Below are 119142 nucleotides of genomic sequence, written 5' to 3' on the forward strand. Positions count from 1 at the left end.
TGTTTTTTTTTTTTTTTTTTTTTTTTTCAACTTAAAAAGTCATGTGAGACGGTATTTATTGGGTCTAGGGAATTAAAATTTGGATTAAATAAGGAATCTTAATTAAAACAAAATTAAAATTTTCATAAACTTGCTCAAGCGATTATCGCGCAAGGGTCTAGCAAAGTTTTAAGTTTTGCATGAAATTTGCATGTTCGAGCTTGGGTCAATCGAGTCATATATATATATATATATATATATATATATATAAAAAGCGGAGTTCTAACTTAGAATTGTGATACGTGGCGTGAACCTATCGTTTTTAAATATTGAACCGGTCATTTAAGTAAAAAATCGATGAATTTTAAAAGTTGAATTAGTTTTATCATGATTTTAATAAATTTATAGTGCTTTAATAAAAAGATCATGGGTGTGAATCTTCATGGGACCAAAATAAAGATTTTTTCGCATTATAGCATTAAGTGGTGATAATTTTTTTTTAAAATCTAAAATTAAAAACATTTCCTTATATATATATAAAAAAAGCTGAGTTCTAATTTAGAGTTAACTTAGAATTGTGACGCATAGCGTGAACGGTGAACCCATCGTTTTCAAACACTTAACCGATCATTTAAGGGTGCGTTTGGGATTGCGATTTCGTAGACAATAAGTGCGATTTTAAACCAAATCGCAGAACATAGATCGTTTGGGAACTACGTTTTTAAAAATTGCGATTTGAAAACGCAGAAAATCTGCTTTTTCAAATCGCAGATAAGATGATGCTTTTTTGAAAACGCAGGATTTTAAAAGTAAATTTGCGATTTTAAAGGCTAAACTGCGATTTTGCCAAACGCTTAACTGCGTTTTTAAAAATCATTTTTTTCAAATCGCACATTTTAAAATCGTTATTTTAAATCGCACTTTTTGAAATCGCAAACCCAAACGGACCCTAAGTAAAAAACTGGTGAATTTTAAAGGTTGGATCGGTTTTGTCATTATTTTAATAAATTTATTGTGCTTAAATGAAAAGATTATGGGTGTGAATCTTCATGAGACCAAAATAAAGATTTTTTCGCATTATAGTATTAAGTGTCATTATAGCATTAAGTGGTGAGAATTAACACGTGGCGTGTACCCGTTGTTTTTAAATATTGAACCGGTCATTTAAGTAAAAAAATGGTGAATTTTAAAAGTTGAACCGGTTTTGTCATAATTTTAATAAATTTATTGTGCTTTAATGAAAAGATCATGGGTGTGAATCTTCATAAGACCAAAATAAATATTTTTTCACATTATAGCATTAAGTGGTGAGAATTTTTTTACAAAATTTAAAATTAAAAACTTTTCCTTATCATCACACAATAAATAATTATTTATTTTTCCGTCCCCCAACCGGCATTTTTAATTAAAAAATAAATTTTTACTAAAAAAGTAACTTCTGATGTCACATCAGAAGTTACTTTTTGATAAAAAAAATTATTTTTTCATGAAAAGGGGCTGTGGGGGACGATTTCTTGTCCCTTGTGAATCACGCCTCCATAAGTTTAGGTAATAAACATCTTCAAAAGTCAGATCACGATCTTGAATAACTTCAATGACATGTTCATATTCATCAGTATCCAAGCAATCCTTCAAGTGATATAATAACACGTACCGCGTTTTATTAAGTATGACGTGGGAACCTAACGGTTTTTGTCAAGTTAGAGACGAAAATTGACTTCAAAGAGTAATTTGCCAATTTCGCTTACTACAAAGACTTCTTAGCTAATTGTTATACTGCATAGAATGATTAATAAATTAGACAAACTACATAGACCAATTGTATTTTTAGGATAATTGTACCACTGGTCCCTATAGTTGTCTTAAATTATGAATGAATTATTGTGGTACAAAAAGTTCATATAGGGTTCTTGTGGTAAACTATAATTACAAATCACTCTCTGAATTCGTTTTTCGTCCATCAAGTTAATAGAGTCCGTTAGTGGATCACTATACAAATGATATTTAAAAACTGTCTTACTATTCATATGACGTAGCAAACTAACAAATTTTGTTAACTTGGTGGACGAAAAATAAGTTCAGAGAGTGATTTATAATTATAATTTATTTCAAAGATCTTCCATAAACATTTCGTATAACAATAAGTGATTTGTAATAAACAATTTAAAAAATTAATGGTGCAATTATTCAATTATTTTTTATCAAATTTTTTTACCAAACACAGTCTATTTCGTAGGAGGCAAGCAACCTGAAACATCCATAAATGCACAGATTTCGAGCGTCCAAATCCCCCTAATAACGTGTACTGTTGGGAAACCTTGGGTTTGACACTTGTACGAAATTAATGTACAGCTGTCATTTCCTTAAATGGACCTTTGATTTTAAATTCAAATTGGCCTATCCATATTTAGGTCCGTAGTTCACGCTTTTTACTTGTTTTGCCCCTGTATATATTTCTTGCCTCTAGGGTTTGAGGAGGTCCAACCCCTTTTCAATATTTTAAACTAAAAAGTAGATTAGAGTATTTTGTGTTAAATTTGAAATTTGGGAAGAGATTTATATGATTTTTAGGGTTGGATGGATCTGACTTGAGTTGGTGTGAAATCTTGGGGCCTGACTATTCTGAGGAGGTAAAGGCCATCTCTAATCTTCTTTATCTGCCAGTTTTTCATCTTCTTCACTTTGTTTTCTCTGGAGCTCTCTCTCTGTCCAGTTCAGTTGCTTTTGAGCCTAGTCTTTCTATTTCTGCTTTTTATTGTTGTTACTTTCGATGTATCGGTGTCCAACTAAGGGATTTGGCATGAAGCTTCATTGGGTGATAGTGGAAGCTCCAGCTAACGCCATTTTCCTCACTGTCTACTGATCTTAGCGACGCCATTATGCAGTGTTATTGAGAATCTTACAACATGAACTACCCTGAAAGTATGTTTGAATTAAAGAAAGTGATGGAAAGTGAAATAAATTAAGGTTTCCAAGAGAAAATGGCCTTGTTTGGCAAGTGATTTGCCATGCCAGAATAGTGGGTTGTTATTTTTTAGAGTAAGTAAAAAGTGGTAGATGTGATATAAAGTAAAAAGTTTTGTATGAAAAAGTAAAAAAAAATTGTATTTTAGTGAATTTTTTATTTGAATAATAATAAAAAAAATTATTGATATGATATAAAAAGTGAAAAAAGTGGGAATGTTTTTATGTTGATTGTTATTGAAAAATGTGAAAAAGTGAGAAAAAGAGATAAAAAATAGCTGCCCGCTACCATGGCATGGCATTTTCATTGCCAATCATAGCCAATATTTTTGAAAAGAAATATTTATTTTTTGTTGTTTAGTCAAGACCTGAAAAAAAACCTATTATTATTTGTATAAAAAATATTTATATTAATTTAAACAAAAACTCATAAGAAGTTGGCGGTGAGGTAATTGGGTGGGAGGAGTGAGAGAGGAAGATGGTGATGGCGACATAGATTAGTCGATCAATGGATTGGGGAAAGGCAAAGGAGGGAGATGGTTGTGGCGACATTGATTGAAGGATCGTGGGAAGGCAAAGGAGAGAGGTAGTCATGGTGGTGATAGAGAAAAGTGATGAAAAAGATGGCAGCGGATACAAAAGAGCAATGGTTGGAGATGGTGGTGATAATACAAAGAAGTTAGGGATAGGTGGCTAGGAGGTAAAGGTTTGGTCCACAAAATACCTTGGGCATGTTTGGCAATACCTTTTAGGACAATTTTTTGCTTTTTAGCAAAAAACATAAGTATCAAACTACTCAAAATACACAATACTCACAAAAACATTTAAAATTACTTTCACCTTTATATCACATCACAACCAAAAAGTAAAAATGTACAATTTAAATTTTTTTACCAAACAAACCTCCAATGTTTTAATAAATACATTTCTTATGCATTGAAGTTGTCTTGGGTTGAAAATTAACTTGGCTAAATTGGTGTTAATCCCTGTTGGTGTTGTGAAAGATGTTGGAGGCTTGGCTAGAATCCTTGGTTGTAGGGTGTCTTCTTTGCCTACAGAGTACTTGGGTCTTTCGTTTGGGGCTTCGTTTAAGGACAAATTTATCTGGGATAGTAATATTGAAAAGATGGAATGTCGTTTGGCAGGTTGAAAGATGCTTTATTTGTCTAAGGGTGGTAAGATCTCTTTGATTGAAAGCACTCATTCCAATTTGCTTTTTTTTTTTTTTTTTGGTTGATAATTTATGTATTTATTAAAAAGCGTAAGACACTCCTGAATACACAGACAGTGTACACAAGAGGTTCCAAAGGAACAAAAGAAACCCAAATGATACAGCAAGAACACCCACAAATCCACACACTCGACAAGCACTCAAACCCAAAACCCACAAAACAAGAAAGCCCCAAAATCCCCGAGGCACTCATGATTACCTACTTATTATTCCTCTTTTTCCCATCCCTGTTGGAGTTGCTAACTGCATTGAGAAAAACTCTAGCGGGATTTCTTGTGAGGTAGAGTTGGGATGAGTTCAAATTCCATCTAGACAGTTCGTCAAAGATTTGCACTCCAATTTTTAGGCAATTTGGGGGTTAGAAACTTGTTTTTATTTAATTGAGCTCTCTTGAAGAAATGGTTATAGTGTTATGCCATGGAGAGGGAGGCTCTGTGGTAATCAGTGGTTAAAGTTAAATATGATAGCATGTGGGGAGGGTGATCTGAGTCCTATGGGGTTGGGGTGTGGAAAAGCATTAGGATGGTGTGGGGGGCGTTTTCTTTAGATTTGTGAGATTTGAGATGAGAGATGACCTGATAATGTGTTGTGTGGAGATCAGGCCTTGAAGGCAGCTTTCTTGGGTGGTTTAGTATTGCTCGCAATAAGGAGGCCTCAATAGCATATCATGCGCATTTTTCTATCGACACTTTATAGTGGAATATCACTTTTATTGTATCAGCGCCTGATTGAGAGGTGACGGTGGTCACTTCGTTCTTTAATTTTTTGTACACTCTTAGGTTGAGACGAGGTGTTGAGGATAAAATTTGTTGGATCCCTTCCAAAACGCTGACGCATGAGATCAAATGTTATTATCTTGCGCTTAGGCCCCCACTGGTCTCATTTTTCTTAGAAGAGCATTTGGAGAAATAAGGCTCCTTCAAGAGTGTCATTTGTTTGGACGACAAAATTAGCAAAGATTTTGACCTTGGATAGCCTGAGAAAGAGGCACATTATAGTGACAGATTAGTGTTGCATATACAAGAAGAGCATAGAATCCATTGATTGTCTTTTGATCCACTATGAAGTGGCTAGAGATTGGTGGTGCTTTTGTCTAGTTGGAGAGGTCAGTTTGGCAGCCACCGCAATTTAGAAGTTTGGAGGACGCTTCCATTGTGCTTAATTCGGTGTATTTGGAGATAACACAATACTTGAAACTTAATGTGGTGGAGCTTTTGGCTAGTTGAAGATGTCAGTTTGGCAGCCACCACAATTTAGAAGTTTGGAGGACGCTTCCTCTGTGCTTAATGTGGTGCATTTGAGATAACGTAATACTCGAAAATTTGAAGACTATGAGAGAATGGTAATAGAGTTGAAAGTTATCATGTTCTTGCTTTTCTAATATTCTAGAATTTTTGGATTTGAGTTCTACTTCTGCTTCCTAGTTGGATGCTCTCTTATATACTTCATATGCATTTGGGTTGCGTTCCTTTGCACTTTTAATAAGACTGAATTAATTATAAATAAAAATCATTGGCTTTAGTTGTCGTAATTCAAAATTCACTCATTTATGCTAGATGGACAATTATTTATGTAGTTTGCATTACTTTGTCTGCATAGTCACCATAGCTCAGAATGTTGGCTATTATTTCTGTCCAAGTTCTCTCTTGTGAGACTCGCTGGCAGAACAGTAAGGAAATTACAGCTTCCAACATTCCTTTTACCGTTGAATCCAGGAGGAAGTTTGACTGAAAAAGGTTAATTATAGAATCTCTTAAGTACGAAACAAATTTAAATGAATCCAATCTGTACTTCTTAATGCCTCCAAAAGTCTGGAAAATGGGTGCCAATGGTGTAAATGGAGGTAAAGGCATTTCTACAGGTGGAGTTGGTTTGGTGGTTGGATTCTTAATTTTCTTTTGGTAGAAATGTATAAATATATCGAAGATTGTACTATATATAAGGGGCAACCGACAGTAGACCATGTTTTACTCTTAAAAACAGTGAAAACCGCAAGCACGAGAAAATAGGGTCGGAATTTCTACTCATGATAACAAAATTTGGAGCATGGTGGGTAAACCATGCTTTAGTCTGTACTGCCCCATTACACTCTTGGCTGATTGATCTTCATTTATATTTTTCATGCCTGTTGAAGCTTTGTTTTCTTTACTTACTAATTGTAACCAGTTATATGAATTTAATTTCTTTTACAGTGCTCAAGATGAGCTTTATAGACGTTGTGGACTTATCTAGTGATGATGAATGTGGACATCTGAATGTGAAAGCTTCTAAGTTGCAGCCTGGTATTGTTGGTGGCAGAATACAACAGAAAGAGAATAAGGTTCAACTAGTGAAGCGTCAAAAATCTGAAACTCAATGTAGAAGGCAAGAAACTGAAGAAAATAGAGGCTCTAGAATATTGGATCAAGGGCAGTCTCCAGTTGATGATACAAGTCTTCCTTCCACATCACCTACGTGTCATGCACCACTTTGTAGGCAATTCTGGAAAGCTGGGAACTATGATGATGGGCATGGTTCTAAAGTCTCAGTTCAAAGTATTCTCCTGTCAACTATAACATATTAATGTTTGCTGACATGCATGTGGTGTTTGCTGATTTTTGGTCTTTGAAATTGTATGGCCATCTCATCATTGGCTCCTAATAAACTGTCCAGCAGATCACTGAGAAGCCGTGGTTGTAATGCAGCTCTATATGAATGTTCTGGTTTTAGATATTTCCTAGCTCATGGGCTGTGGACAGTAGCATGTGCGCATCATTGTTTATGAAAGCTTGATATATTGTTCTCTTACATTTTATGCTCTTTTTCTATGACAGAGGGCAAAAACTACCTACATGTCCACCCGTTGTTCCTTCATTCAAATGCCACTTCACATAAGTGGGTCTTAGGTGGTATGTGCAGCTAATGAATTTTGCTTGTTTCAGTAATTGTGCTTATATCTATGATTGGTGGTTTTTTGGCATCTGGCATTACTTCCTTTTTCTGGTTGCTTCCTGTTTGCAGCTGTAGCAGAACTACTTGACAATGCAGTTGATGAGGTGAGCTTTATATTGTTTTTTTGGTTCCCTGTGGTGCTGGGGCTGTGTAATCCTTCTAATGTTGCAAATTAATTTGAATGATAACAGTATACTTTGATTATACTTGATTTTTTTTTTTTGGATGGTTCTATATATTTCAGCAGAGTAGCTCATATTAATCTCAGACTTTTAGGTTGAGATAATTACTTTCTTAGTCTTAAGCTTTTGCTCTCTTTTTCTTTCTTTGTAGAACACAAAAAAATAAAAGAGGATGAGTAGGATATTTATTTGTGGTTTTTGTTAGGTAAATCTTTATGTGACATTAGAATTATTTTGCTGAGTATGCCTTTGACATCTATGTGAAAAGCAGTAAAAAATTGAGGCGGTGGAAAATTAAAGAGAAAAGGTTTATCGTTGATTTAGTATCGGTGCCAATGGGGCTGAAATATGGTGGGACTATTTAGATGACATAAAAATCTTCGTGTATGCCATGCATGATAGCTGTTTTGGTTACTTGTAGAGTTGTTGGTTTATGGAAAGCCTATAAGGTCATGGGCTTCTGCTTAAGCATTTTCTTGGCCAGTTAAATTTCACCTCTTTGGTGGTTTATATAATATTTTATTATAAAAGTAAACAATGCTACTTTGAAAGACAAGATTTTTCAGCAAGGTTCTTTGTTATGGCTTCTGCAGGATTGTATATGCTTTAGATGTTAATTGCCTGTGGTGTGATTATGTTTTTTACTTTCTGGCTCAAACTATCATATCATGTTATGCATTTCACTATTTTTCCTTCTTTTCTTAAATTGGATAGATCCAAAATGGAGCCACTTTTGTCCTTGTAGATAAAACCACAAATCCAAAGGATGGAAGTCCAGCATTGTTAATCCAAGGTATCATGTGTTTGAAATTTTTTTTATCAATCAGAATGTGATTGTTATTGTGATCTGGTAGTCCTCACCAGTAAATTCTATACTGGAATATTTTTGCTAACTCTTCGGTATCTAAAATCTGTTTTCTTGTCATTAGATGATGGTGGTGGAATGAATCCTGTAGCAATGAGGCGTTGTATGAGTTTTGGGTTTTCAGACAAGAATTCTAAATCAGCCATTGGACAATGTATGAATAGTAGCAATCACTCTACAGTTTCTTGTGATTATCTTCTTCCATATTTATTGCTTTACTTGTAGTCTTCCAGATGGAAACGGCTTCAAGACTAGTACGATGAGACTTGGCGGAGATGTTATCGTCTTCAGCCGCCACCTGAATAACAGGTTTCAATTCGATAGTGACTCTTTTCAAGTTTCAACCTTTATGCATTGAACTTTGTTGTGTTTAGTGACCTGTATATGAGCCATACTGCCTAACATAAAAAACACACATACACACATGCATATACATATGCATACTTGAAAATATAAACCAGATTTCTCATGTTTAGGGAGTTTTTATCCCTTGGTTACAGTGAAACCTTCATAAATTTTTAACCATATTTATGTGGGAATATTATGGTAATAAATAAAACATGTTATATTTGTTAATGTATTTTGATAAATGTTTTATATTTTTGGTTTGAAAAGTGTTTTGATGTGAGAGGGAGGTGAAAAGAGTTTTAAGAAGTTTATTTTGGTGGGGTCTACATTTGAGAAATTGTTTTCTAGAGAATACATATGTATGTTTTGAGAAAACTTTACTTGTAAAAAAAAAATGTTTTGAGAAAACTCAAAAAGTAGACTCCTTATAATTTATTTTATTTTTAAAATTAAAGATAAAAAAGTGACTGTGTGGCCAATGGAGGAGTGGGGTGGTTGTGTGGCCACCCTAGGCCTGTTGTGGTGGCCACGCGACATCTCCAACTAGGCAGGGGTGGTCACACCGCCACCCCAAGCATATTGTAGTGGCCGGACGACCACTCCACCACTTAGGGTGGCCACACGGCCATTCCAATCCTTTTAATCTTTTAAGTTTTTTAAATAATAGGGTTAAATAGTTCAAAGGTACTTGTGGTTAGGCCTTAAATCAAATCGCCGCCTCAGTTTCAAAAAGCGTCACAGGTGGTACCTGTCTTTAATGGATATTCTCAATTGGTACTTCCGTTAGTCCTCCGTCTATTTTTTCAACAGACCTCCACGTCCCCCACCTTAGAATGCCGACACCTGTTTCGGTTGCCACGTGGCCACGTATCACAGATGATTCTTATGCTTTCAATGCCACATAGGATGAGAAAAATAATAAAAAAAAACCTCTCTCTCTCTCTCTCTCTCTCTCTATATATATATATATATATATATATATATATATATATATATATATATATATATTCAGTTTGGCCATGGTGGTGGCCGGCCACCCCCATTTTTGGCCAATATGTTGCTCGAGCCAACCCCTATGGCCAGCCATGGGGTGGCCGAACCACCCCCAAGGTCAAAGTGGAGGTGGCTGACAACACTCATTTGGCCTAAGGGTGGGTTCGGCCACTCCAGACCAGCCGATCTGGAGGTAACCGAACCACCGCCAATGCCCTTGGCGGTGGTCTGGCTACCCCCAAGGGTAAACCCTCTTTATTTTCTTTTGTTTTTTTTTTTCCTAGGCCTTTTGGGGGTGGCCGAACTACTCCCAAGGGCAATGGGGTGGGTTCGGCCACCCCAGATCGGCTATAAAAGAAAAAAAATTGTAGGGTTGGCCCTTGGGAGTGGCTCGGCCACCCCCATGGCCAAATGAAAAAAAAAATTGTTATTGATTTATTTATTTTTTAAATCAAGCTATTTTTTTTTTCTCATCCTATGTGGCATTGATGGCATAAGTATCATTTGTGATACGTTGCCACGTGGCAACCAGGACAGGTGTCGGCATTCTAAGGTGGGTGATGTTAGACGTGGAGGTCTGTTAAAAAAATGGACGGATGATTAACGGAAGTACTAACTGAGGATATCCCCCCTGTGATGCTTTTTAAAACTGAGGCAGCGATTTGATTTAAGGCCTAAAATAATAAGATAACTCCTACCTTGCAAAAGGTAAGCACCTAGGAAGGTTATGGCTTTTTTAAATTCCAACTCTCTCTCTCTCTCTCTCTCTCTCTCTCTCTCTCTCTCTCCCTTTCGTTGGCACATGCTGGCAATAATATTTTTCTTTGTTATCCTGGTTCCGGCGTGGTTGAAGCCTATTGGGGTTTGTGATGGGGTTCTTGAGTTGGTTTTGTGTAGAGACCGAAGATTTTGAGCTTTAGGTTTCAGAGTGGGCTTCATGCTTGCTTCTGGTTGGAAGAAGTCGAGGGGTTGCTTGAGTAGTGTATGTAGGGAAGGTGAATGTGGTTTGGTTGTTGTCTGAGGTGGAGAAGTGACACCCGAGTTTGTTAAATCGCTGAGGGATGGGAACATGGTGTTTTTGAGTACTAAGATGTTTGAACAAGTTTGGCTGGTATTTGGTGGTGATGGAGTACATGAGTGGTGTTTGGTGAGGGTTCATTGTTATCCCAGAGAGACACTAAGAACGGTGCTGGAGAAGATGTGCTACTGAGCTAAGGAAGATGGTGGGTTTTCCAAACAGGCCTTCCGGCGAGGGGAGCAAAGCTCCATTTCCATGACGGCCCAATGGTGGGTCGCTGTTGTATGGTGTCGGCAGCGCTCCATTGGCGTCCATGGGGAAGACGTGAGAGGAAGGTTCACTTAGTAGGTGCTACATGGAGGTGCTAGGTAGGGTAGGACTGAAACAAAGGGGCTCGCCAGCCTCGGGGGTGACGGCGAACTTGGGTCATCAAGGGAATTGTTTTGTGGGTGCTTCGTCCAACCAGGAGAAACATGCTTGGACCGTTTCTGTAATGCCACCTCGTGTTCTCAAGGACAATGCTCGCATGATAACGTTGTAGTAGTTGAACCTTGTTTTCCTGCTGCAAAAGGAGACATGGCACTACAAGGGAATAAAAAGGATTTCAGTGGGGCCTTTTTGTATATTCAGTAGACTAGGTTTTAGCAAAGATGGATGAACGCCAGTGTTTTAAGGGGCCAGCGGGGTTTTGTAAAGTGGATCAGGCCAAAATTCTAAAGGAAAAATCCAGTAAAAAATAATGTGAGCCCTTCCTATTAAATAGTGGAGCGGGCTCTAGCTAAGGTTGATAAGGGTGCAGACCCATCTTCTTTTTAATTCAGTTACCGGCTACCAAAGCCGAAATTCACAAACAGCCCATCAGATTATAAGTAAAATAGATGTGGAGTAGGCTTCAACTAGGGTTGATAAGGGTATGGATTCAAAGCATGCCCAAAATGTTTTTTAAAAAAGGCTCGAATACATGTTAGCTACAACCTTTGCCCCAACTGAAGCCCACGACAAAATGAATGAGAAATCATTGGGTTGGGGAGTCCTCTTCTTTGGGCAAAGGCTCAAGTTTGGTAGTGGGTCAGGTGGTTATGAGCTTTGCTCAATCAAGCAGTTTGTTGGTGGCTCCGCCGGCAATCATCGACGGTGCGGGAGTTGGTGGGAGGGTTGCCGTTCGCTAGAGATCTTCCATTCAAGAAGAAACTCTCGATCGCACTTTCGCAACACTTGCCTCTCCCTTCTCCATTAGACACAGTTGGCAATGAGGTAGCGATAGTTCCTCTAAGCACAAGGCTCCCTGATTTTGTTGTTGGTGACAAAGTGTGCAGGTCAGGAGAGTTGCCATGCTTGTTTCAGCAAGTCGGGCCTAGCAAAGGTAATGTCTTTGGCCTTGTTTGTCTGAGAAATGACTTGATGAAGACTAAGTTATCTATTGCAGTGTTAGAAAAGGTCTAGGCCTCTGGTATGGGCTCTTTAGGAGTCGACTCAGCTTCCCCTAGTTTTGAATGGGCATTGATTGTTAGCGGGCAGAAATGGTTTTCTCTACCTAATTTTTTTTCTTGCTCCTTCAGCTCCCTCTCATGAGGAGGTTCCAGGGGGAGGGGGGTCCAATGAAGTTGAGAAACGCCTTAGAGTTAGGAACCTGCTTAGACAATGGAAGGTGTTGTGGGGTTTGCATGCGAAGAAAATAGGGGAAGAGGAGGTTATGTTTTCTATGTATCTCTCACCTCATAATACATACATATATACATACATACATAGAGAGAGAGAGAGAGAGAGAGAGAGAGAGAGAGAGAGAGAGAGATATCTGGTGAACCAGGAGTGCTTTGCAAACTGGATATTGAGAAGGCCTATGATCATTCATGTTAATTGGTAGTTCCTATTGTACTTGCTAAGGAGGTGTGGTTTTAGAGAGAAATGACTAATTGGATAGTGCATTGTATTTCTATGGTGCGCTTTTTTGTTTTGGTGAATGGTTATCCTTTCGGTATCTTCAGTAGCTTTGGTGGTCTGAGACAGGGAGATCATTTGTTTCATTTGCTCTTTGTCATTGTAATGGAGGTTCTTAGAAAAATAATTTCAACTATTGTTAATGGGGGCTTTCTTTCAGGCATTTCGGTGGGATCTAGGAACTTAGATATGCTTCATATTTCCCATCTTTTGTTTGCATATGACACTTTGATTATTTGCGGGGCTAACCTTGATCACATCCTTTATGTACGTGCCTTATTCTTATGCTGTGAAGTTGTATCCAGTTTGAAAATTAATCTGGAAAAGTCAGAATTGGTTCTTGTGGGTAATGTCAATAATGTTGAAAGGTTGGCCAATATTCTGGGTTGTGGGGTGTCTTCTTTGCCTTTGAAGTATCTTGGCCTTTTGTTGGAATCTCATTTTAAGGCTAATGGTGTTATTGAGAAGATTGAGTGTCGTTTGGCAGTTTGGAAAATGATGTACTTGTCTATGGGTGGAAGTATTACCTTAATCAAGAGTACTCTCTCCGATTTGCCTACGTATTTTTGTCTGTTTTCCCCTTTCGACTGCCATTACCAATTGCATAGAAAAGCTATAACGGAACTTCTTTATGGGGCAGGCTAGGTGATGAGTTCAAATTCACCTGCTTTGTTGGTGCAAGGTTTGTTCCCTTATTTCTGAGGGAGGGTTGGTGTCCAAAACTTGCATTTCTTCAACCGTGCTCTTTTGGGGAGTGGCTTTGGTGCTATGTGCATGAGAGAGAGGTTTTATGGAGAGTCATAGTGGACACTTAGTATGGCAGCTCGGGTGCGTGGTGTTTTAATGAGGTTTGTGGCTTGTATGAGATGGATATATGGAAAAATATCAAGAAGGGTTGGAGGGAGTTTTATGGTCATCCTAGGTTTGAGGTGGGAGATGGTTCCAAAAGTAGATTCTAGTAGGACTTGTGGTGTGGGGTAGGGCGCTAAAGGAAACTTTCTTAGTTTTGTGTAGTATTGCTCGTGTAAAAGATGCTTCAGTGGCAGATTACTTTGAGTTTATTTTTTTGATAAGTAAAGTATATTCAAAAAGTGCAAAGGGCGCAACCCATATTACTTTGAGTTATCTAGTGGTATCCATTCAATGGAATATAAGCTTGATTAGGGCAGCTCATGATTGGAAATTGGATGTCTTTACTTTGTTTTTTAATTTGTTGTATTCTTTTAGATTTGGACAAGGAGGTAAAGACAAGCTACGTTTGGTTCCTTCAAAGAGAGGGATGTTTGATGTTAGATATTTCTATAATTTCCTTGTACTTCATGAGAGCAACCATTTCCATGGGAAGAGTATTTGGCAGCATTATCCCCTTGAGAGCGGCTTTTTTACTTGGATAGCCTTCCTAAGGAAGATCCTGATCATGGATAACCTAAGGAAATGGCGTGTCATTGTGATTGACTGGTGTTGTATGTGTAAAAGGGGTGAGGAGACTGTGGATCATCTTTTTCTCCATTATGAGATTGTCAGTGTTGTGTGGAGGGTTGTCTTTAGTCATCTTGGGTTAGCTTGGGTTATGCCTAGAAGAGTTACGAACTTTTTTTTCAGTTTGGAAAGTGTTGGGAGGTAGTCTTTAATGTGTAGTTGTGTGGAAGATGGTTTTGTCCTGCCTTTTGTGTCTCTGGAAGGGAATAATTGAGCAGACCGTGAGAGGATGATGGTGGAATTAAAGTCTTTCCTTTTCAGAACTCTTTACCACTGGCAATTGCCTTAGATCTTAATTTGCTTAGAATTCATGAATTTCTTGACTTGTTTTCTATCTCTAGCTAGGTGTTCTCTTGTATAATCCCTATGTATTTGGGTTGCGCCTTTTGCTATTTTAATGATATTTCGATAATTTATCAAAAAAAAGAAGTTAAGTACCTGTTTTGTTAAATTATTCTTACAAGAAGGTAAGAATACAATTTTATAGAGTGTTTTGTATTTTGAGAAGCGTTTTATGTTTTGAGTTAATGTGTTTGAGAAGAGTGAGAAATTAAACTGAAAAAAAACGAATACAGTGTGTTGGCACACATAGCCTATAATTTTCTTGAAATATTTCTTCTGGGATCTCTCTCTCTCTCTCTCTCTCTCTCTCTCCTCTTTAGAATGTTTTAATGTGAGAACTCGACAGTATTGTGTAATGCGCATCACATTGATGCGAACCCACTAGTAACAAAATATAGTCAATGATAAATTGGCTACTTCGAGAGAGCCGTGATCTCCAATGGCTACTTCGAGGAAGCCTTGACCTTTAAAACATAATAAACTGTATTCTAAAACAATAATCAACTCATCATTTTCTTAGTGATAGTTCCCATTTAAATAGAGAAACAATAGACTACCGATTACATAAGAGACTTATTAGGTCTTGACTTCTAAGACTATGACGACTCTAGTAAGGAAAGATTCTAAATTAGAGATATATTCCTTATTAGACTATAAAATAAATGGAGGAGGTGGGGGATGGGTCACATATTAGTTTCTGGCATGATTGGTGGTGTGGGGATAGATCTTTGAAGCAGTGCTTTCCAGTTCTGTTTAGTATTGTGAGGAACAAAGATGCGATGGTGGTGGATATCTTGGTCGTTCATAATGGAGTTATTCAATGGAATGTTCTTTTTACGAGGCAAATCCAGGATTGAGAGATGGAGATGGAGATGGAGATGGTTCTTTCTTTCTTCGAGCGGCTTTACTCCACTTCGGTTCGACATGGAGAGGGAAACAGGTTAGTTTGGAACCCCTCTAAAAGGGGTTTATTTGAGGTGAGATCATATTATGAAGTGCTTATTATGAAAAATGGCCCATTATTTCCGTGGAAGAGTATTTGGCGTGTTAAGGCTCCGACAAGGGTGGCTTTCTTTGTATGGTCAGCATCTTTGGGTAAAATTTTGACGCATGATAACTTGCGTAAAAGGAATGTCGTAGTGATTGAGTGGTGTTGTGTGTGTAAGAAGAATGGGGAGTCTATTGATCATCTGTTGCTTCACTGCGAAGTTACCCGTGATCTTTGGAGTTACATTTTTATTTTATTTGGGATAGAGTGGGTTATGCCACGAACGGTGTTGGAGTTGTTGACTAGTTGGGGCGCATCGGTTGGGTATGGTTGTGCTAAAGAAGTTTGGCGGTTAGCTCTATTGTGTTTATTGTGGTGTATTTGGCGGGAGCAGAATGCGCGGCTCTTTGAAGATGTAGAGACATCAATAGTGGAACTACAGAAGCGTTTGCTCAATATGTTATACCTTTGGATAGTGTCCTATCATTGTTTGAATGGTTTTATTTATGTAGAATTTTTAAATTTATTCTCTTCTTGTCCCATATAGGAGCTCTCTTGTATACTTCCCATGTATAAGGGTTGCACCCCTCTGCTCTTTCAATGAATTGAATTGCAATTACTTATCAAAAAATAAAATAAATGGTGATTTACTACTTATTAGTCTCTAACTTAACTCCCAATAAAAGATTACATCACACATATGCACCATCCTCTAGTTTTAATGAATGGAAACTCATTTAATTGATCAAAAGATTATTAGAACCCTGTGGGCCTGTATGGTTCAGATGTTATTTTTCTACCTTTTAAGTGATTAACGAGTTAGTGGATTCACTAGGGTGAAGTTCAGAATGGCAACTGCTTGCTAGAAAATTCAACCATGTTAAATGTGAGATAAATATTAATTCTTTTCTTTTCTTTTATCTTTCTTTCTTCTTCTTTTTTCCAATTTTTTTGGAGGCAATGAAGGAAAGAATCAGAAGTTTCTCAAGCACACCAAACAGTATACTCTTTAACTCTAGATTATTCAATAAATTTGACTTTCAAGAAGATATAATACTTTTAGGCCCTTGGGGTCCATCTCATTTTTCACACATTCAACAATTCTATGACTTTCAGATCTCTGGCATTTTTGTTTCTTTACTTTTCCATATAATTAAATCTGTATAATTCTCAATTTTTGTATCCTTTTGAAAAATGATGAGGGAAATATCATTTTTATATCCTTCGGCGGGGTTTTTTAGGATCAACTCCTGCAGTGTTGGTTTTCTCTCCTAAGCCAAAAGGGAGTAGAGAGGTTAAGAATTTAGAATACTCAATAAACTTTGATGCTATGGGCGTTCGTTCTAGTCGGGGTAAAGGCAAGGGGACCCTTGCTGTGATGTAAGGTAGTTTAGGATGTTTTGGTGGGGTTTGGGTTTTGGTTGTGGGGCTTTGGGTGTCTTGGCTATTTGGGTTTGGGTTTCGGTTGTGGGTCTTTGGGTGTCTTGGATGTTTGGGTGTTTTCTTTGTTTTTTTCCGGCTTTTTCTGGTTTAGTTTCCTTTGTATACTTCTTGTATGCTTATGGGCACCTTGTGCATTTTTTATAATACTTCTTTGCTTATCTATCAAGAAAAAAAATATCATTGACATGCCAAAAGTCAATATTTATATATGGTAGATTTCAATTTTTTTTTGTTTGTTAAAATTGTTGTTGGTAGTTTGTGCTTCTTGTCAGCTAATATTAGCGGATTCCATAATCAGGACATTGACTCAAAGCATTGGTCTCCTTGCATATACATTTTTGACACAAACAGGCCACGACAGAATAGTAGTACCCATGGTGAGTTTCATTGCTCTACTGTAAGATTTTAGTTGGGTCATTTATTGCTCGTGATGTATGAGCAATAAATGTGTTAATATGATGTATGCGTATGTATTGTGCATTAGAATGCCATAAGTTTATTCAGGTAGGAGCACTAGCAGCAGCTTCCTTAAAACTTATTTCCTTCCCTAAATGTAGGAAAAAATCCTTTAAAAAAAAACCTTGAAACAGATTTCTTTGTTGTCCCTAAACTAAGGGAACATCAATGGAACGAAAAGTTCTACCCTAAATCTAGTGAAGCAAAAATGATTCTCTTAATATTATTTTAATATAAGAAAGCTTTTGTCTTTCCTCTTTATTTCATCTAGTATTTATTTGAAATAATATATAAATGACTTTTCTTTTCTCTCTCTTTCCTCTATCATTTAATTTAAAGAATATTTAAATGGTGTAGGGAAAGGATGAGTGAAGCTATTGTGGAATTGATTTGAATAGGGAAGTAAAAAGTAGTTCGGTTCCTTACATTTAAGGAAAATCTAAGGGAAGATGCTGCTAGTGCTCTAACACAATATGCTTACTTGGTTTTCAAAAAGGAATGAGGTTATCTTTCGACACTTGATTGGCCTGGGTTGCTAGTAAATATTAGATCTCAAAGTCTTAGTAGGTGTCAATTTTTGTGTGGTTTCATGGACTGTGATGGCACAGCTTGCTCTGTTATCCTCTCTCTGCTGAGGTTTCTCTTACTTTGTAACCCACCATGTTGCATGCAGGTGGATTATGAATTTAATGCATCAACTGGCGCAATGGAAATATTACATGGTAAAGAACATTTTATGTCTAACCTTTTCATGCTGTTGCAGTGGTCTCCATTTTCAACAGAAGCAGAGCTTTTAAAGCAAGTAAGCTCAGTCAAAATTTTCTTTCTTCTGTAGCAACCACGCTTCCATCTGTATGCTGCCACGAATTAATATCTAATGTGTTAACTATGGTGGAAATATGTAAATGTAAGAGAAATGGGGGTGAATTTCCTTCTGCCTTCATTCCATTCTTCCAAATATATAGGAAAGTTGGTTACACAATACAATTCATGAATTGACAGTTAGTGGGGACACCTCACCTACATGTTCTAGAAACTTCTAGAAGGAAACTCCTATCAGTCTAACACACCCCCTCAAGCTGGAGCATATTATATGCTCAACTTGGAATAAATAAACAAATTCTAGTAACATGTAAATATTTTAGTAGGTTTATTTGGTAGATTATGCCAGTGGTTTTACTCTCAGCCACCTATTGAAATCATAATTGTGAATTCTATTTCTTTTTTTTAGTATTAATTTTTTATCATTAAGGTTTCTGCACACCTAGCGAGTCTTGATCTCCCTCCACCCAATTCTTGTTGGATGAAGCGTGGTTTGACCCCAAGCTCTCTGGCCAAATGATGAATTTTACCAAAATATAATTTTTGTCAAAGAAGATGGGGCTCCTTCTGTGAAGTTGTTTAATTACCAAATTTTCGCACTTGTCACAGAATGTAGAAGAAAGCAATTGCATAGATGTTTCTTGCAGTTTTCCTAGCTCTTAAGAGTCCTTTTCAATTTTTATTCACATGTACCTCAATTTGATGGCAGTTTGATGACATTGGGGCTCATGGCACAAAGGTTATTATCTACAATTTATGGTTCAATGATGATGGGGATGTTGAACTTGACTTTGAATCAGATCCTGAGGTTGATATTTCTTTTGCCTTTTTTGTTTGGCACCTGCCCCCCCCCCCCCCCCCCCCCCCCCCCAAAAAAAAAAACCCCACGCGTAGCTTCTTTTCTGATGAGGGGGCCTCCTTTGACTCGGTGGTTGCAGGATATTCGTGTTAGTGGGGAGTCCAAGAAAATTGACACAATCCCCGGTTGGAAGACAGTAAATGAACAGCACATTGCCAACCAATTCCATTATTCTCTCCGTGTAAGCCTATTACAAAAGTTATATACCTGAATCAGATGTACAAGAAATCAATTTTTGCTTAGTATAGTTTCCTCATGTTCCGCAGGCATACCTGTCCATCTTGTACTTGCAAGTACCTGAAAGATTCAACATTATATTGCGCGGGCGAGTTGTTGAGCATCATAATATTGCCACTGATCTCAAATTTCCAGAATTCATCTTGTACAGACCTCAATCTGGTGGATGTGTGGAGGTTGAATTAAATTTTTTTCAACTTCTTTCTTATCTGCTACTCTCTTGGTCTTCATTCAAAATATTGAGTTCTTGGTATTCTCATCAGCTGTTCTTACCAATAGTCAGACAGAACTGGATGTAATATTTTTTTCCCTGGACTGGCTGTAGGTCTGAAGGGTTTCATAGTTGTTAAAATCCATTTTTGCTTAAAATGTCTATTTGTACTTGAAAGAATGGAGAGAAAGGTCACATGTCAGTTCCATACGGGTGTGTGTTTAACTAAATGCACATATGTGATGCACTTTTATATTTGCCCTCACTTTTTGGTGGTTGATATATGCAGTGGCTGTCATTTACATTGCATCTGTCTTCTTTGATTGTGCAGGGTCAAGTTATAACTTCAATTGGATTTCTTAAAGAAGCTCCATATGTGGGTTTTCACGGATTCAATGTCTACCATAAGAACCGTCTAATACTGGTATTCACCTTTTAGAAAATGAGTTTCACTTCCATTGGTGTCTTGCAATGCAATAGTGAAATTGCTATGATATGAAAATTCCTTATCAATTGGTTACATGTTACTTCAGAAAAATATACTTGACTATTTACTTTGTTGTTGTTGTCGTGGTTGTTATTATCATCATTATTGTAATTGTTACTGTTAGTATTAATAAGATTATGCAAATGAAACTCAGACACTCATTCGGGAATGAACCTTTGACTTCACCCTCTGCCCTTGTTGAGAGGATATGCTATTTGTTTTTTGGTGTTGTAGCGTTCTACTGATTATTGTTATAATTAGATAGTGTCCAGCTGTTTCATGCTTTTGTTGTGAGAGCGTTTGACTTTCTGTTCTCCTCCCAGTATCCCAGTGTGTACCTGTTTCATACTTTTGTTCTGTGAATTTTCAACTTTCTGTCCTCCCAAAAAAATTCCTTACCATGCCATATTTTCTAGTGGCAACGGTGCACTTAATTCTTTGCCTTTTTCTCTTTTCTTGCAGCCGTTTTGGCAGGTTCTGAGCTATCAAAACAGTCGGGGTAGAGGGGTTGTTGGTAAAATTTGCAAGAACCCTCTTTTTATCAATTTTTTTTATTCTGTTTGGAGGTTGATTATGTTAAAAATTGGAGTTTTGAGGTTAATGATCAATAATGTTATTTTAGGTGTATTGGAAGCAAATTTCATTGAGCCGACTCATAACAAGCAAGATTTTGAGAGAACTTCCCTTTTCCAGAAGCTTGAAGCTCGATTGAAGGAAATGACATGCGAATACTGGTAAGTTGTTTCTAAAAAAAAAAAAAAAAGTTATTTCCTTCCCATGCTGCTGGTCCTTTATTTTGTTTGAATATCTCAAAATATTGTCCACTTTAAAAAGTAAATGGACAATTTAAGACTTTCCTAGCTTACCTTTTCGTTTATTTGAAAAATTAATACCACTTTTTCATTTCTTTATTTGAGTTTAGATCATGGAGGAAAGTTTTAAAAATTTATACCTTTTAAGTAAAGACAATGCATTAAATCATTGTGGAAAGTGATTCCTTGGTCATCATGTATTCCATCCTAAACCAGCATCATGTCCAGGACTGGTAAATTGCTTCTATTGTCAGAGATGTCCACCACCTCAGCTAAATCTCATCTTGGACTTCCTTGAAACTCCATTATAGTATCAAATTCTCTGTGCTCAATCTTGCCAAATGGGTCGCTTCCAACCTCTTATGTGGAAGTATTCCCATATCTCTTCTCTCCCTTAGTGTAATTGGATTAGATCAGGATCTCAAACCAACTTGATCCCTCTTTCCCTTTCCCTTCCTTTCCCTCCCTTTCCCTCCTGTTTACTCCAAAAAAAAGGCTTTAAATGATGTCCAAACTTACAAAGTTGGATTTTCTATATGGGGCCAACAATATGAGATGGAAGTAGTATCTTGTTGTGGTTATGGAAAACTTCCCTTCAATTTTCTCTCTGTCCTGTTTTTTTTGCCCTTCTCCTAATCTTGCTGGAGCAATAAAGTTTGTACTTTTTTCAGTTTTACATAGCATTTAGATGCAGTTTTTAAGTATCTAAATTATATTTTATTTTCTCTAAATGGATGTATGGATCATTTACATTATTATTAAAATAATTTACTTTTCTTCAACTCTTGTCATGAATTTCTTTGTTGAATTGGTTTTAGTCAAATGCAAACAAAAGACAAATCAATTTTGATGGAATTGTGCCTTATAGTAGGTCAAGTGATACATGACATGCAGTCCCCACTAAAAATAAATAAATAGTGTTTATTTATTTATTTTATAATCCTTTCCTTTTTAGGATTAGTTTTTAGGTTTACTTTTTGTACAAGTATTTCTCTTCTATAAATAGGCTTGCTTATTATGTAAAACTTAATCCATTGAATTATTACCAAATCGGAGAATTCTCTCTCAAATACTCTGTGGAGTTTTATTTTTCTTTAGCCTGTGGGCTTGTTTTTATCTTTTTGGGTAGAAGACGAAGGCACTTCTCCTTACAGAATCAAAGACGTTGCTCTTTGATTAGTTACCTTAGTCTTCCGCTACGTTATTTTTCTTTAGCCTGTGGGCTTGTTTTTATCTTTTTGGGTAGAAGACGAAGACACTTCTCCTTACAAAATCAAAGACGCTGCTCTTTGATTAGTTACCTTAGTCTTCCACTACGTTAGTTGGTATCAAAGCAGGCTTTATCCTAATCATGACCAATTAGTGCAACGGTGACAATCCCTTTAACGACGCTGCTCATGACAGGGAGGCTCCTTGGAGAGCTGAATTCCAAGAGCTCCAGCAGATCCAGCAAACGATGCAACAGGAGATGCGCTAGATGCAGGAGATGATGGAGTGCATGCACATAGGCCCTAATCGTAATCACAGGGACAATGATGCCCATGATGACGATGGGATCCGAGTGAGGCCTATTCCTCGCCAACGACCTGCACCCATAAACCGACCACCAGTCTATGAAGATCTTACAAACGAAGAAGACTTCGTTGAAGGAGTGTTTGGACAAAACGTTGGAGTAGATCAATGGGGTAAAGGACGTAGGGGCGTCGGTCGTGGCGGTGCAGGTTTCAAAGGTTATGACCGCGGTGGAACTAACCATATGGGGAATGTCTATGAAGGCGCTGGCTACAGTAGGGAGGAATCCCACGAATACCAAATGAAGATTGATCTCCCATCATTCAACGGGCATCTTCAAATTGAAGATTTCTTAGATTGGGTGATGGAGGTAAAAAGCTTCTTTGATTATATGAGAATTCGCAAGGATCGCAATGTGAAATTAGTGGCATACAAGTTCAAGGGACGAGCTTCTACTTAGTGGGAGAAATTACAGATTTCTCGAGCCTGACAAGGGAAGGGACCTGTAACTTCATGGTTGAAGATGAAGCGGCTACTCAAAGCATGGTTTTTACCACTAGACTTTGAACAATGGCTGTTCCAACAATACGAAGATTGTCGACAAGGAGTACGAACCATCCAAGCGTATGTCGATGATTTCTATCGCCTATTTGTCCAGAATGATCTCATGGAGACAAAGGATCAACAAGTTGCAAGGTTTATTGATGGACCATGTGTGGTAATACAAGATAAGGCTTCTATGCATTCTGTCTTTACTTTGAACGAGACAGTTAGTTTGGTAACTCGAGGGGAGAAGCAACTGAAAAGGCCTAGAGCACCAACTTGGGAGCGAAACCCGAGCGATTCAACGAGACCAACACAAGGTCGGGGAAAACAACCTCTAGTCCCGACAGTCACACCAAGTCAACCAATGACTTCCATGAGAAAAGGAGCCAACAGCAGTTCAGACAACCATCCAACAATCCGTACGCACGACCCGATCTAGACAAGTGTTTCAAATGCAACCAACCAAGTCATAGGTCACATCAATGTCCTAGAGGCAGATGGTAAACTTGATCAAACCTGAGCCAAAAGAAGGATTCGAGAATGGAGATGATGATACACCCGAGTATGAGGAATAGGAGTTGGCTGACGCTGATGAAGGAATCCCACTTTCCCGATCCTTAGTAATTCAATGTTTACTCTTGACCCCGAGGCAAGACGATCAATCTCAAAGGCACAAAATTTTTCATACTCGTTGCACAGTCAACCAGAGAGTATGTTATGTGATTATTGATGGTGGTAGTGGGGAGAATGTAGTGTCTAAGGAGATGGTTTCAAAGTTGGGTTTGAAAATTGAGAAGCACCCAGCTCCATACAAGATCGGATGGATCAATTGGGGAACTGAGACACTAGTATCCAAGAGATGTCATTTCACATTTTCAATCGGTAAGCATTACTCTAATTCTATTTTGTGTGATGTAGTGGAGATGGACGCATGCCACTTAATCCTGGGACGACCTTGGCAGTTTGACGTGGATGGCCAGTAGCAAGGAAGGGCTAATGTTTACACTATTTTTTGGGATGGTCGGAAGATAACATTTTGACCCTTACAAGAAGTCGAAAATTCAACTCATTCTAAGGGTAAGCCAGTCCTCCTGTCCATTGGATCAGAATTTAAAGAAGTTAAGTAGGCCCGAGACATCATAGCATTGGTGACCGAGGGAACTCTGGGCTCCGTTTGACAAGAAGTTCCCTAGATAATGCGACCAATGTTAGAAAAATTCCAAGACATCATGCCTGAAGAGATGCCCAAAGGACTGCCGCCTATAAGAGATATCTAGCACTATATTGACTTAATGCCGGGAGCAAGTGTCCAAAGGAGAATGCTATTTTGCAAGAGCATGTAGAGGGGTTAATTCAGAAGGGACACTTGCGAGAGAGTATGAGTCCATGCGCAGTACCAGCCCTACTTGTATCGAAGAAAGATGGGAGTTGGCGAATGTGCGTGGATAGTCAGGCAATAAACATGATCACGGTCAAGTATCGGTTTCCTATTCCCCGAATAGGTGATATGTTTGATATGCTATCTGGGGCTAAGATTTTTTCAAAGATTGACTTAAGGAGTGGATATCACCAAATCCGTATATGGTTGGGAGATGAATGGAAAACTGCGTTCAAGACTAAAGAGAGGCTTTACGAGTGGATGGTGATGCCTTTCGGTCTTTCGAATGCACCAAACACTTTCATGCGACTCATGAATCAGGTACTGAAACCTTTTATAGGAAAGTTTGTCATTGTCTATTTTGATGATATTCTTATCTATAGTCGCAACCCGGTGAATGACATGGATCACATGAGGAAAGTGTTGGAGGTCCTTCGTGAAAATAAGATGTTTATCAACTTAAAGAAGTGTAGTTTCATGATGGATCAATTACTCTTCCTCAGATTTGTAGTTAGTGCTGATGGAATCCAAGTGGATGAAGAAAAGGTGAGAGCAATTCGATAATAGCCCACGCCCAAGTCAGTGGGAGAAGTAAGAAGTTTCCATGGGTTAGCAACTTTCTATAGAAGGTTCGTTCATAATTGCAGTAGTATTGTATCACCAATCACCGAGTGTATGAAGAAAGGAAAATTCAACTGGGGTGATGAAGCCGAGCGAAGTTTCTCAATCATCAAATATAAGCTATGCACAACACCTGTACTTGCCTTACCTGACTTTTACAAGTTGTTTGAAGTTGAGTGTGATGCATCAATCGTCAGGATAGGAGCTGTGTTATCTCAAGAAGGGAAGCCTGTGGAATTGTTTAGAGAAAAGCTCGGAGAAGCAAGACAAAAGTGGTCAACATAACCTCAAGGTGTACTTATCAAAAAAAAAAAAAAAAAGACCTCAAGGTGTGGGAGCACTACCTGATCCAAGGAGAGTTTGTCCCCTTTACCGACCATCAAGCATTAAAGTTCATCAATGGTCAAAAGAATCTAAATCGGATGCATGCTCGATAGATTTCTTACATCTAACGATTCACTTTTTCTCTCAAGCATAAGTCAAGAAAACTGAATCGTGTAGCTGATGCTTTGAGCCGCCGAGCTACCTTGCTAATCACCATGAAAGCTAAAGTGACTGGATTCGAGTGCCTAAAGGAGTTATATGAGGAAGATGAAGATTTTGGTGAAGCCTAGAATCGTTGCAAGATGGGGCAACCAATTCCCGAGATACATATTCAAGAAGGGTGTTTATTTCGTGGCAATCGGCTGTGCATTCCAAGGAGCTCCTTACTGGAACAAATAATCCGAGAATTACATGCTGGAGGTTTGGGTGGTCATCTAGGAAGAGATAAGACTATTGCTTGGGTAGAGATGCAGTATTATTGGCCGCAACTGAAGAAAGAAGTGGGTAATTTTGTCTGACGATGCCAGACTTGTCAGGTTGCCAAGGGGCAAACCCAAAATACGGGATTATACATGCCTCTACCAACACCGGAAGCACCGTAGGAAGATGTATCGGGGGATTTTGTATTGGGTCTCCTGAGAACCCAACGAGGAGCAGAATTTTCAAAATGGCTCACTTTGTTGCTTGCAAGAAAACATTTGATGCTGTTCAAGTGACCAATTTATTCTTCCGAGAGGTGGTTCACTTGCATGGAGTCCCAAAGTCTCACTTCTGACCGAGACACCAAGTTATTGTCTCACTTTTGGCGAACATTATGGAGGTGGTTCGACACAGCATTGAACTTCAGTAGCACAAGCCATCCGCAGACGGATGGGTAGACAGAAGCTGTTAATCGAACTCTAGGTAATTTACTTCGATGTATTGCTGGTAACAAACCGAAGTAGTGGGACCTGGCTTTAGCTCAGACTGAGTTTGCCTACAACATGGTGAATTGATATACTGGGAAGGCACTATTTGAAGTCGTCTATGGGAGAACTCCGAAACTTGCAGTAGATCTTGTAGCTTTACCTAAGTCACAAGGAGCAAGTGTGGGAGCAAAGCATTTAGCAGAATGGGTGAAAGCTACCCAAGAAGGAGTTCGTCAGAATCTAGAAGAATCCTATGCTAAGTAGAAGACGACAGCAGACAAGGGTCGGCGATTAAAGATTTTTCGAAAAGATCTTGTGATGGTGTATTTACGCAAGGGACGATTGCCGACTGGTGCTTTTAGAAAGCTGAGGAATAAGAAGTATGATCTATACAAAATACTTAAAAAGATTAACGATAATGCATATGTCGTTCTTCTTCCCGAGGACTTGGCAATATCTTCAACATTCAATGTGGCAAACAATTTTGAATATTTTCCACTAGAGGATTTGAAACTTAACTCGATGACGAATTTTTCAAGAAGAGGAGACTGATGTAGGACATGCGGTCCCCACTAAAAAAAACAAATAAATAAATAAATTGTTTTTATTTATTTATTTTATAATCCTTTCCTTTTTAGGATTAGGGTTACTATTGCTACTAGGAATATGTTTACTATTACTACTAGGATTAGGTTTACTTTCTCTACAAGTATTTATCTTCTATAAATAGACTTGCTTATTATGTAAAACTAAATCCATTGAATTATTATCAAATTTAGAGAATTTTCTCTTAAATACTCTGCGGAGTTTTATATTTCTTTTAGTTTGCGGGCTTGTTTTTATCTTTTTTGGTAGAAGACGAAGATGTTGCTCCTTGCATAATTAAAGATGCTGCTCTTTGATTAGTTACCTTAGTCTTCTGTTATGTCATCAAGGTATCGTAGTAGATTTGTAATACCTCCCTGATGCACATTAATGGACTTTGACAGGGATTATCATTGTGGACTAATTGGCTATCAGCCCAAAAAAATCCCTCGAGCACCAGTGACCCCACAGGTTTCATCCCATAGTATGCCACACAGTGGCAAACAACTTGTCATGCCTAAGAAAAGTTCCCCTGCTATTAGTGGTACAGAAGCAGCACTTGGAAGAGCGGAGCAATCAATATCCAAGTCTCAAAGCCTATATGAACTTGGTACTTTTTAAGTGAAAATCATTTTTCATAATTTCTAAGCTTAAATAAACGTTTTCCAACATATGATATGATGCCCCATGTTGTCATAGGATTACGTGTGAAGAGGAAGGAACATGGCGATATAATAGAGGCAGAAAAAGCAAAACGGCAGGCAGTGGAAATGGCCAATGTAACTGATGCTGGGCATTGTCAGGATATACAGGTCTGGATGGGCAATTTGTAATTTAATTTTCTCTGACATTGAATGCTACTACTGCACCCAACTACTCTAGCTCAAAGAAATATAGACCCCTTTCTCTATTTACATTGATTAATTTGAATTTATTGGCTATACAGAGACTACCAGTGGATATAACATCAATGCTAACATTTTGTTTGTTTCCATATTGATGATCTAGTGGGTCTGCAAAAACATGCAAACCAGCCTTTCAATGAAAACCAACCTTTTCTTTTACCTCTTTTCCTGCATAAAAGGGAAAACTCCTCAACCAATATCTTGCTTCTTTTTTGTTATCTTGCTTGTTACTTTCATTGCATGGCTTACATTTCAGAAATGTTTTCTGAGCCAAAATTCATGATTGATTGCTCTATAGAGTGTTTTACAGCTTTGCTTTGGATTAATAACTAGAAACTTTATTAATCTGTTAATTGGTGATCATATCCCACACTCCTTTATTGAAGAATAATCTCATAGCATAAGGGCGGAAGTGAGGAAACTGTTGCTAATGTCTTTCATGCATTATATGTAGGCACTGGATACTACCGGTAATCAGCCGAAAGATCAAGAGGCTGTAAACTTGTTGCAAGTAAACAAGAAGCTGCGTGCAGAGTAAGTATATTAGATGTTTAGTCCTCCATTGTTAGCTGCACTTGCAATTAATCACATAGAATAATAGATTAAATGGAATTTTGTTTTGTTTTTTTCCCCCTTTAATTGGTAACGTATGCATGCAACCCGTCAGCTTTGATACTACGATCTCATCCTCTACTTTGTTCTTATGGATGGAGGAGGTGCCAGTTGAGACAGAGCTTACTGACTAGATTGAATGGAGAATCCAGACATCAGGGATTGACATTTTGGTCAAAATTTGGGAGATCTACTTCATAGTATCATATTTCTTGGCTTTTTATACAAGGCACTGGCTGATGCTTGTATAGCAAAGAGCCCTTTATGGCGTGAAAATATTTTGACTAAAACAACAGTTGCACTCCAAATTATGTGAAACTATGATCACATCAGCGATCAGGCATCAATTCATGCTCACGAAAGGCACTTACTTATTTGTTTTGTTTTTTGTTTTCAGATGTTTGGAGTATGAGAAGAGGGAGGAAGAATTTAACCTCAAGGTACTTCGAATGCACCATTAGTCACTAATTGTGTTCTAGATTTCTGTCTTCATGTGTTAGATACCTGTACCTGTACTAATATTGAAGTTTTGCAATTACCAAACAAATTTTAGATTAGTATAATGCTTATTTGCCCAGCAGAGTTTCTGAATATTGAAGTTGTAGATTGCTATCCCATCACCTAATTTTAACCAGTTAATGAGAAACAATCTCTTTGTATGTGCAGGTGACACAGCTCAAAATTGAAATAGAGGAGGTTCAACATGAATACGATCGGATGTTGGCTGAATTAAAATCCATGAGCACAGTGAAGGGTGAAAAGAATGTATTAATATAGATTTTGTATGCTCTGTGTAGCCTAAAGTTTTCTTCCTTATAGAGGGGTGAATAGGTGTTCCAACACAAACTTTACCACTGAAAATTTAGAGGCGCAAACCAAACAAAATCAATCAACAAAAATTCAAATATACGTGTAGTAGATGAAGTGAAAAACGTTTGAAAAAACTCTTTAAAAAAAGCACTACAGGGGGGATGCACTCGATTTGTGCTCCAATGAGACTCCAATACTACTTCCCAAACGAACTTTTTTCAATCTCTACAACTTTGGTTTGATGAACTCATTAGCTAGCCAAACTCCAATGCTCAGAAGAGGATTTAAGCTTAAGAAAGGAATAGGTTCTCTCTCTCTCGCGAGCGAGGGTTGAGTGAAGTTTATGTTTAGGTTCGCCCGAGGGATTTCTGCGCGAGGATCGAGCAAAGTTTGATCAAGTTGTGCAAGGAACTTGCATGCTTGAGCAATGTATGGCAGAGCAACAACTCTCTCGAAGGCCAAGGAGCATAAGTCACTCAATGATTGCTTGTGTGGAAGACTCGCTCAATTCTTTATGAAAAATTGAAGAGAGTAGAAGCCACTCGGGTTTCAAAAGGATAAGAGTAATCCCACATATCAACACTATGTACAGGAGTATTAACAGGTGGTGTAATTAGTTAAGCTAATTAGTTAGATGACAGCTGTGTAATTACAGTTAATTACAGTTGGCAGAGTTTGTTATATGTAGTCATTCTCACGTGTGCTAATTGTTAGTATTAATGTAATTTTGGACAGAAATATTGAATATAGAAAGCGAGAATAATTTTGATCTCAATCCGAGTGTTCATCATTTCTTGCTCTCTGTTTCTCATTCATCTTCCAATGTTCTTCATTCATAACAGTCATAACTCAGATTCTATCACCGCACGTACAACTCGTTTTTTACAATTTTTTACACTTGATTGGAGACATTAGCTACTAAAAAACTGCATTTTCCAAAGGACAACTATTGCATTTGAGGGGACTTATCCTATAAAAAAAACTCTCAAAAGTATCATCCTCATTCCTTCTAAACTTCTCAAAATGGGTAGTTACCATTTGAAGTTTAGAATTTTCCACCCCAACTTTTTTTTTTTTTTTTTTTTTTTTTTTTTTTTTTTTTTTTAAGTTTTTAATATATATATATATATATATATATATATATATATATATATATATATATATATATATATATATATATATATATATTAAGTTTTATTAATTTTTAAAGTTTTTTTTTATATTGTGCCACGTGTCAACCAATGATGGTTGACACGTGTTAGTCTGTTAAAATTTGGATTAAAAAATAGACAGAAGTACCAAATTAATCTTTTCCTAAAATCCAAGTACCATCTATGAAGTGAAATAAAACTAGAATTCCAAAAAATAATGTTTTTAAACCACATGTACCAAATATGTCTTTAACCTTAAAATTTATCTTCACAGAATCAATAGGTAGAGGAGTTCAGATTTCGAACTTTAATTAAGATGCTTAATTTGGAAGATGCTGCACTCAATTAGTATTCTTTGTGGATTTGTTTGGCTTGGGCTGCCATCATGCAAGATTGCATTTGGAGGAGACTAATTAACCATGGATAGCCTTTGATTTTGTGGAGCCAGATCAAGTCTTTAGAAGGCTGGCCAAGGTTGGCATTAATTGTTGCTTCATCTGATCAAGTTATATATCCATTGTTGGCTACAAAACCAAGGGTTGCGATTTAAAAAATACAAGTGATCGATTTCGAAGGGATCCAGTAAAAATCATGTCAATCTATTTGACATCTAAGATATCTTGTAATATTTGGATATTCCACTAACATTTTTTATACAAGTAATGCTATTTAGTAGACTGTTGGTCGGAGATAGCGTGGCAGTAAACAATGGTGAATAATATGAATCGAAAAGAAAGAGAGTAAGAGAAAATCAAGACACAATTTTACATGGTTCGGCAATGTGCCAACATCTACAGGAGTATGGCTATTTCAATAATGATTTAAAGTTACAACATAATATATTTATAACAAAATCCTATTGTACGGACATATATGAAAAACTTTAAAATACCCAATAGATTATGGCCACTATACTAACACTCTCGTATTACTTTCTATGCTCAAGAGAATATGAGCCACTTGTTCCAACAGATTTGATCAAGAGAACTAAATTCCGCTGTCACATCCCCCGGTTGTATGTGAGTCATATAACAGTTTACTACTAAATAATATTTCTTCTTGTGACACTGATTAATTGTCTCCAATATTAAATGATGGTTAGGTGGCCAATCCAAGGGTTATAACAATTTTCCACTAAAATCTTGACCCTTGATTATCTGATAGTGTAAAATGAAAAGAACAAAATTTGTATTAAATTTTAGTGGAAATGCCATATATGGGCGCGAGCCACCTAATATTGAAGGCGGCTAGGGTTAACTAAGCTAGGGTTTTAGTTTTAAAATTTTCTTTCTAAAGAATGCAACTAATTAAAATTAGAGAAAAACTGAATTTGACTATATATTATGGGGATTCAATCCCATGCCCACATAATACTAATGTTAATAATTATTCCATAAAGTACTTAACAATGCCATTCAATATAAAACCTTAAAATTAAATTATTTATCTTATGTGTATTTAATTATGATTTGATCCATAAACACACTGGGTTGGCATAATTAATTTTAAGAATAATGGGATGATTTATAGCATTACTCATCCCCCTCGCCCCACACACAAAATTCCAATTAATTTTTCTTTCAAACTTAAACTTATGCCATGAGTTTGAAAGGAATGTTAAAATCTAGATGATTTTCTTCATATTATATTTGTTTGTATCAATATCATATATATAACGAGTAATGCTAGAAGTCCCTCTTGTGTCACTCCAAAAATGAGGTGACTTGTAAAATCACCATCAGACTTGTAATTGATAATTATTAAATTTTAATCAAATATTAATTTTAAAAGTCACCTCATTTTTAGAGATACATAAAAATAACACATAAAAGACTTCTAAAATTACTCGTATACAACGCTATAACAGTTGGATATGATATACAAACTCTTTTATATATTTCCACTTTCAATTCTTTCTTTTCTTAAAATTTTCATTAATTTTTTTCTTTTTCAATTTCTATATGTAGTTAAAGAAAAAAAAAAAAAGATTATAACAGTTATAACATATTAAAATATAAATTAAATAATTAATTTATATATTTCTTTTGCCAGGTGGCGGTCGGAACGGTGTGCATGGTGAGCACACATCATGTGTAATAAACGTTGGAAGCATGAAATGGAAACTGCAGATCTCGATGAATTAATACAAATTAAAAGATAAGCTCGGGTTGGACAACTTGCATTAATTATTTAATTTAATATCCAGATGGGCAGCCCACCTAACACTGCCCAAACTCCATCCTTCATTACTTCCTTGTAGACTCCACCTTGCCCGCTGCCCGAAACCCTAGCACCAAAGGTTTTCCCTAGAAGAGCTTTGAGCCTTTATAAAACCCTTACCAAATGCCTCCTTCTCCACCCAACCACTTCTTCTTCTTCTCCTTCTCCTTCTCCTTCTTCTTCTTCTTCTTCTTCTGTATTTATTTCTGTTAAGTTCATGGTTTTCTTTTGGTTCTTTTTCTTCCTCTGAAACTTGTCTTTTAGATCATGTTCAACCACTCATCACCCAAAGGTTGACATGTTCGATCATTTCATATATATATATATATATATATAAGCTTAAGTTTGTTATTTCTGCATCTGAATCGATTTTTTTTATGTTCATATATATATGTTTTACGTGCAAAAAACTTCCATCCGTCTGTGACATTTGGTGGGCAGAGCGGCCATATTTTGCACAGATTAACTGAAATATGAAGTACCATTTATTTGTGTGCTTCTGCTGTTTCTATAAGAGGTCTATGCGATCCTTCTCCACACAAACCTCTTTAGATAACTCTCCAGCTTACATTTTTCATACCAAATTCATGAAAACCTTCCCTTATTATTATTATTATTATTATTATTATTATTTATTATTATTATTATTATTTTTTATTACAGCGAGTTGATACATATAAATCTTGCATATTTAATACTGAATATGCCCATTTTTTATATAGAGATGAAAATCAAACATTTCTCTATTATATATTAAGATTATAATATATTTTCCTTGCTATCTTTGCTAATAATTGCCTTTTGAGGTGGTTGAATTAACAAACTTATATATACATTTTCAAAAAAAAAAAAAAATTATATATATTCAGATCTATTTTTTTTTTTTTTTTTTAAAAAAATAATAATATAAAAAAATACAAAAGAGGCATTTGGCATTTCCCAAAGCATGCACCCAACGAAATGGGTTCTTACTTCTTAGAAAATGCAAAAGTCATGGCACGTAGTCACGTACAAGCGGCGATGGCGGTGGCCCTTGGCATTTTGAATGACCACTTGATTGATTTGTTCATTATTAATTACTCATTACTTTTGTATGTGTAATAATTTTTCATAATTTATAGAATCTTTGAATATATTTTAAAATAATTCTATATATTTGTACCATTTTTTATGATTATTATTATTATTATTATTTATATTTTATCTTTAAGAAAAATGCTAGACTTAAATTTCTTTTATCTCTTTTTAACAATTTGTTGACAGCATTAATTGCTTATTCATATGATTGAATTTCTCATTAATTATAAATTCATATTTAATTGGATCACCATACGTAAACACAGCTCCACCGAAATTTTTTCAATGAAATCTGGTTTGTGAGCTTAGAAAAAAAAAAATAAAATTGGTGAGGGGCCTACAAGATGATGAGGTGGATGGTTCGTAGACTTGCTTATTAAAAAAAAAAAAAAAAAAGAGTTGGGGTCAAGTAGCCATGGAATGAATGGGCCGAAAGGACTGTGGCTTTAAAATCACGATGGGCCCACAGCTGGACACCGGTTCGACTCTTTACCTGGATATAAACTCATAGGCCCAATGATAAATAAATCTCCTGTAAATTCAAAGGCTCCTCGAGCTTTAAAAAAAAAAATAATAATAATAATAATAACAATAATAATAATGATGATTGACATAACCATAACTTTAGTGTGATAGACTCTGCTAGTTTCCATACCATGCTTTAGCTCTTTCTTTTAGGCAAAATAGTTTCTTAAAATATGTTTCAGGTATCTAGCTTCACACATATCCATTTTTTACTTTTTTGAACTTTTATTAACCACATAATACTTTTATTTTTATTTTTAATTTTTTCTAATTAAATAAGAAAAAGAGTTATAAGAAAAGATCATTTCCACTACTGATTCAAAAGAAAAGAGAAGTGGATGATCATATAAATAAAAAATAGGTGAATTCCTCGACAATAGACCCAAACCAAATGCACAAGATAGTTAATCACATAATACTTAGCATGCGTATAAGAGCATCCTTCCTTTTTATTCAAAAAAAAAGGAAATAAATAAAAAATAAATAAATAAAAAAAGTATCCTTCCTTCGTATAAAAACTATCCTTGTTTGAAAATTTTCATAAAATAGAAAGTTATTTAATTTAGAAACCTCCTTTCATAGTTGAGCATATGTACCAAGACAAACTTATTTTGTAAAAATAATTTTTACACCTTACAACATTTTCAAACATATGAAAGCATTTAACAATGAGTACGTAATAAATGAAACAATACAAATATAACATTGAAACATTTTTAATATAGAACATATTTCATATAGATATAGAGGTTGGAATTACTACTTACCTCAATACTGATTCAAAAAAGTTGGTTGGGATTGCTAATATCTAAATAATAAGGTTCAGCTATGTTAGTGCAGTTTCTAATTTTGAAGATCGAATACTCGAGCCAATGAGAAGAACACCTGCCAAAGAGATAAAGATCACAAGAGCTTGTCAGGCATGTATCGCTGAGGTATAATTCTGATGCCTAAGTCAACTATTTATTAGGGAGAAAATAATGATTGTGTAAGCAATCGTTTTGGCTAGAAAGATTATAACCCATTTTACCTCGATCTGACCCTCATTCTATAAAGGAGTATTAGAGTAATTTATCAAATAAAATCTCTCAATTCTTGAGATTGGAGTGTCGTTGTTGGAACGTATTCTTATTCCTAAATATTTGGATTCTGATGAGTCTTTTGATGAATGTGATGTAAATCATTTTTAAAACAATGTAATTGAAGTAGGGTTTGAGTTGAAATTTTACTGAGAAAATGACTGAGTTTTTCTTTCTAAAAATATTTCTACGGGGGGTTAGAAATAGGTGTGGGCAAAACCGTGCAAAACCGCATAGCCCCGCACGAACCGCACCGCCCCGCCCCGCCCTTACCGGTTTTTAGCTTGATATTCGCGAGCACGGTTTGGATTTTGGCCAAACCGTGGGGGGCGGGGCGAGGTGCGGGTTTATGATTTTTTCAACACCGGATCCCCACCCCGCCCCGCACCAACCAAAAACACCTAAAAATAGAAAACCCTAACCCCCATGTCTGGCGACCTTGGCTGTCCCTCACAAGTCACGCGACACACGCCTCACTTCAAATGTAACAAGTCACCATTTCTTCATCTTCGTTAGGACTGCAAGCCTTGGATTCTTTGGATTTGAGTAGGACTGGAGGAGGACAGCGGTTGAGATACATTGAGACGGATGCTGGGATATGTGAGACGGCGGCTGAAATTAGGGTTGCGATGAAGACAACGCAGAAAAAAGGAAAAGAAAGAGACAAATCGTTAAATGAAGGCCTGAAGGGTAAAATAGTAAATGGGGGAAGGCTGGAAGAAGCTAGAAGCCACGCGGAGGATGAAGACGAAATTTTTTTTCAAGTGTTTTACAGCTGTTAGTCACTCTCCAAATGGTGCGTTTTGTTTGATAAATCACTCATACGGTGCGTTTAGCCTAAAAACGTAAAAACGCAACACTTTGCCCCTAATCTAGAATCTTCTTCTTCTTCCATCTCTAATCTCTCTACAGCGTACAAACTCCTCTCCGTCTTTCTCGCACTCATTCACTCCTCCACTTCTTCTTCGTCTTTTTCTGGTTCTTCTAGCCTTCTAGGGTTTGCGGAACGGTGAGTCGGCGACCATGGAGAGCTCAGAGCTTGATAGGCGTGGGCCGCCGAGTGGTTGTCGTCTGAGTTGAAGATCGAACTGGACTAGCTACAGTCCAAGATCGAAACCCTTGTTTTCAAACCTTAGTGTTAGTAACTTCTTTTTCAGTTTTTATTTTTGATTTCTACATATGTGTATTGATGTTTGGTTGCTGAGAATCTGAGATACTCAAAGGATTTCACACGAAAACCCACCCCGCCCTGCTCAACCCGGACCCCCCGCCCCGCATCACCCCGCACCACACGGATTTCCCCATTTTTGTGCAGTTTGCGGGTGGAAAATCCTCAACCCGCAAGGGTGCGAGGCGGGGGCAAAAAGTGCGGAAATCCGCCCCGCCCCGCTCCGTGCACACCCCTAGTTAGAAATAGCACATTAATATGATCTCCGGCCTTCAAACTAGGTTCACCATCTAAGGCTCATAACTTATTAAATGGGCCTAAACTAGTATGCTGCTACAACACCTCAGTCTTATATTGGAAAGAGATAAATAACTCACATAGAGTGAGTGGTTTATAAGAGATATAATAAATGAGTGTTAAGTTTAACATTGCCTGGTTAATAAGTGAAACTGAGCTTTATAAGTGACTCTAGGGAAAGCTTCAAATCGACTAATCCTTTTGGGGTGATAGCACAAATCTGACTAGCGCTTTTCTCTGAGTCGTTACAACTGCACTTAGCAAACTTGGCCTAGCAAGCTTAAAACATGACTAATTAAGCCATTAATGCTTAATACTTAATAAAATTGGATCTTTGGACAGAAAATTTCGAAGTTGGTTTAATGTTTGTTCTCGATGTAATTAATTTGTAATAAATCAATTAGTTCTTGGAAATAGTATGAGGACCTCATAAAGGGTTATTGAAACAGTACTCAAAAGAGTCATCCAACATCAAGAGGTCTTTAATTTGCCATGAAAGTTTCTGATGCGGTCCAAAAATTCATGGTCATGGTCCATTTTAAAAACATCTTTTCCCTTCTTTTACCAATCTATGAACGGTAGATATAAACCCTAAATCATGAAAAATCCTAACTAAATAGGCTATTATTTGTTTATTTTAATAATTAATTAGGCAATCGGCGTGGAGGTTAGAAGGAATTTTTATTCTTAGTTAGGAAATTTAAATTTGACGTGGAGGTTGGAATTAAGGAATTTTTCCATGCATATATGCTGGCTAGCTAGCTAGCTGCTACGTGTAGAAAAGCGCCAGGCTCTCCTCTTTTAGCATGGACGCGCGGCCGTGCATGATGCATGGTTAGTTCATCCTCCCCTTCTTGCCGCCGGCCGCTCAAGAGGCAGGGCTGGCTAAGGTGAGTTAGCCGGTCGCCTAAGGCCTCAAAGACATGTTTTGTTCATGAAGAAGAAGAAGAAGAAGAAAAAAAAAAGGCTAATCATAATTTGAAACAGCTTTTTCTAGTGGAATAAGGTTTCAAATATAAGTTTGTTTGAAAAAAAAAAAAAAAAGCCTAATTATAAGATGAAATTGTTTTTTCCTAATGGAATAAGGCCCGGAGACTCAACCAAAAGGACGTGGACTACAAGAAAACCAATAAAGAGAGTAGGGCCCACAGAAAAAGACTTGTTGAAATACAAGTCATAATTCTACAAAAATAACAATCACTGAAAGTAGGGCTCACAGAAAAAGGTCTCATTTAAAATTATCGCCTTAGGCCCCAAAATATATCGATCAAGCCCTGTCAAGAGGCTTGGCATGCATGCAATCAAGAGCTCTCATCAATATTGGAATATTAATGGGTCGTCATGAAGCCTATAGAACCTACAATGGAAAGGAAAACAAGCACGGATGATATCGTCGACAAAGAACACGTCAATTTAGAAGAGATACTTGAATTAATATGTTTGCTGGGAGTAAAAATATAGCAATGAATTAGGGTTTTTTCGAAGAATTTTTCCCCCTTTGTCCATTTTTTAGGATTCTTTTGGTAGTACGTACTTGAGCTCTTGTATAAGTCTACGTATAGTCTTTGTATTCTATATGGAATGAGTTTTATATGCCTGAATCTCACACCAAATATAACTGTATGTACAAAAAAAAAAAAAATTGTGTACAAATATGATTTGCTACGTAACTATAGAGATGTAGAATATTATTATCATATCACAGTCTCTCATCTCTTGGGATTTGTCTCCCTCGTTAAAGAGAATTCTACAGTTATTGTCTGTATAGTCTTTGTATTCGAGTGTGATTCTCGGTATATGTCGTATTAATTAATTGTTATATGAACGAAGTGTTTCATATATAAGGAGATCGACGAATTTGATCTGTCTTTCCTCTAACAACTGAATTATCGATCTCCCACGTAGATGCGAAAGAGTGAGACCCACGATGGGATTCATTCCCAACAATACTTATACCTGTTTTCGATCCAGCTAGACCCAATATATAGATATATATACATATATCAAACTTTTCACTCGATCGGTTTATTGGCATGGCTCGATCTATGCGGAGGGTTGCCGAAGAGGAAAGCTAGATAATCTTTGGCAACCATGAAAACGATGAAATGGATTTCGAACAAACACACGATCGAGAAATATATATAAGACCCAAAACGGATCTTTTCTTGAACAGATCATATCTTCTGTATATACACTCAAAAGTTAGGGTAGTAAGATTGCAGCTAGCGCTAGCATGGAGTGTTATAGCAAGTAAGAAATCACAGGAGTAAAGATAATGCATAAAAAACAAAAGGGGAGAGAAAATAAAATAACAACGAAACTTTAGAACAAGGTAGTTTCTATGGCTTCTGAATCCATTCTGAGATGGAATATGCGTGCTAATATTGTAGAATTTGGCTTATTATCTTGTGAAGAAACTAATGCCATGGAGTTAACTTTCCAGTACTCACCATTCCTCCTGATCTTCTTATCTCCATAGACCCGTTTCCCATCCTCTCTCTTTTGTTCGATTCCACCACCATCTGAACTGGAAATTGAAACTTCTCTCCAGTGGCACCATATTCTCCACATGATACAGAGCATCAACAAGCATATCACTGTAGAAGTGAAAACAATGGCCACTATAATACCCACTACTTCAGTTTCGGAAAGCTGCTTTTTTACCTGCCCCACTGATTCCGAGCATGTTGCTAATGGTGGGCCGCATAGCTTTGCATTACCCAAGAAAGAGCTGAGTGGGAATCCTGAAAAGGTTGGAGGAAGTTGGCCCTGGAGATGATTATTTGACAAGTTTAGCATGTGGAGGCTGGTTAGTTTTTCAAGTGATGGAGGTACTTCTCCTTGGAGTTGATTACAAGAGAGATTCAGTCTTTCTAACTTGAGAAGGTTTCCAAGAGATGATGGAATTTCTCCGGAGAGGAGATTTTTACTCAAATCCAAGATCACTTGTAACTCAGTAAGCCAGCCTAGCTCAGATGGTATTGAGCCTGTGAAGAAGTTTTCTGAGAGCCTCAGTTCATAGAGCTTCTTACACTGTTGGATTGTCGAAGGAATGGAGCCAGAAAGGTTGTTTCTTTGCAGTGTAAGGACATTGAGAGAAGTTAGATTTCCAATTTCTGGTGGGATCTCCCCTGAGAGTGTGTTGCTATGTAGAGAAAGCTTGAGCAATTTTGAACAGTTTCCAAGCTCCGCAGGCACTGTGCCATAGAAATTATTTGATGAAAGGTCTAACTCACCAAGTTCTTGAAAGCTCCCTAACCATGGAGGCATTGTGCCTTTGAACTTGTTATTATTAAGTAAAAGGTGTTCGAGTTTTGTACAGCTTGAGAGTTGAGATGGCTGCAGTCCTCCTGAAAGATTGTTGAAAGATAGATCAAGAAATTTGAGCTCTGTCAGCTGGCCAAATATGGAATTGATGTTGCCAGAAAGATGATTGTGTGCAAGACGGAAGCGGCCAAGATTTCTTGACATGGAAGGAATGGGACCTGAGAAGCTGTTGTTTGTCAAGTCTAATGCAGTCAGAGCATTTGAACCAGAGAGAGGAAAGATAGTTCCACTGAACCTGTTGTGGGAAAAATTTATGATTTTAAGGTTTTTCAGAAGGAACAGAGAAGTGGGAAGAGGGCCTTGGAAGGAATTGTTGTAAAGCGTGATAGTGCTGAGTTCTGAAAGGAATCTGAATGTGGGTGGCAATGATCCAGAGAGTTTGTTATCAGCCAAGGCCAATAACTGAAGCCTTTTGCAGTAACCCAAGCTTGGCGGTATGGGACCTGACAGGTAATTCTGCCTCAGCTGCAGCAGAAGAAGATTCTTAAGCTTCCCAACTGTGGCAGGAATGGACCCTGTAAAATGGTTTCCAAAGAAATCAATTTCTGTTAAGCTCGTGCAGTTTGTTAACTCTCTAGGTATCTGTCCTGACATCTGATTATCATAGAGGTAAATGACACTCAACGCCTGTAACTTCTCAATCTCCACCGGAATTTCACCTGTAATCATGTTGTCAAACAGAAAAAGATTTTCCAGTTTGCTCAGGTTTCCTATTTCAGGAGGTAGGGTGCCGGAAAAGCTGTTATTATTGAGAATGAGATCTGTCAGGTTCTCTAGTTTGTCTAGGAGGGATGGTAGCTCTCCTTCAAACCTGTTGTCAGAAAGGTCTAATTGTTGGAGTGAGGAACAGTTCAGAAGCTCCAAAGGGAATTTGTCTGAGAGCTTATTTCGAGCCAGAAGAAGTTGTTGAAGATTCGAATTTCTTAGGCAGAAGTTGCTTGGAACGCTACCTGTCAAAGCATTGTTAGACAGAACAAGGGCTTCAAGATTCTTTAACTGGGTATTGAGAAGGCTTATGGTTCCTGAGAGGTTGTTTCTCGATAAGTCAAGCTTCTCAAGCTGAACCAACTGGTTAAGCTCTGAAGGAATTTCGCCACTCAATTCATTCCCGAGCAAATTCAAGTACTTCAGATTGGAGAGACGACTTAATGCAATAGGAATTGACCCAGAAAGGCTGTTATTAGCCAGGTTAAGAATTTGCAGTGATTTAAGCATTCCAATCGATGAAGGGATATCTCCTTGGAGCTGGTTGTTTGATGCTGAGAAGTTTTCGAGTTCTTCACAGCCATGCATCTCTTCCGGTATAAGGCCATTGAGACTGTTCTTCTGCAAATCAAGAGATATCAGATGCTTCAAATTACCAGTCTCAATTGGAATGCTTCCATTAAATTGGCAATAAGCAAGACCCAAAACTCTCAACTCTGTCAAGTTACCAATGGTTGGTGTAATTTCACCTGTTAACATGTTATCTCCTACTCTAAGAACTTGCAACTTCTTCAGTAGACCTAGCTCTGCAGGAAGCTTACCAGAGAGATAATTTGTATAGAGGAGCAGCATCCTTAGATTTTGAAGCCGCCCGAGCTCTGGAGGTATCGGTCCAGTGAGTGAATTTGAGGACAAATCAAGTGTTTCAAGTGAAGTGAATTGCCCAAACTCACGAGAGAGTGAGCCTGATAGTCCTGAACCAGATAGATTCAAGCCCAGAATTCTGGTCTGATCATCTGAACATGTCAGTCCATTCCAGCTACATATGTGAGAGCTGGGAGACCAGTTCTCAAGAACTCCTGCAGGATCGATTAGCTCTGATTTGACTCTCAGAAGCCAATAAGCAGCTGCTGAATTATCTCCAAGAGTACTAACAGCAAGAAAAGCGCCAAGTACTGACAAAAACAGCACCAACTGATACATTTGAATGCTGCCCATATGAGAATGGATGGCCAAGATGTTCAAGTATCAGATACCTGATTCGAAAGATTCAGTCTTGCGCGCTAGACAGAATTGTTGGAACAAAAAGTATATATAAAGGGATGAAATAGAAATTTGTAAGGGGAGAATTTGAACTGGAGATTACACAGCTTTAAACTGCTAGGATGACAGAAGCAAGGAGTTTATATAGTTTTATTGAGGTAGGCCTACCTAATCAGTTTGTAAAGAAAGGTGATATGCATAAAGTAATCAGCCTTTTACCTCAATTTTGGTAAAAGGTATATTTTTTTTTCTCTCTCTCTCTCTCAAGAGGCAATAATGGCCCATCGTGTAGCATGTTTAGTAGCTAGCTTGTGAGATGGGCAAGTGCATGGAGATAAGATAATTTCATGGGCTTGCTGAAAGAACAAAAAGTTGAGAGAGATCGAGACCCACTTGCTGAAGGGAATTCAAGAAGTGGTATTTTTCTCTAGGCTCTACTCTTGCTGTGAAGTTTAGGTTGGATATCAACCATATAAATAATAGATTTCCTGTACCTCCTCAAAAACAAACAAAAAAAGAAAAAAAAGAAAAAGAAAAAGAAAGATTCCCTATTATGCTAGCTACAGATAGAATTTTGTTTTAGAGTCTCCTAGAATTATCCCCTAAAATCAAGTTTGTTTGACTTGTAAGAGATCTGGTCAATTGAACTTCATGGAATGTCAACTAAATAGGTATAAACCCATTATGTTATTGAAATATTAGGATGCTCCACAGGAGCAGTAAGGATAATAATTGGGCACCCTATACTGTCAGCTTGGCTGAACAATTTCTTGATCTAGCAGCTTAATGGGCCAGCCAGTGGCAGTTTTTAAACCATTAAATAAAAAGATAAATGACCATACAATCAATGAACCTGATTTATGCTTCTTCTTTTTTTTAACTCCCCTTCAATCTGATGATAGCTAGACTGTTCAAATATTAATCTCCTCTTTCTTAACCTAAACCACCTAATTCCAAGTAAAATACAAGAAGAAAACAGAAGAGCTAAACAACTACAGTCATCACTTTTCCAGTAGTTACCAGCTGCATGATCAATTGCATGTGTTCAATACAGATGGATACAAGAGCATGTGAGGTTTGGTATAACACATACAAAGAATGCAGCATTGCCCCAATAAGCCTAGCTAATTAAATGTAGGGGGCAGAAAGAGAGAGAGAGATAGAGATAGCTTAACTTTAATGAAAGGATTCCTCCTAGAAAACAACCCAAACAAAAGAGGACAAAGAAGCTCACCTCAGTTGGATTTTCTATGATGTAGAATTGTGTCCTCTTAGCTTTCACTTCTTGCTTTATATTTCTTTCACCTTTGCGTAGTTTCTCAGGATTTAAGCAGAGGCAGCCACTATGGATGATAGCCCAACAAGGTTTGTCCCATCAACATCCCCGCAAGGAAACAAAGTATTTACCACCTGGACCATATGTTACCCAAGTGCTTACTGTTTACTATCCATATGCAATATGTTGTACTTTAGAAACATCTTCATGTGTGCAAATCCACATGTTCAGGATATGTCCACGTTCTACTTTTCTCCCATGCCATCAAATTCGATTTGTTAAATAACCATTTGACATTCTATCTTCATATTCTGCCTACATCTGCTGCAAGCCTGCAAGCTAGGCAGAAAAGGATGTATATCAAGAAAGACTCCTCTTCTTTTGATCATAGATGTTAGAATATATATGTTTTCCATATTACTGTAATCAAATCTATTACCATACTTATATTCTATCACCTCTACAGTTTTCCTATAAATATGAATGTTTGTATTGTAAACATTAATCAAGTTAATAAGAGCAAGATGTAGCTCTTAGGGCAATTAAATGTGGTGGACGTAGGAACCTAGTAATGTTATACACCACCCCATCACCTCAAAGTTTATATGGCGTGATCCTTCCAACCAAAAAAAAAAAAATTTCATGCACCAAATGCTATGGAGAACCATGCCACATACACTTTGCGGGATGGGCGGTGATCGATGTAAAGCATTAATACTCCGTAGAAAGTAGGAACCACCCCATAATTCTTTTATATTTTTTGTTTTCTCTCTCTCTTTGTTTTTGCTTTTCTTCTTCTATTTTATTATTATATATAAAATTCTACTACAGCAAAGAAGACATGTTAAATCATCTTATAAAACGTAATGTCATATATACAAACTCCATAAGACAAATAGATCATTCCATGGGAGCTTTTCCATCCTGAGTTTTATACTAAAACATTACCTACTCTGAAATTTAAAAGGAATTGAGGAGATGGTTAAGTTAAAAAAAATTAAATAACTAATTAAGAGTCAAAGGGCAATAATAATTCAAAGAAATGCAGCCAAAAGAGAAGGTACATGATTGAAGCCAGACATTGATCATGCATAATAAGAAGGCAATAATAATTCTGTTTTCTTTTTCTTTTTTCTCCTTAAAAGAAAAAAGGGGAATCATTTGTCTATATATATATATATGGTATAATGCTAATATCACTACCCAAGTGAAGGTACGTACTATATATATATATATGCTATATATTTTGAATTTTGTTGGAAAGGGACTAGTCTAGTCAGACAGTCTTAGAATTATTTAGTGCCAAATCCCAACCAATATTCGTTGATTATGTTATCTGCATATATATTGAGAGAGAGAGAGAATGTTGATCTGCCTTTTGATATATATGCTAGACAAATCATTTATTTATTTATTGATTTATTTCTAATTGAATAAAGAAAGAGTTTTTTTTTTTTGAAAGGGAATAGAGAAAGAGTTATTGGGGAGGAGACACATGCATCATTATTTTGTTTATATTAGATGTGGCTGAGATGTCTTTATTAATTGGCTTCATTTGTTAATTTTTTTTCTTTTTGCCTGATTTTTTTTTTTAAAAGTAAAAACAGTTTTAATTGCTATGTAAGTGTTTTATATTTTATGTTTTTTGCTAATTTTTTTAAAAATAAAATAAAATAAAATAAACAAACAAAACAAAAGAGAGCAAAAGAAGAAGAAGAAGAAATTCCAAACAAAATCAATTTGTTTTTGTACTCTTTTTGGAATATTATTTGTTAGTGCCTATATATTAATGAGCCTTTGACCACTAGAGAGAAAATGTCGGATAAAAGAACTAATAAAGCTTCGCCAGCCATCCTTAGACAACCACATATACGTACTTGTTTCATCTTCGTCTAAACAAGTAATTATGATAAATCTCAAATTTGTGGAGTGTTTGGATACTTAGAAAAAGGAAAATGAAAAGACATATATGCGTTTTGCGCTCGACTAACTCATGCTTTAATGTCTCGTCAGTATTTAAAAAATATTTATTGATGTGATGTCAATATATATATAAAAATTAGACTTAGTACCTATCAAAATAATTAGGCTTTGCCGCTCATTCATGCTTTGGCCCTATCGAATAAGAAAACTCAACTCGGTTCCGTCCCGTGTGATTGACCACCCAAACCGAGCCACAAGGGGTGGTAAGAGGTGGCGCCAACTAGGAGAGAATAAGAAGGGAATTAAATTAAGTTTAAAATCATTAATCATGTCTATTTAGTGACATGAGAAGGGGAATGTCAAATGCAATATATGGGAGTAGTTGCGGTAGGAGGGAGGAGTGGAGTAGTAAAGGCTAAAGCCGCAGTTGGCATGAGTTGGCAGTTGGGAGTCGGCAGTCCCCCACTCCCTTTTTTCTTCCCACGCGGGGTAATGAAATTTTAGTGAAAGTGCAATGCATTTTTATGATAAAAGGTCAAAAAGATGCACCCATTTCCTTCCTTATCTCCAGCTAGAGAGTCCCTTAGCCCAAATTCATATACATGCATTATGCATAGCATCAAAATTCAAGATGAGAGAGAGAGAGAGAGAGAGAGAGAGAGAGAGAGAGAGAGAGAGAGAGAGAGAGAGAGAGAGAGAGAGAGAGAGAGAGAGAGAGAGAGACTTTAGTACCAATATTTGTGACTGAGCTATCCAATTGTGTACTTAATTGTCCGAGTTACTAACCATCCAAACAATTTTATAGTGTTCTGGGTAGGTAGGGGCTGCCCGGGGCAAATGGGGGGCAAGTAGGTCTTACAGCTCCTTCTCTATAGATTGTTTGAATTGTTTGCAATGTGAACACCCCAAGTGCAGGAGATCTAGATCTCTTACAATTTCTTTAAAATTGTAGATTTTCAAATTATGTGAATTTAAGGCGTTTCATGCATCGAGCGACATGAAAAAATGCTATATATTAAAAATATGACATGTTAACAATAAGAATTGAGTATACTTTTATTATGTTCTTATATTTTATGTCGTATAAAAGCTTTGAGCAAAATAACTGTCTTTCAGTTTAGTAAAAAATAAGCATCTCTTCAAAAATGAAGAAAAACATTTTGGAATGATTTTGTTTTTGTTGCCTCAATAATATGTCATATTTTTAATATGTAGTATTTTTTACGTCATTTGATGTAAAAACCAGCTGGAATTCACATAATTTGAAAATCTAATTTTTTTTTGAAATTGTAGAAGATCCTAATCCCCCTCGAACTATCACTCAATTGTCAATCTCTCCCCAAAATACCAATTGTTTCAATGTCCCCCTCAAACTACCAAAACATGTCAACGTCCCCCTAAGACCAACAAAAAGACAAAAATGACCATAAATTTCTTTCAATAAGACAAAAATGTCTTTATAAATTTGAAAAAAAAAAATTAAAGAAAAAACAAATAAAAAAAAGAACGAAAAAGAAAAAAGAAAAAAGAAACAAAACAAAACAAACAAAAAAAAAACTGAATTTTTTAAAAAAAAAATAAAAAAGAAAAATAAAAACCCGTTTTTATTTTTTATTTTATTATTAATTTTTTTGTTTTTATTTTTGTATAACTTTATGTTTTTTTTTGTTTTCTTTTTTTTTTTTTTTTAAAAAAAATGATAATTATTTTATTAAAGGTATTTTTGTTATTAAGGGGGGATATTGACATTTTTCGATAATTTATAGAGGGAGATTGTCACAATTAGTAGTTTGCGGAACATTGATAATGCGATGGTAGTTTGAGGGGATTATGTGTACTTTTCACTTTTTTATTTTTATTTTTATTTTTTTTTGTTTTCCTTCTCTTCTAGGACAATTTTTTTTTTTTTTTTTCTTTTAAGGTAAGAAATAAACAAAGAACCAACAAACAAGAGCTAAGAAGATCTTTACCACTCTGGATGAGGATGGACAGGCGGAGCTACGAGAGATAAGAATGCATCCAATGTTGGGAGAAATCCTCCCATCAGTAGTGAGATTCGATTGATCGAGAACAAAGATTACAACGAGAGAATCACCTTCCAAAACGAAATATAATGAATGCACTTGTAGGACAGTAATTTGTCCAAAACATCACAAATACAAACTCTGAAAGCTCATGAGATGTCTCGCTCACATTTGCATTAAGAAAACCTCACATGCATCGTGGTTGTTAATTATATCACCATGCTTACATATCATAGTGCTTATCCATTATCAATATTGCTAATCAACATCCTACTTTTTTATACCACCTTGCCAAAATAGAAACCCCCACTTCTTGCCTTTGCACTAAAGAATCATCAACTCCATTGCTTCACGCAAAATGCAACTTTCTTTTTTTCTGTTGCTGTAGGAATTGCATTCACCAGTCAGTTTTGGCGTCTCCATGTCGTTGCCACAATGCTGTAACACTCAGCGTGCACCGTTATCTTTCACAAGTGTCATTTTCTGGTCCATTGCCGAACAGTTGAATTTTCATCTCTCCCAAAAAGGGACTTCAAAGCTCTTAGCAACAGAAAATATGAATTCTCCCAAATTTGTTGTTTGTTTAGAGCCCAGAAATTGAATTCAAAAGAGATTATGGTGATTCTTCATTCATTTGCAAAATGTTTAGTGCGGAATCAGATGCTTTGAGAGGAAAATGGAAAGCACCCACTGAACATAAATGTAGTACAACTACAATAACAGAGTCTAAAAGCACCAAAGTTCAAACAAAATACTCTGCTGGACAAAAATTTGTGACAAATGGATGGCAGAAAGAGCATAAATGTTCTTAGTTCTTACCAATGTTTTAACCATTCTAGATAGCTTTCAAAAACGCACATTTGTAGGGAAAATGGCCAATCTTTAGCGAAAATGATTTATATACAAGCAACAGTGGAATTCAGTGACCATAGAGAAATAGAGCACATAAATTTTTGCCAGTTCAACTCTCGGCTGCAATTATAATTTCATTAAAAATATCAACTACCTTTTAATTTCCTTTAGACATGTCAAATGCTTCAATACCCTTTTAATTTTGAGTTCCCAGCGGAGTATAACTAAACCACAAAAGAGTCGGACTCCACCAGATTTATTGAAGACCACCTGAAGCATTGTTCTCTATTAGGTGAGATGATTGTTTTACCCATTGTTTCCTGAAACTCATGTCTCACTGCACAGTCATGGCAGTAGAAGGGAAGAACCTCATGAGAAAGCTTGAGAGAGACCAAATGCAGATCACCCCAAGGAATTGAAGGACATTAAGAAGAGTACTTAGAGAGCTATTTATTGCCAAGTTGTGTGAGGTCATCTCAGCTCCTCTAACTGTAAATGACAGGGCTGTCACCAGTTGTGCTGCTCTATTCAGCTGGTGCAATCTATAAACCTGTTAGGCATAAAGAACCCCTTTACTTTATGGGCTTTCAAATGTTTAATGAAGAGTATTTTAAACCAAAAAGGAAAAAAAGGTTTGAAAGCCATTTGGTCAATACTTTACAGAGGCATGATTGCCTACTTGAAAGTAGATTAGAATATTTATTAAGAAAAAAAAAAAAAAAAAAAAAAAAGCATAACTGGAACATCCCAGAGTGGATCAAAATTTATTTTTTCTCCATCCTAAATACCCAAGGAAAGATGCTAAACAAAATTCGGTCAGCAATGAGACATGATTGTCGTACCTGAAAGATAATTGGAATAACAGACCATGAAGGTGACTTCTTATATCTTGCATACTGCTCAAATGCAAATTGGACAATAATACCAACCAGGTATGGAGCGAGAGTAGCAGACGCTGCAGGACCAGTCCAAGGCCAGACCAAGCCCATTGTCACCATAGGAATTATTAAACTAAGCACCAGGGAAGCTACAGAAGAGATTCGCTGTCCTATATGAGGAGCCAGGGTTCTGTGAGTGCCTGTAGCAGAATCAGGCTCAATAGGCCTCCTTATGCGGTCTATTAAAAGAAGAAATACAGCAACTCCACTGTAGAAAAGACCTTCTGTAAAGAACAATATGAGGAAATCTGCAGATGGAGATCATAGGGAAAGTTAATGAGAATGAAACGATTTGGACCTATTTGGTTGTGTTTCAGGAGTAATGCTACACTTTACACCCACGTCACACCGGCTGACATGACGTGTTTAAAGTGGCTTATACTTTTGTTTTTTTTAAGTAGTTGACATTGTGAGCCACTTAAAACACGTCATGTCAGCAGGTGCGACACGAATGTAATAAATGAGTGTGAAGAGTAGCATTATTCTTTTAGAAGACAAGTTTCAAAACCTGTTTTCAGAGAACAAAAAAAGAACTTACAAATGGCTAATTCTCTAGCATTTAAGTCCCAAAAGTTAGGCGACTGCCAATCCAATCCATTTTAAACCACATCCTACATTACCTTTAGAACTTTTACAACCATTCACACTACCTACATTACCTTGTTGATTATTGCTCTTTCCTTCTAGAAAATCTAGTGGACCATTACCAACTTTCAGTATGTCTGAAGTTTTCCGTCTATGTTGAATCATCTCTTTAATTAGTTTTCTCAAACAGCACCTTAAGACATTTAGCCACCATAGGACCATCACATACACCTAGTCACCTAGTCCTAAACAATTTGAATAATCTTTGGCTGGTATCACTTCCTTCACCAATAATTGCCAAGTATCATGTGTCCCCCATTTCGAAGCGAGTAGCATCAACTTTCACCGTCTATTGCACAGTGGAATATAACTGAAGATACAGGTCATCCAAACCCCTAAAGTGTACCTTGCCTGAAATCAATTAATAAAAGATACCTAGCAAGATCTACACACATTTCTGGAAGAAAACGAAGAAGCAAAATGACCACCGCCCCCCAAGCGGTTGGGGCTTCACCCAAAAAAAAAAATAAGAGAAAAAACAGAAACTTTTCATGTCCATACATATTGCTTTACTTGATTATTGATTTAAAGCTTGTTGACAAAAGTGAGATTCACATCAAAAATAAAAAATAAATAAATAAATAAAAAAGGGAAATCTCAAGACCAACATAAGAATGTGGGCTCACCTGTCAACAAAGAGTCCTCAAATACAGTGGAGAGTATTCTGCGCAAATAAAGTGAGGGGAAAATGAAAGAGGCTACAAGGACAGCCGGACCAATAAACCACAGTAGGCTGTTCTGACTCTTTTGTGGGTTGGATATAGGGAGTTCGTCCTCTCTTTTATATGGAGAATTATAAAATGAGATTAAACCTGGTTTTCCACCAGTTCCCACAAAATGGATATATGAGCTGCTTGCAGGAGAGACATCTTCAGCATTAGGACGATGATTTTCTTGCTCTGATGTATCTAGTTCGATCTCATCGTATTCTGTCTGTTCTTCAGAAATAGCACAGAGAACATTTTGACTCTTCGGGAACCTTCTAATAGAGTTCAGCTTTCCAGCTATGCACTGGCATGACTTGACTACAATACAGTTTTAGAGCAGAATTATTACTACTGTGGCACATTTCACAGAATCAATTAAAAAAAAAAAAAAAAACTTGGGCAATTATACTGAACCAGTGACTTAATTTATACTAGACAGGTGAAAAAAGGTCCGGCAGCTATAGTCAAATGGAGTCCATGAACTCCCGTGTTACTGTAATTTGTATTAGAGTTGCTCTCAGAACTTCAGGGATAAATAAGGATTTGTGCTACCTAGTTTGCAGCATAATGAAAATTGTAGAACTTAGAGAATTATCTAACAAATATGGAAGTTACCTTTAGCATATTTTAGCAGCTGAAAATCATGTTTTTGAATTTCATGAAATCCTCGCGATAAGCTCAACTGAACATCAAAATGAAGAAGTTATATAGAAGATCAATGTGTACAGGAGGCACTCTGACATTCATAGACTATATTAGAATCAAAAAGCAAGTCAAACAACAAATATTACTCAATAAAGAAGAAAACTTTTCTAACTAGCAATACCACTGAGCGGGACGCAACACAATTTCTAGTATGGCACTGTTAACCCTACATTACCTTAAACTAGTGACATGTAATGGAAAAAATCGATTTAATAAACTTTCAAACTATCAATCCATGTTTAATGTAATACAAACAATGTTGGGCTATAGAATTAACAAAAGAGAGATGGCTCCTGACAGAATCTTTGTCAAATATTGGGTCAGCAACACAATCCTCTCTTTTAAATGTAAGTTTGAATGCTAAAATCATATCAAATTATCACCATTTTCCCAGTAGCCACCCAAAATGACTTGTGAAAGAGAGAGGGGGGGGCGGGACTTGTAAGAATTCCCCAGTAATTGGTATAAGGTTCGGTACAGTTTTGAACAGAAATCAAGAAAACAGATTACGCATTACAACAGAGTCATAGTAACAATTCATTCTCTCTTACATGTAAAATATACCCAGCAGGCCAAATGGCAAATGTTACTTGACCAAAGCAACCTCAAAAGATACTTTCTTTTCTAACATTTCTAAAATCAATACGCAGAAAGGAAACACTAAGAATCAAATTCACCAACCAAAGTAAAACCTTTCAGCTATTGAAAAACCCTAAACCCTACTAACAGGTACCCATAACAAGACCATTCATTTTCTTGGAAAAAAATAAGAGTACAAATTTTCAGAGTAGCCAAACATGACTAAAATCATTACCCGGGAACTTCTCCTAGACTGGAAAGGAGTAGAAACAGAAGCAACCAAGCAAGAAAACGAAGAGCCAATTTTCAGATTCATATCTGAAAGCAATAAGAACCAGAACAGAGTCTATCACAGACTAAACCTCTCCATGTAGATGAGTTTTTAACGCGAGCCCATTTAAATTGGAGGATATTTACGAATACCCATATGGAAATTTTCTCGAGAAAAAAAAAAAAGAAAAAAAAAAAAAGGAAAATGAAAAATTCGGAGATTCTGAGACGTGGGTTTTGAGGGAGAGAGAGAGAGAGCAGCTTGTTTTGTTTCTTTCTATCGTGGGTTCAAGCGGGTTAAGGTTTTGTACAAGTCTCATTTCTGCGTCTTGTATGTCGTCTTGGCCTCCCACTTTACATTTTTTTGTTTTCATTTTTATTTTGTCTTTTCTTTCTTATTCTTTTTCTTTTTTCCTTTTTCTTTGTTTTATTATTTTAATTTTACTTGGGACTAAGAGTTTCCTCGCTAGTTACAATATCATAAATGATTGGAAAATTTTCTTTCATCCAAACAGTATTTATGAATTGAGTGACCGCTTCTTTAGCAATTCGACGTACAACTGAATTAGCATCCTGCTTCACATTAACCACTCGAGACGCTCAAAAAAAACTTCAAAATATTTCTTATGCCGTTCACAAAATGACCATATCTGCTTGCATTTGAGGAACCCTCATTAATCTCATTCACAACTTGCTGAAAATCGCCTTGGAGAATTATATCAAAAACACCCACATCCTTACACAGATTTGCAACAACCATACCAGCCCAAACTTTCGTCACTATAGGATCAGCAATGCTGCTTTGAGTAGTACTACAAGCCGCCACTACATGTCCCCCAAAATCTCAAATAACAGCCTGTTGGGGGCTTCTATTGAACAATCAACCCTTTTTTCTTTTTTTTCTTTTTATTTTTTTTTTTTAAAAAAAAAAAAAGAACCAGAACTTCCATCGATAACAAGCCCAAAAGCAAATACAACAGCCCGAAAGCTACAAATACACGCCCGTAGGCCCAAGGTAGTGAGTAGAGATACAAAATCCCTAACCACTAAGTTAGGAACAAATCTAGCTTAAAATAGTTACTTAAGCAACAAACTAAAATTACATGAACAAACAATTGAGTCTTCTCTTTACACTGAAGTACAACCCAACTAAAATGAGAGGGTCTGGTCTAGCTTACAAGCCACCTAAAATGCCCAAGTAATTTGCAGCCCATTACAAAGGTAAACTGTGAACAGAGACAGGAATGTACAAATACACAAACACATCTACCAGAAAAGTTAACCCAAGTCGGTAGTAGGGGCACTGTCATCGCCATTCGCCAGAGTTAGGCACGTGTATGACAAGCGCCGTCCCCGGAGCTACCAAACAACAGATCGGTCTCCCTGTCTCTGGGCACCACCTTTGCATGGTGAAAAAAGACGGAGCGTGACCATCACGCGCCAGTCATCGATAACCCACACGGCCGATGCAAACGACGGCAGGACCAGAAGACGACAGTGGACCCATCTAAGTGGCGCGTGTCTCTCAAAAGTCGATGGAAAAACACAGATCTGGCATCAAAAAATAGAGGAAAAGATGAAGTTCGGCCAAAACACTCCACTGGTGACATGAACGATAACAACGACTCCCCATTGAACATCTCAAAATGAACCTCTTGTTAGAGAACGAGAAGAAGAAAAAACCAACACAAAAGCTCCAAAGCCCTATAAAGACTCGAAAAAAGGACAGTCACCATCGGATCAATAGGGGGGAAACAAAAACTCCACAGTCCTAATGGCTGTGAGAAATCTACATCTACTGGTATACACCATAGAGGAGCAAAAAACACTGCATAGCCCTAGAAGGACTAGGAGGCACCACCACCGGGAGAGGCTCCCCGGCGAAAATCAACCCCTGAAAAAGACTCTCTCTCTCTAAAAAATGAGAGCTTCTCTCTCCTAAGTTTCGCTCTAAAAAAGTGCACTATTGAGCAATCAACCTATTCATTCTGATATAGACACGTGGCTGAAAAAAATAATAATAAATAACAGAGAAGAAAAATATAAAGAGAAAAACGAATCCTCTTCTCTTCCGACGCTTTATTCACATAAAAAGGCACAACTTTTGGAACATATTTATTGATCATAAACCCTTCATCATTTTCAGATATATTACTCGTAAATAACTTCATCTTGTCAGATATGAAACAATGGATAATGAAGCAAAAAGGGGCAGCTAATAGGCAATTAGGTGTATGGAACTTCTTGGCCACCAAAACACCACTAAAAAGCAAGCCATATCCGCTCTGTCCATGCCTTCAAAGTATCACTACTTTTTTAAATTGTGTTACATATACTTTTAAGTGTTCACCCTTTGACGTTACAGTAAAAATTATTATTAGATAAAATAACAAATGAAAATATAATCACATCTAATGGTGATTGGAGTGTTACACACTCAAGTATCAAATGCTCACTCCGTGACATAGCAGTAAAAATCACCATTAGATAGGGGTGTGCACAAGGCGGGATGAATTTTTGCCCTTTTTGCCCCCGCCCTGTACCCCTGCAGGTCCCTAAAATCGCACCCGCGAATCGCACAAAAAATAGAGAATCCGTGAAGTGCGGGGTGATGCTGAGTGAGGGTTGCGGGTTGTGCGGGGCGGGGCGGATTCAATACCTAGATTTAGAAACATGCCAAATTTTCTCAGGAACCAAACAAAGCATAGAGAAATCACAAACTAATCAACGATTTTCGCAGCAATCAAACACAATACAGAAAAGAGGCAAAAAGAAAAGCCGAAAAGAGAAATAATTCTTACAGCAGAGTAGAAGAGCAGCTCAAGACAAAATCATCAGAGATGGCTTCTTCCATGTTGTGAACCTCTACCACCACCAAATCCAGACGATTTTTGCCCTCTTTTGTTAAAGGACTCACAGTCGTCCCGGCTGAAGAAGAATAAGGGAAAACAGAAGAGCTCCATAGCTAGGAGTAACTGGGTAAGAAAAACCAGTTGGACGACAAGGGAGAAAACTCTAGAACAATGAAGAGAAGAGGAAGAGGACATGCAGGCTGCGGCACTAGGAAGAAAAGAAATGCAAAAATAAAGAGGAGGTGCGGCATTCTAGGGTTAAGTGGGGTAGGGTTTTTTTTTTTTTTTTTCCTTTATGCAGGGCAGGTCGGGTTCCCAATTTTTTTAAAAACCAGAACCCGCAACCCACCCCATGCGGTTCTCTCAGTTTTGGACCTATAACTGCACAAAAAACCAGAAATCTGGTGTTTCACAAGGTGGGAGCTTCGAATCAGGTTGGGTAGTTGCGGTTTTGCACGGCCTTAACATTAGATGAAATAAGAAATGAAAGTACAATCAGCATCACATTATGATTTCCACTGCCAAGGAGTATGTGTAGCATTTTTCCTATTTTCACACACACACACATAGAGAGAGAGAGAGAGAGAGAGAGAGAGAGAGAGAGAGAGAATGGGATGGAGAAGTTTTGATCAAGCATATGACTAAGTGAAGAATGATTCCCAATTCCCAAATACAGCAGAAAAGGGAAAGAACAAAAATGAAACACCCAAAACCCATTAAGGAATCAGTACTGGGATTTGAAATTTCCATCTACCTCAAGAAAATAAGCATTAACTGAATACCAAAAAAAAAAAAAAAAAATTAATAGGGACCTCATCCAAGAATAAGAGCACGGCCTTATCAGAGTTACAGAAATCGATCAACCTGTTCTGATCCTCAACTTGCATGAGACAACCCAGTCTAAAATGGTGTTGGCCAGATCTGTCTCAAAAATCTCAACGTTTTAGGACATCATCAGAGGCAACTCTGATTTGAGCCCTTTCCCCTCGCTGAAAAACTTTTCTCAAAAGTACAATTCCAATACTTAAAGGAGATTAGCCCTCTTTAGGAACCTGATTGTCCGGCAGTAATATGGCCATATTGATTCCACATAATCAAGATACCACTCCACTATCCGCTCTTGCAATTCTTTCATCCTTCTTCTTGATAGTTCTTTGTAGTCTAAGTTCTTTACGTTCACAACTGGTTGCCAGACACGAGCTAGTACATCTTCTTTAAGCTTCCCACATGCAACATAGCTATAGGCGACCATGCAGTAAGTGGGCAAATTCTTGATTACTTTAACAGTCATCTTGAAGCTGAAGACATAGAGCGCAAACACCCACCGAAGCATCTTGATGTAGAGAGCTATAATAAGGGGCCCAAAAATCCACAACGGAGTCAACTCTTTTGAAACTTCCACCCCATAAATCACATTAACTGCCAGGTACAAAGGGATGCTGCAGATCAAGCAGAGCATATTAGAAGCAACAAAGATGTATGTAACGTTATTGCATTGTCATCCATGTAACTTGTCAAAATAATATGACACATTAAAAGCACATCAAGAGTTGCCCCAAGTTAGATAATGCCAAAAGACTAAACTATGATACTACAAGCTTAAGTTTATGATCAAGATACCATTAGTAATGAAACTTAAGAATTTTAGATTTTAATAACAATGAATTCAACACAAGTAGCGTACTGTATGAGTGTATGGGTAACGACAAAATCGAAAATGGTGGAAAATCTTTGGAGAACTGACAAATTTGACAGCTAAACACATGCCCATGCCCAACACCCATACACGAATCCAAGTAAGACAGAATTATATCATGGATAACAGAAATCCTCACAAGTCATGCAGACCAATAGAAGAGAGAGAGAGAGAGAGGCAGACAAAAACCACTGAACTTACAATATCAGTAAGGGTATCTTTACTGTTGCATCCAGACCCAGAAAGTAGCACCAAGCCGCCTTTAGAATCTCACCTCTTTCCTTTTTTTGAGTACCATGTTGAGTTTCTGACATCTCCCTTAAAGGTGGTTCTCCTGCCAAAACTCCATCCTCTACTTGATTTGGTGATTGTGTGCGCAACATGGTCAGCCATTTCTTGAATAATTTATGAATAGCAGGGGAGGATACAATGCTCTCATTTGCTTCGGAGGTATAAGAAAGTGGGATGTCATTTGCCTTTGGTGATTCCACTACGGTATCCTCACTCTCTTTTAGTTTAACAGAATTCTTTGGAACCTTTGATCCACTTGCTCTGCCTGCAGATTCATCATTTTGGGCACTGCCTTTGAAAGCTGAAATTCTCAAAGGTTTAGGCTTTCCACGATGGCAAAGTGCCCCTACACTGTGGAAACAAGTTTTCTGAATTTATATAACAAAGATAAATGAAAAATGTATGTGTGGGTGTGATCACACCTGCATATATGTGTGAAAGAATTCCAAGGATGCAAGCAAGTAGCAGTGACAAAGTTTAACTGCTAGAAAACCACAGAAATAAAAAATAAAATAATAATAATAATAATAATAATAAAATTAAAAAATTAAAAAATTAAAAATTAAAAATTAAATTTTTTTTTAAAAAAAAAAAAACAGAAAAAAATACATTACAATAATTCAAAAAGCATCTGGATGTCCAGTGAAAATTAAAAGGAGACTTCTTTCACCCTCCGCATTTTTGAATTTCAAGATTATCTATCCTCGAAATAGAATTGTATTGTAAAACCTATGCACGCTAGAAGACTTAGCAATACTAATATAATGCAAAAATGCAAATTTTCTTGATATCCTAAAACAAACATAGATGATAAATTGGAAACAATTCTCATGCATGATGCCACAAATAACTTAACAGATCGAACTTAAATATTAAGGAAAAACACAGTGGGATTATTCAAATTACATGGACTATCCAAAAATCACTTAAAAGAAGTTAAATCTAATGATGAGAGAGAGAAATGGTTAACAAACCAACCACCCACCAAGCATCTGTATATAAAAAAATTTCAACAGATCCTTTTTCTTCGAAAAGCCAAACAGACATCACTCAAAACATGGAGAGTGCACAAGAATCTCTTATCCATATGTACAACCAGATCATGGAAGAACTGACTATCTGCATCCTGGACAAGACACAAGATGCAAGAAAAGTGAGGACTCGTGACTCATTTCAATTACAACCGTACCAAAAAGCCTGTTTATTTTCTTGGATATCAGTTCACAGTAGCTTTAAGTCTAATGATACTTAATTCTTTACAACCATGTCAGAGATCTCCTCCAAAAAATTACTCTTTTACAAATCCTTTTAATGATTATCTCTCTTATTACTTACAGTTTCATCAGAAAGACTTTTTATTTATATAAATCAGAATATATAAAAAAAAAAAAAATTAAAAAAAATTAAAAAAAAAAATTAAAAAAAAAAAAAAAAAAAGATGTCCAGTATTCAGTCATGTTGATAGAAATTAAGACTATATCATCAAAAATGAATTTGTAATTTTCATGTGTTACCGTCTCTTAACCAATCAGAGGTGTGTTACTGTCTCTTAATCAATCAAAGGTAGCATGGAAGATCCATGCAATTATAAACAAGATTAGTAATTATTATCTAGTACCTAATTTTTCCTTTTTATGTGGGCTTCCAATCTTCTAATATTTTTAGACAAGTGGTGTAACGACCCTGAAAAAAGCGCTAGCCATATCTGCGCTATTACCCCAAAAAGACTAGTCAATTTGAAACTTTCCTAAAATCCTTTATAAAGCCCAGTTTCACCTACTAACTAGGCAATGTGGAACTTTGTACCCATGAGCACCTTTATAAACCACTCACTTTATATGAGCTAATCATCTCTTCCCAATATGGGACCGGAGTGTTACAAACTCCCCCCCTTAAACCCTTGACGTCCTCGTCAGGGTCACGCCATGTAATGCTCCAGTACCACATGACCAGACGTTATTAGGTAGCTTTGATACCATTTCTAACGACCCTGGGAAAGGCGCTAACCACATTGCGTTATCACCCCAAAATGACTAATCAATTTGAAGCTTTCCTAAAATCTCATGTAAAGCCCAGTTTTACTTAATAACTAGGCAATGTGAGACTTGTACCCATAAGTATCTTTATAAACCTCTCACTCTATGTGAGCTATTCATTTCTTCCCAATATGAGACCGAGGTCTTACAAGTGGCATGCTAAATCTAAGCTGCAACATTCAACTTCATGAACCACACTACCTGTCCAAAATTCAACTTAATGTAAAATGAAGTGTTTTGCTTCCTCCAAAAACAGCCTGTCTCTTGAAAGTACATATTATCCTTGATAGCTAATAAGAACTTCTAGGTCAACAAAATGGCAAGCAAAAGAAACTCTAAAAATATAATAATAATGCATATATTTTTACATCTATAATCAACAAGTTAATGTTGTTGTCAAGTTTCAAGCATTCTCATACATATATTTCATATGCCTTAACGTTTAGATTCTTTCAAAAACCAATGCCTTTATTAGCTCAACTAAGGTCCCCAGAGTTGCCCCTTGCAACTTGTATTATTAACCTTTAGCATCCTGAACTGGTAAGACAAACTCATGTATCTTGTTTCTTAGCCTTGTGGAATTCAGGATGTGGTTGCAGGAGCGAGCCCTTATCTAAATAACAGAAAGTATGCATATTTCAATAAATCCATTAACTGTTAAATGTGAAAACCTAAACATTAGCAATTTGAACAGACTGATTACTTAAACCAACATACAAGCAGTGGCATTCAATTATACTGGGTTTATATACAAAAATGGCCGCAACAAGGACTTAAGAAGGAAAATTCTCACCTCAAACTAACATTGCGCTTTAATAAAATATGCCTATCTGCTTTCCCAATCACGTGAAATTTTGTTACATACTGCTTCAACTTTATATCTTTGCTCCATGATAAAGGTCTTGAGGGAAATATAGCATAAGAACCCTGAAATACATAACCACGTCACATGTTTTCAGAGGATTTAACTAACATCAGATGGACATAGACAGAAAGTTAGAAGTCACCACAGTATTGACAAGATGGGCTTACTCCAGATATCTTGGCACATATGGGAAATGACACAAGCACATATATGAGAAAATTTTTTGCACGTGATCAGTAACTTTTCTATGTTCTATGAATTAGTTTTGATCTCTGTTAAAAAAATAAAACACATGCATTGCTGCCTCAATTCTACTTATATTCTAAGATTTAAATACTTCCCAGCATTGCAACCAGGGCAAGAACTGATAACTGATCAAAGCGCAAGGCATCACCACCGACTTAGGGATTTATATGCTCAGCATAATAATCAAACTACAAACTAGAAAGAAAAAAACAAATCATGACTATAAAAATTTACTAAGTGAATAAATCTACTTTATTAAACTTTCATTAAAGTATAACAGAATTACAGGTGTATCACAAAAAAAATCAATTGACTGATGCAGCTTTTTCTACATGCCCAACATAAACATTGTTCGCCCTCAAAATTAGAACCGAGCAAAACTGGTCCTATCTCCATTTGACCTGCAATCTACCGTTCTTTCAAACAATACAACATTCTTGGGCTGCTCAAACTGGTTCTTTTCCAAAACATAAATTTAGAATATAAGAATAGAAAATTCATGTACATGCAGGATTTAAGAAATCTACGTAAATAAATATAGGTTACGTCGTGAAAGAGTGGTACTAATGTGGCACTTAACCTCATATAACTTTGACTCTTGACTCTGTTTCTCAAAGCCTATATAAATATATAGATGTGGTCGTCAAGGTTTTCTTAAATTACCTGCATTTGGTGGGTTACCAACGCCATTGTCTCACCCTCAACCACCAATCATTTCTTTAGCAGGGCCTAGTTCAAGAAAAAACCACACAGTAAACATGCATTTATCCATCGAGATAATATAACAGCCAATTCAAAGTCCCAAAAACATAACACGATCTACCAAGCTACTAGGAGAACAAAAAATGGCTTATATACAAGACACGAAAACTTAACCATGTTCACCATAAAAAAAATAACCCATTTCAATATTACTATACTAGTAAGTTTTTACAGAAGAATTCACACTAACCCATCTAAATATTACTCAAAATCAAAGAATTATTGAAAACCACTTATGCTAAAATCTGCAACAACGTAATAAACTTTCAGTCAGCAAAACCCATGGAATGCCAACTTTGACACGGAAACAAAACAACCTCTCGAAGACCCAACAAGAATTTTTGTAGCAACAAAGCAAGAGGAATATGCAATTGCCAACTATACAATCAGAAACTAAAGCGGAGCTTTCCATTTTCTTAGGAAAGGAAAAAGAAAAAAGAAAAACCCAAAAATGTAACACTTCAAATTCTGTTTCCTTCCCTTTTTCCTCAATTTTCTAGGCAAACAAACATAATAAAATACATTCCCAGGAAAAAATTTGCTGTTACAAACACAGAAAGCAAACCCCCCAAGATAAAACGAAAACCAAAAACGGGTTCCAACAAAATAAACTTAAATTCCATAAATTGAACTTCACAATGACCAAAAAAGAATGTAAATTTACACTAACCTGTGCGCCTGAATTCATGAGCTCCGCAAACCCAAATCTATTTTCTTTTCGGGTGCTCAAAAACAAAAATTGTTACAATTTTGGTAAGAATAACAAACCCTCTTATCTTATTCCCTAATTGAAGTTCTACGTAGAGAATAAATAGGATAGAGAGAAAAAATGAAAAAAGGGATAGGCTTTTTGGGTGATTGATTGAATTTAGGGATTTTATAGGGAGCTTTTTTTCACAGTGGATATGATGATGAAGCACCAAAAAACACCAGCGGTTAAAGGTTAAGAAATAGGGATTTTATAGGGAGCTTCTTTTTTTTTACAGTGGATAATTGATGAATGAAGCACCAGAAATCACCAGCGGGTAAGGTTAAGAAAGGCGGTTGGTAAAAAATAAAAAATTAAAATAACAATTAAAATGAAAAAAGAATTGGTGGCCTACTGGCCTTTATGAAATCACCCGTTTTGATGTAGAGAAATATTGAGATAACTTTAGAGAGTTAAAGGACGTGTTGGGTCGGGCCTGGTGGGCTTTGTTGGGGTTTGATACTTTGATATACCTCCCTTCTTCTTTTTTGTCCTTCTTTTTTTATTATTTTTATTTTTTATTTTTTGGTAATTACAATGAGAAAAAGAGAATAAACTAAGGAACATAGTAGGAAGAGGGTGAATCTCTACTAATACATGGAGTACAAGAACTAGATAAAGGGGAAAGTGTGGGAATGCAGTTAGAAAACAATGTGGTTGTAGCTCAATTTGCCACATGGTGATTATAGAAGTTTATACTTCGGTTAATTTTATAAGCTGTCAAGCTAGTAAAAGGTGGGATGGTAGAGTAAATAATGAAAATAGTGGAAGCAATTCTCTAGTCTTGAGTAATGGCAGGCAATTGGAGAGCTTGAATAACCATAAGTGAATCAATTACCTTCTAAGATAAAATTGGATAAGCCCGAAGAAGTCGTCAATCTGGCTGCCAAAAGAGCTGCAAGAGCTTCACCATAGATTGGAGAACAGGGAGAACTAATAAGAGAAACACATCTGATAATAGATTCTTTAGAATCTCTGCAAACCGCAACTTCAGCAGAAAAAGTGTCTCTAATAGTTGTATCATAGTTGATCTTGAAAAAAAGATGGGAAGGTGGCATCCGTACTTCACGGGAAATGGCAAGTGTATTCTTCCAAGCAACATGATGTTCCAAGATAGTCTTGTTGATAGTAAAAGATATGACAAAAGCATTTGGAATAAGACGTTCATGATAAGCTTTATTCATAATAAACTACAAATAATCTCAGGCAACGGCAACAAAAATTTGAAATAGATGAACCTCAGCCTAAGGTATACCAAGTAAGTATGGATTGAGTATGATATGCAGTCAATCAGTCATATTAGTCATATGAAGTGCAGTATGGATTGAGTATGATAAGCAGTCAATCAATCATATTAGTCATATGAAGGGCAATAGTATCCAAAGGCCAAAAAGATTGGCGCCAAACCACCCGAGCAATAAGACAATTAAAGAAAATATATGAAAGAGAATCTGAAAAAAAAAAAAAAAAAAAAAAAAAGAACAAAGAAAGCAACTAGTATCTAAAGTGGGATAATGGATAGCTTGAGAAATATGGAATTTGGTTGGAATGATGTTCCAAAACATTTTTCAAAGGAAGAGTTTTAAACGATGATTGAGATTGAGTTTCGAAAGAGATTTCCAAAAAGATTTTGAAAGGGGGGAGGGTTTGGGAGGGGAGAGAGAGCTAAGTAGCTTATATGCGGATTTGGTAGAGAATAAACTAGAAGTGGAAGGTGTTCCAGCACAAATGTAGGAGTGGGGGTAATGATGATTTTGAGGATTTCAGCTACAGTGGCAGGATCAAAAAGGTGTCTCAGCTGGTTCAGATTCAGATTCCAAAAAAATTGAAAATGGGTGAATAAGATCTGCAATAACTAGAAAATTATTAGAAGGAATGGATGGGTTGAATGAATATGAGGAACAAAACAAGCACCAGCAGGCAGTAGCTAATAAGTAGATTTTTTTTTCTTTTAAAAAAAAAAAAAAAAAAAAGGAAAGAAAAGCAAAGGGGAAGATTATTGTAAAGAGGATCATCCAAAAAAGTTATTTGGAGAAAAATATGGAAAAATTGGTACTTGGAAGGTTATCAATACAATTGGTGATATGTGATGACATCAATAGATTTCCTACTCACCTACTATAGTAAGTCATTTTTACTTTCATCGCTGCAAATTATTTAAAAATCTTCTCTTAAGACATGTTTTGTTCCTTCTTACTTGTTTGAAAATAAAAAACAAAAAATTGAAAGGTTATATGAAAATAAATAATCAAGCGCTCACTCAATTAAAGAGTTTAGAGCTAGCTGCTCATAAGACATCTAATGCATCAGCATAACTATGTGCTCATTACGTGGCAAAAAAATAAGAAACACTATTCACAACCAATTTTGAAAAGAGTTGTCATTTATACACAATTGTACGCAACACTATTCACAACCAATTTTGAAAAGAGTTGTCATTTATACACAATTGTACGCACACTCATATTGGGTGTAGGACTCGTTCCGAGATGGGTCCCACATACATGACACATGAGTGACGAGTCTCACACCTATTCTAAGTGTGTATGTACATGGTGTTTGTGTAAAAATCATTTTCCTTTTAAAAAATAAACACCATTAAGAAACAACTCTAAAAGCTCTTGCATAAGAAGGGTTAGAAAACTCCGAAAAATATTTAACATCAAATAGCTCAATTACTCCATTTTCATTAAAGAACTGAAACTAATTTATTTTCCTCCCCCATTTGGCTCCAAGCTTCATTTTCGGCCGCTGCCCACCAGCGACACCACCACAGGCAGACGAGAGCGCCGCCCACCATCTACAGCAGGCACCACCGAAAAGCACCAACCATGATTTCTCAGAATAATTTCATACCGCCGCTTTCTTTTTCTTTTCCTCTTCTCTAAACAGCTCGACAACGACAAACTTATATGAGAAGTTTCATCGGAGTGCACTTTCCACTTTTCAGAGTACATATACATTTTTCGCTACCATATATCACTACCCATCTCTTCCTTTCCTTTTCTTTTCTTTTCTTATTTTTTTTTTCTTTTGTACGATCTGATTCCAAGCACAACAACATCTATATGGTTCATTAACAAACACTTCATATACATTTATGATGGACGCTGAGGATTGCACATCTGTTAACAAACACTTAATGTAATTTTAATTTCTCCAGCATCAAGCTGTGCACAAACTAAAAATAAATGTTGGCACTCCAGATTCCAACACAGGCTACAACAACAAAGTAGAAATTGCGACATACCAAGATGAACCAGAAAACTTCACTTCATTCCTCTCCGGTGTTCCATAGTAAAAAAGGATAATGGTCACTAAATACAAGGATTAAAAGAAACATATCAAGGGTTCCACAGCAAACAAACCGTGACCAAGTTACAATGTTCAGATTAGGTACATCTTCAATAATAGGAGAAGAAGAAATTAACCACATAGAAGTACTTCCCATCAACTCTAAGAATATTTCCCCCGAGCCATCATCACCAAGTTTGCTCCAATCCCTGCTCAACATACATATGCCATCAATTGACAATTGTTTTAACTGTTATAACTGAAAATTCAATCAGATACTACCTAAAAACATAAATTACCTGGAAACGTGCGGGATCAAGGCACCACAAATTGCGGACTTGTTTACAATCAAAACAAAACGGCTGCCTTCAGAACTTCTATTCTCACTACTCATAACCAGTATCTACTCGATCATTGCCTCTTTGCCGTCCATAAAAGTTCCCCCCGCCACGCCTTGACTGATTCTGACCCCTCTCCCTGAACCTTGGACCTGTACTATGAGTTCCATCTTTAAGTCCTTCGGCATTGTTCAATTTGTTATTGTTGTATGGACCAACTGGCTGGTACTCGAAATGAGAACTGTGTCTCTGTCTTTCCCAGTTTACAGGCGCATGAAGATGTTTGCTTTCTTGCCCAGATGAGTTCCAATCTCCACGAGATTCATGCCCTCTGTCAAAACGGGTATTATTTTGGTTTCCACTCCTGCGGTACCCTGATGATGACCGTTGCTCATGTCTAACATCCATACTTGCAGGAGCATGTTCAACTGGGCCAACAGGAACTTGGCTCGGGGAGGGTGGCCGTCCCTTGAGCGAACCCACTTTTCTCCCTCTTGTAGCTTCTTCATGCCCGACATTTAATGCTTCTTCTGCATCACTTTTTTCAGAAGGAGATTGATCATGGCGAGTCTGAGATACACCTTCACTGATTCTCTTGTCATGTTGTGGTGCTTGTGGTACTACACCCTGGGGTGTATACTCTTTTTTGTTCGCCCAAACTCCAGCACTTACACTTCGACCACTATTGCTTCTGCTTCCTTGTTGATTATTGGCTGAAAAAGACTGATATTTGGGTTGCCAATGAGCCGTTGAACGTTCCCCAATACCTCGATTTTCTTTTGAAGCAGTAGGCAAGTCTGTTTGACTCATCTCATGGGCCGAAGATTGGGTATTACTTTTGCTGGTCTCCCCACTGTTTATTCTCTTATGATCAAGATCACTGTTATGCCCCATGCCTTTCTGTCCCTTAAACGGATGCCGCTTTACTCTGCCTGTTATCCCCTGATCTTTTACAACAGTAACTGCAACCGAATCAGAATTGTCGGGAACTTTCCGTCCATCAGGAGCATTCTGTTCATCAGAATATTTTGGTTGCTCTTTCACTGAACTCACATCAGGCTTCTGAGGTTCGTTATCCTCGATTGATCTTTTAGCATTCCGAACAGGGTATGAAGAAGGTCCATCTTGCATACTTTGCCCACTGACTGATTCTGTTGAACCCCGTTGCCGCCATGATCCATGTGTTTTTCCCTGCTTATTCTGCTTACCATCCACATTCCTGGGCTCCAAGGCAAGCCCCGCTTTTCCAGTACCCGAGCCAGCAGGTTCAGTACTTTCAGTGCCTTGAGAACTGGAATCTGCACTCCCAACAGTCTCATCTGATGTAGTCTGATTGATTGAAGATGCCACTGGTTGTTGAATGCTTCCTTGCTGAGCCATTTCCTTTGCTACAGGCTTTGGTACATATCTCTCAATTTCTGCCCTCTTATTTTTGGGATTACTCTGCACTTGATGATCACTCTTCACTGATGGAGTAATGGCTTCATCCACAATTTTCTGACTGGCTTCATCACTGTCAACTTTGTTCTGTGAACGTACAGGTGCCCAAATAACATCACTGTGGAATTTCTCTGCTGATCTATTAACTTGTGGGTTTCTTGACATCCTGCGAGAATGCTGAGATTTCCACTGGCTGTTATTCACTCTACCATGAGAATCCTCGCTGGGTAATGATGAGTGATGCTCCAATAACTGACTTGCATCTTCGGAAATTGTTACTGATTGAATCAAGTTAGGATCCAATTCAGTCTCAGAAGTCTTGGGCTTACCACTTTCAAGAGAGGCATTCACAAGATTTGTTTCTTTTGATTCTGACGATGGTAAAGCAGCCATAGATGATGCAGCCTCCACTTTGTGCTTGTTCTTGCCAATCCTGTTCTTCTTTCTCTGATGTATGGAGGACTCAGCCGCTGCATTTGAATTCAAAGGCATGCGTGAGGACTCAGCCGCATTTGAATTCACAGGAAAGCTTGAGGACTCAGCCACTGAATTTACATTCACAGGCAAGCATGCGGACTCAGCCACTGCATTTGCATTTGCATTCACAGAAAGGCTTGACCCGCAGTTCAAGGCAATTTCATTGGTAAACCCCCCAATTGATATGGTGACCTTACGCGCTGCATCAGCGTGACTATTTGGTGCTTCATTAGTACTGGTGAAAGTAGACTTTTCATTAGAACTCTTCTCTGATAGAAGATTCTGCTTTTGTTTGTAGCCCATATGCTTATGCTTTGAGGCATTACCATCATGAATGTGGGGAGCTTTAGTACGATATGCAACATCAGCACCATCAGCATCCTGCTGCAAGGACACAGAATGATTGTGCACTATAGGTTCCTCATTGGCACTCATAGGTTTCTCTGGAGGTAGTTCATTGGACAAAACGGGTGATTGTTCATCTTTACTGGTGTTGCCCTCCCTAATGTGAGGATCTACATTCAATTCTTGCTTATTCTGGATAGCAACACTTGAAGCATTTTCTGACTTATGCATTGAACCTTCAATTGATGTTTTACGCCTATTCAACTCTTCCAGTTTTGCTCTAGCCTTGGCCTTTTGCTTTCTTGTCCGTTCTTCCTCCTCCTCCCTTAGTTGTTTGGCACGTTGCTCATAATCTCTCGACTTCGTACGCTGATAAAGAACACCAAAATAATAAATCTCAAATATGTAAAAACTAGCAGGAATAAAACAAAATTATATTACCTGTGCCTGATAATCACTTGGATCACACACAGGGGGAGCAGATTCTTTCTCTTCCCTTGCTTGAGGATATGGCCCAGACTTTTCAGAAGCCTCAACAGATTTGTGGCGGTCATGCACATGAACATTAGAATTAGTTAGGATGCGTGCAGTTGATACAACACTGGGAGAATCTGAGGCGGGAATTTGTTTATGCCAAGCATCAGCCTCTTCGCTATTGATCCCTCCTTTACCACGATTACCAGCTCTGCCTTGCATGCCATGTGTAGATCTCCTGAAAATCTGCAAGTTAGTATTTCACAAACATTGGAAATAACCATTCATTGTCAGTGGAAACCTGACAAGGAACAGAGAAAAAAAAACCTGGAGATGGTTGCTCCACCAGCAACTGTAGATTCAAGGCTCTTATCTCCAGCAGAAACACCCATTTCATGGGAGGCACGATTCTTAATTCCAGCGGTATGCACAAAACCACTACCGCCTTCATTTGCAGAATGGTTAACCTTGGCATTATGAACATGAATTTTATTCTTTTGTTCCTCCCAACCAGTAATGGAGGTAATATCATGTCCATCAGAAGCCCGGACTTTTGCATTTAATCCCTCAATCTTCCGAATCAAAGTTGAATCTTTAGGAACAGCTGAAACAGGTCCTTGAACCTCTGGTAAACCAGAGGATGCACGTTCCGAATTCCTTGCTGAACTGTCATCAAACACCTTCATATTTCCCACAGTTTCAGGAGACTTGACTTTGACAGGGGAAGAAGAATAAGACTGTTGGTCGTCATAAGTCTGACTAGAAATTTCTTGACCGGGAGCCATCCTTCTTAAACCCATCTCCCCATTGTTTCTGTAATCCGACCTCCAGTCATTCTCCCATGAAGAGATTTCCGCTTGATCCCCCTTCTCGACATATGTGGCATTGGTTGTAGTATCCTCCCATTTTTTTTCTTCATTCTTTCCATCCCAACCATTCTGTTGCTTTAGAAGAACTTTGTATGGTCCTTGAGTATCATGAGGATGACCAGATTCCACATGGTCTGAAACCAATGTTTTGCCAGTAGAGCCATATCCACCAGATCTTCCCTGGGAATTGCCAGGCTCAGGACCATTTTGGCTTGGGTACCTGTTATAAACAGGTGTGCCAGGTGCCATTCCCATAAATGGAACATCTCGTTCATTTGAACTGCAATAACCCATCGGACCACCGTAATAGCCCTCATATGCCACTGGACCAGGGTAAAACCCAGGCCTAATTGGCATCCCTGGGCGAATGTACGCATCAGGCATATGAGGTCTGTACATGTCCCCATTTTTAGGATGGTGTCCCCTTGGTCTGCTCCCTGGTGGGGGACCTGGCTGTGGATTGGCAAGAGCAGGTGGGATATGTGGACGATAATAAGAATATGGTTCCATGGGAAAGCCACCAGGAGCAACAGGAGCTCCATATGGAGGACCTCCTGGAGGTCTGAACCAAACACCACTTGGAGGATTAGTTACTGGAGGACCATGCCAAGCTTCATAATGTTGAGGAGGAATACTAGGATTAGGGTATGGTTGGGGATTGCCCTGCCACCTCTCCACGCTGGACGTGACTCCATCTTCACCGTAAGGAGGGCTATCTCTTCTCCAAGAATTATTACCAATTTTCACATCTACATTTACAGAAACATCACCTGAAATACGAGAAATTCAAATGAGACAAAGGAAAAACTTAAAACCAGAATTTGGCATAAGGCACAGGATCTCAGCATCTTTATTAAAAGCATCGGAATTGACTGCATGAACACAAACCAACTACAGAAGTCCCATTCCTCTCTTTTGGGGGCCCTACTTCACCAGAAAACGAGCCAGGACGACCATGAGAACTGTGGTCTGTAATCAACAGACAACCAAGCAATCAAAGCACTGCATTGAATACTCTACTAAAGCACCTACACCACCTATACCAGATGACCATGACAAGTCTTCTCTTTCACGACTCCAACAAACAGTGCAAGATCTTAAGTAAACCACATATACCTAATAAGACTGAAATTGCAGCATGAAATTTAGTTTGACAAATTAACGCTGCAGTTGGATTCTTCAAAACTTTAAAACATGGATATACGCATGACATCAGCTTAAGTCTTTCAAGTAGCTATTTTTGAAGTTATCACTCAAGAAAGGGCGTACATAAAAATAATAGTAAGTGACGTAAATTATCACATCAGAAACTCTTCCTCCTAACTGTCATGACAATAACTAAAAATTCATAAACATGACACTAAATAAAAATTATATAGGTAATTGAAATTAAATATAACCTTGTGATTCATTCTTTCCAGAATTATCTTTCTCCGAACCAAGTGTTGGAAAATCTCCAGAAGTCAGAGAAAACCCATCATTTTTGGCTGCTGTTACTCCCTGCAGGTATGACAGTGGACAACTAATATAGATAAGGCCATCTCTGAGAGAGAGAGAGAGAGAGAGAGAGAGAGAGAGAGAGAGAGAGAGAGAGAGAGTAAACATAAACAGTGCAAACAAAATAAGGATAGCCAGAGAGAGGGAGTCTGACAAAGGAAAACACATAATAAATGAATAGTCAATATCACCATATAAATTGTAGTTAACTTGAGATATCCTCAATGCTGTCACAATAAGCCTAGAACAAGAAAGGAAAAATACATAACCAAAAAAAGATGAAGATCACCATATAAATTGTCGTTAAGTCCAAGAATATATTCAAACTGAAAATTTCAGCAGAATTGGGTGGGAAAGCAATTTGGTCCAAAAACCATTGGCTATTTGATCTTTTTCTTCCTATCTTTTGATTCCTCTGTTGTCTTGCCTTTTTTTTTTTTTTTTTTTTATGAATGTACTACACAAAATAAATAAAGACATTCACTACACAATGCTCCAAATTATGATCAGTTAACTACATTATATGTTTTGACCTATTCCCTTCTTCTCTTTTTCATGCTTATTTTTGTAGTATGCATAAAAATGAAAGCAATGAATTATTCAATATAATACCAATTACAGATTTAGAAAAATCAATTGACCATATGATTAAAAAAAAAAAAAAAAAAACTGAAAATAATACAGCAAAATGCAGTAGTAATCTATCAAAGAATCTTCAGCAGTCCTGTTAGACAAACTGACCCAATAAAGAAACAAATTGTTGAGGTTGGATTCCTGCATATGGGTTTGCTTTAGAAATTCTTCCATAGAACTACAATATAGTAAAGGGTGTTAAGAAGATTTATATAAAATCCAGCCAAAATAACATGCTAATCAATAGATATAATGTCTTAACAATTTTGCACAACCACCTCAATGAAGAAACGATATATTGTTACTGCAGCATATCCTTCAATTAGAAAACTCAGAAGGAAATTTCTTTATACGTAATTATTGGTAATACACAAAGATTCAAACAATGAGCTTACAATGAGAGATATACCAGTTTCTCTGCAGTCCCAGCAGCACCCCATGCCCCTGGATTTTCAGGCAATGGTTCAGCAAACCGGGATAACTGTGAGCTACCAGGTCTAGTTTCTGCACTGCGAGGACGCAATGATGTCAGGGATGTCTGATTAGATGTCAATGCGCCAGAAGCTGATGAGGGCCTAGAGTTTGGCCCCCATGCACTAGCAGTAGGTTCATGAGCTCTATCGCTACTGGCAGTTGATGGTCGTGTGCCGCTTCCACCAGATGAAGGACGGCCACTAAGATAGCTAGGTGAACCAGGTCCACCATCGTTTCTTGGAGAAAGCATTGAAGAACTCCATGCATTTGAGGTGGAAGAAGATGATCTACTGCCCCAGCTATGGGTACCCCTGAAAAGTGTAAAAATCTATTCAAGAACCGCAAAGGCATTCATAATCTGGACGCTAAGTAACAATATCATAATATTACATTATACACACAGAAATCATAACGCAAACACATACACACAGGAGACATATAAATTATACACACAAGAGGAGAGAGAGAGAGATTTTCTTACTTGGGAACAATTTCCACACTGGGGTCCAGACCATGATTTTCTAACCTTAAAACAACAGAGAGAAAACACAAAATTTTAGGGGGGAAAACCATGCACCTCTGTAAAGTGAACTAAAAGGATTTCAGCAGGAACCAAATACCTTTGACTTGGTAAGTTAAAGGGTTTTGGAACAACAACTTTCCCTAAAACAGTCATGCCACTTCTTCTGGTAGACGCCGGAGCCCACCTGCAACAGTATTGGTATCATTAGATGACAACCTGAGGATATACATCAATTATAGCATCAAAGAAAAAATATGAAGTATTCTCCGGCACAAAGCACACATTCAATTTGCCTAATGTAATTTTAAATGCATAAAGTAGACCAGACAGGTAGTCCAACTACTCAATTCTACTGAAAAATGATAATAAGCACGCCCAGCAAGTAATACAAGAAAATATACAAGTGAACACACAATAAGAATAGAAGAACCAAAATAAATACAACTGTAGACACTTGTAGGACCAATAAACAATTTTCTTCTTTTCAATAAGCAAACAGGATGAACATTTTTTGTTTTTTAACAAACAGAAAATAACAAAACAACAATGGCAATGATACCATTCCAAGAAAAAAGCGAAATGACAGGCCGGCGTATTGCAAGTAAATGCTAAAATACAGAGGCCCTAACGATATCATGGTTCAAAATTTTAAGTAAATTACCCAAAGCCTTATTCTAACTACATATTCTATATGCAGACGATGGTGAAGAAATAAGGAAGAAAAAAACAAAAGCTGAGACCATTAACATGAAATTATTGGAGATTCAAAAGCAAACATTTTTTTTTTAATGCGTAATAGAGTACAATCATACTACACAGTATTTTCTCTAATCAGAAAAAAATAAAGAAATGAACAAAATAATCTCCTAAGAACAACTATCTAGTTGTTAAATTGGTGCTCTAAATTGAGAAACTAAAACTAAGCAAGCCCGCTCAAATCTTCCACTTTCTTTGGTCTTAAATGCATAGAAAGAATGAGATGGTTTCTTTTCATAGTTTCGCCTTCTCATCTCTTTAATGTGTGAAACTTCTATATACAATCAACTTTTAAGAGTTGCTGCACAAAGATTGGTATAGATGTTTGAAATTAATCATCCAAATAAACTGGCTAATTTTATTGCTCTCAACTTGAACCTATTAGTTACTGTCTCTCCTATCAGTACAGCTCTGGTTAATGAATACTTGCCGGATATCCCCAAATTTGCTGACAATACCCCGTACCTTTTTTTTTGTTGATAAATACAATAATACCCCATACCCATCCATGCTACATATGAAAAGTGAAAGGATGAGCTCTCTCTCTCTCCCTCCCTCCCTCATCTATTTTATGTGCCAAACTTCTATATATGACTTTTAAGAGTTGCTGCACAAAGATTGGTATAGATGTTTATTATTACTAATTCAAATGAAATGGCTAATTTTATCGCCTGAACTTGAACCTATACAGCTCTGGTTAATGAATATTTGGTGGATATCCCCAAATTTGCTGACAATCCCTCATACCTATCCATGCTATATATGAAAAGTGAAAGCATGCCCCCCCCCCCCTCTCTCTCTCTCTCTCTCTCTCTCTCTCTCTCTCTCTCTCTCTCTCCCAAAGGCATTAAAGACATATGCCATTAACTATAAATTATTTCTTATTAACAGTTTTTTTTTTTTTAATAACTGGGGTGTCTGAGGCTTTGCCCTGACTAGATCCCCGAGACACTGTGCAAAGCGCCAACTCCACACAGGTCGGATAAAGCTTAAGCTTTCGCCCGCGGACATGACCCCAAGGAATTGTTTGCACTCAAGTAGGCTTGGCAATTCGGGTTGGCAAATAGGGTTCGTGTCAACCCAACTAACTCGCCAACATGTTTCTGCCAAACTCGAACCCAACCCGATTATTAATCGGGTTGGAACTTGTAACCCGAACATGAACCGACCCGATTTTGATTTACACGGCTTAGTGCAGTTCCAGCTGATGGGTTGTCGCCCAAGTGTGTATATTTTGATTTACACGGCTCAGTGCAATTCGACAATGTGCTATCCAGAAATGTATGTTCAACAACTCAACAAGGACACTTCTCCATAGCTGTCGAGTCTACTACTCCCTTTCGTGCTCCCAATGCAGCGGCTCCGCCTCCTAATTCTGGCAGAAAGGGCAACTCGAGGGTGTGGACAATTGTTGGATCTTTGGTTGGTGGGTTTGCCTTATTGGGTATATTAGTTGTGTTGTTGAGGTGGTGTAAAAACGGGAAGAAGTTGCAACAAATGGAATGGGCAGCAGATGGGGGTGAAACCTTGCAGAGAACTTCCGTTGGGAATACCAAGGTGACATTGGCAATGGGGACTCGGACACGACCGGTATTGGAGAATGAATATGTGCCTTAGGTAACACTCATCGAATTGTGAAGGCTGAAGCTGTGAAGTAGTGTGTCTATGTGTGTGAGGCATCGTGGCTGCGTGAACGGTGAACGAGTGAAAGTGAAAAGGCAAACTAGGCAATTGCGTGCAGCCAGGGTTTCGTTTCTTGAAGTTTCAATTATATATATATATAACTGTGTTATAATCGTGTTAGTGGGTCAACCCACGGGGTGGGTTGACCCGCCAAACACGATTATAATCGGGTCAACCCCGATTATGACCCGAACCCAATAATGTCAAACCTAAACCTTGTATTTTCATGTCGTGTTCATGCCTGGTTCGCAGGTCGTGTCAAAAATTGTCAAGCCTACAATCAAGAGGGTCGAACCTTAGACCTGATGCTTTATGAAGCACCAAGACCAAGTGACTAACCACTCAAGTCAACCCCTTGGGGTTGCTAATTAACATTCTAATAGCACCCCATTAACAATTTGAGATCACACTTTCAATCCATCCATTAATGCTATTATAAAAATGCTTATAGTTTTGGGTTCTTAAAAACATTCAAACGCCTTTTCTATTCAATAGTATTCTACTGCTATATGTAGTGTCTAAACTGCAATCTTTTTAATCAAGTAAATAAGTATTTTCGTTGAAAATTTTCATGTCTATAATCAACATTAAAAGTTTCATAAACATAGCTTCCTGCACATTATATGGGCTAGATACCAGTTCTTTATTTTCTTTCTACCAAAGAAAACATGCAAAGCCATATTTGTTGCCACTTGTCACATATGCATACACGTCAAGAAAAGAAGAGCGAGTGACAGTTTATGAATCTACAAAAAAGAGATAAGCAAGCACTATTTTTAAGCAAGGCCAATTCGTGTTCACATGTCAAGTTCAGGTTGTGTCAAGGCATGGATATAAGACTGTATAGATCAACCCTAACCCGACCTATTTAATTAAACGGAACAAACCCCCAACCCTAACCCTCTAACTTTGTATTGAGTTCGTGTCGAGTTCAAGGGTCATGTTAAAAATTGCCAGCCATTATGTTGCATGTTGGGCTCGGGTATAAAACTATATAAGTTAACCCGAACCCGACCCATTTAATTAAACACGTCAGGCTCATCAACCCTGAGCCTTTAATTTCGTGCCGAGTTCACAGGTCATGTAAAAATTGTCAGCCTTAAGGACTATGGCTACCAGAACAATGAAGATATTAGAGAAAGTTGAGGGGAAACGATCACATTTTACCTTCTCTCCCCACCCAACATACTTGAAGTCATAGTCCAACTGGTGTTGCACAATCATTCAAACAACCTGACACAACCTGGGGATAGGAGAAAAACAGATTGATCAATATAAAATGTTGCAGTAAAGAATATAGATTAAACACAGAAAGCAATTACAGTGTCATGTATAAAGATCATTATCCAGTAATTGTAAATTCTCGTATACAACAAAACTTCTAGTAGTAATGTTTAAAGAATCATAATCCATCTGAATAGCAATATTGGTTTCATCTACAACAAAATCAAACCAAAGTCTTGGGCCACAACAGTTAATTCTGTTTTGTAAGGATGCAGACAGAACCACATATCTTGTATACTAGTCTCAGTACTCAGTAATGGTAAAAACTGTTGTTTGCAGCCTAAAATGGAGAGACCCCAACCTCTACATCACAAGGAAGATAGTGGCTAAAACTGCCAAGGCACAGCCTTTTTATTCTTTATAAGGTGTACCGCAGCCTAGTTTTTTGGGGGCTTCAACTTATACAGCATCTCATTTATCTCAAAGATAAGTCTATCTTTTAATGCCAATTCTTTTCTCAAATGCAGTATAACAAAATTGAATCCCCATGCCAACTGGATTTATATGGTGTCACACACTTAAACTTCTTCTCAAATCTTATCCATTCAGTAAGAATATTCCTTTCAAATAAGCAAAGTTCAAGGTACGGTGGAAAGCATTGTATAGAGAACAATTTCTGACATACTGTAACGACTTGTTAAACCCAACTTCCTCCAAGGAAGCCAACGGTTAACAGCAAAACGAATTCCTTTTTGGCATTCAGTTCTTCAAGGAACTTGTCCGCCTTCTTAAAGATTTTTGTAATCTTCAGATTCTCTGTTGTGCTAAAAGACATGCACGGTTCTACTTATCATGTTATATGTCATTGAACTAACATATTGAATTCTTAATATTCAAAAGTATCAGCTACAATAGGATTCAAAAATTATTGATACCATGTACTCAACACAACTAAGCCTTAATCCCAATCTGACAGGGATTGACTTTAAAAACAATCAATATCAGTGTAGAACATAATTCAGAGATACGATATTACAAAGGTCAGCTCAATTCCCTACTAATTTCAAAACTATTCCCAACATTCTATTTAACAGATCAACTAAAAGAGCAACCAACTTTCTTTTCTCATTTCCAATAAATCCTTTTATAATTCTTTAAACCAGTTCAGCTAGGAGCACAAGTACAATCTCGGCTTCTCCACTCATGCATCAACAACTACGCTTAGGACTACTATTTGCTATCTCCTTCCAACATCCCTTTCGCTAGACTTTGCTCAACAAAGCCTTTGGATCACCTATGCCAAATTCATCACAAAATCCTGTATATGGCAATTTCATTTCATACAGGACCATACTTTCTTAAAAATCTGCACCGATGCATCTTTGCTCACTGCCCCGTCAAGAGTTCATTCTATTCCTCTCTCTCATCTACACAACACCAATGAACCTAAATCAAAGCAATCATACCTATTAGTATATATAAATGAGTAATGCTATTTAGTAGCATGTTATACAACTCTAATGACGAGACAATGAAAACAAGCCCTTAATTTTTATTTTTTTACAAGTGTTGATCTAATAGTTGATTTTCACTACCACATCATCAAGTTGTATAGCAGTTGTATGCCAATCTACTAAATAGCACTACTCTATATAAATTTTTTGTCTTCTGATGGCTAAAAAATTCCTCCTTAGTAGTGTGATTACTATTTACTAGTCTGTTGCAGATTCCCTATAACCATTCTTATTCTATTTTCTCTCATCCCCTCCTACAATCATGCTACATCCAATCTCTTCTAAATGTCTTAACATCCATATTTCAACCTGCTCATCAATAGCATTTTTCAATGCCTGAAACCAAAGCATTACTTCCTACAGTTGTATTATAAAGCTACCTCTCAAATCAAATAGGAATAGAAAGAAAAAAAATTACATTCAAAAAACCCATTTACACAAAATCCTTCCATCTTGGCAACATTCTCACCTCTCTCCCTCTCTCTCTCTCTCTGGTATCCATTTTATTACCAATCATAGCCACTTTTTGTTTTCTCAATTACTAGCTCTGAAACTCAAATTCTATAATGCACAAAATTTGATACTGCCTCAATGAACCACGGAGGAAAGACTATACTGATAAGCGCAACAAGATCATTAAAAGACATATTTACCCAAACCCATTTTACGGTATTGATCACTATAGCATCTTTCAATTATAGAAAAATTGTAACAATATAAGAAATTTACCCACGCACCGCCAACCACATAACTAAAACATACTTAAACCAATTACGATCCTTATTCAGTACCAAAACCAATCTTTCAAAAGAAAAAATACCGAGCATATATGCAAAATCCCTAAATTACCACGCAAAATGCAACGCATTTTAAAAAATAATATACAAAATTTACAGCATAAATTAAACCAACAAGCATGGAATTTGCATGAAAAAAAATGCCCAAACGCTCCGTTTGGTTGCCGAGAAAGCATAAGGGGAAAGAAATAATAATAATAATAGAAAAAAAAAAATAAAAACCCACAGAACAAGAACATAAGAAAATCCCGTAATACATTTGGCAAAAAGTTACTATTATTAATCCGCGAGTCCTCTATTCCATTTCCTTTTTCCCTCTCGCTTTTCTATTTTCTTGTCCTTAAATTTCTCGCATAAAATATCATCGAAACCTGAGAAACTGAAAATAAAATACTCGGAGGGAATTCGACTTGCCTGAGAGGCTGCGACGAAGATGGCTCTAAAGGATTCACGGAAACCCTAGCGAGAGAGCGAGAGGAAAAAAACCGGGAAAAACTTTCGCGTTTCTTCAAGAGAGAGAGAAATGATAACGCGATCGTACTCTCGCGCTTTAGAAGGTTCTGATCTCCGACACTGTTGAAAGCCACAGGTTTGAGTGCGGTGGGGTTTCAGATCGAAGAAAGAAGAAGAAGAAGAAGAAGAAGAAGAAAAAAGCGAGAGACAGGGACAGAAAAAGAGCGAGCGATATTAATAGGGGACCTTCTCGCAAAATCGAATTAGAGAAATTAATCCTTGTTATTTATTTTGTGGAAGAAAAAATATCGGAAAATAAATAAATAAATCTGATAGGATAAAATGTCTTACTGTATACCAGCATCCATGTTATGACCACGTGTCTAATCCAAGTTTTCTAAACTAAATTAAGGTTATGATATATTAATAAAACAATATATGAGTATTTTCAATTTTCTGCCGTCTGTTAATATATTTATTTTAAATGAAAAATTACAAAATACAAGAATAGGTCATTAACAAAAGAGAAATAAATAAAAGTTTTGATATAAGATTAAAATAATATACGAGTATTTTAAGTTATTTATTAATGTATTTATTTCAAACTAGAAATTTAAACTAAATACAGAATCCAAATAAAATTAGAGAAATATTTTAGCCTAAACAATATTGAGTGAATTTGTGAAGAGGAATGAGTTTCAAACATATTTTTATTATCCTGTAATTCTAATAATTGATCACATGAAAGCTCTTAATTTGATTATAAATTTGAGCAAAAAAAAAATTTTGATTCTAAATTAGAATTAATAAGAATATTTAAATGTTTTTCTTAATATCTTCAGAAATATGTAATTAAATTATTAAAAAAAGGTGAGTGTTCGTTCAGCTCTTTGCTCCAAAACGCCACGTAATTGACTCAGCACGTGAGAGACAGCACATGGAATACTACTCTCTATCGAAGATTTCTCAGCTCCATCGGAGAGATTCGCAGTGGTGGGACAGTTTCAATGGCTTCAGAGACGAAGAAAGGTACGATATGAATCTTTTCTCAATTAGATTCCAGATTATTCCCAATCAGTTTGAACGATATGAATCTCCTTGACTTGAATTCCGATTTCCAATGAAACCCAGAAGCCCATGTACACTGAATTGTCAGATTTGCCAAATTTCAGTGGGCAATTCCGAATACACTAATCACAGCCTTGTTTGCTAGTCAAAGTTGCTGATTGTTCGTTATTGAACAGATTATCGTCAATCATGCAATTTGCTAAATTTAATGTGTGTGTGTGTGTGTGTGTGTTTTTAACTCAAATGAGTTGCTGTTACACAAAGTAGAGATTTTTGTACGATTTGGAAATAAGTGATGTTCTGAACTGACTGGATGCGTCTTTTTTTTTGGTTGAATTCTTTGCAAGTGTATAGATCAATTGGGTTATTATCACAACTGGTAAAATTATTTTGAGTAAACTTTGAAGGTAGTTTTTCAAGGCAAAGAGCAGAGGTTCAAAGAGTTATTAGGATTTGGCACGCATTCATGTTGATATTAGAGATATGGACGCAAAATCGCCGTCGAAAGTTAAGCTCTCAATCATGGGATTTACTCAGTATAAACGGTTGTTAAAAACAAGTACGATTATTTTGGTTGCGGTGCTGTTATTGGTTGGAGTTTACTTTGCATTTAACCCTGGAAAAGGTGGTAGTGTAATTAAGGGGTCGTACTTTGTTGTGGTTATGGATTGTGGAAGCACAGGGACGAGAGTGAATGTGTACAAGTGGATGGTAGGAGGTGTAAGTAACATGCACCTTCCTCTTTTGTTGCATTCTTACCCTGACAATGTTTCCAAGAGTTCACTCTGGAAGAATTCTTGTCAGTATCACTGTATGCAAACTGAGCCTGGGTTAGATAAATTTGTCCGTAACTCCTCGGGAGTGAGAGCGTCTTTGGAACCATTGCTTATATGGGCAGAACAGGTAGTACCTCGTGAAAAACAAGGAGACACTCCTATTTTCGTTTTGGGTACTGCTGGGTTAAGGAGGTTGGCATTTGAGAATGCTAGGCGGGTTTTTGAGGATGTAGAGACTGTCCTGAAGGAGCACATGTTTTTGTATAGGAAGAGTTGGATAAGGGTGTTGAGTGGCAAAGAAGAAGCTTATTATGGTTGGGTTGCTCTAAACTATAAAATGGGGAGCTTTAAAAATTATTCAAGGTCTCCCACTTTGGGACTTATTGATCTAGGAGGTTCCTCGTTGCAGGTTGTGATGGAAATAGATGATGCAAGAAAAGGCATAGACTTAGTGACGTCAAAGATTGGTTCAATGGAACACAGGATTTTAGCGTACTCACTGCCAGCATTTGGTTTGAATGAGGCATTTGATAGGAGTGTTGCCACGCTCATTCAAGCACAATGGTCCGGGAAAAATACTGGTAATACATTAGAAGTCAGACATCCTTGTCTTGGTTCTGATTTTGTACAAAACTTTACCTGCTCTGGTTGCTTAGGGCTTAATGCCACCAATCAGAAAATATTGAGTAGTCAAATATGGAGAGCTGAAGTTCCTATTTTGTATCTGGTTGGGGACCCCAATTGGGAGCGGTGCAAAGAACTTGCAAGGACTGCTGCCATCATTTCAAGCAATTTAGATTGGTCACGACCAGCAGATGGTACAAACTGTAAAGCAAGCTCATCTTCCTATGGTGGTGAGTACTACTATACATTCCTCAGTGGCTGAATATGTATATATATTCTGGACATATCCTGATATTTGTGTATTCACTCGTTTGGATTTGTTATGATTCTGAATTTTCTTCTGATAGCCTTAGGACTTCAGTAGGCTTTCTTATTGTCTACAAATTACATAATTAAATATCATATTTCTTGTGCTGTTTAAGTATTGCAAATACTAGATTAAAGCTGTTCACCAAATGAAGGATTATGCACTTTCATTTATGATAATTAAGCATCTCATCTAAGGATGGAATAAGCCATATATAATTCTTTTGCTCAATGATTACTATTTTCATGGTAATAGAAACTTAATTGTTACTCATGATACAACAACTGTCAAGGCACCACATGTTTGGTGAAGTTGAAACATAAAGCTACCTTCTTTTTGCTGGTGTATTATTATCTACAATATTGAATTGGCACGCCCAAATTTTCTTTCTTATGATAATAAATAGCGGTTAGTTGGGTTTCCCATATCAATGACCAGGAAGCCGTGTCGGTTTTCCATTTTTATTGCCATAACTTTTTATGCATTATGTGCTTTCTCCAATACATTTGGTTCATTTCTTTTCATTGAAGCGATTTGTAGGATTTATGTGCAGGAATTCACCTTTTAATTCGCACTTGTGATATGCAGGCAGTGATAACATTAATTTGACAGCTGTCACTTGCCTTTCTACACGGTTTCATGCTTTATCTGGATTTTTTGCTGTTCACAACACATTAAATTTGAGTCCAAGAGCTAACTTGACAAAGATTTGGGAGGAAGGCCAGCAGTTATGCTCAAGATCATGGGCAAACTTGAGCAGTATTTCCAGAAACCAAAATTATGCTAGACAATATTGTTTCCGGGTGCCTTATATGGCATCACTCATTGAGGATGCGCTGTGTCTTGGTGATAAAGAGATAGTATTTGGTCCAGGGGATGTTTCTTGGACATTAGGAGCTGCATTGATTGAAGGAAAACAGTTATTGCTGAGAGCTACCAAAGCTCAGGCTAGCATTTCTACCTTAAAGAATATGGTCATGTCCTCTCCTGTTGTTCTGTTTGTTTTACTTCTCTGCCTTCTATTTATCATTTATCATTTCCAAATCAAGCTGCCTATGCCAAGCATGAAGGCTGCTGCTGCTGGAGTATCTTTGCCATCTTATACGCATCCGAAACGCCGACCTAACTAACTTCTGGCTACAGATGCGCATAAAATAATGTGTTAATAGTCAGACATTCGTTGCATTTTCTCATACAACCATAATTCATTCATTATTTTAGGTTGAATACATGGTATATATGTTAGAAAAGATTCTGAATTGTGTGAGACGTGTAAACTAGTTGGCATATTCAACATTTGGAATTGTCTGTAGCAACTATATCCTGGCACTTGAGTTCATGTCAGTGGGATAATTGCGGCATTCTCTGAACTTGGGTTGGAGCCTATTGTTAGATCTAATTTTTGAAGTTTCTATCTGGTCCCAAGCTTGATCAAGATCCTAGGTTAATCTCGCAGGGACAATCCTGTGTATAGTATGTAATTGTTTGTTCAAATTACTGAATTTGACTTAAAACTTTTTCTCTTTCCCATCTCACCAGATGCCCATACCGATGCAGGGCACGCTGCATGCTCTGCCACATATTGGTACTGACACCTGCACAGTAGCAGTATTCTGTAATAACTTTTAGACCAAAAGCATTATAATGGCTTAGCTTAGAAGCAATATTTAGGAAGGAGGGGAAATAGGCAATCACTTTCAATAATGAAATAGGCAATCGCTTTCATTTGTAGCATGTTCTTCTTTCCATCAATCACTCACTCAGCCGTGCTTCTGAAGTATAAGTGTGCCTAGCCCTTTAGAGCATTTAAAGATGAGAGAGAGAGAGAGAGAGAGAGAGAGAAATCAAAAGCCACGAAAACAAAATGGAACAATATTAACACTAACATGTTAGGACAACTGAGGGCTCAGAGCGCAACTTCCCCTCCAAGCTAAACAAAAACCCCGCTGTCATGGGAGGTCCCCTCCCCTCCTCCTCCCCACCTTACATTTAGTGCTTTTTGCCTTTTTTTAAAGACCTTATCCACCTCTTTTGAGGTTTTACTCGTCTCTTTTGAAGCTTTATCTATCGCCTTTAGCGATCTATCCGAAAGGATTTGTCTCAAAATCGTAACATCATCCTCCCCACTACTGCCATGCCACTTTCTCCGATTTGTCGCATCGTTCATCTCCTTCACCGCTCCACTCTCAGTCTCTGTTACTCTCGAAATTAACTTTGTTTTCAGATCTGGCTTTTTCTAAGCTAGATTGATCATCTCCTACCAGTTCAGTTCACCCTCGCAGCTCTGTCTGGTCCTCACATACCCGTGAGTCCCCACCGCTTCTTTCACCGATGTTGCTGTGTTTTGGGTTTATTGTTGTTTTTTTGTTGCTTTCTTGTTGTTTGGGGGCTTATAGTATCCACAAGACCATCTATGGTGCTCTTTTGATCTGGTTGCAAATTGTTTTGCAATTTTATCTCTGGACTTTGTGCTGGTGTCTCCTTCCGATGGCTTCGATTTAACCTTCATCAATGCCTTCTTTGCTATTGTAGTTCTCTTTTTGTTGTACTACTGTGGCGGGTTTTTTTTTTTTTTTGTGGGGTTTCAGGAAGGGTTGTTGGACCTTTTGAGGTTCGTGGCCCTTCTCATGCCTCTTGGCTGGACCATCCCTGTTACGCCTTATCTAACCGCCTTAAATAATGGCCATTTTTCTTGGTGTTCGTGCCAAGAATCCATTGGGCTGTGTCATTTATTTTATGCATTCCCTTTTAATTTATATTTTCTTACATTGATATGGTTGTTTAAGTTGTCCAGCTCTTTATTGTTATTGTTGTTATTAGTTGTGGTTCATCTTTGATATACTTTTTTTTTTTTTTTGACATGTCCACACAAGAGGGGGGAGGGGAGATTCAAACTAGTGACCTCCGCTTCTTGAGGCGTGGTCCCTAGCCAATTGAACTACTCCTTTGGTCCTTTGGGACAGATATACTTTTATATATATATAGGAACTTTTGAGCCTCTGACGTTATAAATCAACCGCATGGTGATTTATTGGCAAGCCCATTGACAATGGAGCTTGGAATTGGTCATGAGGTTTTATCCACATCAATAGTGACTAATAATTGTCTGTTAGCATGGCTAAACTTGGGGTCATAAATTACAGAAAACTGCTTAGAAAAAAAAAATAATAATTACTGAAAACTATTTTATACAAATTTTTTTATTTATGCACATTCAAATAATGAAGTACCATAGGTTTTACATAACATTTAAAATTACATAGATACATACATACAGACACAGGATTCAAGACACAGTAATTTATGTTTCCTTAGCTCCAAGCACATAATAGGGCCACCCATGCCACAATTTAGTATGCAGCTACTCCACTCAACTTACAGCCATCTAATTCAGATGCATTAATATCCACCCAAACCTCATTTACACGCCCAATGATCCGGAATGGAGAACTGTACTGTGCAATCGAATAGGCATAACCACTTGCAGAAGAAGTTGAATTTGCCCATGGAGACCTGCTCAAGCTAATGCCAAGTTTCTCTGCCTCTTCAACAATGTTATTATCCCTTGCAAATCCAGAGAACCTCCTAACAGCAATACAGTGACTGTCCCATGCAAAAGGTTTCAGGTTCAGTTCTGGGAGCGGGAGCGGAGGGCTAGCTTGGAACTTCACCGGCAAGTAAAACTGCACGAAATAGGCCGATGAGTGTAGAGGGCCGGCTCCCGGGACTATGCTTGTCAATACAGGAGCTGTCATTGCGATCCGGGAGAAATTCAGATTGGCGCCTTGGATGTACTGGAACAACCTGTGAGACAACAGGAAAATATGTAGCAAAATGAAAAAGGTCTGAAAAAATAAAAGAGTGCACAAAGGATTTTATGAACGTTAAAAGAAGACATGAATCTAGAATGATGATCTATACAAAAAGCAGAAATGCTTACAGAATTCTTGCACTGTCATGCTGGATACTAGGTTAAAAACAACAAACCACATGTTCTCTATTGAAGATAAACAAAATCAGCATAAGAAAGGTATCAATGCTGCTGAAGCAGGTTGCATATCGTTGTGATGGTTATATTGATATAACTGAGGAAGAGTAAACGGAAAAATGCAGGGTATAAATCGTTTTTCATTGACAATATTTTCCACCTCGAAGGCTCGAACAAACCCCGGAAAACATTTTACACCAAGAAAGCTGTAACTCTATGGCTAACATAATTCTCAGTAGCCACAGCCTCATGATTCATGGAATCATGAAACGAGGACAGTGCTTTGAAGTATCCCCAAAACATCCACCTAAAAACTAAAATGCAACTCAGTATGTAGTCTTTCCAAGCCCTTTTATTTCTCAAACTTTAATTCCTATATCCTTCCATAATTTTTAAATTTGTACTATCCCCTATCGAGTTTCAAGAACCAAGAGCACATCATCTGGAAGTACCAACAATTATAAAATATCCAGGCTAAAAAACTAAGGGAGTTCTGGCGGCTACCGCCAGGGCAGCCGGAGCACCACATGGTGGCAGCACCGCCACTATGGTGCTACAATTTTTCTTTATTATTATTATTTTTTTATTTTATAAAAATATTTCTCAATTTTTAATTTTTACAGGACACTTCCAAAATTTTATTAAACCAATTTTCAACTTTTACTTTTTTTCAATCAAAATTTTACCAAAGAGCTTGAAATTTCCTATTTATAATTACATTATATGATACAATCTAACACACGAGATACACAAAACTGATCATATTATTGCGAGAGGGTTTACACCTTATCAGTTTTTTTTTTTGGTGGGGGGAGGGGGCTAGTAAATCATTTTAAACCTACTTGTTTGGTTCCAGAGAAAACCCAGAAAGAGCAAAGGAAACTAAATCTTGAATTACAGGATTTATTTCGATCGGGTCCCTGAAAATGTAATACCTTCAGATGAGAAACCAAGAATCAAATCAACTTCTTCTCTTTATTCTATAATTTCTCAGCAACCAAGCAGAAATCGGAAATCTTCACCCCGATTAAACCAAACTAAAACGTATCGGACTCAACTGAACATACACTTTTGACCCAAACTACATAAAAAAACAACAATAATAGAGAAATTTAAAAACCAAGGCCCAAAATTGCAAACTATAGAAGAAAAAAAAAATCGAAATTCCCGTTATTGATTGTCTTTTCCTTCATTTTCTCGGGAACCAAACAAAGAGGATAAATATGAGTGGTCAACGTAGTTAAAGTAAGTACCTATGGAAACCAAGCTTGGTGGCCTTGTCGAAGGAGATGTCTTTGACGGGAGCAGACATCCACGTGGAGTCTCTATAGAGTCTGATCTCGAAGTTGGATTCGGAGTGAACCACCGTGTACTGTGGCGATTCGAGCGCGTAGCACAGACCCAGAAACCCAAAACACAGCACCACTACCACCGACCTTGCTTTCTCCATCTCTCCCTCTTGCAAACACACAAAGCTCACCCTCAAGGTCGATCTGTCTTTGACTTCCCGCTCCTCACGACGTTTAGATCGTTTTGTTATGAAGTAATAAATAAATATAAAGAATAACATTATTTTGTAAATTTCATTTATCCACCTCGTTACTCTCAAATTAAATAATTTGAAATTTTGTTTCAATATTTATCATTTTTATTAAATTGATATTTATTATATATTCTATTTAATATTTATTAATCAAAGAAATTTTTCATACAAATTTATTAAATTGATATGTATTGTAAATTATATGTATTCTTAATATATATATATATATATATATATATATATATTCTTTTTTTTTTATATAGGTATATATATATATATATATATTCTTAATAAAACCTATATAATTCTTTTTAATTTTTTCAACCTAATTTAAAGTAAAATTTTGTTCTTTATTATTTTAACGTTAATTATAAATTTTAAAAGGGGAAAAGAGACTTTGCTCCCCTGATTTATCCACGTTGTGGCAATATAGCCCTCAATGTACCAAAATTTAGATATGACCCCCTAAACTTGTCAACGTGTGGCAAAAAATATAATCCGCCCATTCGCCCGTCTGTTTGGACGGAAAATCGGTCACATGTGTTGCACGTGACCGTTTAAGACATATATCCTACCCAAAATACTCCCGCCTCATCCAGCCTTTATCCCTTGCGTGCGTGTCTTTTTCCCTTTGTTTTTTATTAGTCCTGAGCGTGCATTTGGTCCCCACTCCCCAGTTTTCGCAACCATTTTTCTCATCTCCTTCACCAACAGCTCTACAAGAACTAGGGTTTTCCAAGTGGGCTTCTGGTTTTCGACATTGCTGACCTGTTTTCGCACCATTCCTCGAAGATGCAACCATCGGGCACTGTTTCAACGGACTCGGAGTCTTCAAGGAGTGGGGCAACTTCAAATGCAAAGCGGCTATGTTATTGCGGGGCACCGGTCTGTACGTCAACCTCCTACACCGAACGAAATTTTGGTAGAAGATTTATAAAATGCGAGAAGTATAAGGTAATTTAGGGTTTAGATTTTTAAGTGTATGTTTTATGCTGGGTATGTCGCATATATGGTGCATTTAAGTATTTTAATGCTGGGTATGTCGTATATTGCATATTAATTTGAAGAAAAAAAAAAATATAAAGCCTGACATTTGAGGAAATAATGTTTGAAACTTTCTGTGTTGTAAACTCGGGTATGAGTTGATTATATAATGATAGTCCAGTAAAAGTACGGTTTGTGTGGGTTGAAATTTGAGTACCTTTTTTAGTTTTTTTTTTTTTTAACGATGAAAAAAAAAATTAAGAGTTGAAGAAATTTGAATATATCTGAGGAAATTTATGCGTGGGTTGATTATATAAGCTCGGGTATGTGGGTTGAAATTTGAGTACCTTTTGTGGATCTTTTCTTTTCTTTTTTTCTTATTTTTTTTTCTGGTTTTTTGTTTTAGTGTTGCAGATTAATCGGGCTTGTCATTTTTTAGAGTGGGTTGATCCCAAAATGTGTTCACATGGAGAGAGGGTGGTACATCGTTTGCGGGAATGGCATATAAGTTTGATTCAAGAAGCTGCACGATGTCGTGCAATGGTGGAAACTGAAGTTGAAAAGTTGAAAGCCAATATGGAGACAAAAGAAGCCGAACGATGTCAATTTGTAGTTGAAGCAGAAGTTGCAAAGTCGAGGGCAAATATGGAGTGTGAAATTGCCGCCCTTCGTAAAGAAATCGAGATTTGGAAGATCAAATACAAAGCATCGAAGAAAATTTATAAGACAGTAATTGTATGTACATGGATATTGATAATTGTATATTTGTTTATGGTTGGATCAAAATCGAAAGGTGTGTTCGATTCCAGACGTTATCGTATGTTGTTACTATGAAGACAATGATGCTTTTGTTTAGGGTTTAGGGTGATGTGTTTATGGTGATGTGTTTATGTTGATGTTTATGGTGGTTTTGTTTTGTAAACATCGTCCATTTTTTTTTTTTTTTTTTTTTTATGTGTTTATGATGTTGTTTGCAAAGACAAATTTGTATGGAATGCATGATGGGAGCTAAAATGGACAACCTGAATGCACCAATGATGTAAGGCTTAAATTAGGAAGCAAATAACCAAATTTGTCAATATATATTCACTTGTAGTTGCAATTTTTTGTATTATAAATTTCACCAAAAATGCATAAACAAATGTGTCCACAAAAGTGTTTTAAGACATGCACACCAAAACCTGTCCAAATCTGTTCAAACATGCATAAACAAATCTGTCAACAAATAATCAAAATGGTTGAAAGTTTTTTTTGGTATCAAAAATTACACCAAAAGTGTCCAAATATGCATACCAAAACCTGTCCAAAAATAATCAAAATGGTTGAAAACAAAAATTGGCATAAAAAATTGCACCAAAAGTGTCCAAACATACATACCAAAACCTGTCCAAAAATCTGTCCAACATACATCCAAAACCACTATCATTACCAAACATACATGACCATTTACATAAACAACATTTCAACATTTGCAAGTAAATCTTACATGATCCAAATCTATCTAAATATGTCCATAAACTACTTCACACAAACCAAAAGTCCAACACCAGTCACATACAAACTTCCCAAAAAACTATACAGTCCAAGAAACAAACCTCCCAAAAAACATTACAATCAAAAAACAAACCATTACAACACCGATCACATACCAATCATTACATTCCAAAAAATAAAAAGCATGTAAAAAAAAAAAAAGCAATGCCTCCATTCTGGCATTTTCTTTTTCTGCTTTGACTCCATAATTTGTAATCATTTTTCAATGGAGTGTACCATCCTTTTTCCTTTGGCCGCTGTTGAGGATGTTGTCACTACACCACTGTCAGTAACTTGTGGGGTTCTTGGAGTCAATCCAACTACTTTCCCTCCTGTGTCTCCAGCAACAATAGTCCTAATAGTTAGGTCAATAAAAACAGGAGGTTGAGGATTAATTGGAACTGTCTGAAACATGTTCTTGATTCTACTAGACTCTCTCCTGGGTGGTGGTGGTGGTTTGGGTGCTGCCGGTTGCCTGTTCCAACTTGGCAATCTAAGTCCAACAAGGTCACTTTCCTGCCATAAGTTTAATCCAAAGAAGATTGATAAATAAGCTGGTAGGTAAGTAAGATGCATTTTAAATACTAAACTAAAGTAAAATAAGTATCAAATTTCTCTCAACTGTTGTAGTAGGTGGGGCAGTGGGTTGCTGTGTATCACCAATAATTGTCCTTAAACTCTTCTAAGAACCAAAACACATTTGATTAATCACTATCATCCCCAAGTAATTAAAGTGAATTTTAGGTCAAAAATTGAATCTCATATACTTTTTTGGTTGATGGTTGTGCACCACCCTTTCGATTGTTAGTTACTGCTAGTTCCCCTCCCTTTCGACTATTGGTTGCTGCTTGTGTCCCTCCCTTTCGACTGTTGGTTGTTGTTTGTGCACCTTCCCTTGTACTACTGCTACATCCAATGCTTTGTGCACCTCCCCTTCTAGGGCACAGCTTACCTTCCAATTTGCTGATACCATCTCTTTTTAGTTGGTACCTTCTCATAAGCTGCTTCCTAATCATTTAAAGCATTGTCAGAATAGGCTTGTCCCGAGCCTTCAAGATATATGAATTGAAGCATTCGGAGATATTGTTGACAAAGAGGTCACATTTAGGAGATTCGTTGAACCATGCTCGTGACCATCCACTGGGGTCAACCTTGTCTAGGTAGTCAAATGCATCAAGACTGATTCTCTTAATTTCTTCCATATGTATTCTGAAATCAACCTCAGTGTAAGACGATGCTACCTTCCACAACAATTCCTTCAAGGCCACCCCTCGAAACCCATTATCTCGAAAGTTGGCATATAAATGCCATACATATATTCGGTAATCTGCCATTGGAATAACAGTATCAAAACTTGGAATAAGACTCTGCATCATTCCAATGTACAAAAGGGTAAGTTTACATGTAGAACAAAAAAAAAAATCAGGAAATCATAATATATAAAACTATGTAAGTAATTAATTTAACTAACCTTTTGTCGATCAGAAATGAATGTAGGAGAAGTGTGCCTCTCATGTGAACCAAGATCTAAAACTAGGCACTCCAAGAACCAAGTCCAACTATCTTTTGTCTCAGATTCTATAACGGCAATTGTAATCGGGTACATGTTGTTGTCGGCATCTCGACCAACCGCAGCCAATAATATTCCCTTGTAGGGTCCTTTCAAAAAGCACCCGTCTAGGCCTATAACAAGCCTACAACCTTCCAAGAACCCTTTCTTTATGGATGCAAGGGACATGTAGAGTCTATGAAACTTAGCAGGAAAATTAGGGTTTGTTTTTTCAACCTTAAGTATTACACAGTTGCTCGGGTTAGTACGCCTTAAAGTCTCACAGTAATCCCACAGCCTGCCATACTGCTCACCCAAACAATCGTACAACCTCTTCCCTGCCTTTTTCCTACCTCTATACATTTGACTCCTACTTACTTCAACATTCCATTTCCTATTCACTTCATCTTGTATCACTTGCAGTGGCATGTCCGGCTGAATTTTAAACTTATCATATAGTTTATCTGATATCCACCTCTAATTGACAATTGAGCTCTTGTATACTTGAGAACAAGTATGTTTAGGTCTTAAGGACCTCAATTCAAATGATGCATCAATCGCCATCTGTCTACCGTAAACTCTATACTGACAAGATGGATCTTTACATACTGCTACACACTTTGCTCTTTCATTTTTCATAAACTTTATGTCATTTCCCCTTCTAACACTGTACTGCTTAACAGCTTCTCTAAAAAGTTGTATGCTAGAGAACTTCATTTTAAGCTTCAATTCTGGATTGCCTAGGTCAATTTCCTGGAACTCCACACCATGGTGAGATGAAATCCCACCATCCTCATCTTCACTAACAGTTGGTGACAATAGAATGTCACTTCTACCAATGTCAGAGTCTCTTTCATCAACCTCAACATCTTCAAATGATATCATTTTGATGTTACCAGATGGCCCACTCTCGCCATTACCATCATCCAAAATATCCCCACTCTCACTCCCACCCTCTACATCAGCACTATCATCACCATCCCCATCCTCATTCCCATTCCCATTCTCATCCCCATCACCCTCCACACCCTCATCCGTTTCTGGCATTGTTGGGGGGCTAGCACTATCCCTCAGACAATCAAAAACATATTCATCATCACTTATTTTATCATCCCACCATGTGTCGTTATAATCAACCCTACCTCCATCATCTTCCTCTTCATCATTTTCTCAATCTTCCCCATCCTCACCTACATTACTTTGGAAAGAAACAATATAAAGCTCTACAACAAGAGTATCCACATGTTTGGCAACCAAATAAGCCACATCATAATATGAGAAAAGTAGTTGTAAACCATCCACTAGATTTTTGGTAGGGTCCCTAACGTAAATCAAATCACCTGGACTGTACCCATATTGTCCCAAAATAGACTCAATCAAGACAAATGTCATATTATCCGGATCCACATGTTCTGGATGAACATCCACTTGACCCCCCACATAAATTCATCCACATTTTTTATCAAACCTACCCCTGTGGTTTATCTCAAACACCAATTTCATCCTACACATGCACACAACAAAATACATTATCAACGGGACAAGGGGACCACTATAATAAATAAGCCATTGTAACTAATATACACAACACATGTCAATAGCATCAGGGCCCAATGTACAGTACAACATCAAAATAATGGTCTTACATAATGCTCCAACATCAGTACAACATGAAAATAATTCTCATTTACTAAAAACCCAATGTGATAAAATCTATGTTTGGTCTGAAAAAGTGTTTGATATAACAGAAATCTGAAAAGTCTTTATGCATTTTTAAGAATTTTTGAATTGTCAAATTTAGGTATCTGGCTTAGGAACATAAAACAAAAGTCAAAAAACACAAATACAAACAAACATGACCTTAGTGGCTGTCTCAAAAATGGAGATTACATGCCACACGTAGGGACATTAAGTTCACAACTAGGTTATAAAAATGTCTAGAACCATATTAGATTTTGGACAATTGAACTTTCCTGATGATTAATAGGATACAATTAATTAATTAGAGCATTTATCTAAATGAGACACTGTATGGTTAGCAATTTAAAATATCTTTCTTCCTCATGAAAACCCCAATTTCTAAGATTTCAAGTTTAAGAAAGTTAGACAAGTGCAAAACGATTAACCAAACAATTCAAGTCCTTATTGAATTTCATAGAATTAGATTAGTCTTGGAATTCTAAACTTGTGGAACCCAAAGGTGTAGCATCTACTTATTAATTAATGTTATTGGCAATATTGGGATAATTAGAGTCCATTTGGCCTTGTGATTTTCTAGGCTAAAAGTACATTTTTAGACAAAATGATGAAAATCGTCTCGTTTTTTAGAACATGAAAAAATCTATGTTTTTAAATTGTAAAGGAGTATACTTTTAAAAATGCGCTATTTTAAATGCAAACTACTATAAAGTAGATGCTATAAAGTAGCATATACATCACTGCATACCCTAAAATCCCGACAAACCATAGTGCAAAGCACTCTTGGTGAAAAAATTACAGATCGGGACCACTATGAATGAATATAAAACCCATAGACCAAAACCCACAAATCCCGACAAACCCTGACATTTTTTTATACCAAAATCGCAGTCAATTTATATATAAAAACATGAGACTTAACAAACAACATTAACAAAAACACCAAATCCGACAACCATTAACTAACAAAAACCCCCAAATCCAAAAGCCTAGATTAACAAAACCCCCTAAATCGCCTACAAAAAAAAATACTTTAACCATTTAAAAAAAGGCACTGACCTTTATTGAACGCCTTTTGGAGTTGATAGGTTCCGAAAGATCTCCCGTTGTTGGTGTGGAGTTCAGCGACAAAGTCTTGGTGGGTCAGCCTTCGTGTAGAACGTTCGACAGTGCTAAGTGGGGACCAAATGCACGCATGAGAAAAAGGGAAAAAGACACGCACACACGGGATAAAGGCTGGATGAGGCGGGGATATTTTGGGTAGGAGATATGTCTTAAACGGTCACGTACAACGCATGTGACCGATTTTCCGTCCAAACAAACGGGCGAATGGACGGATTGTATTTTTTGCCACACGTTGGCAAGTTCGGGGGGTCATATCTAAATTTTGGTATATTGGGAGCTATATTGCCACAACGTGGATAAATCAAGGGGACAAAGTGTCTTTTCCCCATTTTAAAAATAATAAATACTAATATAATAAAATCCTAATAATTTAATTTAATATGGACAAAAATTTATTATAAACCGGTTTGTAAGAAATTTTTTTACAATTTAAATATAAGATTGGCATGTATTCTTTAAACATGTGAGAAATACATATTCTTTTATTAATACTATTAAAAAAACATGTACTCTATTAAAAAAGCATGTAAGAAGTACATGCTATTTAAATAACAAGTGTTTCTCACATGTTAATTTTATACGTGAATTGTAGGTAATTTTCTATGAACCGACTCATAAAAAATTTCTGTCCATTTAATATATATATATATAAAAGAGGACACAATATGACCAAAAAAAAAAATAAAAAAAAAAAGAAAAAAAAAGAAAAAAAAAGTAGAAAATGAAAACCAAATACAACCAGTTGTTTTACTGAACCAGTTGGAACTCATTACCTCCAAAACAAAGACAGTTCTTCTTCCTCCGAGAGAGAACGCGAGACAACGAGAAAATGCAGTCCGTACGGAAATTCATCGCCGGCGACCACCGGATCGGAGTTCGACGCGTTTCGACCGCCGATTCCGCTTCTCTCAGAAAGAGCGTTGTTTCTTTGTTGGATTCGCTTTCTCTCAAACCAGGTATTGCAAACCCTAGGCCGATCACTTTCACTTTCAATTTCACAGTGCTTTATATATAATGCCCTGTTTGGTTCCCTAGAAAATAAGTGAGAAAAACGAATCAAATTATAACCGTTGAGCCTCTGCTTATAGCTTACCTGTGACTAGTTCAAACTTTTATTTTCATAATCACTCTGTTGGAAACAACAATGGCATGTAGCATAAGATTGAAACTCATTTCGTTGGGCCTCGTTACGAATCAACTGATTCGTTTTTACTGTAAGGATCTGTGTTGGTCACTGAGAAAACGTAGGAAAATTAAAGTTGTTACTTAGAAAACGTAGGCAAAGCTCTAAATCTTTTTTCTTTCTTTTTTTTAGTGTATATCTACAGTGGGGAAATTTTGATTTTCGGGTTTTTGCTGATATTCTCTTAAAGCGAAAAAAAAGCTGATGTGTGTTAGTCTTGGGATTTTGGTTATTGATCTGGAGTGTATCTGATGGTTATTGTTATGGATGGTGGAAATGACGGTGGTAGGTGCAACGCTGGTGCAGAATTGTGGGGACAGTGATATTGGGAAGGTTGTGGTTCAGGTGGCAAAAGAGCGGAACCTTCAGACCATAAGCATAATCGAAGACAAGCCGGGGAGTCCTGATATCATTGAAGAGCTCAAGGCACTTGGTGGGGATATAATTGTCCCTGAAAGTTACACAAAGACATGGTACTTTCTATTTCCTGGTGGATTTCTCGTGAGTATATGGTGTTGAATGTAATGCGTCTCTACCAAGGCATGTGCTTGTTGTGAACCTGAAAAATGATTTAGTTGTTTCTTTATGCTTGGTGGTGAATGCGTGACAACCGAAAGGAAAAAGCCCCTGAAAAATTCGTCCCATGTTGGGATGATAAATTGTCCACATTGAGCAAGTGGATTATAAAGGTGCTATGGGTGCTAAGTCTTATATTGGTTCCTTATTAGGTGAGATTGAGCTTTATAAATAATTTTATGGAGTTCTAATTGCAATTTGACTAGCATTTTTGGAGTGATAGCTCTGGTGTGGCTAACATTATTATTTTTATTATAAATAATTCATTTTATTTGTTGAGCACAGAGGAGTGCAACTCAAATACACATTATGTATACAACGAAAGTCTGCCTTACATGCTAAAAGAAGAACAAAAATTCAAATTCAGAAAAGTTAGAAAAGTGAGAGATATTATATGCCACAAATATGGCTATCATTTTTTTTTTTGGGGTTGATGCAGAATTGACTTGTGATTATAGTGGTTTTGAATGCAATGTGTGTCTCTACTAAAGTTGGTGCTTCTTGTTTTTGGTTTGCTGAGTAATTGTGAATGTTTGTGAACCTAAAAAATGATTTGGTTGCTTCATTCTGCCTGTTGGGGAATATGCACTAATGTTTTCCTTGCCCTCATGGTGTTCTTGTTTGACATCAAGTTATAAAGTAGCCGTTACCATCAGAGGTCCTTTTCTCTCCAGATTTGTAGAGTAGGCCTTTTTGTGTGATTCTCTTCGAGTTGTGAACAAATTTGGGAACAAAGAAGTAGGAGTCTTATACATAACATTTGGGGTAATAGGAGGTTTGAAACTGTAAAAGTACTAAAACACAATAACGGGACAATTTTAAGGTTTTTTTTTAAAAACTGAAAGAGTGACTGCTTTTGTCTCTATTCTGATCAAGGATATTCTCCTTTTACTCAAACATTACGTTTTTCTGCTAGCAGGTATATGAAGCGTTTAGCTGGTGAACTAAGACCATCAGCAGGTCTGAATTTCAGTGATGGGTACCAAGCAACTGCTGTATGCAAAGCAGTGACGAGTGGGGGAACATTTCTCACTTATGGGAAGAAGTTGCCAAAGCATGTGGCCTACGATGGAGCAGCTCATAAACCAGTCGAGTGGGATGCTTTCCTCAGGGCAAAGAATCTGAAAGTGTTGAACTACTAGGAAAGAAATTGGAAGTTGTCCCAATGAACAGTGGTATTTTTGTTCACCTTTTCATTCTGATGAGCTTCTTGCATTTTTAGAGTTGTTATGTGGAGAATGTTTTTCCACACGATGAACGAAATTGTTTGTCCTAATCCCTGTTAAGTTCATTTTGAAGACCCCCAAATTATGCTTGCTGAATGCTTGTAAAGAGGGGGATCTTTATTCTCCTAGTTGTAGGCCCTTGTGATCTGCAAGTGAGCAACTTTGTATTTTATAAATAATCATTCTCGTTTGATAACAGAATTAATTGTTTTTACCATGTTTCATATTCTGCATATTATCCACAATTAAACCAATCACTGTATGGCATTGCCTGTTAATTGGCGGTGCTTCTATTTCCAATTTGGCCCTAATTGTTCTCTTTAGCCGCATTTCTCACTGAGCTGAGATAAAATTCCATGTTATTACCGTGCGACTGTTGATGCTTTGGTTTAATACATGCAATGGAAAAAACCAAACTAATAAGAAGAAAATAGAGTTACTGAAAATACAACTGAAGGGAAGATTTTATTTCTATTGAACATCCACTTTTGTCATTGATACAGTATAGACAACATGGATTTGAGGAATTTACCTTAATTCATAGTCTATTAAGTAAATATTTTTCACTCGATTTGGTAAAGGCTTTTGAGAATGACTTCTTCACATGTTCGTGGTTCAAGTACTAGTGGTTGCTTTATATAAACCTCCTTCCATCCCCCAAAGAAAAAGGTAGAAATCTTATCAAAAAAAGAAAAAGGTAGAAATAAATTCTTCAGTCACTGGGGAGGCCAAGGAGATGTGGAATAAGTTCAACCGTCAAACCCTAATGATCTTGAAGAAGTTGTGGTCCATCTGAACCGCCAACCATATGCCTCCACTGCAGTTCTGAATAACGTTATCAAGATGAGAGAAATATTGCACAGAAAATGCCATAAAATAAGAATGAAGTTGTGTAATTAAATGCATTATTCTCATACCTACCAAACCATGAGATGCATATAAGAATTTCTATTTTGATAAGTCATTTCGGTCTCTAAAGCTAGCCGGCACTGTCCCTTTTGTAAAATATTCCTTCCTGACAGTCTCCACCGAGCAAAATCTCACCTTCAAAAACAGATATACACGAACTAATATGACAATACATAAACGTGAGCAGAAGGGCAGAGAAGCAGAACAAGAAGAAAGTAACAAACAGCACCTGGATTATTCATGTCCAAGTTAGTTTTATATTAATTTGCTATTCATTGATTTTATGTCCAGATCTCGTTATAGGAAACTTGAAAGAGGAAAAAGAGGAACAAATTTAATTGTAGAAAAGATATCTAACTTCCCTTGGAAACAAAAAATGCCAAAGGTTAGTCCATACCAGAGAAGCATATGATTTTAACAAGGGCCTGGCAAGCTGCCAAATTGGCTTAAACACAAATGGAGCTTCCACAAAGAGGACTTGGCCCAACCGCCTCGGATAATAACAATAAGCTACATCAAACTGTCAAAAGAAATGAAGGAGCAATAAATCAACCCAGAATGCTCATAATACGACTTTCAAGTAATTATGCTACTGTCTTAAAAGGGGAAAAAAAAAAAAAAAAAAAAAAAAAAAAGAAAGAAAGAGAAAGCTATAGTTTTTGAACTTCTGCATAGTGTTGGCAAAAATTAAGCAAAGGAATGTGATTTCAAGTTATAAAACTAAACAAATAGTTGAACTGATGGTTTCCTTTCAAACCGATCAAGTATATATATTTGCCAGCAATAGCAATGACATTGAGTAGTAGAGTAGTCAACATCAGATAAGGACTAAATGACCCAGGATTTTTTTATTTATTTAAAGCATATTGAGCTCCACGGTTAAGAAACCAAAGAACCCTTAAAATCGTCGCCTCAACTTTCAACTATAGATTCATTGCAAGCTAAGCTAGTAACAGTAGCAGTAGTATGTGTGCAGGGAAAGTTTGTAGAAAATTGACAACCACCACCAACCTATGGAATTTGGAAGAACTACATAGAGAACTCAATCAGCTGAAATTGATGCTTCTTTGTTTTTATATGTCAGACTGTGGCATTTAATTCATTGCATAAAATAATGCCAGCTACAGGAGCAAGAGAAACAACACATATCTAAGTTCAAATTACCCATATAGAATATAATCAGCAGCTAGTGCACAAAAATTACCAGAAATGTCAAAAAATTAAGATCTGCATTATCAGTACCAAAGCCCCGAAGATCAAATATTCCGAGTATTTCTTCTTTCCCAGCAGGAAGCTTACCCAATGCTTTCTCAATCATGAAGACACAGAGCTTCTCATTCTCTGCAGGATCGTGCATCTATAAGCAAATTGATCTATGATTATGGTTAGAACATAGAACATTGCTAGAAAATCAAAATTTTAAATTGGAGTTTGAAATTCAACCAATATTTCCTTGACTTCAGAAATACCATACATGAATAGAATAATAGCAAAGAATTCATGCAAAGGGTAATATATATAATCATCCTAAGATAGAAATACTCCCATAGAGTTGCAAAACATGTGCTCCTTTTTGTATTCTCAGAAAGTCTACCTCATCAGACCGCAATAAAGTTCACAGAAACTAGGATTGTAGGGGCAAGTGACTATTCAACTTTTTAAGATAAACATAAAATTGTTTTTGTTTTTTCATTTGCAGATTAAGAGAGTACTTCAAGTTTTGGACTTACTGCAGGAAAATGCTTGGATCCCACCACTATGAGCACTGGTCTGTCATTCACATCAAGAAAATCATGCACATATGCCTTTCCAGTTTGAGCTACATCTTTCACCGACTCTTCAGACAATTCCGACACCTTGAACTCTTGACGCCATTTCTTGTATGGGTAGAATTGGAAAAGTGAAGAAGTATAAATTCATTAAACATCAATTGTTTTGCATTGTTTAAATCAAACAAACCTTCCAATGCAAAATTCAAGGGCCACATCCTTACAAAGAATTATTCCTTTTTCTTAAGCAACAACTAGGAATGTTTCAGAATAGCTTTTAACAGGTGCAAACCAATCACAGAATAATCTGGAAAAGCCAAAGAAATCAAAGTCCATTTTTGTAAAGAAACTATGTCGCCTTAAATGTCTATGCAATTATTTTCAGTCTCCATTTGCCAATGAACTTTAACTTTTCCAAAAACCAAAATAGTTGGATAAAATTCAATTTGAAACACCAATGCACGCATACGTACACACACGCACACACATATATATGCTAAAATTGAGAATCTTGCAAGAGTGTTGAGGATACAATGGCTTTAGTCAATTTTGCAACAGTATCTTCAACAGAGAACTTCCGGTCCTTCAGAAACCATAGGATCATATCGTCATCATCTCTTCCATTTTTGCCTACAGGAAGACTACGATATTCTTTTTCAAGCTTCTCTTTTACTTCCAAAACTAGCTGCAGAATTAGAAAACATAGGCTATAAAAATTCTTCTTCATTTCACTTATATTGAAAATGAAGAAACAATCAAACATGGCGCAATATCAACCAAAAGCATCCACACAAATCCCAGTTGACCAGTTTTGGGCTCCATTTGGTCCTACCGCCATTTGTTCAACAGAAGAGAAGTAAAAGACCACTAAAAAAAATGGGTTCGCTGAGTTTTGTTTTTGTAATAACTTTTAAAGTATTGATTAAGTGATTAAATTTACTTCTTCCTATTAGCTTAAGCTTTTGGGACAAGTAATGATCTAACGTGGTATCAAAACCAAAGGTCCTGAATTCAAACCTTGACTCCGTCATTTATCTCTCATTTCAATTAAATATTTCGCGTATTGGGCATCACCTATTAAAAGGAAATATGAGCTCACACTTGAGGATGCGTGTTAAAATATTGATTAAGTGATTAAATTTACCTCTTCCTATTAGCTTAAGTTTTTGAGATAATTGATGATTTAACAATAACTAACAATTTTAAGCTCATATAAGCTAAGTTAAACTATTGTGCTTTTGCTATTACTACCCTCCATTTTCAAGCTCATGCTTCACTTTTAGGAAATTGTTTAAACCAATAGCCATTTCATCCATTTGGGTACTCTAAGAATTTAAACAGAAGTTCTAAAATAGAACCATGCTTTAAATTTTTTGGCTTTTGGGCAAAATAGTTCATAATTTAGAATTTAGAATTCGAATTTATTTTCTATCCCCATGCGTCTGCAACCAAATGGAGCATTGGGGAACAATATATTCAGAGAATATGAAAATTGCAGTCGTTGGCCAAGGCATTTTCCACTAGAATCACGGAACACAAACATAAATGCTCCCATTTTTTAGCACTAAGCTACAAATCGCAATATAAAGCATCAAAGTTAGTACAAAAAAGAAACCTTGCGTGAATCTTTCTGGTCTAGCATACTGTTCTGGACTGAGAGCTTGCGAGTTCGAGTGGCTTTCATGGAAAAGTTACTTGGAGGGACAAGCGGGTGACGAAGATTTTGACACAGACGGAGCGCCATCTTTTTTGTCACAGGCGGCTGTTGATAACGATGACAGTGTGTGAAGCCAGAGCCTTGTCATAAGTTCTTCACTCCTAAACATGCAAAGCGACGCCGTCTTGGATTTTATTTTTCTCTCTTTTTTTTTTTTTTTTTGAAATAACTTCACAAAATGATATTTAATTATATGCCGTTTTGAGATAATGACACTAAATTAGCAAACGTCTCAAACTAAGATATCCACTTTTTCAAACGTCTCACTTAAAGAGTATTCCGTTAGAGAATCAGCAATTAGAGGCATGGTTAGAATAAAGTTAATATTGGTAAAAAGAATTTGTGCAGCTCACCATCAAAATTCATTAAAGTGATTAAGACAATTTAGGGAGTGTTTAGTAAAATATTGTACAACTCTATTCACTTCTCAAACACCAAAAACTTTTATTAAAACTATCAAACGGATTTTTAGATTTGGACAGTGGCCTCCGCTAGCATATTTTTCAAAATAAAGTACAAAACTCTTTCTCAAAACTTAAAATAATTCTTCAAAATAAAAAATAAGACACAAAATTAACATATTTTCCAAAAAAAAAAATGAAACAAAAAAGTGGTACAGCGTGGTGGCCACCATTTGGCAACCGACCACCAGCCCGCCATGTGCTAGTTATGGCGGCCCCGCATTGGCCGGCCGCCGCTAGCTAGATATGACGACCTGGCAACTAACGGTAGGGTCACTGAAGCACCACCATTGTTGTGCTACAATTTTTTTTAATTTATAAAAGTATTTCTCAATTTTAATTTATAAAGAATTTGTGCATCAATCTAGCTCACCATTGTTTTGCTCCATTTGCATGTGACAAGCAAATGGCTTTTAAAAATATATGTGAAGTACATGTTTTTTTAATAAAATTTCTTTTTAGTTTGTCTTTGTAATTAAATTTGATTGAATAATGAAAATATTAAAATATTAATTAAATGATTAAATTTATAATTTTCTATTCATTCTAATTTTTGAGATAAAAAATAATTTAACAACCATGATCATTATGCATGTTAGAATATATTGTTAGATTTGATATTATAAGATTTAATTTATGCATTAATTGTAATCGATTATAATTAAATCAGATTGGAATATACTCAATTCTGATTTGATTTGATCATCCATACCTTTTTGTATTTTCTCTACGTACATACTCTTTTGTTGATAAATAACTCATTCTAGCGTTTTTCTAATGTTCTTCTGAATGACATAGATTTAATAAAAAAAATTATCTCAAAATGTGACCTACGAAATGTACTTTTTTTTCTTTTTTTATTATGATGAATAAAACCCTTTATAAAGCTCAAACTCAACATCCTCACACTCCAATTAAAACTGGAAACAAATCCTGCATAGAACAAACCCCTAGCTAGGAACACCACCAGCAGAAAACCTGCTAAAGCACTTCTGCAAACAACAAACAGTACACAATTACACTGCAACACCACCTACAACAACCAGAAAGAACCGTAACGTACACTATATACATAGTAGCAGAAGACCAACACAAAACACTATGAATTAAGCACAAAACAAAGCAACAAAAAAAATATATATACATATATATTCTGCAGAAAACTCCACCAAAGCATGCCATCATCTACGCTTACAAGGGAACTTCAGAGGGATTTTATAAAACAGTCTGGCCTTCGCTTCCCATCTAATCTTAGAGATCATCCTTTCTTCGGTTAGAGGAGTTTTACGAAATGCAAATTTTGAAGCAAAAAAATTAATTTCATATCATTCAGAAGAACGCTAGAAGAGGAGCTCTAGCATTTCTCCCATTTTGTATTCTCTATACATCCCTATATAGATAGGGATCATTTATATTAATTGTAAATGATTAATTAAGGAATAAAAAGAACAATGTAATCATTTGGGCTTTGTTTTGTAGACGTAGGTTATAGACCGAATCACGTAAAAATTTTATTCTTATTTTATTTATTCCGTTTTTCATTTTATATTTGGTATCAGAGCTATATATAGGCAAACACCAATTTCAATCCTATGGAATTTCAATAATTTTTTTTTTTTTTTTTTCTCATCGATTTGTATCTAATCCTCCCATATATCATAGAAGAAATCCATCTATGAGTCTACGTATATATATATATATATATATGTTTGTCTTTTTGCCTACAGTAGTCCTTTTCCCGTTGGAGACTCCATCCAGGTTGTTTGTCAAATCAAGGAGATCGAGTTATATTCTTTTGGAGCAGATTTCTTGCGGGGTTGTTGCTTATGTCGCGACTTAATTCCTTAATTAGTGAAGAAAAACATAATGAAGATTTGGTAACAGACAGCAAAGCACATGCATGCAAGCATTCAACGTGATCCAGCAAAACAGGGAAAGCTCATCAAGGATGAAGATTTGAGTGCTATTGACATTCAAAATTCCTTATTTTGCTTTGTATATATCCATTCGTTGTCTCTCGATCAATTGCCTTTGTAGTTCTCTTAGCTGCATGTGTAGGACCAAGTTGAACGATAAATAAAAGAGGCCAAGCTGCCCATTTCAGCCGACAGTCGACAATGGCTCTCATTTCAGTTATAGTTGGCTCATATTTTGACCCATTCTTTTGGCTTTTGTAGTATTGTTTAAAGATACATGCTTGACCTATGTGATATTGTTTAAGCCCAAGGCCAATTTCAGCCTATAGTTAGCTCTCATTTTGGCTTATAGTTGACTCTATTTTTAGCCCATAGTTAGCCCATCTTTTTGCCATTTGTGAATTTGTTTAAAACCCTTGCTCATTTTAGCCCATAATTGGCTTTGATTTTGGCCCATAATTGGCTTATTGAAATTTAAAGCGCATCTCCAATCAATGTCATGACCGACCACCTCCAATCATCGCCATCGATCTTTGTCGATCGTTGTCATCTCCAGCCAAAAAAAAAAAAACACACAATAAAATCAAGCTTCTTGATTCTTTCGCCTTAATTTTGAGAGGAGATGTTAGAATATATTGTTAGATTTGATATTATGAGATTTAATTTATGCATTAATTGTAATTGATTATAATCAAATCAGATTTGAATATACATTATAAAAAAATACATTTTCTTGACGGTTTTTTTCAAAACCATCTAGAATTATAGTTTTACAGACAGTTTTATAAAACCGTCTGTAAATTAATTTCCAGACGGTTTTTTAAAAACCATCTCTAAATTTAGAGACGATTTTTTTTGAAACCGTCTGTAACTTTTTTTTTTTTTCTTGTTTCTTTCTTTTTAAAACAAAACCATCGTTTTTCTTTCTCTCTCCGAAAAAAACCAATCTCTCTCTTAGAGCTCTTTGTCATTCTTCTTCCTCTCTCCGGCCGGCGATTGAAGACGGATGTCGATGGGATCTGGACCGTCGGCGGAAACGGGACGTGCGGCGGGATCTCACGACGGTTTTCGGCCAGATCTGTCAAACCTACGCCGGTGTACTTGCGTCGGTTTGACAGATCCGGCAGGATCCGGCCAAAACTGTCAAACCTACGCCGGTGTACGTGCTTGGGTTTGATAGATCTGGCCGAAACCCACTCTTGACAGGATCTGTGGCCGGAATACAGAGAGAGATCCGGTTGGAATATGTGGATTTTTCGGTCAATTCTCTCTTCCTCTCTCTTTCTCTCCACCCTCCGGCCTCCTCATCGCTACTCTCTTCTAAACCACCAGACGGATCTTTGTTTTTTTTTTTTTTTTGTTTGGATTGTGTTTGTTTTACATTTTGTGTTTGTTTTGGGTTTGGAATTAATGTTTGTTGGGTAGTGCGAGAGCATGGGTGTGGTGGAGAAGAAGCTGATGGAGATGGAGATCTCATACGTGCGACTGTGATAACCTTCCGGTGGTCCCTTTAGCCGGCGAGATGGCTATGGAAGAAAAGGCAACGAAGCTTTGATCGCTGGACAAAATAATAATAACAATAATATTAAAAAAAATGATTATAATTAAAAAAATAAAAAAAATTATGGATGGTTTTGGGCAAAACCGTCCAGAAGGAATTGCGGACGGTTTAACCGTCCATAACACGGATTAGCGACACATTTTTCTGGATGGTTTGAAACCGACCAAAAAAAACCGCCTGAACCTTTTTCTAAACCCTTTTTTACAATATTTGGACGGTTTAATTCCTGAAATTTTTATAGTAATATTCAATTCTGATATGATTTGATATTCTATACCATTTTGTATTCTCTCTACATCCCTATAAATAAGGATCATCTGTATTGTAAATGATTAAGAAATAAGCGTAAATCTTTAAACTTTACCTTCTTATTTTCTTTATTTCGTTTTTCAATATTTTACATTTCTATAGTTTCGCATTATAATTAGCACATGCAGCTTTCTTGACGGGCTTATTTAATTGGGTGAGATCAGGGTAACCCTATATCTTATCATAGTGAATAAGCCTACCTAGCTAGTAACTGCATGCTTACGTACGTACATGGTCTCTGTTGCATAAAGCATGCATCTCTGAATTAATATGTTTTTTAAGTGAGTAGATGGATGGTTAGGTAGAAGAAAGAAGAAAAGATCTACATAATAATTAATATAAACATGTCATTTTTTTTTCTTTTTTTCTTTTTCTCAAGTTCATTGAACAAAACAACAAAAACAAGCTTAAAGCAAACACAACTATAAACCTAATAAACTAGTGGGAGGTGTATCTTTCTCACTTACAATTGGAATAGAAAAAAGGAGAGGAGAAACAGTGAGAATGTGGCAGAAAAGAATATGACTGCGATTCAATGTGCTACTAAATAAGCACAGAAGTTTGTACTTTTAATGACTTTTCTAGCACTCCAAAAAATGAATGTAAGGATTGAGCCAATGATATCATATATAATAAGAGAAATGCGCTTATCAAGAGGATTCTGAGAATGTTGCAGAGACGAAATAATCACTTGAGAGTCTCATTCAATTATAAAATTATTGAAATTTAGAAATCGAGTATGCCAGAGAAGCAGCTAATTAAGCGTGCTGCTAAGGCCTCATCATAATTGGGAAGATAGGGATGGCTTATTTGGGAGATCATAGGAATAATATGACCTTGATGATTGCAGCAAACCACAGCTTGAGCTGAGAAGGTATCCGGTATATATAGCAGTATCAAAATTGAATTTGTAGCTAGAAAATATAAGGGGTAGCTAGCGTTCTACATGAGCTGGGGTTTGATTCTAGGCTGTAAAATGTTCCAAATTAAAGAAACCTTATTGATATGCTGAGAGACTTGAAGAGTATCATGAAATGCTTTATTTCTGTAATACCACAGGAGATCACAAGAAACTATATCAAAAATGTAGAATTTGTCACAGTCAAGAGGAGGGATCGCTAACAGAGCAGGAGAAATAATCAGCTTGACCCAATCTACCATATTAGAAAACTTAATGATATTAATTATTACCCTTGTCTTATCTTCTTGTTACTTCGAATAATTAGCTAGTGTCATGTGGGTGTTACTTGTCGCCATTTTCTCTGATTTGTGGGTCTTATTAAATTAAGTCCATTTTTCTATTATTTGTGATGTTTCGATCAGTGCATGCATGTTGCATGAAACATAATTGCAAGCTTCACGTTATCACGTAAAACCTAACCATAATTGCAGATTACTGGTGGGTGGGCGGCATTTCCTCAGTTAGGAGGCCTTTTTAAAATTGCAGAATCCTGATGGGCATGCATATTAATATATTAATTAGGATCTTCACTTCAAACCTAACCATGAGAAAAAGTGTTTTTCTTAGAAAACTGCAAGATACGGTGCTGGCATGGGGAATATTATTAATATATATATCGTCTGCGGGGACCTCTTTGTTTTCAGATGTGAACTTTATTATCATGGCTGTGATCAGCAATTCAGCATTTCTTCCGGCCACTGATCTCACCAATCTTTGTTTCACCATGAATATATATGATGCCCAATTACTGCTTATATTTCAGCGCGCAGTGGCATGCATATCAATGAGGTGACAAAAGCGAAGAAAAATAAAAATACGATATTCTGGCGCATGTTTCCACCATGAAAATGATTGATGTTTACAGGGGCTCCAAGAACAGGCTTCCTCTATGATGGAGGCCTGTCTTTGAGAGTCATTGCCATATGGGAATCTATTCTGGCCGGGGTTAAAGATATTGGAATAGGATTAAATAATCTATTATCTATACTAGATCTAGAGCAATAGCTAGGTTAAGAATTACATAATTAAATGTAGGTATAATTCTAAAATATTTCTTAACCTTATATTATAATCAGGATGTCACCCAATAACAGTCAGAAGGAGATGAAGATCAGATCGAAAATACTCTCCGGATATAAGTGTATCGACAGTTAGAGACTAGCTAGCTAGCCACATTTGTGTGGATCCTAATTAATGCTCCACTCCTAATTAAGTAAGCTAGAAAAAGGCTCAAATGATAGGAGCATTTCTGTTTACCATAGCAGGAAGAAGATCGACAAGGAGAATAAGTATGAATGTGCGACCATACATGCCTACTAGCTAGTAATATTGTTAGGTTACGTGGAGTTTGATTTGTGTCTGACCCGTTTGAGTTGGAAGTGTTATGGTTTAAATGGGTTTATTCTAAAGCTGAATTTTTTTGACTTTGCCGTTTAGGTGTTTTTGACCCGGTCGAGGGTCGCATTTGTTAGGAATAATCCCATTTAGTCTGACCCTCCTCAAAGGCCATGGGCCTCTGAATCGGCATCGGCCCATAAAGAATTATGGATCCCGGACCCATATATGAGGCGTATCTCTTGGGGGAAAAAAAAAAAAAAAAAAAAAAAGAAAGCCCCTTGGGAAAATATGGGGCAAGTGACCTCCAAAAATGGCTATTTCTGGGGATACGATCAGTGGCATACCCAGCTCTCGTCTCAAGAACGAACATGTCCAAGGCTCGGAGTTTGACTTCTCTTGCCAAGCCTCGGGTAAGGCATATATGCCCCAGAAACCGGTATGTCGACCTGACCGCTGAGTTTGACTTCATCTAAGGACGTGTCGTCTACACCATACTAGAAACTGTTTTAATAGTATTTATAGTTGCTTCTATATGTTTTTTAGGGTTTCATACTGTATTGACGCCTCCTTGTATTGTTTATCAAGAAATAGTAAAACCTCACTGCATCTTTATAAATGTAGTACGTCCTTAGTGGTAAATCACAAAAATTTTTGTGTTTATGATTGCTTGTTCTTCGATTTTTCTTATTTTTTTCGCTTCTCACGGGTTCTAAGAAATATGATTTATTTCCTAACAACTATGATTCGTGATGATGATCAAGTGTTACTTATCGCTGGCCATTCCAATTCTATGATTTGTGAGTCTTATTAAAATCCACCATTTTGTGGTCTGAATTAACCATGCATAGAGAATTTCTATCATTGGTGAAGTTTGATCGGTTTCTCTCCTCAATTAGAAGGCAATGTTGCATGAAACATTCCAAGCTAGCTAGCTTCACGTAAACACCTCATACCTAACAATTGAGAGACAGTAGAAAAAATCTCTATTGGTACGTTGTGACGTGATGCATGTTTCAGTTCCTTAGTTTCCTCAATTAGGAGGCCTTAGCTTTTTTTATTGTAAAATCCTGTTGGGCAGGTGGCATATATATATGTTGCATGAATTATATATTAATTAGAATCTTCGACGTCAAACCTAACCATGAGAAAAGTGTTTTTCATAGAAAACTGCAAGATACGGTTATGATGTCACCCGGCCCCGACCTCATCGTCGGCGGGGACCTTTGTTTAAGAAGATCTGTTGTCATACATCTTCATTCTGGTTATTTTTTTAATCTCTTTACTTTTGAAAATTATAATTAGATCGGTGAGATTCACATAAATCCCTATATTTAACAGTAATTTTAAAAAATGGAAGGATAAGTGAAAAACAAGAAGAAGAAATGAATAATTTTCCTTTCTCTTGTTTGAGAGATCAACTTTATATCATGGCTGTGATCAGCAATTCAGCATTTATTCCACTAGCTCTCACCAATCGTTGTTTCACCATGAATATGATGCCCAATGCTTATATTTAATATTTCAGCAGTGACATCAAGGAGGTGACAAAAGCGAAGAAAAACGAACATATTCTCTAAAAACACGAAAGATATATATATATATATATATATTCTTTTTCTGGCGCGCGCATGAAAATGATTGATGTTTAGAGAGGCTCCAAGAACAGGCTTCCTCTAGGATGGAGGCCACTGTCTTTGAGAGTCATTCCCATCTGATCAACACCATAAACTTTTCTAGGGAAGCTTGATACCAATCTGTAGTTTCCAATACCAGGAAGGCCTAGTGAATCTATGTATCTGTATATTGATTGGACCTTCTCTGTGCTTGCAAAGCTCTGCTCTCTTCTTTCACCATTTGGAAATCTTATCAATATCTGAAAAAGTAATATGACAACCCATGATTTAAAACAGTTAACACTACGATCTATCTATTGATCAATCCGAATAAATATTTTGGTACCTGGGTATATATAGCTTGAGAATCCTTTCCCCCATTTGCAACTTCTTTGTATTGGGTCGTTTCTGTAGTAATATTGGCACCCTCTTTGACTTTACCATACTGTTTGTGATTGTTCCTGAGCTTTTCCTTCTCCTTAGATGGGCAAGAAAGTTGGGTTTATTGTCAATTCGATCGATGGAAGTAAATTAAACATGGTGTATATATATATATATATATATATATATATATATATATATATATATATATATATATATATATATATATATCGATATATCATACGTGAGATACGTATATACGTACGTACACACCTTGTCTATCTGTAGAGATGCAAGATATGCTGCATCTTGTTCTTCTCTGAGGCGACGATCTGCTTTTATCTTTTCTTCCTGCTTCGCCCTTGCACCGCCGAAAGCCAACCCTTGCTCCTCCACCGTCCTCTGCAGAGTCTCCACCAGCTCAGCTGGGGAAATTGGCCCTTCCATCTATACTTGGACAGTAACAGGGGAAAAACAAAAAATAGCAAGTATCATTGTTATTTAAATTACTACTTATAAACTCTTAACAAATAGTAATCAATTTAACAATTTTTGTAGTTAAATTAACACTTTCTTCCCATATCGAAAAGATGGTCAAGTAGCCCACATAAAAACAGTCAGGTTACGTGCTATATCTCATATTACTTACTTATTAATTGTAAGAAAATTTTAAATTATTTAATTCTTTTGGAGTAATAGCGTAAATGAATCACATGACTATGTAGCATATATAAATAAAGAGAGAGAGAGAATTGATGGTTCGTTACAAATGGCCGGTATCAAGGCCTGCATGACATGCTTTGATAAGGACATAGCTTATATAAAGTGGATGATTTATAGTTTTTTGGAGTACTGATAGCGTTGATCCCAAAATCGTTACGCTTAAACTGATAAAAGAATAATAAATTTAATAATATAAATTAATAGAATGTATGCTACCGAACCATGAAAGAAAAGAATTAATGATCGGCACGCAGAAATGAAAGCACTAGATTCCAATATTAAAGAATCCCAACAAACCTGTCGAAGCACTGCTATGCTATCACCTGGAGCCGGAGCTATCACTGCGCAGAATGGGAAGGTGGTAGGCCTAAAAGTTGCAGACATTTGCAGGCCCTCTCCTCTGTTTGCCAATGCTCCCCAGCAAACAAAATTAGCATCAAGAAACTGTACCACCACTTCCGAACACAAAGTCTCCCGGCAGAAAGAGGGCGTGAAAGGGTGTTCTGGTGAGTGGAGGTACATAAACATGAACTTGCGATCTTCCTCGGCTAACTTCAGTGTCTCCATGAACTGACAAGCGTAGAAAAAGGGATGATAGGAACCGTATTGCTGCTCCAAATTGCCTAGAAATGCCCACTCTTCTGAACCAGTGATGGGCTGATCATCCTCTGGATGTTGCAGTTGAAAGTTATAGGGAAGAAGACGTTGGTTTCTTCTTCCTATTCCCATTACTCTTGAAAACCCGTCTAAAATGTTCCGGGGAAGGCTAACCATCCGCCGGACAATCCCAATATTGCGAGAGGCCTCCCCTGCTGATGATCTCCTGTTTTCCCTCAACATCGATGCCATTTTTCTCCCACCAAAGACTGCTGGATTTTGAGAAAGAGAAGAAGTTTTTGCTCTTGAAATAGAACCGCGGTGGTGTGTCCTGACTCAGTGACTCTACTGAGTCGATGGTGTCACTTTTGGAAACGTGATATATGGCCATAAAATATATTCGGGCATGCCAATCAACTTCATAACCTAAATTCCTTTTCTGTTCTTTTTTCTTTTTTAATAACTTTTTATTACTTTTAGTGAGTAAAGAGAGACAAAAGAAGATTAAAAAAGAATTGAAGATGCCTGGCCTCTTCTTTTTGGCTTCTACAGAGCTCAAAGTGGATGCTTTGCTTATGAGTGAATCCACCGTTGGTTCTAGGAGAGATTCATGCAGTTGTTGTCGATTTTGTATGGGTCTTAAATGGGTTGTAATGTTGTATATGCTAAAGAGTACTAAGAATAGCAGCCAATAAATTCCAGAGATTTCCAAGGTTCTTGAATAATGAATACAAATGGGGTTATGGAAAGTGGGTGCCCAACCCCAGCCCGTTGAGTCACCCCGATGGGCCTTAAAGCCCATATATTGAAAGATCACCAACCCCTTATAATTCCAAGTTGACCTTGAGAATTGGGAACCCATAAAGCCTGGGCCTTGCACAGCCAAAGCCTTTCACTACCTAAGAAACCATGGACCCTGCTTACTAAAGGGCCCGTTTGATAGAAGGCCGACGGGCCAGGCTACTAGAATCATCCAAGATTAGGAAAAGGGCCCGTCTGCCAGGCCCACGATTAGTCCTAGTCCAAAACATTGGTGCCCTTGCATCCTGATGGAACACACCACAACGAACCTCCTTACTTGCCAAGTTAGATAATGGTCTCTCACGAAAGAAAACCTCCTTAATGTTCCCGAAAGGGAATATTCACACTCCAATTATGTGAGCTCAACAGTCTTTGATTCTTTTAATAGAATTTTAGTTAGAGACTTCAAAACCAACTTATATAATTAAAGAGTGTAAAGCCCTTTATTAGGTACGTAATCATTTCTTACATTTTCACTTTGTCAGTTTGTTTTCTCTCTTATATATCTATCCGTTATGACTTAATCATCGGGTGTAGTTCTGCCGGACTTCCAATAGACCTTTTTTATTGTTCTTCCTCTTTGCAACCTTTCCTATGGTGTCCGGCATGCGGAGTGCGGTATTACCAAAAAGAAATATTGAAGAGGAAAATCAATTCAAAATTTTTGACATCGATCAGGAGATCGATGATCATGCATGTACATACCATCTCTATAATTAGCATAAACCAGATGGGGAAGAAATGTAATCTTCCTTCTCTTCCTTTGTATGTACATTTGAATTACAATATTGGTTTTTATTTTTTAAAATTCCTGTCAATTTCAGATCCATTAATATATAGACACATTAATAACATGATCTGTGGCAGATGATGATATATATTCTTAAATCTCACAAAAAAAGGAGAAGAAAAGCACTACTGGTCCTGGCACTCTTTAATAGCATGAAACCGACCCTTATGGCCATTCTCTTCTCTTCTCTCCACCCTGCCATCTTTAAGCAGTCTACGACAGGGTTGTCCAACTTGTCCTCGTTCGTACGATGTACTCCCTGTCTCCTAACAGAACAGACAAGTTGGATCGTCGCTTTCGTTTCAAGCTGGCTCAGAGGGATCGGATCTTCAATCTTCAATCTTCATACATATGCTCTAGAGTCCAGAGATCAGTAGCCTATATGAAATTTTATTTATTTTTAGTTTTGAATTTTCTAATTACCTATCACACCCTTTGATAGTTAAAAAGGTACGGTGCAAAAATTAAAAATTTAGAAGAAAAAAAATTATTACAAATTAAATGGTAGTTTGATAAATAAGTATAATTTCTCAAAGTATTTTACTCTTATATGCATGGGAACTAAATTTGGTGCCTCGACACTGGATTAATGGCATACAACTTGATCCTGGACTGGAGTGCCCAAAGATTTCACTTCGTTTTATATTTACTTTAGTCATTTCATGAAGGAATTATACTTTTAAAGGGAAATCTTCACAAAATACTCGTTAATTTTTACTCGTTTTGAAATAACTCTCAATTTTACCTCTCGAACTTAATTCTAATTTGATGCAATGTCCCACATCTTTTAGAGTTTGCCGTTAAATTAAACGGAAAAATTGGTAAAATGACCTTTATGCCCCTAAAACTTTTATAAAATTCAAAATTTACCTATAATTTCAAATTAAAAAAATTAATAAAAAAAAAGGACCCATATACTCTCTTTTTATTCTCATTTTGTCCTCTCAAATTGATGTGGCTAGTAAAATCATAATTAGATTTATGATTGATCACTATTAGATTTTGATCCAACGATGATTCTAAAATCCACATCAACTTTAAAATGATAAAAATAGGGTCTTATCATTTTTTTTTTTTTTTTGTGGTTCTAAATAAAATAGGGTCGCTATCATTATTTATGAAGGATTGTGATCCTTTGTTATTAGATTGCTCGAAACTCACCTACTCTAAATAACTTAGGATGTAGGATCTACTTAGCTAGAGGCAGGGTTGACTCTTCCACCAGGAGACTTAGCAACTGCCTAAGGACCCCTCAGGGAAGAAAGCCCCAATAATAATATTATTGATAATATATATATATATATTAAAAGAAGAAGAAGACAGGATTCTAGGAAATACATAATAATAATAATAATAATAATAATAATAATAATAAGGCCTAATTATAGTATCCAACGATTTTTCTTTTTCTTTTTCTTTTTCTTTTTTTTTTTTTTTTTTTTAAAAAAAAGGTGCGTTATCTCTCCCTTTGGAACCAACTCTTATTCAAAAATTAAAAGAAAATCCTAATGGAAGGGTAATATTATAATTTTTTAAAGTTTGATACACTAAAATGAGAGTTTTTAACTTTGAGAAGAGGTTGCAAAAGTGATGAAAGTTCATAGGATTAAGTAAAGTTTATTATTATTATTATTATTTAAGGGATAATTGTATATTATAAATAGGGTTAAATATATTTTAACCCCCCAAATTACCACCCTTTCTACGGATGGCCCCCCAAACTACCAATGCTTAGATTCTGGCCCCCCAAACTACCACTTTCTGATTTTTTGGCCCCATCCGTCTATTTATGCCGTTAATTTTAACAGAAATTGGTCAAAAACCCGAAAATACCCCTCCCTTAACCGTGAGAATTTCAAAGTGTAGGAGGGGTATTTTCGGGTTTTTGTTTAAAATTGACGGCATAAATGGACGGATGGGGCCAAAAAATCAGAAAGTGGTAGTTTGGGGGGCCAGAATCTAAGCATTGGTAGTTTGGGGGGCCAGAATCTAAGCATTGGTAGTTTGGGGGGCCATCCGGAGAAAGGGTGGTAGTTTGAGGGGCTAAAATATATTTAACCCTTATAAATATTTTGGAGGTATAACGGATATTTTACATATTGGTTGTTTAAGTTAATGAAAAAGCTTAAACTGTAGGTGGTAAATAAAATGGTTTAGGCATAAGTGAAGTTTCCCAACAAAGAGAGAGAGAGAGAGAGAGAGAGAATAATAATAATACACATACCCCCTCACAAGCTACTACTCCATTATCAATATTCCATTTAAACTACAAAAAATTATCAATATCCCTCAATAACAAATATAGCCTTCATAAAAACTATTAAAAAAAAAAGACCGGAGGGTGGCCAGCCTAGAGGTGGCCCAAACTACCACAGATAGCCATGGGGTGGCCAAAACACCCCAGAGACGGCCAAATGGGATGGTTTGGCCACCTCCAGGCTGGCCACAGGGGGTGGCCGATCTTTTTTCAATATATGAGTTATATGAACGGTCCTATCATTAGTCATGTGAAAAATCTGTTGGAAATGCTCTAACGGTTGTGACTATCCCCTAACGACTCCTTTGCAACTCTAGTTTATTCCTCCATACTAGATCTAGGGAAAGCTGCTTAACCATTTTCTTTGGAGGAGAGTGGCACATGTACTTTTCTCAAAAATAACCTACAAAAACACATAAAAACAGATAAAGATTCTCTATGCAAGAATCATTTCATGATCCGATCCAGATTAAATTTTACAGATCTATTGATATACAGTGCCACCGCAACATATTGAAGCCTACATTGTTATGTACCATAAGTAAGCCCTCAAAAGGCTCAACTTTCTCTCAGTAACAGCCTTAATTAGATGCCTTCTTATCCACCTCCACCACCACGTCAAATAAATTAATAAACAAACTAAAACCCCACCCAAGTAGAGGAACCTTTGAGGCAATGTCGATGCCCCCATGTGAGAGATGTACCAATTCAAGTTAATTGATTCTAGCTGTAGCTAATGGCTTGAGCCCTGAAGGTGTGTGGATATCAATTGGTGCTTTTGAAAAAGAAGGCACATTGTTTTGCAGCTTTTCTTTCCCACAGATGGTGCATGAAAAGAGCAACATTTTTATATACATATATATGTTCAGAAAGATAACTTCACATGGAATCCACATCCACAGCCGATGACCCATCACCATCTTCAACGTTCAAAATAGGCACTAACGTGTAGTGGGCTACCTCAGTCTGCATTATTTTCTCAACCCAAACTACTCGATCATGCTTCGTGAGGAAGCATCGTCTTGGTGCCAGTGCCGCGTGCGTGCTTTGTACCATAAATTCATTGCATCATTGACCTACAAATGGGCTGTCTTATGTTTACTCGTAAAGATTTCAGCTTAGATTTTTGGTGAACTCACTAACATTTCTTTCCAATGCAACAGATAGATTCTAAGAATATATGAATGTAATCACAATCACATATGAGAATATATGATTATTGTATATCATCTCTTACATCCTAAGTAATCAGATTCGATTAAGTTCAAACATTTTTTATAGAGAAAACTTCACTTACTATTTATAATTTTATTTTATTTTATTTTATCATTTTTGCAATCATAGCTTTAAAATTTAAAAAAGTGTCAATTTAGTGTATCCATTTTTTATTTTTTTTTCAATTTCACCTATCTATTATGATTTTCTGTTAAATCCTGCCAAGATTCTCAAAATACCTTATATATATATATATAAATTTCAAAGATTCAAGTATGACTATTCTTACAAATTCCGTTAAATCCTTGATTTTTATTTTTTTTCCTAAAAAATGAAAGGGTATTTTAGAAATTTTGACACCCATCCATTAGGATTCAACGGAAAATCCTAACAAATTAGTGAAATTGAAAAAAAAAAATTTGAAAGATATATACACTAAATTGATACTTTTTTACAATTTACGACTAATAGGATATGATTACAAAAGTGATAAAACATTAAGGATTGTAAGTGAAGTTTTTCCTTTTTCTAAATATTGGCTGAATAACTAGTAATCTAACATGGTATCAAAACAGAAGTCATGAGTTCGAATCTGAACACCGCCCAAAACAAGTTTCTTTCTCTTAGCCACCAAAACAAGTGCTACTTTTCCATCTCGAAAAAACAAATGCCCTTATATATCTGAGCATGTAATGGTGAATGATATCCGCTCTCTCTTATAATTGATAATTTTTGACATAATTGGCGAACTTGAAACTCAACATAAAATTAAAAGGTTAAAGTTGAGGGGTCGAACCTGTTTAATTTAATGGGTTGAGCTAGGATTGACCTATATAGTCTTATACTCATATCTCGACACAATTCGAACCTAACATGCGATATTTAAGGCTGACAATTTTTAACACGACTTGCAAACCCGACTCAAATTAGTAAATTATGGTTGACTTATATAGTCGTATACTCATGTATTGACATGACCAAAACCCGACACGTGAATACAAATTGGCATTCTAACACTAAGCAGAATCCTAATAACTGGATAATTATGCTGTGGTTATTGATTTCCTCATTCTGTTAGGATGATCGTGGGCTACAGGATCACACCCACTACACAGCTAGTAATGGAGAATCTCCCGTGGGCATGCATCCTCCTACCATTCTAGCTTTCGAATTGCAGACAGAGACATATAAAAAGAAACTAAATTATTGGTCCCCAAAGGTGAGAAAATCATCAAGAAGAATAACTTCAAGAGCTATCCCAGTCAAATCTACCACCTATAAACCCAACTGGCTGTTTAGAACTTCACTATATTTTCTATCTTTTGCAGGGTTGGCACCCTCTCAAAAGCATGGCATTGGCAGCCTTTTCGATCCCAACAGAGACATTGCTTTATGGGCTTAATCACAATATAAATTCTTCTAGGGTTGTGGGGATGGAATGAGGAATCTATTCTCCCAGACCAACTTTACCAAAGTGGTATGGTTCCATGGAAAGAACTTCTTGTTACTCTCATGGTCTCATTGCCAGTTGTTTAGAAAGCGTGGCTCCCTGTGGACCAATATTCCCCCCAACAGTTTCCTACTTTCCTTTTATGTGCGGCAGAGGTTGTTGGGAGTGTGAGTGGGTCTTTGTGAAAAGAAGAGACAATTAAAGAATGGTGAGTAAAGAGCAGCAGAGCATCTGGAAGTGGCAAGCACCACCGCCCAGAATTCCAGAAAGATGACTAGGTTAAGGGCCCATACCTTTGTGTGCTACCCTATGCAGCTATGCTAATGCCAACCCACAGCCCAAAAGAATTTCAAAGGTTTCTAAATGGGAATACATGGATTCGAATCTCTAATAATTTACTGTCGGGATCTATTGTTACCGTACATAATAACGATGAATAATATAAAATCGAAAAAAGAAAGAGTAAGAAAAAATCAAAACACAGATTTACGTGGTTCGACAACATGCCTACATCTATAGGAGAGCGGATATATTCAATAATAATTTAGAGTTATAGCATAACATATTTATAACAAAATCTTATTGTACGGGCATATATGAAAAATCCTAAAACACCCAAAATATATTATCCTGGTACTGTCGTATTACTCTCTATGCTCAAAAGAATACGAGCCACTTGTTTTAACAGGATCACTAACAATTTAGACATTTTTATGAGATTTACCTATCCAAACAAATCGATCCCTGTAGTCAATGATGTTGAATTTCATTAGACAGTAACTTTAAAAAGCAGAGTCACAAATCTTATATGGATTTTCCAACCGTACGCTTCTTCATGCTCCACTCCTTTTGGTAATTTTAAATCCTTTTTAGATGAATGATATTGGTAGCATTGAACTTTCACCTTGCTGGAAGTACTGATGTTGAATTTCATTAGTGAAGATGTCAGATGGGTCCCCATTTACTTGTTTCAAATAAATGCCTTGTTCTTTGTACAGTGTTCCTTGTGTGGCTTAAGTTTCACTAGAATTTTTTTAGTTAGGGAATTTATTGTAATTCTATTGAAATTTATGATTCTGCTAAATAGCTGTTTTTAAGTCAGATCCTTCTGGCTTAGAGTGTGAGGGGTCTGTCCCTCATTTCTCACCATATATGCCCTTTGGGCTTTTATCTTTGAATAGCACATGCTATTCCGTTCAAAAAAAAGAAAAAAATGCCTCGTTCTTCCATGATTCATCTCTAGAGTTAGCCTTCCAAAGCCTTATTAAATACATGAATCTCAAAAATTCCTGAATTCAAACTCTCAAACTCTCTTTCAAAGAATTTTAACCTACATGTGGAGGGGAGTATTAATATGTTTATTGATTAAATTTTTTTATTTTTATCAGTTTAATTTTTTGAGATAAATAGTATTTTAACACAGTACTAATGCTCCGTTTATTTTGGTGTAAAATTGTTTCTGTCATAAAATATTTTTAAGGAAGTCATTTTTCAGAAAAATATTTTCCGTCGAAATTATTTTTTGGTGTTTGGTGCGTACGAAAAATTACAAATATTTTTTATATTTTAATTTAATCATATTAATTTTAAAAAATTAAATTTTATTCACAAAATAAAAAATGTTAATATAAAATAATATAAAAATATATTTTTTTAATATTTGACCCATACAAATTCCGGGAAAAGTGGTCGGAATCTGGCCATTTGTGTCGAATTTCGACAATTTTTGCCCGAATTCGGCACAAAACGGCCGGATCCCAGCTAGTTGACCGGAAGTCGGCCGTCCTAGCCAGATTCTGGTCAGCTGGCCGGGATCCTGCCATTCTGGGAGGATCCCGGCCGGATTGGCCGGAGATTCAGCCAGGACGGCCGAATCCATCCAGGATCCCGGCCAGAACCCCGGGGATTCGGCCGTTCTGGCCAGATCCCAGCTGGATCCGGCCAGATAGCCGGAGATCTGGCCGCTCCGGCAAGATTCCGGCCAGTCTGGCCGAAATCAGGCACAGTCGAGCTGGAATCTGGCGACGGTTGTCGGACGTCGCCGGATTTCGGCACCGACTGGTGCCGGAATCTGGTTTGTCGAAATCCAGTGATAATCAACTGCTAGAACGTAAAGATCAATTGCATTATTTAAAAGAAAGTCAACTGCGTCTACCATCTACGGAAAATGATTTACGCTTTTAAAAAACGTAAATCATTTTTCGAAATTTATTAAGTATTTTTTATCAAACGGAAATCATTTTTCGATTGTCCATTATTTTTGCCCTTACTAAACACAGAAAAATATTAAAATTATTTTTCAAAATTTATTTTACACCGAAACAAACGGAACATAATCTCGCATCGATTCATAATAATATCACGTGGCATTATTAGTCACTTACATTGAT

General features: G+C 36.8%; 10 protein-coding genes across 16 annotated transcripts; 3 read left to right on the plus strand and 7 right to left on the minus strand.

Moving 5' to 3' along the window:
- The first annotated feature begins 2456 nt into the window (after positions 1-2456).
- LOC133875956 (protein MICRORCHIDIA 6-like) lies at positions 2457-29538 on the plus strand. The gene is made up of 20 exons (XM_062314244.1): positions 2457-2609; positions 6367-6708; positions 6988-7062; positions 7175-7209; positions 8002-8080; positions 8217-8306; positions 8386-8461; positions 17000-17078; positions 17831-17959; positions 18689-18787; positions 18918-19019; positions 19105-19251; positions 19618-19710; positions 20236-20287; positions 20396-20507; positions 26864-27069; positions 27159-27271; positions 27819-27898; positions 28374-28416; positions 28643-29538. The coding sequence occupies exons 2-20, from the start codon at positions 6375-6377 to the stop codon at positions 28751-28753; spliced, it is 2055 nt and encodes a 684-aa protein (XP_062170228.1). The 5' UTR covers positions 2457-2609; positions 6367-6374; the 3' UTR covers positions 28754-29538.
- Positions 29539-38519: 8981 nt separating this feature from the next.
- Positions 38520-41690, minus strand: LOC133874495 (LRR receptor-like serine/threonine-protein kinase GSO1). Its single transcript, XM_062312329.1, has one exon. The coding sequence runs from the start codon at positions 41551-41553 to the stop codon at positions 38626-38628; it is 2928 nt and encodes a 975-aa protein (XP_062168313.1). The 5' UTR covers positions 41554-41690; the 3' UTR covers positions 38520-38625.
- A 5990-nt stretch (positions 41691-47680) lies between these two features.
- On the minus strand, positions 47681-51852 carry LOC133876503 (uncharacterized). The gene is made up of 5 exons (XM_062314792.1): positions 51483-51852; positions 50579-50645; positions 49883-50281; positions 48516-48859; positions 47681-48223 (listed from the first exon to the last, which is right to left on the minus strand). Exons 1-5 carry the CDS (start codon positions 51561-51563, stop codon positions 48008-48010), a joined length of 1107 nt encoding a protein of 368 aa, XP_062170776.1. The 5' UTR covers positions 51564-51852; the 3' UTR covers positions 47681-48007.
- Positions 51853-54984: 3132 nt separating this feature from the next.
- Positions 54985-61347, minus strand: LOC133875849 (uncharacterized). Its single transcript, XM_062314096.1, has 5 exons — positions 60936-61347; positions 60167-60232; positions 59186-59319; positions 56267-56707; positions 54985-55808 (listed from the first exon to the last, which is right to left on the minus strand). Exons 2-5 carry the CDS (start codon positions 60191-60193, stop codon positions 55394-55396), a joined length of 1017 nt encoding a protein of 338 aa, XP_062170080.1. The 5' UTR covers positions 60194-60232; positions 60936-61347; the 3' UTR covers positions 54985-55393.
- Positions 61348-64268: 2921 nt separating this feature from the next.
- Positions 64269-78027, minus strand: LOC133875286 (protein MODIFIER OF SNC1 1). Of its 3 annotated transcripts, none has more exons than XM_062313369.1 (11): positions 77766-78027; positions 74984-75059; positions 71475-71561; positions 71336-71380; positions 70790-71165; positions 69651-69750; positions 69139-69219; positions 67709-69020; positions 67349-67619; positions 64607-67276; positions 64269-64516 (listed from the first exon to the last, which is right to left on the minus strand). In XM_062313369.1, the coding sequence occupies exons 2-10, from the start codon at positions 75013-75015 to the stop codon at positions 64694-64696; spliced, it is 4887 nt and encodes a 1628-aa protein (XP_062169353.1). In that variant the 5' UTR covers positions 75016-75059; positions 77766-78027; the 3' UTR covers positions 64269-64516; positions 64607-64693. The 3 variants fall into 3 exon arrangements, with proteins under 3 accessions (XP_062169353.1, XP_062169354.1, XP_062169355.1); XM_062313370.1 differs by lacking the exon at positions 77766-78027 and adding an exon at positions 76395-76413; XM_062313371.1 differs by lacking the exon at positions 69139-69219.
- Positions 78028-78690: 663 nt separating this feature from the next.
- Positions 78691-82104, plus strand: LOC133874525 (probable apyrase 7). 2 transcript variants are annotated; one of them, XM_062312366.1, is made up of 3 exons: positions 78691-78833; positions 79227-80502; positions 81168-82104. In XM_062312366.1, the coding sequence occupies exons 2-3, from the start codon at positions 79356-79358 to the stop codon at positions 81707-81709; spliced, it is 1689 nt and encodes a 562-aa protein (XP_062168350.1). In that variant the 5' UTR covers positions 78691-78833; positions 79227-79355; the 3' UTR covers positions 81710-82104. The 2 variants fall into 2 exon arrangements, with proteins under 2 accessions (XP_062168350.1, XP_062168348.1); XM_062312364.1 differs by having other exon boundaries at positions 79280-80502.
- A 1646-nt stretch (positions 82105-83750) lies between these two features.
- Positions 83751-86095, minus strand: LOC133874486 (uncharacterized). Its single transcript, XM_062312313.1, has 2 exons — positions 85821-86095; positions 83751-84383 (listed from the first exon to the last, which is right to left on the minus strand). Exons 1-2 carry the CDS (start codon positions 86015-86017, stop codon positions 83930-83932), a joined length of 651 nt encoding a protein of 216 aa, XP_062168297.1. The 5' UTR covers positions 86018-86095; the 3' UTR covers positions 83751-83929.
- Positions 86096-93720: 7625 nt separating this feature from the next.
- On the plus strand, positions 93721-96201 carry LOC133875296 (enoyl-[acyl-carrier-protein] reductase 1, mitochondrial-like). The gene is made up of 3 exons (XM_062313388.1): positions 93721-93955; positions 94472-94655; positions 95678-96201. The coding sequence occupies exons 1-3, from the start codon at positions 93829-93831 to the stop codon at positions 95898-95900; spliced, it is 534 nt and encodes a 177-aa protein (XP_062169372.1). The 5' UTR covers positions 93721-93828; the 3' UTR covers positions 95901-96201.
- A 478-nt stretch (positions 96202-96679) lies between these two features.
- LOC133875860 (CRAL-TRIO domain-containing protein C3H8.02) lies at positions 96680-100428 on the minus strand. 4 transcript variants are annotated; one of them, XM_062314112.1, is made up of 7 exons: positions 100278-100428; positions 99195-99347; positions 98624-98770; positions 98098-98250; positions 97291-97413; positions 96902-97028; positions 96680-96809 (listed from the first exon to the last, which is right to left on the minus strand). In XM_062314112.1, the coding sequence occupies exons 1-6, from the start codon at positions 100404-100406 to the stop codon at positions 96933-96935; spliced, it is 801 nt and encodes a 266-aa protein (XP_062170096.1). In that variant the 5' UTR covers positions 100407-100428; the 3' UTR covers positions 96680-96809; positions 96902-96932. The 4 variants fall into 4 exon arrangements, with proteins under 4 accessions (XP_062170096.1, XP_062170095.1, XP_062170098.1 ...); XM_062314111.1 differs by having other exon boundaries at positions 96687-96809; positions 96906-97028; XM_062314114.1 differs by having other exon boundaries at positions 96699-96801; positions 96906-97028.
- Positions 100429-108308: 7880 nt separating this feature from the next.
- On the minus strand, positions 108309-110603 carry LOC133875580 (plant UBX domain-containing protein 10-like). Its single transcript, XM_062313755.1, has 4 exons — positions 109940-110603; positions 109193-109366; positions 108885-109016; positions 108309-108798 (listed from the first exon to the last, which is right to left on the minus strand). The coding sequence occupies exons 1-4, from the start codon at positions 110489-110491 to the stop codon at positions 108571-108573; spliced, it is 1086 nt and encodes a 361-aa protein (XP_062169739.1). The 5' UTR covers positions 110492-110603; the 3' UTR covers positions 108309-108570.
- Positions 110604-119142: the final 8539 nt, after the last annotated feature.

Source organism: Alnus glutinosa, chromosome 8 (assembly GCF_958979055.1).
Source record: "Alnus glutinosa chromosome 8, dhAlnGlut1.1, whole genome shotgun sequence".
NCBI lineage: Eukaryota > Viridiplantae > Streptophyta > Magnoliopsida > Fagales > Betulaceae > Alnus > Alnus glutinosa.

Excerpts from the sequence above, each read along its gene's own strand:
- LOC133874495 (XM_062312329.1), bottom strand. The coding sequence starts at position 41,553 with ATGGGCAGCATTCAAATGTATCAGTTGGTGCTGTTTTTGTCAGTACTT.
- LOC133876503 (XM_062314792.1), bottom strand. The coding sequence starts at position 51,563 with ATGAATCTGAAAATTGGCTCTTCGTTTTCTTGCTTGGTTGCTTCTGTT. Across the intron at positions 48,860-49,882 it reads TGAGGACTCTTTGTTGACAG|ATTTCCTCATATTGTTCTTT; the intron begins GTGAGCCCACAT and ends CTCCATCTGCAG. Across the intron at positions 48,224-48,515 it reads TTATTCCAATTATCTTTCAG|GTTTATAGATTGCACCAGCT; the intron begins GTACGACAATCA and ends TATGCCTAACAG.
- LOC133875580 (XM_062313755.1), bottom strand. The coding sequence starts at position 110,491 with ATGGCATCGATGTTGAGGGAAAACAGGAGATCATCAGCAGGGGAGGCC. Across the intron at positions 109,017-109,192 it reads CATCTCTACAGATAGACAAG|GAGAAGGAAAAGCTCAGGAA; the intron begins GTGTGTACGTAC and ends TGCCCATCTAAG. Across the intron at positions 108,799-108,884 it reads CTCAAGCTATATATACCCAG|ATATTGATAAGATTTCCAAA; the intron begins GTACCAAAATAT and ends TTACTTTTTCAG.
- LOC133874525 (XM_062312366.1), top strand. The coding sequence starts at position 79,356 with ATGGACGCAAAATCGCCGTCGAAAGTTAAGCTCTCAATCATGGGATTT. Across the intron at positions 80,503-81,167 it reads AAGCTCATCTTCCTATGGTG|GCAGTGATAACATTAATTTG; the intron begins GTGAGTACTACT and ends TGTGATATGCAG.
- LOC133875956 (XM_062314244.1), top strand. The coding sequence starts at position 6,375 with ATGAGCTTTATAGACGTTGTGGACTTATCTAGTGATGATGAATGTGGA. Across the intron at positions 8,081-8,216 it reads TCCAGCATTGTTAATCCAAG|ATGATGGTGGTGGAATGAAT; the intron begins GTATCATGTGTT and ends TCTTGTCATTAG. Across the intron at positions 18,788-18,917 it reads ACTTTGAATCAGATCCTGAG|GATATTCGTGTTAGTGGGGA; the intron begins GTTGATATTTCT and ends CGGTGGTTGCAG.
- LOC133874486 (XM_062312313.1), bottom strand. The coding sequence starts at position 86,017 with ATGGAGAAAGCAAGGTCGGTGGTAGTGGTGCTGTGTTTTGGGTTTCTG. Across the intron at positions 84,384-85,820 it reads ACCAAGCTTGGTTTCCATAG|GTTGTTCCAGTACATCCAAG; the intron begins GTACTTACTTTA and ends GTTGTCTCACAG.
- LOC133875860 (XM_062314112.1), bottom strand. The coding sequence starts at position 100,406 with ATGGCGCTCCGTCTGTGTCAAAATCTTCGTCACCCGCTTGTCCCTCCA. Across the intron at positions 99,348-100,277 it reads ACCAGAAAGATTCACGCAAG|CTAGTTTTGGAAGTAAAAGA; the intron begins GTTTCTTTTTTG and ends CTAATTCTGCAG. Across the intron at positions 97,414-98,097 it reads TTAATTTTTTGACATTTCTG|TTTGATGTAGCTTATTGTTA; the intron begins GTAATTTTTGTG and ends TTCTTTTGACAG.
- LOC133875286 (XM_062313369.1), bottom strand. The coding sequence starts at position 75,015 with ATGACTTCAAGTATGTTGGGTGGGGAGAGAAG. Across the intron at positions 69,220-69,650 it reads TGGAAAGAATGAATCACAAG|ACCACAGTTCTCATGGTCGT; the intron begins GTTATATTTAAT and ends TGTTGATTACAG. Across the intron at positions 67,620-67,708 it reads GGTGGAGCAACCATCTCCAG|GAGATCTACACATGGCATGC; the intron begins GTTTTTTTTTCT and ends GCAGATTTTCAG.
- LOC133875296 (XM_062313388.1), top strand. The coding sequence starts at position 93,829 with ATGCAGTCCGTACGGAAATTCATCGCCGGCGACCACCGGATCGGAGTT. Across the intron at positions 93,956-94,471 it reads TTCGCTTTCTCTCAAACCAG|GTGCAACGCTGGTGCAGAAT; the intron begins GTATTGCAAACC and ends TGACGGTGGTAG. Across the intron at positions 94,656-95,677 it reads GAAAGTTACACAAAGACATG|GTATATGAAGCGTTTAGCTG; the intron begins GTACTTTCTATT and ends TTCTGCTAGCAG.
- LOC133875849 (XM_062314096.1), bottom strand. The coding sequence starts at position 60,193 with ATGGCGTTGGTAACCCACCAAATGCAG. Across the intron at positions 59,320-60,166 it reads TGGTAACCCACCAAATGCAG|GGTTCTTATGCTATATTTCC; the intron begins GTAATTTAAGAA and ends TATGTATTTCAG. Across the intron at positions 55,809-56,266 it reads AAGATACCCTTACTGATATT|CATCCCTTTGTACCTGGCAG; the intron begins GTAAGTTCAGTG and ends CTTGATCTGCAG.